Below are 139,299 nucleotides of genomic sequence, written 5' to 3'. Positions count from 1 at the left end.
CGGGGCAGAGGATTAGAGTCGCAATTAGCTCAGCGCGCCCTCGCCTGCCGCGCTCGGCGACAGAAATGCGCCGTGTCCCCTTCCTCTCACCCGGCGATCCCCCACCCGCCTGTGCCGGAGCCCGCGCCTCCCCGCCGGCAGATCCCCGCCGGCAGCGGTGCGCCCTGGCTCGGCGCGCTCCGGCGGCCCAGCCCCCCGCCGGCCGGCCACGCGGGCGCCTGGGCCTCCTCGGGGCTCGGGGAGGGGGGCAGGGGAGAAGCTGATTTTAATCATTGTCATTTCATCTGATGTAATATTTCCCCGGGCGCTTTCAGCTGGGCATAAATTTTCGGCTCCCAAATAAGTAACACAGGGCACGTTTCTCACATTTCTTGACTCCTCGGTTACAAAGAGGAGAGAGCTGCTGCCGCCGCGGCGCCCGGGGCTGGGGGCGGGACTTGGGAAGAAACTGGGCTGCGAGGCGGCTGAGGCTGGAGCGGAGCCGGGGGTTCGGGGCCGCACCTTCCCCCCCCAACACACACGCTGCTACCCCTCGCCGGCTCGCTGCCCCGGTCCCTGCCCTGTCCGTGACGTTTGTGGACACGCGGTCGCCACCGCGGGGGAGGGGCGTGCGGGGGGCGCCGGGCCAGTTGCCCCGGGCCAGACGCGCCATTTCCTCTCCGCCCGCGGAGCGATGGAGGCCCAGGGCTCCCTCTGCGCCCCCTTGGAGGCCTGCGCCCCGGGGCGGCCCCCTGGGTCCCCGCACCCACCGCTCCTCTCTCATCTCCCTCTTCGCCTGCCTCCCCTTCCTCTTCCTTCTCTTTCCCTCGCGCCCCGCCCGTCTCCTCCTCCTCCTCCTTCTCGTCCATTTCCCGGCTGCTAGGAAACGGAGCGCGGAGCCTCCAGCGCGCCCGGCCTGCACTGCGCCCTCGCCTGGCTCCTGGGACGCGCGGGCCAGAGCCAGGCTCCGGCTGGAGGGCGGGTGCGCACCGGCCGCGAGCTGCTCTGGGGCCCGGGGCTGGACTCGGGCCGGGCCTGGGCTCCCTCTAGCGGCCTCCCTACCAGGGGGCGTGCGGGGAGCGACCAGCAACTGGGGCGGGGCGGGGCAAGGCGGTCGCCGCCTCCCGGCGACTGAGGACCCTGGCGCGCGGAAAAAGCTTAACTTGTGCACGCGGGAGTCCACAGAAACTTTGCTCCTAAGGGAAGGCTGTTTATTTATTTATTTATTTGGAGCTCGGAACTACGGGAGAAGGGGGAAATTTTCTCATTAAAGTTACCTCCCTGCAGTTAGTTCAATTACTTGATGTATGCAGAAGATGTTGTAAATTTATAGATTTAAATAGCTTACAAAGATGCCGCAGGCCCCATCAGTTAATTTCCTTAATTTATGGGTTTTTATAGCTGTTCCTAGAACAGAAAGGAACCCAGGAAGTAGGTCAGGATCTGTAATGCAGTGGCTGCGGCGTGGCTCCCACTGGCTGTCCACTCTGCTCTCCACGCCTTGGTGCCCAGGGCTTCCGGCCCACAGCTCGCACCAGGCAGAACCACGCTTCACTGGGGACCCCATTCCCTTCCCTGGCCAGCCCAGGCCTGGCAGGGCAGTTTGCTCAGCTCCGAGATGGCTGGGCACATCTCTCAATGCTGGTGGGAGGAACGCCGAGGTCTCCCCACCTGACCTCCAAGGAACAGAGCCTACATCACCGCATCAAGCAGCCATATACTGTGAGCTGCCACCCACGCTGGCTGGAGTTAGGGATATAGAGTGCCCTGGATGTGACCAGAGGCCGACAGAACCTTCCTTCTCTCCAAGGCCTGGGAGGTAGGGTGGCAGGCACAGGCACCCACTGAATTCTCCTGGTGTTTCTCCTCTTCCCCTGGGTGCCTGTTACAGCGCCTTTGTTTTGCGTCCTATACAAATGCATACATACATATCAATGAACACTTAAAAGATCGATACCCACACGAGCCCTTTCCGGAACCCACTTGGCAGTGTGGTTGGTATTGGTATTCATGTTTTAACGTTTCTTTTCCCACTAGATGAAGTTTCTAAGATTTGCAAGGTACATGTCAAGGACGGGTGTATAAATGGATTTTTATTTATTCACAACTCTAAGACTAATTGCTTCTCTTTGCCTCAAGGCCAGGAGATTGGTTTTAATATGACACTTCAAAAGTATTCAGGGAGCTACAGAGTTACTCAGTGTCATTGTCTAAGAGACAACTCTCACTGTGTTACTGGTGACCCTGCGAAAGGGATGTTCCACTCTACTTTAAATTCCTACATTTTTTCCCACTGAGTTTCACTTTATACCAATATATTAAAAACGCACCATCTAATTGATACAAGAACTGACCATTTTGCACGACCTTTATTTCCTGGATACTGTGCTGGGGACTTTGTTTTTATCTTCCCAAGTCCTTTTTTATGAAAGAACTGAACTTTATATGCGCTGTTAAGAAGACTGAGTTTGGGTCATAATTTATTCGGGAGTATTTTAGAAGTTCCTGGCTAAATGTCAGCCATCTCTCACGTTGAGAGCTGTCGCTTTGGTCAGTGACAGGCATTTTGTGATGTGTGATCCAGACAATGCAATGGCAATGTGCTTTTAATTGGAGATGTGTCATTAGGGTGGAAAGCAGATTGCAGCATCTCATGGAATCCACTTTGTGTCGTTACAGCCGACCAAGAGATGCAATGAAATGCGAGCCTCATCAGGACTCGCTGTGTCATTATGACTTGACTAGCACTTAAACCAGCACAGTCCACAGTTTAAACAGCAGAGTCCAGCCTATGTTTGCTTCGAGATAGCTCGTGTCATGCTATAAGGCACTAGACAGGTCATTTGCGGGATGCAAAACTAAGGACAAAGAACGAGGACTGGGCACAGTGAAGACCGCACTTGGGGTACCTGCATGCTGTATTAAAGGTCTGGGTTTGAGTTCCTGGTGTGACTCCTGACCCTAGACTTCTGCTGTGTGCCCAGTGGGAGGCAGCAGGAGATGGCTCTAGTAGCTGGGTCCTTGACACCTATATGGGAAACTCCAGAGCAACACACAGAGAGAAAATCGTCCATCTTCTGGCACATTCCCCAAATAGCCACAACTGCCGGGAGTGGGCCAGGGTGAAGGCAGAAACCGGGAACTCCATCTTGGTCTCCCACAAGGGTGGCAGGGCCCCCAAGAACTTGAGCCAACATCTGCTGCCTTCTCAAGGTGCACTGGCAGGGGGCTGGATCAGAAGAGCAACTAGTGCTGGCATATGGGAGGCCGGCCTCCCAAGTGGTGGCTTAACCCACAGCTCCACAATGTTAGCCCTAAGCCTCAGCTTTACCTCAAGAATCCTCTCCACCCCAAACTGTCCTCTCCTGGTGAGGACCCTCAGACAACCTAGAGGAACCTCTAGGGAGCCTTGAAATGTACGACTGTTAGGGCCTCCCATCCTATACCGGCTCACTCAGCCAACATCTACTGAGCTCTGCACCCAGCCAGCATGCTGTGTTGTCACCCATGACTTTCGGTGGGCGGCAGGAAGATGGGACTGTCTCCAGGAGCTGTAGGTTCCCTTCTGTCCCACCCTCTGCCGGGCATGGGGTGTGGGTGTAGGTGTAGGTGTGGTGGAGGATTGGCTGCTTCTCCCTAGAACTAACCCTGGGGGTTAGCCCAAGACCTCCTTCCATGGTGGCTGCAGGAATGGGCTTGTGCCCTGAGCCACTTTCCCAAGAGACTGTCAGGTGTTTTTTAAAAAAAGTCTAAATCTTTGTGAATCTGGTGGCAACTGCAAAGGCTCCTAAGTCAGGATGGCATGCTGGTGGGGAAGGTTGATTGTCCACTGAATAGGGGTCTGGGAGGCACATGCAGCCTGTTGTGGATTTGGTGGCGCAGGGACTCCTTTCTCCTCTGCCACACTCCCATGTGGGCAGGCCTGAGGTCTCCGCCTCCATGGAGCTCAAAGCTTCAAGCCCACCTGGACACCCCTGGGGACAGCCTTCCTTGTCTCACCCTAATGGCTGAACCTGGGTCACAGGCCAACTTGCAAACCCATCTGGGAAGGAGATTGCCGTAGGCCAATCAGATTTCTCCTCTGGCCTGGAGCTGGGGGGGGGGGGGTACTCCGTGGAATCTTGTGTGGGGGTGTTACGGAGAGGGGATACTGGCTAAAGTCAGGCTACACCTGGGGAAAGGGCTGGGGACCCCAAATGGTATCTGCAGGGAAGTTTAGGACCCAGTTGGCCTCGCTGGTCTTTGACCCAGGAGACTGGAGGCTCAAGGTGGAGTCTGGCAGAACTTTAGCCATTTCTAGGCAACCCAGCCAGGTTCCTGCCCCAGGGTCTCCCCTCCTCTGAATTCCCTGGGGGCACATTCCACCCTGCAAACTGCTCTGCTATGCCCTTAGGGAAATGAGGGATGGGGAGCTTCCCCAGCAGGGTATGGGCGGTGGACTTGCATCCAGGCTTCCTGCCTGGTAGGGGGAAGCCCAAGGACTCCCGAGCCCTTACCACACCAGGACACCCACAAGGTTACATTCAGAATGCCCATGAAAGGAGTTCAGATGGCCCTCACAGGCCATTCCTTCTCTTTGGGCCTGCCCCAATGAGAGTCTGTGCAAGGCGTTGACTAGGGAGTCTAGCAGGGTGATGCTGGGCATCCCCATTGCTGGTCTCAGGGCCCTCCCGCATAAGTTGGGGACTCCTACAGGAACCAGTTGGGGGAGCTGCGGGGAGAATAAATGGAAAAGTACCAAGAACTTAGCCTGGGGCCAGCCTCAGTAGGCTAGTGGCTAAAGTCCTTGCCTTGCATGCACTAGGATCCCATAAGGGTACCGGTTTGCATCCTGGCTGTTCCACTTCCCATCCAGCTCCCTGCCTGTGGCCTGGGAAAACAATAGAGGAAGGCCCAAAGTCTTGGAACCCTGCACCTGTGTGGAAGACCCAGGGAAAGGTCCTGGCTCCTGGTTTCAGATCAATTCAGCTCTAGTCACTTGGGGGGAGTGAACCAGAGGAAGAACTTATCCTGACCCCCAGGGGGGAAGTGCCTGGGGTGGGTGTGCTGAGAATGTTGAGCTCAAGCTGCTTCTGCGGTTAACTTTCTCCCCACCTGCAAGAGGCGCTAGGGAAGGTGAAAGGATAGAGACCCCTTGAGGTACCCCTTGAGTCCTAGAACTGGGGCTTAAGACCTGGCCAATTGTATAATTAAGATAAGCCTATATGCCTGAAGGGGGAGAATGCGCATTTTGCCTTCCATTTAAAAGATAAAATTCAAGACTTCAGGGAAAGGTCCTGTTTGCTTTGGGCTGGGCCCTTGGGGTGGAGCCAGGAGGTGTCCTGGGGGTCCAGCAGCTTTAGGGAGCAACCCGGAGGGCATAGGTGTTGCTGGGAAAAGGCTTTGCCTTTTCTAAGTTGCCAAAGGGGTGGGGAGACTGCAGTGGGTTTGTGTTCACCCATCCATTCTTTCTTATTCACACAGACACACAAGGCGCTGACACACACATGTATACACATAGAAACACAACCACAGATGCAGTGGCATGATCTAAGGTTCACTCACTGAGAGAAACAGCCCTTACTGCAAAAGTTCACGGAAAATCAAAATTAAAATATTTTTGGTGCAAAAATTAGAAATCCTGGCAGGTGGTTTTTTTTTGTTGTTTGTTTGTTTGAGTGCACATTTTCCCCATGGACTTTCGTAAGATGGCCGTATACGGCTGCACACACACATATAAACACCCACCTAACTTACACAAAAAGGAACTCACGCCTGCACGTGCTACACACAGATGCGCCAGGATGTACCGGGGAGGGGGGGGCGGTGCACCAAGACGCAGGGCTGAGCTTACACACAGCTGCTCATGGATTTTAAAATACCAACTCAAACTCTTCCCTCATTCAGGTTGTCTTCCCCCATTGCTGTATCTCAAAAACAGGAGAATCCTACTCTGAGAAATCCAGATAGATCATGGCCATTTTAGCCATTTCCTTCAACTCCCTCCTTTGAGGGAAACCAGAGGCCACAGTCCCTGAGAGACCGTCCCTTCCTCCCCAGCCGGGCTTACTGCCCAGGACACCTGGAGATCTGAGCAGACTTCGGGTCACCCAGAAGCAGCTGCATGGGGGCTCCCCTCGGACACGCCTGGTGAGGAAGTGTGTACCTGCTTGCATCCCCGGTTCTCCTCTTGTTTTCCTCACGTCGCCAGGCATCCCGAGTCCCTCGCTTGTCTCCTCTTCAGTGGGAAAGGAGGCCCACGTCCTGCCCCTCAGCATTCTCTCCTGGTACCCCTTCCTTGTCCTTTTTCTCCCCTCCACCCATCTCTGTCTCCCTGCTCCTCCATCCTTTTCTCTCCCTGTCTCCTTTCACCTCCAGGCAGGCAGGGCTCTGTCTGAAAAGCTGGAAGCTGACCCAAGGAAGCACAAAAGGAAAAGGCATCTTGCTACATTTCAATAGAGCTCCTCCTACGCATTTCTGCAATTTCATTTTTTTATTTTACTAAGTCCCTCATCTATCTATCTAGAAGGAATTTTTATTTACTATTTGAAGTCTGGCCCCTGCCACCCCCCACATCCCCCAAAAGCACTGATTTTTCAAAATGGCTAGCTAGCCGTCTGGATGAATCAGCAGACAAAAATTTCATATGAGGATTTTGACTGAACTGGGGGTCGGAGTGGGGGCTTGCAGATCAGTTTTTTTTTTTTTTAAAAAAACACCTTTATTTGCTTTAAAAACATAAGACTTCTTGTACAATAAAGCATAAGCATGTTTCATCTACAAAGTCAGAATATCTTCCTCATGGAACACGCAGGAAGAAAGGAAAAACACACACATGGCAAAGTAGTCACAGATTACCTCTAAAATAATTAAGACTTTCTGCCAGAAAAATTAATCTTTTGAAAACAAAAGTATAACAATAACAAAAAGCCATATTTCACACCTGGTACTAACAGTAAACATTCATAGTACAAAATTATCTGTTAAAATCAAATTCCTATGTATTGAAAGTATTAATATCATCAAAATGCCCATCGTACTTAAAGCAATTTACAAGCTTATTGCAATCTCAAAATACCAAAGACATTTTTTTTCTCATATCTAGAACATTTTTTTAAACTATTTTTCGGATTGACATCATTTCATAACAGCCACATCAATCACAGCATAAATAACAACAGCAACAACGTCAACAACAAATTGTAGCACCTTGATTAAGTAATGTGCCACTGAGTAGGCAGCACATGCTTAACTAAAAGGAAACACAGAAGTCTTTTAGGAACTATAATTTCTTTTCTCTAGTGGAGTTCATCAAGTGCCCATGGAGTATGCAGTGGCAACATAGTTCCTAAGAGACTTCTGTGTTTCCTTTTAGTTATGCAGATCAGTTTTAAGAAAAAAAGAATATAGATTCTTTTCATAATTAAAAGGAGTTATAAATGAACGTGCCCACAGCCCGGCCATCCCATTTCCTTCAGGAACTTCAGTTTGGTGCCTGTGACAAGTTAAATCATTGACCCACTCCTCCCCACCTCTGCCCCACGGTACCTGGACACAGGGACACCCGCGACACAGCTCGGTGTAGGTGGAAAGCACCCCGCAGCCTGCCAGGGGCCTCACCGAAGGGAAGTGATCAGAGCGTGGTGGAGCACAAGCTTCTAGTAGCTTCTCTGGCTGAGTACAGCTCTTGGCATTCTGCTCCCAGAAGAAGCAATTGCCCCAGGCTGCGCCTGGAGACACCTAGGCTGGGTCCAGAAGGAGATAAGAGCCTGCCTTGGGCACAGGAGAAAGAAATGTTTATTGTAAGCCCCTGACGATGTGGCTGTTTGTCTCAAGGCAGTAAGTAGCTGGCTCTGTGTGTGTGTGTGTGTGTGTGTGCATACATTTGATTGGGACAGTACGCATTCTATCCTATGACTTGGAATTACAAATGAGAGAAACTGCCAATACCATGCAGACTTGGTGTGTATGACCTCTCTCAGGGCCAGACCTGGGAGGCACACAGAAGCTCACACACCACCAAAGGAGACATTGAAAAGGTATCCACCAGCCGGCAGCTGCTTGCTAAATCACACCATCCCTTCCCCATCAGAAGTTTTGGAAAAGTTCACACAAAATGTGGAATACGTGTGGAGTTCAGAATCTTGAGTCCCTGGGGAAGGGTCCTCGCATGTGGCACTTTGGGAAGAGCTGGCCCTGGCTGACCCTGCCTCTGTCTCCACACCTGGCACCGCCTTCTCAGGTGTGTGTGTGTGCATGCCAGCTCTGCCCACATACCCCCAGCCAATGCCGGCCACTATGCATGCTCTGGTTGATATTGTCACCTTGGGACAGTGACCCTAAAGTAAAGGACCTGGGAAGCCTGGTAGCCCGAGGCCATCCCAGGCCCAGCAGTTTTACAGGGCCTCTGCCTGTCTTCTTGCCCTTCAACTATCTTTCTCTTCCTGCACAGCTGGTCCGTCCTTCCTTCCTTCCTTCCTTCCTTCCTTCCTTCCTTCCTTCCTTCTTTTCTTCCTTCCTTCATTTCTCTCTCTAAGATTTATTGATTTTGTATTTGGAAGACAGATTTTATAAAGAGAGGAGATATAGAGATTTTCCACCCACTGGTTCACTTCCTAGATGACCACAATGGTCGGCGCTGGGCCAGGCTGCCAGAGCCAGGAGCTTCATCTGGGCCACCTCCCTGGGTGGCAGGGGCCCAGATATTTAAACCACCTTTTCCTATTAGATCGGAAGTGCAGCAGCCGGGATATGAACTGGGACTCACATGGGATGCCATTGTGGCAAGTGGCAGCTTAACCTGTGGAGCTACAACGCCAGCCCTGACCTTGGTTTCACATACATTCAGGTTCTGACCTTGGCGTCACACGCATAATTCTCTGCTGCTAAAAAGGAATCTTCCACCTTTCCCGGAATCTCCTTCCAGCCTCTTTCCTGGCAGACAGGAGGAAAGCGTGCTTCCTGTCTCCCACCCACTCCTGGCCCGCCTGTCTCAAGTCCCAGAACCACTCCACCCCCCACCAGGGCCACTGCATGGAGCGGTGGGCACTTTAAGAGGCATCCAGGTCCTCTCGAGGAATGGACTGATGCTGCCATCCGCAGAAGTGGGCTGGCTCCCCCAGGAGCAGGCTTGAGCTCACCCCTGTTCCCCCACCTGCACCCTGCCATAGGGTGATGCAGTGAGAGGCCCTCATCGGAGCCTGGCACCATGTCATTGGACCCACTGGCCATTGGAACTGTCTTTACAAGTTACCCTGTTTACGCCATCTGTTACAGCAGGTGGCTGGCTCACCTGACGTGACCATTTGGTTCCCCATGGAACAGCATAGTGTGTGGGTCCTAGCCTTGACCTCTGTGATATTCAGCAGCAGTAGCTGGAACAGCCCAGGAGAAGAGAACTCGGGCCGTCACCTCCATTCTCAGCCCTGCCCTTGCCACCACAGTGCCCCTACAGCACGGCACCCTGCCATCAGCTCCATTCTCAGCCCTGCCCCTACCAGCACGTGCCCCTGCAGTGTGGTGCCCTGCCCTGTGCTCTCTGCACCAGCAGTGACAAGGAGGCTAAACACAGCAGCTGGCAGATGCTATCACTTGGCTGGCACGCACTTCTCTCCTGAGGTGAGCAGATGCTAACCAGAGAGACATAGTTATTTTCCGTGCCAAGCCCCTTTCACGTGACTTCCCCTTGGCTCCTATCTTCCAGTCTTTCTGTTTCAAGGGCCATGGCCACCTCTCCACGCCATGAGTTGCTGCCCACAAAGAGCATGCGTACGCTGGTGTACACTACTGCCTTTCCACAACTGGTAGCCAGTGGGATGACTTCCCTCCACAACCATCTTTCTTTTTGCTCTTTTTTTTTTTTAGATTTTTTAAAAAAAATTTATTTGAAAGATGTAGTTAGAGGGAGAGAAGTAGGGGGGGGGGGCGGAGAGAGAGCTTCCGGCAGCTGTGCCGATCTGAAGCCAGGAGCCAACAGCTCCCATGTGGGTTCAGGGTTCCCAAGCACTGTGACCATCCTCTGCTGCATTTCAAGTACATTAGCAGGGAGCTAGATCAAAAGTGGAGCAGCCAGGCTATGAACCAGTGCCCATAGGGGGTACGCCTTTAACATCTATAGCATAGCATCGGTCCAACAACTATCACCTGTTACCCTCCAAAGAGAAGTAGTGTGGCTGACCCAAGTGAGCTGCAATTCTCCTGTCTTGATCTGGGGTCTGGAGTCCCAGTGTGGGTAATGCCTTCAGCACCTAAAGAAATCTGCTCAAACTGGACTTTCTCTTGTGAGGCAGGAGGTGAGGGACACTGCAGCGGTATGACCCAGGAGGTGTAGGACACTACCATGACGTGGCCCAGGAGGTGTGGGACGCCACAGTATTGTGGCCCATCCTTGGGACATCCTGGTGTCTCCTGCACCCTGGAACTGCTGACGCTGTTAGCCCCATGCCCCTGCAGTGCGTGAATCTTCCCAAAACCTGGGATTCGCCCAACCACTTTGGGCTCACATCTCACGAGCATGTGCATGGACAAACATGTGGCCAATCAGCTCGAGGCTCAGCAGGATGTCTGGCCAGCCCAGGGCTTTCTGGAGTGGAACTGACACAGGGCTGGAGAGGTGAGGTATTTGGGACCCAAGGATGTAAGGACATGTTTATATTTGTGGTGATTGAGTGCAGACTGCTCCCTGCCAGGGAGGGGCAATAATAAAAACTGCTAGATCAGTGGCCGAGGTGGGCAAACACGTCTCCCGGGGCCCAGCAGCTGCGCTTTTAAAAAACTACATAGCTGGGTTTGTAGCTTCCCAGCACAGACCCTGTCCCCATTGCCTATCTGGCCGTGATGTCACCAATCTGGGTCAGGGAAGTCTGGGGTTTGATTAGGAAGGAGCTGCAGCCACACTGGAAGCCTCTGTGGACCCAGCTCTGAAGCGGGCTGATTCTTGGGGAGGGGGCACAGGAAGTGGTAGTCAGTTGGAAGCCATCGGGATGGACAAAGTTTTCCTGAGATGCTGGCACTGCGAGCTGGGGCAGTTCGTCTCCCAGAGGATGCAGTACTTCCTCTGGGAGTGCAGGGCTCTGGGGTCCAAGTCCTGTGGACCCAGCTGGGCCAGCCAAAAGGTGAGGTTACCAGGCCCAGCGTGGTGGCCTAATAGCTGAAGTCCTCGCCTTGAACATGCCAGGATCCTTTATAGGCGCCGGTTCTAATCCCAGCAGTTTCACTTTCCATCCAGCTCCCTGCTTGTGGCCTGGGAAAGCAGTCAAGGATGGCCCAAAGCCTTGGGACCCTGCACCTGCGTGGGAGACCTGGAGGACATTCCTGGCTCCTGGCTTCAGATCAGCCCAGCACCGGCTATTGCGCTCACTTGGGGAGTGAATCATCGGACAAAAGATCTTCCTCTCTGTCTCTCCTCCTCTCTGTATATCTGACTTTGTAATAAAAATAAATAAATCTTTTAAAAAAAAAAAGGTGAGGGTGCCACAGCATGGCCTGGACCCAGCAGACCTGTCTTGATCAGCAGTTCCATCACAGGAACTTGGCTATTCTGAGGCCCCCAGCTCTCTGTCCCCCAGCAGGTCTTTCCACCCTCCCCAGCAGGTTCCCCTGGCTTTCACACTCTGCCCTCCTCCTGTGGAAGTATTGGTGCAGGTTGGCAAAGCCACGTAATCCTGTTGAGGTCACTTCCCCCTCTCTCCCCATCTTTCTGGAATGTCTTACCCATTGTCTTCATAACTGCTTCCTTCTTGGATGTTAAATCATCCTTGTCCACTTGGAGTGACACTGTGTCCACAAATGCCACCGTGGCCAGGCAGGCGAGAGGGCAGCCTGAACCCCCCCCCCCAGACTTGCTGGCACCTGCTCCCCTGGGCTGCTGCAGGTGGAGTTCCCCCTAACCCTCCCTCCCCCCACTTAGCAGAGCCTGATGGAGGCGAGTAAATGCAGAGAGCCCTGGGCTTTTGTGGAAGGAAGCACCAGAAGCCAGGGCGGGATGGGGCTTGGCTTGGCTGGGCTGGGCAGGCTGGACCAGGTAGGGGCTGAGCTGGGCTGGGCTGCTGTATTGGTGTCTTGGTTCCTGCCATGATGATTGAGCACGGAAAGCCACACAGACCCAGCTCTCACCATCCTAGGATTCATCAGTCTCAAATGGGTCGGCTGGGCTGTGTCCCTTTGGTGGGTCCAGGACAGGATCCACTTCCTTGCCCGACCCCCTGGTCGGCTCCTTCCCTCTCACACGCTCAGCCCTGCTTCTGATGTCCCATCTTCTCCCCAGACTCTGAGCCTCTGGCAAGCCTCCTCCAGGGTCCTTTATCACACCCCAGTGCTGCTTTTCATCTTTGAGGCCAGGCATGCACAGTCATTGGATGGCCCTTATTCTGTTGACCATAGATGAAATCTTTGAAGATTTATTTACTTATTTGAAAGACAGAGAGATCTTCCATCTGCTGGTTTACTCCCCAGATGGCCACCACGGTGGCTGGGGCTGCGGCTGGTCCAGGCCAAAGGTAGGTGCTTGGAATTCCATCTGGGTTTCCCATGTGGGCGTCAGGGATACCAAGCACTTGGGCCAACCTCTGTTGCCTTGCCAGCTGCACTAGCAGGGAGCTGGATCAGAAGATGAGCAGCCAGGATTCAAACTGGCACTCATACGGGATGCCAGCGTGATAAGCAGCGGCTGAACTCACACAGCACTGCTACCATAGAAGCAATGTTAAAGGTTTCTACTGAAGCCTCATGAGCACTGGAGCTGGGACGATGCTTCATGTGTCCACTCGCTGTTGGGTATAGATGTGACCTTGGGTAAGAGGCAGTCTGCAGCCCACACAATCCCCTGGTGGCTGGCTGATGGCCCTTGGTTGAAGGTAAAGTCTGATATTCCTGAGGGAATCTGGGCCATCCCAGGACCTACGCTGTCCCAGCTTCTCTGGCTCTTCTTGCCAAGGTCATCATGTCACACTGAGGGTGTTACTGTTGTTGTTCACCCAAAGTGGACTCCCCCAGCCGATGGGACTTCTTGTCGTTTGGGGTCAAGGGTCCTTCCGTGAGCAGAGTGGGTCTCATGTTACAGGCCTCAGAGAGTGTCAGTCATGCAAAGGGATCGGAGCAGCCACGCTGCGCTTGTGGTGTTGAATTGGCAGCACCTGTAGCCTTTACTTGTATGCCCATTTTGCTGTGGGTGGGGATGCAGGCTGTTCACCCTCAGATGGCTCCCGTGAGGCAGCGCTGGCCATTCCCCAGGCCCACACAGCTCTAGAAACAGAACTGCTGGTACTAGGTCAGGGGCAGGAGTGAGGCTCTCCCCTGACAGCAGGCCCTGTAGGGTGCCCCTGGCTGGAGTTCTGCTGTGGGTATGGTGGAAGTGGTTCCACTGTGGGACAGGAAGGCACTCCCAGGTGATCCTGGCCTCCCACTGTGCAGCTGGATACATCCCATCTTATTAGATCCCTTGGTTCCATGCACCTGAAGTTTTAGGATCTTCGGGTGTCTTGTATTTGCCCCCAGAGGATCCCCATGGAAGCAGTTTTCATCATTACTGGATAAAGATGCAGTGTCTGTGTTTGCTACTTGGGAATTTACTGAGGGGTGCTTGTGTGTGGGCATGTGGGCATGTGGGCATGCGTGTGTGCACCATCAGCGATAGCCTTTGTGTCTGTTCCAAAGGCCTTAGAGAAGATGACAGGCTCTCTATGGGTGTGGGAGCTGTGACCCTGCTGTGTAGATGTAGGTCAGCTGGAGTTGGCTTGCTGGCCTTGGGGGACGCTGCTGGGCGTCTATGCTGGGTGCGACTCGGTCTGCAGCGACACTAGTCAGTGTGATGGTGATGGCTTTGTGCACACTGCAGAGGGTGAAGGACAGAGTGTCCCCGTGGGCTCAGTCCTGGCCAGGAAGTCGGTGGACACGGCAGGAAGAGCCACAGCCTAGCCCTAGATGCAGGGGACCTGGGGCACGGGGACAGGGAACAGGGAACAGCACGGGGGGAGGGGGCGCGTGCAGCTGCCAGGGCCCGAGGGCATTCTAGGGTGCACTGTTGGGTGGCAGAAGGTTATGTGGGAAAGCCCCTGCCTCATTGTGGTCCTGGGTGCTGGGCCCTGGCTCTGGGCCTGGAACACGTGGGTGCCGTGGTCAAGGTGTGGAATACAGTGTCAGGTGTGGAGACCCCCAGCCCTAGCTGGAGAGGCAAACAAGTCATGAAGGCAGAGCCCTCAGCAGGGTCATGAGGGTCCTCCCAGGATGCGCTCCTGTGCTATCTGGTCCTCCGTGGCCTGGGAGCACAGGGCCTCTGCTGACTGACAGTGAGTCCGGCAGTGCTTGGGGTAGCCTTGGCCGCTGGAGCTGTAGGAAGCCACAATGTGCTGTTCAGGTTGCCTGACCTGTGCTGCTTGGTTAGTGTGCCCAAGGGGGTGGACACAGCTCACTTTGCTCCTCCTGGATACAGAAACACGGTGGTGTTGGCCACCCAGGGGCTGCTGGCTGTTTTCAACATAAAATCTGAACCTCAAGGTCATGTTGAACCTGGCGTTTGCCCTCCATGCTTTGGCCCTTCGAGGATGACAGCTCAGGACCAAAGAACTTCATCTGGGTCTCTCACGTGAGTGGCAAGAACCTGCTTCCTCCCAAGACCTGCATTGGCGAGAAGCTGCAGTCAGGAGCTAGGGGCAGGCCAGGAGAACCCAGATGGCACTAGGAGCGGGCAAGGAAACCCAGGACCCTGCCATGGGGTGCAGGTGTCTAAACCACCAGGGCCAAACACCTCAGTCCCCTTACAGCGTTTGTTCCCAGATCCCCCAGCTGCCCCTCAGGGTGGCCCTGCCTCATGTCCTGGGAGCCAGTGCTGTGGGATCACGTGCCCTGTCAGCCCTGGGGAGCCAATTGGGGTCCCGAGGGTTGACGGCCCAGACTCTGCACCTCCATCACCACCCGGCACCGCATTGCAAGCTGGGAGAGCCTAACTCCTAAAAAATGAGGCTGGGCCCTGGCGCCTGGGTCATTAATTCTCGGGAGAGACCGTGGCCTTTCCCCCAGGGGGCACGGGCCAGGGTGACAGATTGCACCTGCTTGGGCTCTCGGGGACTTTGGCCAGTGGGAGGTGTCGACAGCCTTTCCCTGGTGAAATGCCGCATGGAGATTGATGACCCCCGAGCCGTGTGCGCAGCTGGGTGCCCCCATCCCCCAACGCAGCCTGGCTTGTGGATCCCCCTGGCTCCCCCTTCCACACCCAGCCTCCCACTGGGCCCCTTCAGGGAGCAGAGTTAGGGGTCCTCTGCTCTTGTCTCAGGTTCCCAGGACAGCCCCACAATCGCAACCTCGGCTTCATGCCCGAAACCTCCAACACAAATAATTTTCAATTTGCCTGGGAGTTTCAGTCGCACAATCCAATGTTAAATAATAGATTAGATGCCTCGGGCAGAGAAGCAGGATTTAAGAAGGAGAAATAAATACAAGAAGAGGTAGAATTCAGTACCTGGGCTTGGAGAGGGAGAAAATCGCTTCCTTCTCTCCCCACCCAGGTCTGTCCTCACCCCCCACCCACCAGCCTGTCCCGCCCCACAGGGGTCTCCTGTCCTGGGAGGGGTGGAGTGTGTGCCCCAGGCACCTGCAGCCCTGGGCCCTTCTCCAGTCAATGCTGCCCTCATCCACCCACTGCCCTCTCCTGCAGGGTCCCCCAGGCAGGGTCCCAACGGCAGCCCTAGCAGCTGCTACCTACTGGGCCAACAACATGGGTGACGAAGGAGCAGGTTAAACGTCTAGGCTCGGAATCCCGGGAAGGGGTCTGTGGCAGTGGCCTTGGGTGAATTTCTTGGCTTCTCTGAGTCTCTGTCGCAAAGCAAGGTTAATAACTGCATCGCTTGCAGGCATGCACGAAGGCACACGGCTGGCCAGCACACGCCCCAGGGCTGGAAGGCAGGCCGCTAGGGGATGGGTCCTGGACGGAGGGTACAGGCAGCCCTCAGCAGGCAGAGGTGCCAGCAGGGTAGGTGGGGCAGGTATGGTCAAGGCACTCCTGGCTCAGCCTCCAGAGGCATGGGCTGGCCTGAGCTGGGTATGGGCTGGATGGCTGGGCGTAGGGCCCTGGAGGTAAGAGTAAGGGGGCCAGGCTAGAGATCTGAAGGGTCGGCTGCAGGGAGTGTCCCTGAAGTTGCCTCGTGACCCTGTGTGTGGCTGCTGGGCCAGGAGGGCCACCATGGTGGTGCCAGGGGGAGTGGCAGCCAAGGCCAGGAGAGGGTGAGGGCTGGAGACCTTCAGGGTTGATGCTGGCCCCGTTCTCGGGGTGTAGCCATCAGGGGCTGGCAGAGGGAGTGGATGCAAGGAGCCGGGGCCGGGAGAAGTCCACAGGGCTGGGACCAAGGCAGAGCGGTGACCCTGCGGGGACCTCAGACAGGAGCGGAGGGAAGCAGGCTTCGGGGCTGACCAGGGTCACCCTGGTCACTCCAGTGCCTAGGAAGTGACTACCTCCATATCTGTACATATGTACGTGTGTGTGTGTGTGTTGTGTGCACACCTGTGTGGCCTGTGAGGGCACAGCAGGCCGGACCTTTCCATGCCCAAGGGATATTTATGGCCGGCTTTGAGTCCCTTGTGGTTGGCTCACGCCTGGGGGTGCTGGATGTATGGGACCTTGGGAGGAGGGCGGTGTGCCCCGGCTCCGACGGGCCTCAGCGATGGGTCAGGGGCCGCTAGAGGGACGGCCCCTAACCCCTTGTCAGGTGGCTGACGGTGGCCTGCAGCAGGGCTGCGGAGGCGCAGGTTGGAGCGATGCTGCCACCTGATGGTCCAGGAGGTGACATGAGAACCGCTGCGAAGCAGCGGGGGCCTAGCGCCACCCGGTGGTCAGGAATGGTCTATGCGCTTGTGGTTTTCTGCCTTTTCCCACTGGATCCCACATTCCTAGGGCAGGGCCCGAGTGAGGGTGAACAGCCCTGTGGCCAAATCTCTGCTCTTTGTCATAGGACCCAGAAGCCAAGGAGAATCCGGGGCAGCACGCAGTAGTTCCTGGGCCGAGCATCCTGTGGGCAATGTGAGAGCCGGAGCCTCACTCCCACAGGCTGGGCGGGGTGTGGGGAATGGCTGGCTCCTCAGTGTTGGAGTTCTCAGTGGACGATCCTTGCACCCTATGGGACTGGCTGCACCTGCGGCTGAGAGGGACGGATGGCCAGGGTAGGCTCCTTTGAACCGCTATGCTCTGCAAGGGCCAGGACAGCTGCGAGGTGTCAGGGAGGTCACCCCGGCTCCTGTCCTCTATGGATGGCTCACTCCAAGGATCAGGTCGGCACAGAGGTCCTGTGTGAAGGTGGAGGGTGCCCATCACCCAGGCCTGCTGACTCCATCCGGGGCTCCTGGGACAAGCCCCATCCACAGGTGACCATCGGGGGAGGGATGAGGGTCCTACAGTGGTCACACTGCCCCAGTCTGCTCACACCTGCCTTTCCAGGACTCACTCCATCTTTCCAGGAGGCTCTAGGTCCCGAACTGGGGGAACCTCGGGATGAGGGCTGTGCTGGGGAGGTCTCAGCACTCGAGCCCTGCCCCCTCTCAGTGGGGTTTCTGGGGCTCTCCTGGGGGGCACAGCCTGGAAGGACACTGCATCCTGGAGTTGCCTGTGGCTCCTGCTTGGCTCCCTGATCCCACCGCTCCTCTGGACAGCTCAGGGCTGGGTGGGGCAGACCAAGAGGAGGGGCAGGAGGTCAGACCTGAGCTGGGTCCTCCCACACGCATGCGCACACGTGCACACAGGTGCACGTCGAAGCAGACACACAACAATCACACAGGGCACACTGTACTGCTCCCTCCTGCTCACGCATGCACACCCGCCTGCCCACACTGCACACCCTCCTGCTCACGCTGCACACCCTCCTGCTCACACACACACAGCCCTCCTGCTCACACTGCACAGCTTCCTGGTCACTCACACACACACACACCCTCCTGGTCACACACGCACACCCTCTTGTTCACACTGCATACCCTTCTGGTCACACTGCACACCTTCCTGGTCACACACACACACACACACCCTCCTGGTCACACATGCACACCTTCCTGGTCACACACACACCCCCTCCTGCTCACACATGCACACCCTCCTGCTTACACTGCACACCTTCCTGGTCACACACACACCCCCTCCTGCTCACACACACACCCCCTCCTGCTCACACACACACACCCTCCTGGTCACACACACACCCTCCTGCTCACACATGCACACCCTCCTGCTTACACTGCACACCTTCCTGGTCACACACACACCCTCCTGCTCACACATGCACACCCAGACCCTTGTGTTTACACTCACCCACTTTCCTACACTGGGGTTGGAGCCACCTTCCCCAATCCCCATGTACTGTGGCCAGGGTTGGAGCTGGCAGTGAGTTCCTGTGAGCTCAGGATGGGATCCCAGGCCAGGCTTCTTACCCTCCTTGGAGGCCATGTTGGAGGCGCTGGGATGACTTTGGTCATGGGCGTCCGGAGAGATAAGCCCTCTTACACAGTGGCACTGGGTGTGTCGTCTGTCCAGCTCGACCTGGTGTCTCTAAGACATGAAGGAAGATGTCTTTTCCTGTCTCCAGCATGCTCATGTACACAGAGATTCAGACACACACTGCCATACGCGCAGTCAGGCTCATGCACACCACTGATGCTTGTGCGCACATGTGCAGAGACACACACATGCCCACACACAGAGCGGGTGCTGAAGCACATCCTTCATGTTGACGGCATCGCACACGGGTCGCATCATGGGTACTGATGCAAGACTCAACATGTACACACATGCTCAAACACATGTCCACATACATGTCCACATGCGTGCGTATTCACATAAACACGTGTCCACATACATCCTCGAGTACAACACATGAGTACACAGGCAATCACACAATCACATGCTTATCCCACACACATGTACACACAGGCTCACACACAGAGTCTCCCATATGTCCACATGGGGGGTTGACCCTGGCACTTCCTATCATCCATGCTGCAGTAGCAAAGTTGCCCACAGGCTGCCCCAGCTGGGCTTTGCAGCTGAGCAGGGCACACGTGACGCCATCCGGGGCTGCCGCAGATGGAGCCCTGACTGGGGCGCTTCTTAGGTTGTGAGCCCTGGGCCCCATGAGCCAGCCCATCTCCTCCTCTCACACTGACCCGGGCCTGGCCTGGGGCAGGTCAGCTTTGCAGGCTTCCTGCCTCCCACAGGCCTGGACTGCAGCATCTTCTCTGACCTAGGCACATGGGGGAGGGACTGGGGGTCCTCACTGCTCTCCACTAGCACCCCCCACTGTACTGTGCACAAAGTTCCAAGCCCTGTGTGGTGCGGGAAAGGAGCAAGTGACCCTCCTGCCACTCTGAGCTGTGCTGGATGGCAGCAGTGTTGGCCAAGGGGGATGTGGCAGCCCTTCCCCCATTGCTCCCAGCAGTGTCCTGGGGCGCTGCGTGGTGTGGGGGGCTCAGAAACACTCAGGACAGGTGGGGGCCTCAGGCAGGTACACAGGGGGCCTGCACTTCTTGGTACCCCTGCCATTAAGCCTCCCCCTTGGGGCCTGTCTGGAGGCCCCTGGTCCACGATTCACAGGTATTCCTAAGAAGATGTGCAGGTGTTGGAGAAAAGGGTTCCTTGGTGCCCCTCCCTCCCCCGCCCCAGGGCTGGCTTATGGGGCCCAGGGCTCACAACCTAAGAAGCGCCCCCCAGTCAGGGCTCCATCTGCGGCAGCCCCGGATGGTGGGTATGCAGTCTGGCAGGTGAATCGGGCTGGGGAGCACAGGGCCAGGGTTCTGTAGGTGCAGTGTAGACAGTGTAGACAGTGTGGACAGAAGCCTGCTAGTCTCCACGCAACACAGAGAGGGGCCAGCTAGTCTCCACGACACCACGCAGTGTAGACACTGCTGCTCTGAAAATCAACCATGTGCTTTATTTGGAATCTGCGCCCCGCCCCTTCCCTTTTTGTAGAAAAGCTGCAAACCGCACGTGGTTTGGGTCAAGGCATTGGCGGAATGGCCTGTGGGAGAATTCCTTGGAGCCTGGGGGACCCTGTCCTCTGGACTTCAGACTTCCTCGGCTATGCGACTCCTCGCCGAACTCCTAGCACACCCCTCGGTAGCTTCCCAGAGCTCCTTTGGCCCAGGAGTGAGAAAAAGCAGGTATGGGACTAGGGTTCGGAGCCCCGCCCAGGACATGGGGCCTGCTGCATTCTTGCCCCCAGCCCTCGCGTGTTCTCAGGGACCCTGTCGTTCTGGGATCATCCCAGTTCCCCGGGTGACGATGCACGGAGCATGGTGCACGCACCTGCCGCCGCCCCCACCCCTACCCTACACTGAGCGGCTGTCAGTACAGGTCGGCGAAGGGCTTGGAGTAGTTGAACATCAGATAGTCCATGTAGTAGAAGTCGTAGGCGCGCTGCCGCTGCGGGGCTGAGAGTTGTGCAAAGTACTGGCGTGCGATCCTGGCCGTGGTGCGCGCCTCCTGCGAGTGGCGATCCTTGAAGCGCGGGAAGGTGAGATTGCGCGGCGCACGCACGAGGCTCAGGAAGAAGTTGGCGTCGTCTTCCATGCTCTCGAACTTGCCCACGAAGTCATAATTGATGAGGCAGGGGTTGCAGAGTCGGCCGACGTGGTCCCAATGGATGTCCATGCCCACTGGCCGGTGGACGTCCAGCAGGTACTGCACGAATTCAGGGAAGCGCACTCCCGAGCCGGTCCGCAGCGCTTCGCGCGAGGCGTTGGCCCGGTAGCGCGCCAGGATGGCCTTGCCGAAGACCGGGTGGTAGTAGCTGTTTGGGTGCTCAAACTTGTCGCGGAAGGCAGACACCAGTCTCTCGAAGGGCTCGCGCACGAAGAGCATCTTGGTGTAGGTGCTGAGCCGGTGCAGGATGCCCTGGCGATCAAAGGTATCCAGCCGCCTGAGAGCGCCTCCATAGTGAACCGTGTCGTGCTGGATGCCGGCGGCGGACGAGGCCAGCCCCGCCAGCACCATGAGCACGCGCTTCCAGTTGGAACAGCCGGCCTTGGGCACCTCGCAATAGAGCACGCGGTGTCGGTCCTCCACGAAGATGCGCGACACGTGGCGTGGCGTGATGGCCCTGCTACGGCTGCTGCTCGCGCGGTACTTGGCGCACGCTTCTCGCATCAGCCGCTTGCGCTCCTGCTGCGCACGCTGCAGGTCCGCCCAGCGGCCGTCCGGGGCGCCTGGTTCAGGCCGGACCCCAGCTGCGGTTCCCGCCGAGCTGTTGGTGTTGGTGGCCGCGGGCATCTTTTTGATGAGCAACCGCCGGCGGCGCTGCGGGAGACGCGGCCGGGCACCTGGCTTCAGGTGCGGTGGAGACTGATCAGGCATTGGCACGTGGAGACCCTTGGGGGCACGGCTGGACAAGTCTCGGGGAACCCTCTCGGTGGGAATCCTCGAGTTGCCATTCGGGAAACCGCCACCCAGTGATGGGAGGTCCTGGAGCAGAGAGAGAAAAGGTCACCCGGGGTGCACAGGAAGGGGTACCAGGCCCGCCCCGAGAGGTGCCCCAGGTTTTCCTGGGGTGAGGGAGCAGGTCCAGCTAAGTGCCCAAAGGCTCCCTTGCCCGACGCGCACGGATCTTGCTATCAAGGGGACGCTGGGCGCAGGTGCCAATTTGGCCACGAGATGGCGCGCTGCTCCCACGAATCTCGGGCAGGCCGACGGGCGCGGGCGCCCTGCAGCGCAGAAGAGGAATTCAGGGGTTCCAGATCCTTCCTGGGCTTGGCTGCCAGGGCCTCTGGGAAGGACTGGCCACTCTTTCTTCCCAAGAATGGGCTCAATGAGAGCTCCCAACTGTCATCCCAGCCCTCCCCTGCTCCACGTCCTGGGACCCACCTGACTCCGGATTTACCTTGTGGGGCCGTTGGGGCCTCATGCTGAACTGGACTCCTGAGAAGCAAAGGGGAGAGGGCATCAGTAGACGAAGTAGCACGTGTGAACTCTTGACCCCCGACGCAGCCTGGAGGGTCCTGGGTGGGGGCCGTGTCTGGGAGCACAGGAGAGGACTGGGTTCCCTGCTCCCCGACTCATACAGGTCTCACTGGCTCTCCCAGCTGAGGCTCACTTCCCTGCGTCTCACCTCCCGCATTGAGAGAGACTTGGAAAGGTGCCCTGCCCAGGGTGCACGCCCCCTGCCTAGGTGAGCGCGCGTGCACACACACACACACCCTCCCCAGGTACACACACACACTGCTACTGCTCAGGAACATACACACTCCCTGCCGATGTGCACACACACACACACACACACCTTGCCCAGGTGCACACATTTGATCCCTTTGCACCCACACTTTTGGCTTGCAGTCAGTCGGGGCTCTTCCAGTCACCCCTGCCTCAGCCCACCACAAGGAAAAGACGCTTCTGGAAACTGTGCAGAAGCCAGCCAGGCCCTGGTTCTGGTGCAAGTGAGTTCATATTGGGAACACAATGCTTTCACCCAGCCATGCCAAGCAGGAAGCAGAACACATGCTTTCCCTGCTTGTCCCAGGAAGTCCGCTCTCCTGGGCACTGTCTCGCTGGCCCTAGGACTCTGGACAAGCCGTCTGGCTCACCCCGGTCCACTTTGAGGGCTGAGCAGAGCCCAGGCAAAGGGAGTGAGGGCGGGGGAATACGGACAGACACGGACGCCACGCTCCAGAACGTGCCCTTTGCCCACCACAGAGGCCGCTCACCTGGTCACTCCTGTTAATGAACTCTGGTGGTGGGAACTTGGAATGGGAGAGGGGCTTCTCCTTTGTGTCCTGCTTGGTCTGTATTGGGGGAGGTTCCAGGAAGACAGGAGATGGCTTTTGGAGAAGGTTACTCAGTGGTGTGGCCATTAGCTTCATTTGGCTCCAATGAAGCATCCTTCTGGGCTGCTGGTAGGAGGTCAGGGACTTGGGGATGGCGGCATGGATGACCAAAAGTTGTGATCACCAACTGGCCATCTCTTAGAGCACAGAGCCAGCTGGCATGGAGGGGGCTCTGTGCTTGACCATGCCTGTTCCCCTGGTCTAGCAGCTGCCTGAAGCTGGGGGATGTTCTGGGCGCTCAGCACCTGCCCTGATGTCCTGGTGAACTCAGCTGGTCAGTGGACAGCTGGGTCGTCTTGGCCCTAGAGATCCTAGATTCTCCCTACTGGGTCTAACATTCCAGATTCAGCCAGTGGCCCTGGGGGTCATCTCCCGTATGCTTTGCACTTGGCAGCAAGTCAGGAGGGACACACAGCTCACCTGAAGGTTGGAACAGCCCCCACAACTGAAGAAAGTGACAACTGAAATTGTTGCCTCTTTTGCTGATCCCTTTGGGCTGGAAATAGGGGGTGCACCCTGCTGGACAACTCAAGTTTGCACCTGCGTGTCTCTGTGTGCACATGTGAGGAGCTTGGAGACATGTCCTCCCCCACACTTCCACAGAGGTGAAGGGAGCCCCGTGTAGGACTGGCTGCACCTGCTGGGGTGAGGGCCAGCAGATGAGGAGTCATTTAGAACGAAGCTCCTCACTTGTGTCCCGCACCGCCTCATGCTGGCTTCCTGAGTTTGTGTCTCCTCTGTGTGTGTATGTATGGGGGAGTTGGTTCCCTGGTTTCAGCAAGGATGACAGGTCCCTCTGCACCACCCCGAGAGGCCCCCTGCGGCAGTGGCACCCGCTCAGCTCTCCTCGGCACTGCTGGTGTGCCTTAATTATTTTCTTCTGGTGATGGCAGCTGGCTCTGCTAAATCACCTCTCCTCTTCGGAGTCTCCGACACGGGAATTTACTCTGCTTGTCACCGCTGTCAGCTTGTCAAAGTGTGTTGGCGCTTATTCATATTCTGTCCATGGAGCCAGTGAGTCATGCCAGATCCAGCCAAGAGGGGTCCAGGGAGACACTTGCAAAAGGCACCCTGCCAGCTGGCCAGGTTGGCAAGGATGTCCTCACCCATGCCGCCATCCCCAAGTCCCTGACCTCCTACCAGCATCCCGGGATGGGCTCTGGGTCCTGTCCCAGCTCACCCATCCACACTGGAGAGAAGAGGGGAGCTATTTCCTTGTTCTACAGACTCTGAGTCTAAAGGACGTTCCAAGACTGGCCCTCTCCAAGGTCAGCTGCTCTAGAGCCCTGGGTGATCCCTTAAATTTCTACTTTGCCTCCCCCTCCATCCTTCCTCCCCCTACTCCCACTCCTCCTCAGATCTAATTCCTCCTGGTTCAATTCCCCTCGAGAGCTCTAACTTTGGCTGGAAGCCAAGCTCCTGCTTGGCCAAGCCCTGGGGTGGGGTGAATCTCTTAACCTCTCCTTGGCCATGTTTCCCCAAACAACCAACCTGACAGCAGTAGCTGTCTTTGGAAGGAAAAATGGTCTCACGGGTCTTGAGAGAGCCAGTGACAGATTGTACGTGGACACTGCCTGGTCCTGACCCTTGGTGGCTTGTGAGTCAAAGCTGAATAGTGCCCCCACAAGGTTGCTTACGGATAAAGGCAAAAAATGAAGAAGATGCTAAAGGCTTTGCATCCTACTGACTCCCGCTTCTAGGGAGGTCTCTGGTCAGGACACCCGTCAGCTGGCCGCGTTTCAGGACCCGGGACAGCTCCACAGTTCATCCAGGGAGGCCGGGTTCAGGGCCCTGCCTCTGTTGCAACCCTGAAGACCAGCACCAGGTGTGTGACCTTGACCTCCAAGTCCTTTACAAGTGCACAACTTAGGGACAAACTGGGCTTGTTGAGTGACACAAGCCATGTCTCTGCCCCCTTCCAGTTTCCCCAGAACACCGAAAGCTTGTAGAGGAGTTCCCCCACCTTGCACAGGAAAACATAAACGCCCACTTTCTAACAGATGACATCCGTGGACTGTCTGAAACACACGCCGTACAGTAAGCGTGAGCCCTCACGACCAATGGGGCTACTGAACACATTCCATGCCGCGAACTTGGCCTTGACCGAACTTCTGTGTCCCAGAGCTTAGTTGAGAAGCTTCCTGGTTGTCTGCTGAGGAGTGGTGGTGGCTGATGAGCAAGAATAAGGCCAGATTCTTAGTAATCAGGTAGGGTGGTCTGGGTCTGGGGCAGAGCTGGGGAGGGGTTTCACCACCATGCAGGCTGTTGGTGGAAGACCTGCTGGAGATCACATGAGGTGCCCGGGACCCACTGGGGGTGGCTATGGAGGTCAGCCTGTCCATCAGGCCATGTTGGCAGACAACACAAACACAGGTGGAGAAACAGGACCCAACGCCCAAATGTCCCCAGCACCAAGGTGAATCACGTGACCCTAGTCCCAGCCCCCAGTCGTGACGGGCGGCGCTGTCCACTTCTCTGGGCAGGGGAGGCAGATGAGGGGACCAAGGGCACAGCCCCAAGTCCCTGCCTCTGCAGCAATTTCCCCATGTTTCCAGGATCTTCTAGCCTGACGGGGCTCCTTCCTTGGTGATATCCCTCTGCCCCAAGACGGCTGTCTGGTAGCTCCATCCTAGGGTCAGGCTGCCCACCCCTCTTCATCCATGCATGTGGCCACTGATGCAGCTCACCAGGCTAGGAGACCTCCAGGGTCCCACCTGCTCTCCACAGCTCAGGCTGGCCCAGCCGCAGCAGACCCAGGCTCTATGCCTGTGACCTTGTGCAAGTAGTGCTAAGCTGCCGGAGGTGCCGCCCACCAGGTTTGGGGTAGAAATCATGGGGAAACTTTTAGGTTTCACTCTGCAGCAAAGACAGAAGAGGCAATAAAGTTAGAGCTCTCCAGGGGAACTCAACCAGGGGGAATTAGATCTGAGGAGGTGTGGGAGTAGGGAGAGGAAGGATGGAAGGGGAGGCAAAGTAGAAATTTAAGGGATCAGCTTCTATCGTCATGGGCCGCCTGAGCTCTGCAGGGCAAGCCAGCCACCTGCGGGCCAGGACTGAGAGCAGGCTGTGGCTGAAGTGTCAAGGCAGCCTGGAGGCAGCACTCCTTCCTGTGAGAGTACTCAGTCTCCACTCCAAGGCCTCCTCTGGGGCTGGGCGACACCCACCATGTGCTGGGGGCGTGATCGGCTTCCTTCCAGGTCCTGAAGCTGATGGCTCCTGTGACAACAGCTGAGCCTGTGGCACCCAGTCTGGTTCCTGTCACCAGTCTGTCCTCCCTCCTCTTCCGACAGAGACACAGTCGGAGCAGCAGGACATCGCTCATGACTTGGGTCCCCTGCCACCCAGATGAGAGACTCGCAAGAGTGGGTCCCACGCTCCTGGCTTCAGCTTGGCTCAGATTCCCTGGTGAGTTGGAGGAGTGAACCAGCAGATAGAAGATCTGTGTCTCCTCTCTCTTGTTTGTATTTTGAAATGTCTTTGCAATAAATATGGAAGTCTATCCTCATGGCTGCCTCTTCCCTTAGTTACACCTGCCCGGACCCTGTGAGTCATGGTACCCAGAGTCAGGATTTGAGCATCATTTTCCAAGGGAGCAGAGCTAACCCAGAACAAGGGTGATATGATTTTGGGCAGGTTGGGAAGGGAGTGGGAGTTGCTGCTGGAGAGTTCTAAAGGCAGGCAGGAACAGTCTGGAGGAGGTGACGGGACAGTTCATCCGCCCTGATGGGCAATGAAGGAGTGTGTTAGCTCTGGCTGTCCTTGGGTGGGGAAACACTTGGTCTTGTCCATCTGTGTCATTTTGGCAGAAATCGTGGCACACAGCAGGAGCTCAATAAATGCTCGAGGCAAGGCCAATGCTGCCCAGCCTGAAAGCTGGTCTCGGACCAGTCTTGGGCAGGCACCCACTGATTCCCAGGTGGACTTCTCCAGCCCAGCCCCATGGCCTGGCGAGCGCCATGGGTTGGGTAGCAGGTATCAGCCCAAGGGGTCAGGGGCAGACCGCTAAGGGGCCAAAGGGTCTCTGCACTGCCACCACGTGCCTCGGGGGCCATGAGACCCAGTTCCCCTTGTCCGCCCTCCATGGGAACAGCACTGCAGGCCAAGGACAGCTCCTGGGACCGGGGCCTGGTGATGCACTTTCCATCCCAAACTCTGGCTTGTCTCCCGACAAGGCTGGTTCTGACCTCCTGAGGTCCCCTCTGCCCCCAGGGGACTGAGGGACTGCCTGACCCTACGAAGCTCTGAATATGTCATGAGAGGCAAACCTGGAGTTTTGAGGCATTTTGTGAAGCTAGAGGTCGGCTAGTTTCACAGCCCGGAGATGGGTTGGAGGACGCCTTTAATTCTTACTAGTGTGCGGAGAAAAAGTCAAACTCTCTGCTAGGTCCCCGGGGTACAGTCTGGAGACTGGTCTCCCTCATGGGCATGGCTGCCCAGGACACAGCAGGTGACCTGTAGGTGCGGCTCCCAGGGCATGGGCTGCCCAGCCCATAGTTTGGTGGTCTGAGTGTTTGGTGGACCTCAAGAGGAGGTGGGAGTGAAGTCAGATGTGCCTGGGCCGTGCAGCGGCTTCTACCCTCAGGCTCTGTGGATTGGCTTCCTCTAGCTGCCCCAGTACCAGCCAGTCCGGCATGGGTGGCACCCACTTTGGCTCCGAGCAAGGACTTCCTGTCCCTTTGCCTGGATAGTACACTCTGAGAATCCACTGCTTCCTTTTTTTTTAATTTAAAATTTTTGTTGTTGTTGGAAAGGCAGATATACAGAGAGGAGAGACAGACAGGAAGATCTTTCATCTGATGATTTACTCCCCAAGTGACCGCAATGGCTGGAGCTGAGCCAATCCGCAGCCAGGAGTCAGGAGCTCTTCCGGGTCTCCCACGCAGGTGCAGGGTGCCAATGCTTTGGGCCATCCTCTACTGCTTTCCCAGACCACAAGCATGGAGCTGGATGGGAAGTGGAGCTACCGGGATTAGAACTGGCACCCATATGTGATCCCGGCGCATGCAAGGCGAGGACTTCAACCACTACGCTATCGCGCCAGGCCCGAATCCATTGCTTTTAATTGAGGGAGTCAAGACGGGAGAAAGGAGATGAGTCAGGGCCTGACCGTGTGTCCTGAGACAAGATCCTCGGCCTCACTGAGCTGCTTTCCTCATCTATAAAATGGGATTCAAATGTGCACCTTGCAACAGGTGGGTGGCGTGAGCCTGCCAGACGCCTGGACCCGGGTCCTCACCACGGCAGCCAAGCTGTCTCTGGGGCCCATCTAATGGGGCCGGGCACCGACGGCTCTGACAGCTCCTCGTTTTGCTTTGTGATTTCAGCGTTTCGCCTCTGTGACGACGAGCTTTCTGTCAGCACAGCCTGAGCTGCCAATTCCATCAGAGCTGTCAAGCAGCCCAGCTCCGAAGCTGCCTGTCCAGCCACCAGCCAGCCAGCCGGCCAGCTCCCTGGTCCCGCAGCTACCCAGCCCACTGTGTGCACCCTCCCTGCCCCGCCCCCCAACCTCAGCATTCTACCTGTCCTCACAGGAGGGGTCCTACACTGGCTTGGGTCACAGCCTGCAGGCGACTCCTACACCTCCCGTACCCTGAACCCCACCCAGGCGTGTGATCAGACTCTGTGCATGTCATAAGCTACACGCCAACAGATGCACTACAGCACACACATCTCTTCCTGCCACGTGTGGGATGTGGACTGGATGGGGAGTGGTACTTTCACGTCCCTGTGTGGTCTCTGAGTGTGACCCAGGCATGTCCTTTCCTTCAAGACACCCGAGGTTGGAAAGAGAGGCAGCAGCTGCAACAGCCATGCCGGAGGCACCAGGGACAGGGACTCCGCGGTGGATGAGGCAGTTGGAGGCCCCGCTCACAGTCCAGCTAACAAGCGAGGGGGCAGATTTAAAGCTACCGCTGTGAACATGGAGTGGGACCCTTGTTAGGGAGGTGGGGAGGGGCTAGAAACCATCTCTCCATGGCCTTAGCAGGACACGGGGACTGGCTGATGCTATGTCCAGCAAGGTGTGTGCAGCGCCGTGGACTGTGGGATGCCCCTGGGTCTCCGTGTGGTTGAGCAAAGGGTTGCTGGAGGACGGGATGGGAAGCTGTGTGCACATGCATGCGTGTGTGTGTGTGTGTGTGCGTATGTGTGTGTGCGCGTGAGGGGAGAGAGAGAGTGTCCACTCAAAACACAGGCTTGGGAAGGCTCACAGAACCCATGCAGGCTGAGGAAGGCAGGATGCTGTCTTTTTGGTGGGGGGCCTCCAAAGGAGTCACCCCTCCCATTGTGTTCAGCCACAACCTCAGGGTACACTCATGTCTGCTGGGTCAGAGATGACTATGTGGGGGACAGTGTCCCCTAGGGATCACATTCCAGCCAGGCTTGTAAGCAAAGGTCCAATTGGACCTTAAAAATGGTGCATTTCCTTGCTCTGGGGTCCTTGGGAAATAAACATGAGGGTGGGGCTGTAGTGCCAGCAACACCCAGGGACCCAGGCCTAGGCACTGTGGAGCCAGTCACAGGCTGGGGGGCCTCTTTCCAGGGGATTGGAGTCAGGCCAGCCAGGCAGCGAGTGAGACAGCCTCATTACCGAGGTGGCCGGAATGCAAGATAATGATCAGCCCAGCTGCAGCCAGCCTCGGGATGTGTGGTTTCGGATGCAGTGTCAATTACTGAGCTGGCCTGTGGTTGTCAGAGCTGTCACAACTGCTGTCTGTGATACCCTGAAGAGCCACAGCAGCAAATCCGTCTTAGCCGATGCTTCTTTGAAGTGGTCCCTGCTGCACGTCGCTCTGTCCTGGGAAGGTACTTCAGACCCCCGGGGAAAGACAGGGGTCCCTGTAGGCACAACTGAACAGGGGTGGCTGCCCTGACCATGGCAGGCTCTACAGACATCCGGGCACTTGGTGGCAGCCCCCGGTCCCCCAGCTCTGACCCAAGCATGAGGAAGGCAGCTGCAACTCCAGGCCCTTCTTGCTCACCAACATCTTGGTGTATGCTCATGGGCAGCTGGATTGTTTGTTTGTTTGTTTGTTTATTGTTGGGGGAACAGCTCACTGATCGCAAGGGTCAGGCCGGAGGGCACCTGGAGCCCCAGGAAGGGAGACCCCACCAGTCAGACCCACCGTTGTCTGCCAAGGGTCAGGATGGCTACCTGCAGGCTGCACAGGGGAGATGGCGTCTCCCAGGGCCTTGAACTTGCAGCTGGATCCAGCCAAGGCCTGGAGCTTAGAATCTCAGGGAGCCTCTGGCCCCAGGACTTGCATGAGAATTTGCATAGGGTTCCAGTGTGTCACAAGAGCCCCAGTGTTGGATGCTTGGTCCTCAGAGTGGCGATATTAAGAGGAGAGAGGCAGGGGTCTTGAGGGGAGTTTATTAGGCTGTGGGAAGCATTGTCTCTTGGAACCCCAAGGTCCTGCTACTGAGAGCTCAGGACCTGTCTTCCTCTTTGTCCATGATGATGTGATGCAGCTTGCATGCCACTGTCTGGACATTTCCAGCCTTGAAAGCAGTTGAAATAAACCTTTGTTTCTTGAGGACACACCCAGCTTCGGGCCCTTCATTGCCACAGAACGTGGAGTAAGGGAGACGGCTCTTCCGCTCCAGGGGTGGGCAGAACTCCTGGGTGTGGATGCCCATCTGGGACTTGGCAGAGGCCAACTGTACCATCTTCCCTTGGCCCCACTGCACTCCCTTCTGAATGGTCAGTCCTTGCTCAGCCCCAGCCCAGCGGTGCATGGCGGGGCGGCAGGGTGCCTCTGGCCAGGCCAGCAGCAGACCCCATGGGCCCCATCCTCCCCTACACCCACTGTGGCCATGCCAGGGCTGGGCCCACACCCTCATTGCATGTACACACACACACACACACACACATACACACACACACACACACACACCTCCTACACCTGCAGTACCCAGCCCACAAGAGGTGCCTGGTCCTGGGGCACCGGGTGCACAGGGTGCAGGGATCCCAAGGGTTGCCTGTTCAAGGTATCTTTATGGAGACACTGCCTGGTAACAGTGAGTCCACAGAAAGTCTTAGAACTGGGACCTGGTGATGTGGCTAAGGCAGTGGCAGGTGGCAGGCTTGCAATTGGGGAGGGAGCAGGAGAGGAGGGGAGCCAGGATGTTGCAGAGTTCCCAAGCAGAAAAGCTGGTGGGTGCTGAGTCAGGGGTATGTGAGGGAGGGGGAGGGATTTGTATACCACCCCTCCTCTGCTAATACCCTGTCAGGACCCTCCACGGTGAGGGGGACTGGGGGTGGACAGGTGAGGGAAGAAGTATGACCCCAGGCCGTGCTGCACATGGGGACAGAGACTTGAGTAAGGTCTGTAGGCAGGTGCGCTCAGCTGTGGGGGTCCATCAGCTCCAAGTTACACACCTCTGGGTGGGGGACAGCGCAGCTGGGTGCCCAGAAGACACCGGTCTGAGGTTGCCGGCTTATCCTTCAATGGCTCTCCAGGTTTTTTTCCCCTCGTTTCTGCAAGAGCATCAGGCGTGGTGGGCTTTGTAAATGGAAGCTGCTGCTCATGCAATGCTGTGCAGGCTGGCTGGGGTCGCCGGGCCAGGAGAGCTAAGGAAGATGTGCTGAATGGTTTTCCTGTTTCCTTTGAAGTCCCACCAGCGTGGCTGGCATCAGCACAGAGGCGGCCCCTCCTCTGAGCTGCCCGCAGCTCCAACGGGTCCAGCCTGGCTCTGCAGCGTGTGTTTGGGGCAGCTCTCTGTGGTCACGGGATGTGCTATTCCAGGAAATGAAAGCCACTTGGTGTGTGTCTTTGGCCTTCAACATCTGTGTGTGGCAGCGCTGAGCAGCCATACTGAGGGGGGAAGACGGGAGGCGGCAGGGAGGAGCATCTTCTCTGGAATTAATGATTCGCTCGCTGCATGCAAACTGCTCAGCCCACCATGGCATCTTCCGCAGGATTAAACGTCACTCCTTCTAATGATTTGATTTATGCCCCGAGGTTTACAGCTGCAAGCAAAATATTGCGACGACGGCAATACATCACACCCGAGACGCTTGCCGCAGCCACGGGCGTGTTGTCTGCTTGTCCGGATGTTGACTGGGGCGGGGGGTGGTGAGGAGCTGCTGGGTAGTGGCACTTGTGGGAGGTGGAGGCATGGGCACAGTTCTAGGGCCAGGGGTTCAGGTGGCATCTGGAGTCTCGGAGGAGGAGAAAATCCACAGGTCACCTTCCTGGGCACTGGGGTGGTGGTGCCCTCTGAATGTTCTCTCCAGCTCTCAGCCACTGTGCCCTGAGCCAGAGAGGCAAAGATCGGAGGGAGGCAAGGAAGGTCAGGCCAGGGCAGTTGTGCAGGGCCGAGGGCATGGCAAGCATGAAGACAGGACCAGCCTGCACACAGGTGTGCTTGGGCTGGCATCCCTTTCCACCTAGATCATGCCCTGCAGAACCAGGGCTCAGAGGAGCTAGACTCAACCCCAGGGCTCACAGCGAATCCACACAGACCCCAGCCTGGGCCTTAGGTAGCAACCAGAGGCCCTGCTTTCCCAGCTGTGTATTCAGATACAAAGCCCATCGCCCTGATGCACTGAGCTTGGGCACAGCTGTCTATGAGAGACAGGACAGAAGCCCAAAATGGCATGGAGGGCAGGTGCTGCTGCTCCAGGGGCTGCCACGAGGCACAACTGTTCCCACCAGCCAGGTCGGTGGTCCCAGGTCTGTGAGTCAGAGCCTCCTCTCTGCTGGAATGAACCCCATCCCTGGCACCAAACAAGGGAGGAAGGTCACAAAGGGGCAAGGTCTCCTCATTCAGGTGTGTGTAGGGAGGATGTGGGGAGGGGCCTCTTGCCTTACATACATCTGTTGGATATGAAAGATGGCTGTGTTCCTAGCAGAGGCCCTGGCTGAGGTAGTTTACCAACGAGAGGTCACAACCCAGGGCCCAGCAGCTTAAGTCCTTGCCTTGCATGCACCGAGATCCCATATGGGTGCCAATTTGCATTGCGGCTGCTCTACTTCCCATCCAGCTCCCTGCTTGTGGCCTGGAAAAGCAGTAGAGGATGGCCAAAAGCCTTGGGACCCAGAAGAAGCTCCTGACTCCTGGCTTCGGGTAGGCGCAGCTCTGGCTGTTGCGGCCGCTTGGAGAGTGAATCAGTGGATGGTAGATCTTTCTCTCTGTCCTTCCTCTCTGCAAATCTGACTTCCCAATAAAAATAAATAAATCTTTAAAAAAAGTTCATAGTCCAGGCTGGTTTGGGATGCTGGGTACTGCAGGACGAGGAAGTGATATCTGTCAGACATGTGGTCTGGAGCCTGACCCTGGCACATTTATCAGGGAGGTGTTGGGAGGATGGGCTGTGGGTGAGAGGGCTCTTGTGCTGTACTGGTGAAGCAGTTCCAGGTGTCATGGGCATGGATGTGGGGTGAGTGTCAGCTGGGGTATGTTGGCAGCAGGTGGCATCTACAGAGGGTGCACAGCACGTGGCTGGCAGGTGGATAACAGGAGGATGGTGTGTGGCTGGTGTGTGGATGCTATGTGGAGGGTATGGGGCATGGATGTGAATGGTGTGTGGATGTTGTGTAGCATGGTGTGTGTCATTGGTGGGTAAAGTCCTGAGCAACTATTGCACAGAACCCAACAAGGCTTGGAGCTGGACAGGTGAGAACTGACGGAGGCAATCAGCCTGGTGTGAGACGGGGTCACTGTGCGGCTGCAGGCAGGTTCCAGTGGGCCGGCACAAGAGGAAACTCAGCTGTCTCCCTGTCTCTGGCTGCTGTCATGCTCATGGAGACAGCACCCATGACAGCAACCTTGGTGGCTCCAAACCAAAGGAAAGCAAAAGTCCCCCAAGTCCCCAAGCACCTTGGCTCACCAAGCAGTCGCTGACATCCAAAGACAAAGCTTATGTCCATCTCTAATTAAACACGAGGGCAAGAAACCCCATTGTTTGTTTTCCTACAGCCTGACAAATTTTGACAATGAGACCTTTAGAACACATAATTCTGCAATGTTTCTAATTCCAGGCAGATAAGAGATAACAGTAACGCATTCAACTTCAGGAGCAAAAATAACCTTTTATCGGGCCCGGCGGCGTGGCCTAGCGGCTAAAGTCCTCGCCTTGAAAGCCCCGGGATCCCATATGGGCGCCGGTTCTAATCCCGGTAGCTCCACTTCCCAGCCAGCTCCCTGCTTGTGGCCTGGGAAAGCAGGAGAGGACGGCCCAAAGCTTTGGGACCCTGCACCTGTGTGGGAGACCCGGAAGAGGTTCCAGGTTCCTGGCATCGGATTGGGGCGCACCGGCCCGTTGCGGCTCACTTGGGGAGTGAATCATCGGACGGAAGATCTTCCTCTCTGTCTCTCCTCCTCTCTCTATATCCGGCTTTCCAATAATAATAAAAATCTTAAAAAAAAAAAATAACCTTTTATCACCTAATTTAACAATGTTACAGGAAAAAAAATACAGCAGGAGAATGTAAAATGGTATTTGAATGATAAAATGTATCGTCTTGGATGGCAGGGATTTTAATTGCCACAATCAGAGTCCAAACACTCGCACAGCAGCTCTGACAAGATGCTACTAATGACAGGGTGTCGGTGACAAGGGGCGGCGGAAGGGTCAGGCTCGCAGCTCCTTCTGCCCTGTAGCCACCAACACCAGACAGCTGCCGGGAGCAGCTCTCATCTGTCTCCACTCCGCGAAAGAAGGAAATCTGCTCAGATATTACTATTCATCAGCCAGCACATTAATATTCATCAGCTAATATACACTTCTTAGGACAACAAGAGATAAAGGAATCTTAGGATGTGGTGGATCAGGGAACACGGAACAGCTAAGTGGATTTCCCGGGGACGCACAGCATAAACAGCACTAAGCCTCTTAGATGTGTCAGCTCTGTAGAGAATGCAGCTTGGGCCCCCACACCAGCTGGGAGAGAGGAGCCTGGGGTTGGGACAGGGAAGTGAATTCCTCCTTGCAAATCTCTAGGCAGTGGTTAAGGAGTAAGGTGGGGCTGGCACAAGGAGTCTCCACATCCCTTCCTCTCAATGGTCAGATGGACACTGCAGCAAGCCTCGCTGCTGGGCATAGCAGGTAAAGCTGCTGCCTGCAGCACTGGCATCCCATATGGGTGCCCGTTGGAGTTCTGGTTGCTCCATTTTTCATCCAGCTCCCTGCTAATGTGCCTGGGAAAGCAGCAGAAGATGGACCAAATCCTTGGATCCCTATACCCACGCGGGAGACCTAGAAGAAACCCCTGGCTTCTGGCTTTGGGCTGCTCCAGTCCTGGCCATTGTGGCCACACGGGGAAGGAACCCACAGTTAGGAGATCTCTATCTCTCATTCTCTCTGAGTAACTCTGCCTTTCAAATAAACACATCTTTTTCAAAATAAAGAAAAATAAAACGAAAACCTCACGCCATGCCATGAGCCAGCAGGAGACAGAGCAGAAAGACACAGAATGGCTAGGCAGGTACCTCTCACTGCCCTCGAACAGAGGACCCCACGCCTGTGACACTGGCTTGGAAGAGCTTCGTGTGGGACCAGCTTTTACCCAAGCAAAAGCTCTGCCCCTGTGGTGCTTCGAACAGGCAGGCTATGGTTTTGGATCCCTGCCTGGTACTGAGGCTGGATGGGCTAACCTCATCCTACTCCACCCAGCTGGCCAGGTGCTGGGTGGAGCTGGGGTCTAGGTCAGGATCGAGTCCGTGCCCTTACTCTCAGCATAAGTTAGCACTGCTATCAGTGGGTGAGGCCTGGCTAGGTGGAGGGGGTTCACAGCAGGCCTCACCCTCCTTGTACACCTGGATGCTTGGAAGTGGACCCACGGTCCTGGCCTGGGGTGACCCATGCTGGTGCCCCTGCGGAGGCCAGCCTATGGGCAGCTGGAACAAAATCACCTTCACGCGCCCAGGCTGCCCCGCTGCCTTCACCGGCAAATGCACATCGGAGTGCAATTAACATTTTAAGTACTAATTATTTTACTTGGAAGCCTAAGACGAAGAATCCTTCAATTTCAGATTAATTGGAGAAAAATGGTCAACAGTTACTGAACAGCAGGGGGGCGGCCCTGCTGTTCTATTACAGGGCTGGGCCGTGAGGCAGGCAGGCAGGCAGGCAGGAATCCAGGGCCTTGTAGCTGCTGCCAGGCTGGGTGGGCCATGGGCAGGGCCCTGCCCACAACTCCAAGCTTTGGGCCTAAAGCCACCATTTGCCTTTTTATCTTGTCCATTTTGTTCCACAGAAACTATGGCAGGAAACCCAGCTGTATGAGATGGGGCTCCTTAGTAGAAGCAGAGTTTAGATTTCCCATCACTCCTTATGCTGGACACAACTCTGAGCCTGCAGATGGGTAGGGGTGCACCTGCCTGCCGCCAAGGGACACAGATGCTGCCCGACAGGACAGGTTCATTTCGAGAGGTGTTGGCCATCTCAGTTAAGGGGCTGCAGCCAGTACCCCAGCCCCACCACTGCTCCCCTCCCTTGGGGACAGGTCACCGATGCTGGGCAGGGGGGGAGTGGAATCTCATGGGAGATGCATGAGGCTCTGGTCCTGACACTTGTGAAAAACTGAAAGGGGTGCTTCCTTTTTAGCTTTGCCTACTTGTTCCCCTTTGGGAACAGCTGGGGAGACGGGTGGGAGGTTTCCCAGGGCATGGAGGAGGCTGTGCTCGCTCTGGGGGCTTCTTCTCCCTCATGGACAGCCCTGGGATCCTAAAGGCCACCTCGACAATGCCAGGAACCTGTGAGGACCTTGCCTGGGGGATGAGCAGAGCCCTGACCAAGGACATCCAGGGTTGACCATCTCGAGGCACTAAGCTTGGCCAGGACCCTGCCTGAATAAGCGACAGGGCCTGCCCAAGAACATCTCCCTGATCCTGCCAGCTGTGTCGGCCTCAGTGACCCCTGGGCTCCCTGCTGTCACCCACTCAAGTCACCCTTCTCTCTCAGGTGCCACACCCCCTTGCCTCTCCTCCTCGAAGGCAGAGACCCTCGGTTCCTTCCCTGCAGGTTCTGGGAGGCCTAAGCATTCTGGTCTTCTCTGAGGGTCTGGGTCCTCCTGTCAATCATGCCCCAGGGCTCTCGGCTTCAAAGAGGACCTCACGCCCTTCAGGCCTCAGGCAGCTCCACTGTGGACAGGGGAAGGCAGGGTCCATCCAGAGATGTACCTGTCCACAGGTGTTGTGCAATAACCAGGAGCCTGCTCACAGGGACCTGGCACTCCTCCAGCCACTCGGCACATTCTCTGGAGCCTCATCTTGGCCTGGGTGGCTGGCTTGGCAGCCTGTGGCCTCAAAGGCAGGTGTACCAGAGGAAGGAATTGGCGAATGGCAGGAAAACTGGGAGGGGCTGCAGTTACTGCCCCCAGGGGCTCTAGTTACTGCCACCGCACTCTGCTCTGCGTCTTCCCAGGGGCTGAGTCGGTACCCACCCCACCCACTGTCCTCTTCAGACCTGGGGTTTAGGGAGCTGGTTCCAGGAACTCAGCAGCTGCGAGGAGCTGTGCCTAGAGACCCTTCCGGAAGCCCTTGGGCAGATGTCATTCTGTGCCACCTTAACCTTGAAGGAACAACTGCTGACATGGGAACCGCCCAAGGTCACATGGCTGACAAGCGGCTGACACTCAAACCCATGGTCCCTGCTCCAGGGTCTGCTCTAGATCCACCTGCTGCCTTTCATGGAGCCTTGTCCATGGCTTGGAGGTGGAACCTGCAGGTGCCAGTAGGTCTTGCCCACACCCATCAAAGCTTTGGCTGCAGCTGCTTCCCTCCACAGGGCCCTCTCGGGCCGGGATCTCTCCTGGCTGCCTCCTTCTGTGCAGGCTTGCAGCTTAAGGAACTACATTGATGCCCTCAGTCAGGTGTGTGCACCTGCAGGTGGGGGCTCCCCAACCTGGCTTCCCAACACTCTGCTCACTTTTGGCTTGTACGCCCAGTTCCTGCAGCTCTGCTCCCAGGGTGGGGGTGAGGGCTGTCCCGCTCTTAGCTGGTGCAAAGCCCCTCCCTGCTCACCACATTGGCTTGCTGCTGCAGAGGGCTGAGCCCAGGAGCAGCAGCAGCCCACAGCCTCAGCACTGACTGTGAACTCCAGGCCCACAGCTCAGCAAAGGAGTAAAGGAGCCTCCCTGCCCTGCTGACACAGAGCCCCTGGGCTCCCCCAGGTCTGTGCCGGGCCCTTCCTCGCCTTTGCCCTCACTGGGACCCCAGTCCATGCTGTGAGCAATAGGACCTTGGGGACAACAAGCTCTGGTGACAGGAACTGGGCTGTGCCAGAGTGGACAGGCTGAGCATGCTCAGCAGCATTGGTACCAATGTGCAAGAGGCAGTGCTGTGTGGTGGGCTGCAGGCCGAGCCGTCCTGGCACAGAAGCTGTGGCTCCAGTTCCTACCAGCTGTGGGGCCTTGGGCAGTGCTGAGCCCTCAGACTTGGGACTGGCGCATGTGGAAGATGGAGCCAGGGACAGGCATGGCAGGGGTTTCCACAGGGAGGAAATCTGAGGGCCCAGCCTGTTGAGGTGATGACAGTGGCATGGTCTTGACCTTGTAGGTCAGGAGAACTAGCCTGGTGGTGGGGTGAGGCGCAGCAGGATTGAAACACCCCCCTTTCTGGTCGCCACCATGTGTGAGGGGGATAGAAGGCTCCATCCCCCAGCCACTTCCTCCTTCCCTGGAACTCATTAGGGTGGGAACTCCAGGCAAACACAGCGGGCAAAAGCCCTGCCTCGCATCTACCGCTAGGGCCTCTGCAGAATGCCATGCCCTGTATGTGGCAGGAAAACCATCTCCGAGCTTAAAAGGCTTCCCTAGAATTGCTTTTATCATGAAACATTTCATTCTATAAACCCCAATGCTGCATAATAACAGTAGTCACCTCCCCCATTCCCAACACTGGGTGCAAGACACGAAATGCCACCTGCATCTCTGTGGCTGCCTCTATAATCCGCTCCCCGCGGACACCTGTTCTCTGCCCTGCCGGGGCACCAGCCCCAGAAACCTGTGGTTATCATTCCCTGCCCTTCTCATATTTAAGAAATACAGAGAGCGAGAGAGAGAGAGAGAGAGAGAGAAAGCTCCCCTGTGCTAGTTCACTCCCTAAACGCTTACAAGCACCAGGCAGGTCTCCCATGTGGGTGGCAAGAACATCAACCAGTTGAGCCATCACTGCGGTCTCCCAGCATCTGAAACTGGCAGCACTCCGGAGTCAAGAGCCCAGTATCTAACGCAGGCACCCTGCACTGTGATGTGGGTCTTGGACCCCGGAACTGCTGGGCCGAGCACCTGCTCTTCCTTTTTTTCCTCTGCATGTATGTCTACCCCAGGGGACTCCTCTGTTTATTTTTTGGACGATAGCATGGAATTAGCTGCAGTTGCAGTATTTACACCATGGGAATTGGCAAATGCTCTCAACCAAGGCTTTTTGTTTTTATCTCCCCCGGAGACAGGTTTCTCAGGAAGCGATTGGCTACAAGCCACCTCCAGAGCAATGATGACATCGCCACCCAGCAGAGAAGGCTCCTGTCAGCTGAGGTCAGAGCCCTGGTGGAAGGCAAGCTGTGAGCTGTTAGCCCTGTACAACTCCCTGGGTGTTGAGGGGAGGAGGAGTGGGTGCATCCACCTGCCTCAGTGGACCCTGGATGGAGGTGGGCACCTAAAGCTTCTACGCCAAGGACTTATAACAGGACCAGACCCCATCCCCCTCAAAAAATGTACCTACACGTTTATGATACTACGGTTCACAGTATTTACAGACCATTCTCTGGAGCCAAACACATGCTTCCCGGAGCTCTGCCCAACCTGAAATTATTTATGACTTGGCATTCAGGGAGGAAAAGCAATTTTCTCCAAATGTCTGATGTCATGATATATAGTTCATCTGACATGCATGTGCCAAAACGGACTGCTCCAAGGGCCTGCCCTTCAATTACTGTTACCATGAATTAACACTGCTTGGCAGGATGCTCACTCAAGTAGCCGCCAAAGAAAATGCTTAGAGCATCTTATGGGAAAATAAACACCTTGGAAGGAATAACAAGATGCATTAGCTGTTTGGCTGGGTCACTGTTTGCTAGGAGCTTTTGCTAAGTGATGCTGGTGTGAAGCTGGCATTCCTGGTTCAAAGAATTCCTGGCTGCCTCGGCTATGCACGGGTCATGCCTCCTGCATACACTAAACATGGCATTGCTCATGTCCAGGTACACTGTGACATTCAGCTCAATGAACACATCAATCAGGTGAATGGCCATGAATGACGGCCTCTCCATATGGTGGAATACTTCTTGCCCAAGCAAGTTACTGATACATACGACAAGACCAATTCATTTCACTGAGTGAAACAAGCCATAAGAGAGCAGACGGCAGGATTTCGTGTCTGTACAATTCTAGAACCGGTAACACTAACAGCTAGTGATGGAATCAGACCAGGGGCTGCTTGGGGTGTTTTTGGTGGTGAGGGGTTTGCACAGGAAGGGGCATGAGGGAATATTCTGGAATGAGGGAAGCAAGTGCTGTATATACATTTGTCAGAACACAGTGACAAGTGAATGTGTTTTCTTATTTATAAGTTATACCTCAATTAAACTGATAGGAGATAGTGTGAACATATTTTAGAACTCCAAAGTGCTATGTTAAAAAAAATGCTGTTTTCGTTTTTGCGGGGATCTTTGCTTGTGTCTCAGACTCCAAATGTCAACTCTTGGAAGCAAAAGGCATTTACAAAACTGTAAAAGGAAGTGAATTCAGTAACATCAACTACAGTTACTTCTCAACAACCCTGGAAGATGCAAAAATAAAAAAAAATCTGGAGAATCTGTTTCTTCCCCTCATCCCCAGGCAGAAAGTTTCCTGTCCCATGTGGGGTGGGGGGTAGGCAGAGGACCATGGGGAGGGCTGAGAGCCAGAAATGAAGGCTGGGATCAGGGAAGACTGGACAAGCACAGCTGCTCATTCTCAGCTGCAGGAAGCCAGCACAGCCAGGGTCCTCTGTCCCTCCCGGTGACTGCCTTCATCCTGTGACAGAGGAGTGTGGGGGTCAAGTCCTCTTGCGACAATTCACAGCACAGCCAGGCAGAGCCATTCCAGCTGCGGTTCTCTGGGTGGGAGTGGTTGGCCAAGTCACAACCTGACTTTCCCAGACATGGTTCCTGCCCCTTCCTTCTCCAGCAGGTGTCCACCCAAGGGCAAGTCCCCCTCTTCCTGTCCTTGCTCCGAACCCACTGTCAGTGGTCTACCTGCTGAGCAGCCAGCAAGGAGGACCCCAGAACCGGGTCACAGACAGCCCTTGGCAAGTGACAAGAACACAGTCGTTCAGAATGCTTACTGGTGGTGAACTTGGCTGGCATCCAGTGCAAGGGAAGGCTCTGCGGGATACAAACATGTATCTGAAGGGTGAGAAATACGAGGATGGTGGAATTACTGGCAATAGAAAGACTCTTATCTCTACAGCAAGACATGGGTCCCGAGATTTAATGACAGAAGTAGCAGCGCTTCAGAAGATGAACTCTTGGCAATGTCAGGCACTTGACCAAGAAGGAACGGAGATCTGGGGAATGGGATGGAATCACTGGGATGGGTGCAGGTGGGAGCCTCGAATTCCCACGCCTACCTGGCCATCTGGGCTGCAGAAGCATCAGGCCACCTGTGACACAGGTAGACAGTCCTCTCAATCAAGACCCTGCAGACATCTGCGGGACATGCTGCCTGCTGGGACCAGTCCCAACCTCTCCTCCACTAGCCCATCAACCACTGTGAAATCATAACCTAACCCGGATGAGCAAGTGCTGGGCTTGCCAAGGGAGGAGAAGGGAGATACCCTGAGAGAGGGGCAGGACCCAGAAGACTACACATACGGAATTGCACTCTGGGAGTTGGCACAGTGGTGGTGCAGCCGGTTAAGCTGCTGTATCCCAGAGTCCAATATGCTCTGCTTCTGACCCGTTCCTGTCTATTTCTGTTTGTGAAGACAATGGCTCAAGTGTTGGGGTCCCTACCACCTATTGGGGGACCCAGATGGAGTTGCTGGTTCCTGTGTTTGGTTGGTGGCAGGGTGGGGTAAAAGGATGTTGTGGCCATTTGGGGAGTGAACCAGAGGATAGAAGCTCTTTCTGTGTCTGTCGTTCTGCCTTTCAAGTGAATTTATAAAAATGACCTTGACTCTGAGGGTGCTCAGCAGCGATGATGGGAGAGCCAGAGATGAAATGGGATGAGGAGGTATCACTGACAGACACACGCTCTCCAGGGGCTGGGTGTAGGAAAACGAGGATGATGGGATACACTGGCTAGAATGACTGGAGGAGCAGCGCAGGAAGTGGATGTTAGAGGGTCACTGAGGTGGACGGCGCGGGTGGGGGGAAGCAGCAATGAAGAGGCTTAGAAGGACATGACAGAGAGGATACACTACCAGTGGCTGGAAAGGGCCTGGGGAGCACTGCTTCTTCTCAAGTCATTTGAATGCATCGTGAGAGTGTTTCAATGTGCATGAGAAGCCCAGCAGCTTCCTCCACTGGTCAGGGCTGAGTGCTGGCGCTGGGCTCCCTGACGTGTGTGAGGGATGACACGGTCCTGAGACAATGGGAACTTTGCTGTATTGGGTGCATGGCTGAGATGCTATGTGGTTCCCCACAAATCAGGACCATGATCTCGGGTCAATCAAAAATGAAAACTATATTGAACACAATAAAAACACGTGCTAGTGCTCAGCCATCGTAAGCTATGTGCTCACACCTCCTTGATGGGCTGACCTGCAAAGAGCTATGGAGATGGTCTGCAGAAGCGGGCACCTCTGAGATGAGGCAGCTGGGCCAGCAGCCAGGGTGCTGACCCAATGCACAGGCACAACTCCCAGGCAGGTGTCAGATCCAGAACTCAATGACAGAGTTTACTCCCAAGATGACAGCACCCCTCACATCACAGCAGGTGCACACAGTGGCATCCCCTACCTTTCCCCAAAGCAACTGATAGCCACTCATTTGGACAGACACTTGAGGAAAAGAAACATCCAAACATTTCTAGACTTTTGTCCTAGTTAGCACCTGTGTCTGGGGACCTGATACAGGACCGCTGGTAGACCAAGGGCATATGGGAAATATATTGGGCATATGTCCCAAGCCTGGCAGGACCCTGTTTTTTCAGTATGTGTAAAAAGCAGAGGAGAGGAAAAGACAGAATCTTCCAGCTGCTGGTTCACACCTCAGTTGGCAAAAAGAGCTAGAAATGGGCCCAGTTGAACCCAGTTGAAGGTCAAGAACTCCATCTGGTCTACCATATGTGTGGCAGGGGCATCACCCTCTGCTTTCCCAGGCACATTAGTAGGGAGCTCGATTAAAAAGCAGAGCAGCCAGGACTTGAACCTGATATGCTCTGATATGGAATGCTGGCAAAACAGTTGGTGGCTTAACCTGCTGCATCAGTGCTAGTCCTCAGAACCCCTCTGTCATGACCTGTGGCCTCAAATTATCATAGGGGATGCCAGTGGAAGCTTTTGAAATGCAGTCAGTGAAGGCCTGCACATCTCCTTGCTAAGCAGCTCTGAACGCACAGGGTAAACAGTGGCCTATGGAATGGACAGCAGCAAACACCAGAGCATCCCTAGAACAGCTCCTCAGGAAGATGAGTGGTCACTCAGAGTGGTCATCCTTGACAGGTGATGGGGGACAGAGTAAGAGGCTCCTGCTTCTAGAACTTTTGGGTAAAGTTGGGGGTGGAGAGCTGGAGTTAACATGTCTTTGCTTTTTAAAAAATGTGTTTTTTATTTATTTGAAAGGCATGGTTGTACACACAGAGTGATAAAGAGAAGAAGTTAGGGCGAGAAACTTTCATCTATTGGTTCACGTCTCAAATTCCTGCAACAGTCGGGGCGGGGCCAGGCTGAAGTTATGAGCCAGGAACTCCATCCAGGTCTCCCATGTGGGTGGCAGGAGCATAAGGAGCGGAGTGGCTGGGTTTCAAACTGCTTGTCCTGTGATTCGGGATGTGGGTGTTGCAAGCAGTGGCTTAACCTGTAGTGTTATATCACTGGCACTCTCCCTGCCGTTAGCATCCTGTCTGGGTGGGAGTAGGAAGAAGATTAACTCAGGCTGTTTAGGAACCCTGGCTGGGAGTAGGACACGAAGAGATGAGGTGGTTGAAATTAATAGTCACAATGAGACTCTAAGAATTTGCATCACTCTCCCTCTCCAGGTGGAAAAGGATTGAGCAGAGGCAAGACAACTCCCGTAGCTTTATTATGTGATAAACGGGTTTCTGAAGGTGCAACCATTCAGCCCAGTCGCCATGGACACAGCCCTTGTCCGGGAGTGCTTCTGGGAGGCTGAGAAGGGTCCTCACCACTGTTAGGAATCCTGGCCACCTCTTTTCTTCTTGCCACATCCCTCTTTAGCCAGGGAAGAGCATGTACGCTTGCTAAGAACGTGCGCCGCATCTCCCCAGATGTCAGAAGAGAACTAACATTTACATCCGCATAATAGCACTGGGGCCCTTCCTGGCTTCCTGCTTCATTTACAGCCAATTACTCTTGGCTTCTGCAGGACTGCGCTTTGAAATAATGGAGGGAAGGGGACAGAAATGTGCCTAATTAATCTTGCTCTACCTTAGGGCCACCTGGTTTGTAGCATTTTGCCAAAAGCCGGGGCATGGGGGAGGGGATGGCAAAGGACAGAGAATCCTTACAAAGGGCAAGAGAGTCCTCCCGCTCCTGCGCCTGTTCTGTTTCTCCCAATTAACCGCTCAGCGAAGAGCAGAGATCAAACACTGCTGAATTTTCCCAGGCAAACATTTTCAGAGCCTTTGAACTTGGCCTGTCCCTGACCCTGTCCTCTCACAGAAGCTGACATTGGCTGAGGGCCCCAACATCCCCAGAGCAGCCCTGGCAAGTTTTTGAGCAGTCAGGGGATATGATATATTTATCTGGCAGAATGTTCTAGCTGCATGTCATATCCTCATCAAGAACGGGAAAGGGTAATTGGATTTAAATGTCAAGATGTTCCCAGGGTGGGGTGGAAGGCACAGATCTCTCCTCTCAGCTACATCTCTCTGGTGTGTGTGTGTGTGTTTAGGATAATGAAAACTACAACCACTTGTGGCTACAGATGATGCTGTCACATCCTTAGGGCCAGGTGAGTGGCTGTCCCATGCAGACGCCAGGGCTAAAGAGGTCAGAAGATCAGGAGAGAGAAGCCCTGGGCTTGGGTATGGACCGATAAGCAGGCACTAGGCAAGTTGGAGAAGACCCAGAGGAAGGGAGGGAGGGCAAAGGCATGGGGATGGGACTGGGACACCTGCTGGGAGGAGGATGGAAAGTCCTGGCAGCCCTCCCTCACCCCCAACCCCGCAGCTAGCTGCTCCCCTTGGGTGTCGTCTTCATTTGTTTCATCCCCTGTCAGTGTCAATGCCAATACCCAGGTCAGTCAACTTGTACCATGTGCCACTGCTCAGAATGAGTGTCCCAGGGCACCCCGTGCTGGCTGCAGAGCAACTAGGACAGCACCCATTCTTTCATGTCTGTTGAGGACAAGACTGTGGGCTGCCTCCTACATGCCCACACACCCCACTTCTGCAGGAGCCCTAGGGACCCAGAGCTGTCTGAGCACGTGTCTTTGACTGGCAATACCTAAGATCTCAAAGGAAGTCCTTTCCGCCCTGGCAGTTCCTGTGTGTATCTTGACAGCCATTTGCCACTACTGATGCCCACATGTGGCTGGACCCTGTAGCCACACATCCCACCTCCTTAGCCTGCACCATTCCAAGCCAATTCCAAAGCCAATTGTGCAGCTAGGAGTAGAGTTTGCAGAGCTGCTGGGAGCAGCCCCACCCCCCCAACCTCAGGGCACCACGGACTCAAGCAGAAATTCCAATCAAGAGTGTTTGTGCGGACAGAGGGGCTCTGGTAAGGCCTGTCCCCAGGCAGACGGTCCATGACAGCAGGCCCTTCCAGCCCAGTCCCTGGTGTGTCACAGCAGTGTTGTCCCAGCTTTGTCAGGGATCTGTGGTCCCTTGGTGGGGGCCACCTTCTTGATCAGGACACTGCCAGGTGGAATGGTGGGGTGCCTTGGAAAACACAGGCCCCTGACTGGAGATCCAGGGACGCATGCCCAGCCCCATCCACAGCGGTGAGGGAGCCTTCTGTGGGAGGGCGGGGCGCATGGCAGCCTGTGGCTGCTGTGCAGATGGAAGTGGTGTGTGTGTGTGTGTGTGTGAGAGAGAGATAAAGAGAGAGAGAGAGAGAGGCTGAGCCTGAGACCCATTGGGCAGCCAGGAGGAGACAGGGAGAGGCAGTCTGGCTGGAAGTAAACAGCTTCCCACTGTCACACACGTCCCCGAGCTGCACGCGATGCCTCTCTGCCGTGTCCATCTGTGTGTGTTCTCTCCCAGAACTTGGTCTCTCTCTGCGCCTGTGGGCATCCACTGCTTGCTAAGAGGCGAGGCCGGGCCTGGGGGATGGGGACGGTGTGTGAAGAGGCAGGAGGAGGGGGCCTGCAGCACCCCCTGCCCGTCTCGCTTCCATCTCTCCCAAGGCAGGCTGTTTTCAGGGACTGCCTTGCTCTCTGCCAATAACTGAGATTTTCTGATCCCAAGCCAGGCCTGGCACCGCTGCCTGCCAACGCACACATAGCTTTCCAAGGACGCTTCCTTCGCTCCGGGGGCTAGGAGCTTCCCAGCCTGGTGTCCACTACCACCTCCAGCCTCACCTAGGCCATGCACGACCTGGAAGGCCCCACCCTGATAGGGCCCTCGTTTGCCCTCAAGAGTAACGTGGTGTAGCGAGACGCAGGTGTTTTGGGATCTGGGAGGCTGTTCCTGGCCTGGCTAACGACCATCCATTCCATTTATCTCTCCTGTCCAAGGGGTGGCACTCCGGGCAGTGCCTACCTCCGTCCACAGCCTTGCCTTGCAGCATGCAGAAGAGCAGTGGGCAAACTGCAGGACTTTAGCCGCTATGCTATCGCGCTGGGCCCTGTCTTAGAAATCTAAACGGATGGTGAGGACAGCCCTTCGTGGAATCATGTGAGTCTTCGGGATGGATGCTGCGGCGAGAGGCTTGTGACAACCCCTGAACCTGCAGCCCGTGTCGGAGCAGCACAAGCTGAGAGAGAGGCCGCGCTGGCGGGTGATGTCTCCAGCACCCTCATTCTGGTGCAGGGTTCTGCCCTCAGCGAGGAGGGTCTGACTTCCAGCCACTTGACAGACAGGCAAACTCTGGGTCTCCCCACTTCACCATTGTCCCCACCCAGCGGCATTCCCCAGGGAGGGGCCAGTGGTTGTTCCCCTGTGACAGCGTCTCTATCACACCTCCAGCAGTCCCCACTGCTAGGCAGTGGTGGTGCCAACCTCCCTATGCCATGGCGCCTGGGAGGCAGCATAGGGCCAATGGGAAACCAGAGAGTGAGCGGCGCCAAGCTGACCCTTGTAACCATTCACTCCCTGAACCAATGAAGGCCTTTAGTGGTATAAGCACCTCCCCCATGAGGCCACACTCCTCATCACCTCCCCCACAGGGGATTAAGCTTCCAAACACATTTAAACCACAGTGCCCGTGGACCTGGGCCACCCTGGGGCAGACGTGGGGAGGTGGCTTCCATCCAAGAGGCCAAAGGGTCCCAGCCTGGCCACCGGAGTCACCTCCACACATGGCCAGGGTGGGGAGAACTTGCAGACTTGAACTAGAAGAGGCTGCTCGAATTTTTTTTTTAAAGATTTATTCATTTTTATTACAGCCAGATGTATACACAGAGGAGAGACAGAGAGGAAGATCTTCCATCCGATGATTCACTCCCCAAGTGAGCCGCAACGGGCCGATGCGCGCCAATCCGAAGCCGGGAACCTGGAACCTCTTCCGGGTCTCCCACGCGGGTGCAGGGTCCCAATGCATTGGGCCGTCCTCTCCTGCTTTCCCAGGCCACAAGCAGGGAGCTGGATGGGAACTGGAGCTGCCGGGATCAGAACCGGCGCCCATATGGGATCCCGGGGCGTTCAAGGCGAGGACTTTAGCCGCTAGGCCACGCCGCCGGGCCTGCTGCTCGAATTTGTCCACAAAATCTCAGGTCGCACTGACTGAACTCCAAAGACTAGCTTAAAATTCTGCCGGGGCCAGCACAGTGGCTCAACAGGCTAACCCTTCGCTTTGCAGTGCCGAGATTTCATCTGAGTGCAGGTTCATGTCCCGGTTGCTCTCCTCCTGAACCAGCTCCCTGCTTGTGGCCTGGGAAAGCAACAGAGGATGGCCCAAGGTTTTGGGCCCCTGCACCTACATGGGAGATCCAGAAGAAGCCCTGACTCCCAGCTTCAGCTCAGCTCAGCTCTGGCTGTTAAAGCCATTTGAGGAATGAACCAGCAGATGGAAGACCTACTTTCTGTGTCTTTTTTCTCTCTGTAAAATCTGCCTTTCAAATAAAAGAAAAAAAAACAAATGAATTTTTCAAAAATGCTGACATGACACAGCTGGAGTGGGGACAAGACTGAAAAACGAAAATCTATTTTGGAAGTAAAGATCATTCTGCCAGCCATGCCAGGTGCTGTGTAGGCTGTCACAGGTGCCCAGGGTGCCCAGGTGCTTACTGGAGCCTCCCAGCTCAACTCACAATCGCCCTGAGGTGCTGCTCAGGCTGGCCACTGCCTGCTGACTGCTGGTGGCCTGCGTGCGGGGCCTGCTGGCTGGGCCAGAGGACCATGCGATGGTGACACACTGTGCCCATCCATGGAGGGACAGCTCCACCCAGGCAGTGGGGTACAAGAAGGAGGGCCATGAGGAAGCGAGGCTCCCAGGTTTCTGCAACCAGCACATGGAGCCTGGAAGACAGCTACCAGCGCTCGCTCTCCCGCAGGAGGCCTCCCTGGGGACCGCATCCATTTGGCACCTGGTCACGGTAATTATAGCTGAACTTTAAAACCTAACGCAGCAAAACTGCAAACATTTAACATGTGCTCTTCCTCCCCGGGGGCCCAGAGGGAGCAAGAGCAGGATTCACAATGCGAGCTCCATGTCTGGTCACAGGACAGGGTGATAAAGATGCCGCTGCACCCAGAGGTGGGTCTTCCCAGTGAGCACCACCGGGCCCCGCCTCCCTCAGGGCTCTGACATACACACACCTGCAGCTCCCAGGCTGCCTGGGCAGTGACTCCTTGGATGCTCTGGGCTGGCACAAGTGGTGTCTGTCCCTGCCTATCTGTCCAACGCCCTGTGCAAGATGGACTTCAGGAAGGGAGTGCTCAAGCTCCCCAAGGTTCTCTGGGCCGGAATGCAAGGTCAGCTCAGGGCAGGGAGAGGGGCTTGGCCGTGACTCTGATGTGACCCCAGATGGAATGAATTTTGGGCAAAGACAGTAAGGAGAAAATACCCAGGGGCAGTGAAGGGATGTGTCTGGACAGGCGTGGAGGGCAGGTGCAGCGTGTTGGGTAGGGATGGGGACTGCTCAACCAGTGCCCACTTTCTGCCTTCTCCCTACTCTGCTCCAACCTTTGTTGGCTTCTCCCTGGCCCCAAGGAATGGCCTTGTTTGTTGCAGTAGGGATGGACAGCCACACCCAGTCCTTGCTACAGCTGGAGGCAGTGCCACTGTCAAGGGTGGTGGCCTTGGTTGGTTGCCCTTCTCTGTCCTGGGAAAGGGATCCTGCTGCATTCTAAGGTGGTCAGGCCCTTGTGAGTGGCTCTGCCCCCTGCCATGGCCACACCTGTCACGGCCACAAAGCAGTTATCTTATTGGTAGTGGCCTGAGGCTCTCTTCTCTGTTCAGGTGGCAGGTCAGGGTGTTCAGAGCAAATGGGGACCAATGCAGACCTTAGTGGCTTCTCTCTCCCCAGGAAGGAGAGAGAAACTGCAAGATACTGCCTACTGCGTGGGCTGAGACCTGTGTGATCCTTGAGGCTGCTGCTTCTGCTTGGGCTGGAGGGGACAGGACCACACCCTGAGCAGCTCCATTCTCTGTCTCTCTGGTCAGCAAGTCTAGATCCGTCCTAGATGTCAGCCACCTAGTCCGTGGCCCAGGCCACTGGCACCTGAGCCCCCCAGTGCGTGCCAGTGTGGAAGGTGAGGGGGCAAGACTTACAGACTTACAAGAGGGAGGAAAGCTGGCAGCGCCCCCTCCCTGCTAGGGAAGCTTCTGCAACTCCTCCCCTGTCTGGCAGCAACTCAAAGCTACCTTTGTAGCAAAGCTGTCTCCCAGAGCCACGGCTGGTCCAAAGGATCCAACATGGTGGTCAACTGTGTCCCCATCACGACCCATGGACACGGCAAAACGACCGAGGCTGACACATCCACTCCCATCACACACCTGACACCATGATGCTTTTGAGACTTCCAAACAAGGCCAATGAAGCGGATGGTACCCAAACCCCACCCTCTATAAACGTTCAAGTAACCCCCACCCTAGGCACCACTCCCTATGCCTCCAGATCTCTCAGAAAGAGGACAACCCAGAACCTTCCTCATGGATTGCAGTTCATACTGAAGTGCACCCACATTCCAGTTGGCTCTCTACCCACCTTTACCTACCTCCAGTCTGCAAATTCTTGCACGTATTGGAGCCAAGCACCTGCCCCACCCATCTGTACACTGCGCACCTCCCCACCCACTGTACACTGACAACATGACCAGACAAGAGGACCCTGGGGAAGCAGACGCAGGGTCAGAGGCAAGGGGCCCCAGCCTTGCTCTCTGCGCTTATCCTTACAACCCACGCTCACTGGGCTGAGAGCCCACAAGGCTCAGACTGGAGAGGACAGGGGAAGGAGAGAGGAGAGAGAAGTGCCCACGGCACTACTGTCTCTGTACCCGACGCAGGGCCCAGCGGGGCTCAGGGCCACCACAGTGAACCGAAGAGAATAGTGCTTGGTTTTTCATTTTCACTTTTCACAAATTCCATTACCAGGATTTCCAGGCTTGGCGGATTAAGCCTCTGGGCTGGGCGGAGCTTACCGCCACAACAGCAGGTGGAAGAGCTCCCCACACCCCAGGGTTGTGGATTAAGGGAACTCAGCCTTGAACCCAGGGGAGATGCCCCTGCTGGCCTGAGACCGCTTAGTCCAGGCTGAGGCTCTCAGAGCCTAGTCCAGCACCCTCACCTATGGGCATCCAGCATTACACAACGCCCACACACACACCCCTGCGCTGGTCTCCTGCAGGTCACGCAGCCACCACTAGCAGGTGACCCCTGGAGCTGGACTGAGGCTCTGCCTCCCAGCTGCCCAGCATCCTCGCCTCCTCCTCCAGGGATCTGCCTCCTCTACCTGTAGCCTAGCTCCTAGCAGGAGCAGGTCCTCACCCCTGCCAGTGCTTGGGGGAGAACTACTAAGAGGAGGGGCTGCTGGGGGCTGCGGGGGCAGACTCAGCCAGGACTCCCTCCCCCCCTCCCACAAAAGGAGTTCTCCCTGTGCCACCTGATTTTGGGGGCCCTGCAATGGATTTGCTAGGCCTTCTGCTTGCAGCAGGTCCCCACCCTGGTGGCCCTTTCCCTGCATGGGGGGCTATTGCGGTGGGGAGAACAGGGAAGGTGGGGGCACAGTAAGGTTCCTCCAGGGCCACGCCTGGTTGATGATTCCGACTGCTGCCACACACAGCCAGGGAGCGGCCATCGCTAGGCTGCAGACGCACATCTTCAGGCGTCTTCAATTATTCATGGAGCCTTGGAAGAGCTGCCTGCCTGCCTGCCTGGAGCAGCCCTGCACCCCGCTGTGCTGCCTAGTCACACCCCGTGCTGAAGTTAATCTGCAGGCAGCCGCAGGACCCCTCTCCCAACACTGCCCTCCCTTGCTGAGAGTTTGACACCCAAAGGCATGGCCTCTGCCTGGGGCAGAGTGGAGGGACTGTCTGGAAGGGGGATGGGCATCAGTGGACACGTTGCACCAGGCCTGGGAAGCAGCAGGTCTGAGCAGGAGGCTCTAGGCTAGAGGTCAGAGTCATCCAAGGCCAGAGGCCAGGCCAGCTGTGCAGGGGGCCTACGCGAGGAACCCAATGGCGCCTGGGCTGTGGGATCTCAGTCTACCTCCTGCGGGACCTCTCCACTCCCACCCACTCTGCACTTGCCTCCACCATCTCACCGCAGCTGCTGGGACTTGGATGAGCTGATCTCACATGCACCTTGGCGGGGTGGGGTGAGGGCCACATTCCAGCCGAACCAGCCAACTTATCAGGGTGTCAAGGGTGGTCAGGTAACAACACGGGTGACAACAGAGGCGGGAGATGCCAGGACCACTCCCCTTGGGCAAATGTTTCCTGAAACCAGAGTCCATAACAGGAACCACTGAGGTGGGGACCAGAGACACCTGATGCCATCACCCGCAAGGACAAGGCCCCCGTCAGATTGTCTTCTGCCCGTGGACACCGGCTTGCCTCGGCTATTAGGGGAACAGCAGGCAAGCACAGTGTTCCCTGCATTCATCTTTCCATTCAGGCAGCAGCTGGAGGGGGCAGTGATGGTGAGACGGTCGGGGTCGGGCAGTCTGCAAGGCATCCATTTCATGAGGAGAGGACTCACCATTGGTGAATCTGGGCCTGGCACCACACCCGTGTTCCTGTCTGCTTGGGCACACACCCTCACAAGGAGACATGAGCCATGTTGGGGTATGCGCGTGTGCACACACACATACACACACACATTTCCAGCAAAGCCTCGAATCTGTATGCCCCTGCCCAGGCATGCCCTGGAAGCCACACATTCTGGCCTCCAGGCATTCACGCACACACAGGTTCACTCACATTCAAAGGCTTGTGTGTGCTCACGAGCCCAGGGCCTGCAGCTGTCCCTGCTGAGCCCCTACACTCCATGCATGATCACACGCAGGCAGTGGAAGTCTGGGCAGGGGCAGCCCTGGGCTCGGCAAGGGAGTGGGGCAGAGTTTTCGCCACTGGTGCCTGCTTGTTTCCGGCAGGTGGGGAGTAGAGCCCCGCTTCTCTTCGACAGGGTGAACGCCAGGTAAGAAACGATTATCTGTCACTCAGCGCTTGATAGATGCAGGCCCCCTCCCCCGCTTGCTCTTGGCAAAGGGCTGACACGTTATCGATCCACTTAGCGTATTTCTATCTGCAGCAGCAGAGGCTGAGCCGGGACTGGCTGAGGAATATGGATGCCGGGGAGGGCAGAGCTCTGCTGGGGTCGAGGCTCTGTGGAGTGACACTTGGGGGAGGTAGTCTTGCTGTTTTGCTGCAGTCACGGCCCCTCTTGGGCTTGGGTCATCCATGGCAAACACCCAGCCCCAGGGAGGAGGGGAAGGGCCAGGAGCCAGGCAGGAAGAAGGCAGGGATAGCGGGAAACCTGATGCCAAGATCGCCGGAGCCCTGGGGTCAGAGATGTGGGCACTTGCAGCTTGCTGGAAATGTCAAGCTTTCCCCCTGTGTCCTGGCAGAATCAGTTCACAGCCAAGGTCATGACCTTCACTGAGCCTCCCCTCACTTACTTTTTTTTTTGTCTTGTATTTATTTACCTACTCATCATCTACTTGTTCACCCAACTATTCACTTGTCCATCCACCCATCCTTCCATCCATGAATCCATTCATCTGTTCATCCATCAACTCACTCATCCACCCATCTACCCATTCATCCATATATCCATCCATCCATTTACCCATCTACCCACTCACCCATCCACCCATCCATTCCCCATCTAATCGTTCATCTACTTAAAATTTCACCCAGTCATCTACCCACTCATATGTCCATTAATTCACCCACCTGCCCATTTGTTCATATATCCATCCATCCATCCTCCCATTCAATTCAGCATCCACTTATTTACCCACTCATTCACCCACTCATCCATCCATCCATCCATCCATCCACTACCCTTGCATCCATACAACTGACTCGGAATGGGAGGAGGACAGGCAGCTGAGGGTGAACACAGACAGGAAGAGCTCCAGCCTTTATGCTGGGGAATGCCTAATCTCGGAGCACTAAGAATGGAGGGCTGAAGGGTGAACCTTGTGAGTTGGCTCAGGGCGCCCTCTGCTGGTATCCATATGAACACACACTTTGGAGCCAGTGGGGGCTCCAGGGACCTTGTAATAAACAGGGCTTCCAGGCCTGATCACCAGACACCCAATAAGAGTCCCCAGAGACTGCCAGGCTGCCTGTTGGATCCTGTCATCTCCCATCGAGGTTTCCTTTGTGTATTTGTGTACTCTGGGCTTCTTGTTTCCATAGACCAGTAAGGGCTGGAATGAAGGCCTTCAACCTGGGAATGGTCATGGGTAAGCCAAGAACATCTCTGACCAGACCTTGCTGCAGCTCCTGGGCTCCGGCCAGGCGTGAGCACCATCCCTGTCTGTGTCCAGGAAGGCTCTATGCTCTCTGTAGAAACAGGAGGCCTCTCTACACCTGGAACCAGCTCCCACACCAGGGTGAATACCCCAGGCAAAAGGGAGCAGACATGTGGCATTTATACCAGGAAAGCAGGAGCCTGACCCTACACACCTCTGCCTGCCCAGCCTCCTGCTTCAGACATCCTCTTGGTTGTAGAGTGGAGAAGTTCCCCAGCTCTCACTGGGGTTCTTTGCGAGAGGCCTTGGGGGAGGCGAGCAGGTTACCCCACTACAGCAAACAAGTGCCAGCTTTGGCAGATACCACTGGCTTGGCAGTGCTTTGGCTGGTGAATGGCAGCCAAGGGCTGGAGCACATGTGTTGTGTGACAGCGGAATGTGTGCCGGGGGAGTGTGAATGTATCTATGGGACCACCAGGCATAGACTGTCCCTCCTGTCCCTCCCCTGGGTATCAGGACTCATCCGTGTCCTTCTTCCTCAGGGTGGGCAGGTCCTCTAGCCAAGAAGTTAGGGCCATGGAGTTTTTAGGGCTCAGAGGGGTCAAGACCCGGCCCTTCCTTCCAGCCTGGGGCAGCAGGACCACGACATCACTTTTACAACAAGCGCCTGAAGCCCCCAAGTGGGGAAGCCGCAGCCCAGGCATCTCGGTTTGGCCAAGGCCTTGTCACCAGCACGTGGCCTTCGACGAGCATGTGACAAGGCGGCGAGACAGGTGTCCCACAGGAGAGCCGCTTGCAGGTAATGTCACCTAGCCTCGCTGGGAAGGCTCTGGCTCCCACGCCACATGTCTCTGTGCTTCCTGTAGCTTAACCACTCCAGGGCTCTAGCCAGATGAGGCAAGAAGTCCCCTCCCTTCCAAGACCCTGTGAGACTCCCCAGGGTGGAAGGTCTCTCTGGTCACTGCAGGGACAAAGTCCAGCCCCAGGGCCATGGTCTGATCTCCCTGAGAGTTCCCAGCTTCCCTGTCCCTCAGGCCACCTGCCGGGCCTGCCACTCACTACCCAAAAGATACTTGTGCTGTCCAGACCTTGGGCACACTCCTGTCCTCTCGGCTTGGACTTGGCATCCGTCAGCCTCATCAGATAGTTCCCTCTTTCCCTTGCGCCTAAACAATTCCTTGGTGAAGTCAGGCTTTTGAGAATAGACGCTTGAAAGGAGTAGGGTGGGGCATATCCTAAGATGCAGATCCAACCTTCCCAACAAGGTCATGGAAAGGTCTCCGGAGAAGTTCAGCGGAACTAAGCACATCTCATCGGCTTGCCCTGTAGTTCCCCCGACCCCCAGCCCCTTGTCGACATGAAACCTGAGCGGGGCAAGACTCAGGTCCAGCCAGAGCCGAACCCCCACCCCACCACCGCTTCAGCCTGGGGAAGAACTAAGGAATGAGGATGTGGCTTCTCCTGTCTCACGGCTCCCCCAACTCTGCCCCGTGCCCACCCCCTTTCCCCCAGCACCGACGCACCCCCAGCCAACAGAAGGCATTTGCCTCCTATCAAGGGAAGTGTAAGTGTTTTTAAGAAAACATTTTAGCAGCTTTGGCAACAGTTTGGAAAACACTCTTTTTTTGGAGGCGGCAGAAGCCTGCCTGCTCCCTGGCTGTGGTCTCACATCTGTGATGTCATTGGCAGGAGGTGCTGCGGAGGAGGGTGGGTGGGTCCCAGACCCTGGGGCAGAAGCAATGGAGTAGACAGATAGACATTTGTCCAAAGTCAGAGGCTTAAAACGCAGAGTAAGAGCCTGGTCCCCACACCCTGCTCCCTGCGTAGGTGTGCACCTGCCCAGAGACTCCATCTTTCCCTCTCTGAGTTGCAGGGCTGGTCCACGGCCTCTCTCTGCCCACTGTCTCCCACAGGGCCGCAGAGCTTTTGGCCAGCCTGGCCTGGGCTACTGCAGTGCCCTAACTCTGCAGGCAACGGCTTCTGACTTTTCTTGGCCATAAACTTCTGACCAAACACCAAGCACTCACAGCTGTCTCCAAGAGCCCAGAATAAGGACAGCAAGGGATCATGACAGAGGCCCTTAGTCACAAGGCAAACTGGAGGGGACAATGGAGAGGCACAGACTCCAGCACACCTCAGGAACGCAGATGGTGGCTGGCAGGTGTAGGGGATTCTTCTGCACCTACTGCTGAGCTCCTGCAGACCATACAGGGGGCACAGCTGAAAGTGCGAAGGAAAGCATGGGGAGTAATGTAGGCTTGGGGGTCCACAGCCTAGAGGACTCTACCTACCCCACGCTGGCAGGTGACAGGACAGTCACTCTCTGTTGCAACCTTGGGGAACCTGGAGACATCACGTGCGGAGGAGGAGCAGGGACACACTGAAATTAGGGATGGAGTGGTCAGAGCCCAGGCTGCCTCTCCAGGGTGCACACAACAGGGGTCACCCACAGGCTGGAGAGCCCAATCCCTCTTTCCCTCCAAGCTCACCTGCGAAGCCCCTGTCATTTCGAGCACTTTGGAATATGACATATTTGGAGATGGGGGTGGAGCGTCTTTAAATAGGTGACTAAGTTCAAATGAGGTCATCTGCACGGACTTGAATCCAATGAGTCTTTATCCCAAAAAAGAAGAGGTGTGTAGCAGAGCGGGGACAGCACCATGAGAGAAGAGAGCTATTTACAAGACCGAGAGAAGCCTCAGTGGAACCAACCCTGCCTACACTTTCACCTTGGGATAGCAGCCTCCAGGACTTTAAGAAACAAGTGTTGAAGCCACCAGTGTGGGGACTCCTGAAGACAAGAGCATTCTCTCCTGGAAGGGTCCAGCAAGAGCGCTGACTTCTAGCCCAACGATTTGCTCCTTTACATCAAACATTCAAGGGCCTGGCATGGCAGTCTAGCAGCTAAAGTCCTTGCCTGGCACACGTAAGGATCCCATATGGTCATTGATTCTAATCCCAGAGGTGCCACTCCCCATCCAGCTCTCTGCTTGTGGCCTGGGAAGACAGTAGAGGACGGTCCAAAGTCTTGGGACCCTGCACCCACATGGGAGACCCGGTAGAACCTCTTGGCTCCTGGCTTCAGATTGGCTCAGCCCATTGCAGCCACTTGAATCATCGGATGGAAGATCTTCCTCTCTGTATATCTGTCTTTCCAAAAACAAAAAACCTTAAAAAAAAAAAAACGTTCAGGTGTTTAGTGTCCCACTCTTAACTCCAAATAAGTAACTAAAATCTATCAGTCATTGTATAACTCTCAACTAAGAGTGATCAAAACAAGCGAATAAACAAACAAAAATGACCCCCGAGAAAACAGAAATAATGTGTGGATTAGCCAAAACCCTGGAAACGAAAGAGCTAGCTAAACACAGCAATGGGACGTCTTTATAGTGCGTAAGCCATAAAGCTGCTGAAATAGCCTGTATATGGAAGCAGAGGCATCCTGCAGCCTTAAATGAAAGAGAACAGACAACAGCATCTGTAAATGCCATGTGTACAACAGGGTCTGGCAAAAGGTGGCTGGCAGGCTCGTCATGTGGATTTGCTAAGAACGTCTTCTAATTGGGCCCATACAAAATCTGTGTGGGCTTCCTCACCTCCAAGCTTACACAGGAGCCTCTGGACCGACAAAATCACTCCTGTTTCCCCTAGAGCTCATTGCTTGCCTGAAGAAGCTAGCATGAGGCCACGCTCACAGCACACAGTCAAGAATTACTCACTGGATGAATGGATGATGGATGGCTAGTTGGACGTGATCACATAACCATGCCACAGCCAGTCACAGCAAGGTCATCTTGGGCGCCGAACTGTTTGACTGCTGAAGATCTGTACACCTCCAGGGGTCCTATCACCTTCCACCTGAACAGACACGGATGCCCAGAAAAGAATCTTAACCTGTTGAGTTGCCAAGGTAACCGGCAGCATGCTGGGAGGTAGAGCTGACAGTCCCAGAGAAGTACGGCCCTCTCCCACTCCCTACATCACAGTCCATCCGTTCTTCCTCAGGCTCAGATCCCAGCATTCAGAAATGGGCCTTGCATATCAGCGCTTTCCCTGCCTGGCCCCAGCTGCCGGGAGAAAGTTGCCACAGCCTGGGCAGATGTGGGACAGAGATCACAACGGAGGAAGCAGGACTGGGCAGATGGTGCCACAGCCAGAGGGTGGCTGGGGAGCTGCAGGTCACCCCAACACCTCCCTGGCCTTGCTCAAACAGCAGCACCAGATGAATGGAGACAGAGAGGCCCAGAGCACAGGGGAAGAAGGGACCTGTACCAGGGCAGAGCCCGAGTTCCTCAGTGGCTGGGGAAGACGTTCAGCTCAGAAGGGGTGGGCAAGGCGAGCATCCTGGGTGAGCCACGTGGAGGGGACGTGAAGTGGCCTTGGCACAGGGGCTGGCTCCGTCAGCATGGACAGGAGTGAGGATGCTGTGCTCGGGATCAGCAGGTACATCTCCCCTGAGGGACCAGGTTGCTCTGTCTGAATCCAGCACCAAGGTCAGAGGACAGCTGGGGGGTAGATGGGGAATTTGAAGGGGGGGGCTCCAGCAGGGAGTTTGAGAGAGGTACAGGGTCTCTCCCCAGGGCAGAGCAAGAGGAGGAAGGAGCTGCAAGGACCCAGCCTCAGCTTTATCATCAGCTAAGCAAGAGGCATTCATTCACCTGCAGCCCTGTTGGGCCCCAAAGCGCCCACTGTCTCCCAGTTAGGCTGGGGCACCCAAGTCCACCTGCAACCAGTGCTCCTCAAACTTCAAAGTGCATCCAGACCACTGGGAAATCTTGCTACAATGTGGACTCCAGGTCTGGGGTTGGGCCCATGAGTGTGTTTTTAGAGAGGCCCCAAGTGCTGCCGATTTTCTCTGCCTATATAGCTGATGCTGAATACCCTTTCCTGTTAGGAATGTCCAGGATCCTTCCTGGGGCTGGTGTCATGGCACAGTGGGTTAAGCCGCTGCCTGTGATCCTGACATCCCCTACGGGCATGCTGCTTTGCAGCCCAGCTGCCCCACTTCCGATCCAGCTCCCTGCTAACCGCCTGGGAAAGTAAGGAAGGGTGGGTCAACTGCTTGGACTCCTGCTACCCATGGGAGAGTGGCGGGAGTTCCAGGCTCCTACTTTGTTTTTTTGTTTTTGTTTGTTTAATTTAAAGATTTATTTACAGGGGCAAGTGTGGTGGCTCAATAGGCGAATCCCATAATTGCAAGCGTCGGCATCTTATATGGGCACTGATTCCTGTCCCGCTGCTCCACTTCTGACCCTGATGATAGTCTGGAAAAGCAGTGGAGAACGGTTCAAGTCCCAGAGGAACTTCCTGGCTTCAGATCAACTCAGTTTCAGCCATTTCAATTGTTCTCTTTCTGTCTTTCCTTCCTTCTGTAAATCTGCCTATCTGAAAAAGAGTTACAGAGAGGACACACACACACACACACACATCTTCTCTTTGTTGGTTCATTCCATAAATGACCATGATAGCCAGAGCTGGACCAGGGTGAAGTTGAGAGTCAGCAGCCATATGGGTGGCAGGGGCTCAAGCACTCGGACCATCTTCTGCTTCTATGCACATTAGCAGGGAGTTGGAGTGAAAGTGGAGCAGCTAAGACTCAAATTGGTACTTGCATGGGGTGTCGGTGTTGCAGGTGGCAGCTTCGCTTGCCATCCCCCAGCGCCGGCCCCCAGGCTCCTAGCTTTGGCCTGGCCCAGCTCTAGCCACTGCAGCCCTTTGGTGAGTAAAGCAGCAGATACAAGATCTTTCTCTGTCTGTCCTCCCTGCCTTGCCTCTGTTACTTGACTCTGGTCTGAATCTGAACAGCCTCCAAGGCCTTCACAGCCGTGCCAGTCTGAGAAACCCCATTCTGAACCATTGGCTTTGAATCTAACCTAGGGAGCGGTGGAATCCTTGAGGCCTGAGTCCTACCTCTGAGTGGACTGTGGAGGAAGGGTCTGGTGTAACGCAGACGTCAGCTGTATCCTAAAATGAAGCCTGAAATTCCCTGCCAGGTGGGCAGGGGCTCTGGGGCCTCCAGATGGTTCTGTCCATAACACAGCTGCGCCCTGCGCTTGGCACTATGGCCAAACCATAGACATGAAGACCCTCTGGTCCTGCAGGACTGGCTTCTGGAATACCTGAGAGAGGAGCCTGGAAGATCCTCTTCCAAAATGAAACGACAGAACAAGGGGAAAACACCACCTAAGGCAGCCACTGAAGAGTTCTGGAAACTGTCAACAGCTTGGGAAGTATTTATTCAGGAGGAGCTCTTGAGCCTTGGGAGGAGCAGGGACAGCTGGTACACTGTAGCTGCTCTGTCTCCTCTACCCAGGTCCCCAGTGGTTGAAATTGTATAAGGTGCAGCTGGTAAGAGGAGCGGCTGGAAAACTCTATGCTCAAGAATGTGTTGAAAATAACAACTCCCAAATCTCCCATGGTGTGTGTCAAGGGAACCAACCTACCAGCAGATCAGACACACATTTTCATATAGAGTGTTGGGAAATCAGACAGATCACAGCTAAAGCACCTCTAAGAGGAAAATTCATAGCTAAAGTGTGTGAAAGAAGAGAGGGATCTCAAGTAAACTGCCTAACTAACCATATTAAAAAAAAAAAGACAAAAAGCAGAAATCAATAAATAACAGATGGAAGCAATGAAGCTAAAAGGTAATTCCTTCAAAAGATCAACAAAGCTGAGGAGATTGTGGCTAGACTTAGAGAGAGAAGACCCAAATGACCAAAACTGGGTATAAAAAAGGAAGTATCATTAGTGATGGTAAATACTATGCCTACAAATGGTGCGACTCAAATACAAGAAATGAACTTCCAGGGAGACATTAAATTTCTGAAACGAACACAAAAAAGAGCTAGAAAATATGAACAGATTTCTTGTAGAGACTGAATTAATAACTTAAAAATATTCTCACAAAGAAAGATCCGGTCGTAGAAGGTTTTACTGGTGAACTCTACCAAACACTGAGATAAAATATCATGTCAATCCTTCAAAAACTCTTCCAAAAAGTTAAGGAGAGAGTGGAAGAAACACAGCACAACCCATTCTAATACCTGTGCTGCCCTGATACCAGATAAAGGAATCATCGGGAACTAAGGAGAAGTATCCATCATAAAAAAAAAGTAGCTAAAGTCCTTACCTTGCCTGCACCAGGATCCCATATGGACACCAGTTCTAGTCCCAGTCACCCCACTTCCCATCCAGCTTCCTGCTTGTGGCCTGGGAAAGCAGTCGAGGACGGCCCAAAGCCTTGGGACCCCGCACTCCGGGCTTTGGATCAGTTCAGCTTTGGCTGTTGCAGCCACTTGGGGAGCGAATCAGCAAACAGAAGACCTTCCTCTCTGTCTCTCCTCCTCTCTGTATATCTGACTTTCCAATAAAAATAAATAAATCTTAAAAAAAAATCCACAGCAGAGTGCTAGGAAACAGAATTCAACATGACCATGACCAAGAATACAAGGCTGATCCAAATATCTGATTTACCACATCAACAGCAAAAATTGATAAACTACATAATTATCTCAGGAGATATAGAGGGGTCAGCACACTTGCAACACGAGCAGCTCACACGGGCACTGGGTCCAGTTCCAACCGCTTTACTTCCAATCCAGTGCTTTGCTAATGCACCCGAGAAAGCAGCTGCCGAGCTCCCTTGAGCCTTTGAACATCATACATGGGGCCTGGAAGAAGCTCTTGGCTCCTGGCTACGGACCCGCACAGCTCAGGCTGTAGTGGCCATTTTGGGAAAGGGAACCAGCAGATAGAAGATCTCTTCATCTTTACCTCACCTCCGCCACCAACCCAATTTTCTTTTTTTTTTTTTTAAATTTTGGATTTTTTTTTCCTCATTTTTCTTTCTAAATCTGGGGCAAAGGGGGAGATAAAGGGAAAAGCCCCACCCAGTCTCCCACCCATCCCAGGTTCCCGATGTGAGATATGCTCCGAGGGTCTCTCAGGTGGTTTTGATAATTCAATGGTTTTGAATTGCTGCCAATCTCACCATTCAAGCACTATGAAATCTCTGCAGAATCCACTGGCTGACATAGTCCACCTTAGCGTCTCTGCCAGATCTTCACTGCCAACACATGACTAGGGCTGTTGATTGATTCATTCTGTCCTCCATTCTCACCCAACCCAGTTTTGTAACTCTGCATCTCAAATAAATAAGCAAATACATATTTTAAAAATATTTTTAAAAAAATTGATGTCAAGCAAGCATTTGGCAAAATCCAATCACAAATGTGATTAAAAAAAAAAAGATTCCCAACAAATGAAGAATATGAGGGATCCCAGTCAGTCTCATAAAGGACACCCACAAACCCCTGCAGCTCCCATCAGATCTAACAGTGAAAGAGTGAAGGCTTTCCCTTCCAGGGAAAAACAAGGAAGTCCATTCTTGCAACTTCCAATTCATGCTTTGATAAAGACGACAGCCAGTTCAATCAAGCAAGAAAAAGAAATGAAAGGTAGACGACAGGATTCTGCAGGTGGAAAATCCCAGAGAATCTATCAAAAGAATCGCTCGTATTAATCGGTCTGGTGCAAAGTGTTAAGATTCGATACCTAAAAATCAACTGCATATTTACTAGCAATGGAAGTTCGTGAATGAAACTAAGAAACACAATTCCACTCACTATGGCATCAAAAAAATAAAAAATACTTAGGGATAAATTTAAAATAAGAAGCGCGATGATTACAAACGGAAAGCTACAGTATACTGCTAACAGCAATGAAGAAGATTTGACTACGTGGGGAGACATTCCGTCATCCTGGTTTGGATGACTCAGTATTGCTAGGGGAGTCGACAGTCCCCAAGTTTATTACTGGTTCATTGCAATGCTTAGCAGGATTTTTGTTGGCAAAAATTGATAAGCTGTTTCTAAGATTTACATAAAAAGGCCAATGACTCAGCCAAAACAATCATGAAAAAAAATAAAGTCGCAGGACTCATATTTCCTAATTTCAAAATGTATTTTTCCTTAAGATATATTTATTTGAACAGCAGAGTGACTCAGAGAGTTAATCATCCCCTGGTTCGCCCCCCCACAAATGGTTGAAAAAGCCTGGGCTGAGCCAGGTGGAAGGTTGGAGCCAGGAACTCCATCCGCCTCTTCTCCATGCTTGTGCTCAACACTTGGGCCAATCTCCACTGCTTCCCCTGGGAAAGCATTGGCAAGAAACTTGATCTGAGGCACAGAGAAACCTAGGTGTGATGTCCATGTGACAAGGTGGCCTGACCTGCTGGTCGCAACAGTAACCACAACACTGTCTCCTCATTTCACAACTTAGTATGAGTCTACAGATATTATACTATTGTACAATTTTACTATTAGCATCTCAATAGAATACAGATCAACTGCATAGATTTAAATTCTAGAAGCAAACTTATACATCTAGGCTCAATTTGCCTTCAACCAAGTTACCAAGGCAATTCAATGAGGGAAACAATTAGTCTCACACAAGTGGTGCTGGGACAACAGCGCATCTACGTACAGATGACATCAGATCATCTTTTCACAGGACACACCAAGATGGACTCACTGTAGCTCACCAGCACAGATGTCAGAGAAAAGGCATAAACATTGCAGAAGAAAACCCAAGACAAAGTCTTAGGCGACGTAAATATTTTTTAACATGGTCCATAAAAGAAAAACATGAACAAATTTGATTTCTTCAAATATGAAAACGTCTGAAGATGTCATTCAGAAAATGAAAGGACAGATAGGAGCAGCAATCATGTGCAAGTCTGATAATACTTGTATGCAGCAACTAAAGAATTACAACCCAATAAAAAGACAAATAGCCCAATTTTTGAAATGGGCAAGAGACTGAATAGATAGTTTACTAAAGAGGATAAGGGCTAATAAGCAGAAGAAAATGTGCTCAGTATCATTAGTCATTAGAGAAATGCAAATTAAAGCTGAAATGAGATATCACTTCACACCCACTAGAATGGGTATAATTAAAAAGGCAGACAATAACAAGTGTTGATGAGAATGGGGAGAAATGGGAACTCTCACACATTGTTAGTGGGACTGTAAAATGATGCAGCTATTTTAGCCAGGAGTTTGGCAGTTTCTTTAAAGTCTAACGCAAATGTGCTATACAAACCTCACAGTTCTGCTCCTATTTACCCAAGAGCAAGAAAACCATATGCTCACACAACGACTTGCATGTGAACATTTAGGGTGGCATGACTCATCCTGCCCACAAAGAATACACAAGCCAAATAGCCATCAAGTGGTGGGGCAAAACCAAAATCCCTGGTCACGGAATATGCACTGCTTGCCAACGAAAGCACCCCAGTGAGTGGAGCTGCACAGTGATGAATTTCAAGAACATGATGCTAAAACGGGAGATGTCAAATGCCAAAGAGCACAGGGCATCTGCTAACACTGGAAAAGGCAAGTCTACGGAGATAGGATATAGAATCCGAGTTACCCAGGCTGGGAGTGGCATTGACAAGTGACTGAAGAAGAACAGAAGAGCTTTGGGGAAGGGAGAGGGAGACAATGGAAACATCCTAGCATTGGGTCATGGTGGGAGGACTGAATAGCTCCGTGAGTTTACTAAGAATCACCTGAAGGTACACGTCACACAGGTGAGCTTTAAGCTGTGTAGAACATAAAGTCAGTCCTCCTATCCAGGGGTACTGCACCTACAGATTCAGCCAAATTTACACTTTATCCAAATGTATATTTGATATATATAAATGTATATTTGTGGATTTGTGATATGTAAATTGTGCAGTCAGCTATGAATTCAAATGATTGGGAGAAAAAATTGTGTACATACAGAATATGGACTTTTTTTATTATTCCCTTAACAATACCATAGAACAATTATTGGTGATAACATTTGTAAGGTATTGATATTTTTAATATTATTTATTTGAAAAGAGTGGCACAAAGAGAGGGACAGACACAGAGGTCATCCATCCACTGGTTCAACTCCCCAAATGGTTGCAATGGCTAGAGCTGGGCCAGGCTGAAGCCAGGAGCCAGGAACTCCATCCAGATCTCCCACACAGGTAACAGGGAGGGAGGAAGGAAGGGGAAAGGGAGGGAGAGAAAGAGAGAGAATACTCCCATCCATTGGTTCACTCCCCAAATGTCCGTAACTAGTTGGGGCTGAGCCGACCCAGAGCCAGAAGCGGGGAGTATCCAGGTCTCCCACATGGACAGCAGGGACAGCCCTGCTAGTCATCACCTGTTGCCTCCCAGGATCTGCTCTGGGAGGAAGCAGGACTCACATGCCAGGGGTGGGCAGTGAAACAAGATGGAGTAAACATGGCTCATTGCTAACTGCACTACTTTTAGCTTTTGTAGCTTCTGCTTTGCTTGCTTCTCTATGAAACTATGTGAGACGGCGTGAGCTCGCAGGCCGAGCCATCCACATGACCTTCAACACGGATAGTTCTTAGGTGCCAGGAGTCAAGGTCTGAGTCTGGTTATCTCACAGGTGGCTTCAAGGCCCAAGTCTAGTCATCTTGACTACTAGACTGGAGAAGAGCGAGGCACACGCTGTCCAGCCACAAAAAGCTTTTGTAAACTACCCCTATAAAAACCCTGTGAGCGTGCTGTGCGGGGCCGCACTCTATTAAGGGGTGTTGGTTCCAGTGGGTTACCTTATCTCTCATGTAATAAAATTTGTGGTGAGTGTAACATTTTGTTTTTGTGGTCGAGTGGATGCAACAAAGCCAAGCCCTCTATTGTGGGACACAGTCTTACCAACTGGCCTCCTAAGGGCTGCGCCAAACGAATACCCCAACCCAGGCCCCTGAGCTCATTGCTTCTCGTTTGATTTCTGGCCCCCAGAATGCCCCTCTCCTTGAGTTTTAAACAAGCCTCAGATTCTCTGTTACCTAGAGGAACACCCTTTCTCCTGGCCTGCCACAGTGCTGCCACTGGCCATGCTGCCGCTACTGCCTTCCATGAGATTCTGGCGTTTTCTGCTGAAGCCTAGGGGCTCCCTGGGCCTGGCCTGGGCGCAAAGCTCCAGCTGCACTCCTGTGACATGTGGAAACTGGTGCCCCTGGTTTCTTTCCAGCAGGCGGTACTGGGCAGATGGGGGCTGCTGTGGTTTGGATACACTCATCAAATGTCATGTTAGAAACATTCCAAATTCCTATGCTGATGGATCTCCAGCCCGCGACAGGAGGGGAGGGCTGGCTCCAGTAGGGGACGGCTGGCTTCATAAGGAGAGGATGAGATCAGAGGGACGCACCTGCCCGCCCCAGCTCATGATGCAGCAAGGCCTTCGCCAGGTACACTCAGTTGTCAGTGTCCTGTTCTTGTACTTTCCCAGCTGCACAACCACGAGCCAGAGAACCTTCTCTTCTTTAGGAATTATCTGCTGTCGGTATGTTGTGTCAGCAACACAAGACAGACTGAGGCAGGAACCATGCACACATGGCCCCCTCCTTCCTTCTCTGCCCCACAGAAAATCCTAACACAGGCTCTGCCCCGGATCCCCAAGTGGAAGGAAGGACAGTGCCAGACAATAGCCCGCCCGGGCCACTGCTGAATGCCCGCTCGAGAGGAGTCACCGTGAACACCAGGAACTGCCTGTCACCTTGCTCACTGTGACCACTGTTAGAACAGGGACTTCCAGGTCCCAATCTCAGACACACAGGAGTGAAAGGGGAGAGACTTTGCCAGCAGGCAGAGCCCACCCTTGCTTTGCCTATGGTCTTTTCTGCACTCCCCAGAGATGGGATGCCCCGCCCCCCAACCGCCCACTCACAGCAAGTCCTGTACTTCACACACTCTGTGGGCAGACTTAAGTCAAGCCCAGCAAAGTCTCAATCACTGCCACTCCTGGGCAGCAGCTAATTCATGCAATGATCACTCGACCTGAAATAGCATGAATGAAACCTCTCTATTTGGGCCATCTAGGGTGTGGACAGGTACTAAAGCAACTGGTTTTGCTGAGTTCCTCCTCGAATGGGGATTCTTTACTAACTCCCTCAGGTTGACCACCGTAGGCAAGTCACCCTGGAATGCCCAAGTCACCTGGCCCTGAGTGCACTGTGACTTTGTATTCTCAGCCTGGCACATGGCAGGTGAAGACGCCAGGGTCCGCTCGGGGTACCCAGCCCCAGACCTCAGTGGGAGGTGCTTCCCACGTGAGCCACAGACCTGGGGCACTCATAGCTTGTGGTTGTATAGCAACTCCCAGGTGAGCATACACACATACAAACGTGCACACATATGCATGACACAATACATATCCAGAAAGTGCGTGCGCACATAAGCACACACAGATAGAGTAACAGGATAACTGACCCTTCCCCAACACACAGACAAGTTGTTTACAGCACCAGAACACACCTGCAAAGTGTAGGAATAAAGTGTATCCCAAATATCAGCAGGATGGTGATGGGAAGGAGCCCCTCTCCAGGTCAGTTCCTGGACATCAGCCATCTCAGGATCTGTGTGTCCAGCCCTGGAGTGGCTATCAGAGTCACCAATAATAAGACCAAAAAGTTCTTGTTCAAGCCCTGCCACTTCCTGGCTGCGGGATCTTGCACATGTGAACTCACCACTGTGCTTCATTTTCCCCATTCCTGAACCAGAGGCCCTGGAGCACATTCAGGGCCGAGCCTGGAGTTCTCACTGCCACCCCTCTCCTCACCCCAGGGCCGCTCCCTGCCCAGGTGACACTGTGACAACAGGCGAAATCTACAAAATGTCCCTGCTGGGCTGGGCTTAATCCCTCTGCAGTGGGATCCTTGCTGAGTTTGAGTGGCAGGGATGGGTGTCCTCCAACTGCAAACGAGGCAGTCTCTGCATTGCCTCCATGGTAGGAAGCAGGCAGCCGGGTTAGAAATCCTCTTCCATGGAACAACAAGCCCAGGCCACAGGGCACCTGCCACCCCACCCCCTATCCTGGAGACCCACTTGTGCTGACAATCTTGTCACACCCACAGGCTTCCTGACTGACAGCAGATGACAGCCCAAATACTGGGTTCCCTGCCACTCTTGTGGGAGACTCAGATTGCGATCCACGCCCTTGGCTTCAACCTAGCCCAGCCTTGGAAGTAAACCAGCAGGTGGAACGCCATCCCTCCACTCCTGCTGTCTGGCTTTCAAATTATTAAAAAGATTCTCTGGGCTGGTGCCATGGATCAATAGGCTAATCCTACAGCTACAAGTGCCAGCATCACATTTGGACACTTGGTTTGTGTCCTGGCTGCCACACTTCAGATCCAGCTCTCTGCTTATGACCCGGGAAAGCAGTAAAGGATGGTTTCAGTTTGTGGGACCCTGTACCTATGTGGGAGACCTGGCTCCTGCTTCGGATCGGCTCAGCTCCAGCCATTGTGGCCACTTGGGGAGTGAACCAGCAGAGGGAAGATTCTTCTCTTTCTGTCTTTTCTTCCCTCTGTAAATCTGCTTTTCAATAAAAGTAGATACATCTTTACAAAAAAATCCTCCCTTTTGCATAGTACAGTATGGTTACCCGTAGGTGGGAGCAGCTTGCATTTGAGCCACTGTGTTTTGTGAAGGAGGTTGTAATGACACCACCTGACCAAGCCCCCAGCCCTGGTGGTCCCTGCTTCCCCTACGTCTCTACTTATCAGTCACTTCCTGGGCCCGATCTAGATGGCGAACAGATGTGGGCAACAGATGGAGGCTGGGCCACTCTGGAGCTGTGTTTCTCGCAGAACCAAGGGGAGGTGGGGATGCCTGATCATTTGTTTGTTTGCTTCCCTGCTCTCATCCTCGCCACGTCCCGAGGGTTCTCCTTGCTGTTCTGCCTCGACACATCCTCTGATGGGCACTGGGGACCCCACACAGTTCTCACAGATGTCAGACCCAGAGGCAGGGCCAAACACACTCCTTCTGCCTGGAGTGGTGGTGCTACTGGAGATGGGTCACCATGACTTCACAGGACTCAGAACAGCAAGTGGGGTCAGAGCTCCTCAGGGCACTGAGTGGGACAACCAGGCAGAGCTGAGGTGTAGGACCCGGACAGGAACCAGCCCGTGCTGTCACTGGTCTTCAGACCCTGGAGTGTGCGGAGAAATCCCTCCATCAGACATGAGGTCAGAGCAGAGGCAGGCTTCCACACCCCTGCTGCACCCCAAGCCCTCCTATCCCCACCCCCAGGTGTGCCCCGCTCCACCAGGAGCCATCTGCCCTGCAGGGGATTCCCAGCAGCCAAATCAACAGAAATCCAGCTCTGCTTTCCATCTAAATAAAATTTTCAAAAGAGAGAATCTTCCGCTGAGTTCCACTATGATTTGAGTTAGAACAGTAGAGTCACAAATCCCAGAAAATAAGCTTTGTAATGAAAACATCAGCAGGTGTGCAAATGGTGAGGGCTCAAACATAAATGGGATCTGCCTGGATTCAACTTCCTGAAAATGCTGGGAAAGAAGATGACCTGGGCTGACCCCACAGGCGCACAAACAGGAGGGAGGTAGGTCAGGAAGGCCAGGGCGACACGGCCGAAGGGCTGTGGCCACCTACCTGCCCCACGTGGAAATACATCAGCTACTAGCATCAGCCCCATCCTGGGCGTCTGTTAACAGAATGACCGCAGTGGCCGTGGCATCCTGGCTCCGGGCTGGCAGCAGGCTGGCAACTCTTCCTGTGTCCCAAGACCCTTCCCCTGGCCTTGAGACCTGGGAAGGCAGAAGGGGTCACTTGGGCACTGGAGCCTTGCCCTGTCAGCATGCCAGCCAGGTCTCCCTCATGAACATGTTCATCAGTGAACAGGGACAGAGGCGGTGGCAGGGCAGGGGCAGGAAGTCCAACCCCATTCAGCCCTAACACTGGTCCCAATGGGCTCCAGGCCCCGCCCAGGTGCAGCCCTGGCACACTCCACACCAGAAATCCTTCTGGGAAATCTCACACTCCCCACCTCCTTGCCCATTCCACGCCAGACAGAGTGGGAAAGAGGTCAACCCCCACCCAAGACCCGCTCTGGGCGCACCCAGCCGTGACTCAGGGCACAGGTGGACAGAGCCTGAGTCACCCCCTCACCCCATGGGGGAGGGTGCAGTAGGAACAATGGCTGCTGGAGACAGCCACAACCTGAAACCCAGTGGCTGCCTGGGGACACAGCCCGCAGTGGAACCTGCCAGACCCTCTCAGGCCCCGCCCCAGTTCCTACACAATGGGAGACCCAATTTCCCCGCTGCACTGTAATTTCAGAAAGTGTCATTGTTGAGCATTTTACTACCTGGGGGCAGAGAAGGAGCCTTGGGGCCCAGCTGTGGGGAGGTGGACAGTGGCCAACAAGTGCTGAGTGAGCAGGCAGAATCACATCAGGAAATACAGGAAGGTTGACCAGCAGTCACGACAGAGAGGACAAGACAGAGAGGGCCAAGCTTAGGAGCAGCTTTCTGCAGAAGCGGGTTCAAGTTCAGGCTGCTCTGCCACCCCAGCTTCAGGGCTTGGGGCCAAATGGAGGGTAATGACCTGAGGAGGCAGAGGCAGATGGAGTACAGTGCCAGGTACACAGTAAATAAACCCCATGCTCACATTGCATGCTCCCCGAAGCCCATTTACCCTGTCTCATTTTACAAACTCCCATCAGACTCGCGTGCATGCAGCTCTGGGCTGCCCTGTTGATTGTTACCTCCCAGACCCAGGCGACCATCCTGCTTCTATTTTTAGCATCTTGCTGGAGTTCCATGAACACATAAATCTCACTCTTGTTGGATGTGATTGTCCCAATTTTCTCTTCTTCTCTCCTCTCTAATCTCCCCACCCCTAGGAACCTTTAGCAGAAACAATTCTGGGAGCGTTTTCTATTAATATCAATTTTCAGATTACAGCAATATGATGTCTGTTTCCTAATTTAATTAGGTGATTCCTGTTATTAGTTCCGACATGCTCATTATTTTTCATTTTGCAGATTTTAATGCACCAAAGGAAAACGAGGGTCTGGCTGGAGACCCCCAGGGTGTCTTCTGTCAGGAGGAAACAAATCCGTCCACCTGCTAGTAGGGGGAAAAACCCAGAAGATTGGGGCCACACACACAGAAGGAGCCATGGTCCGAGTTGCCGGACCAGGAGAGAGAGGAGGAAGGTTGGGGGCATTCATATGGATGCCCGCTGCAGACCCAAGGTCCAGCTCTGAGGTCAGCGACTCCAGCAGCGAGAGGGCATCCTTCAACTCTTCCCTGCACAGCCCAACTCCACAGTGGCTCCCAAGCTAGGGCCACTAGGACTGCCCCCCACCCCCAGCTTGGGATGCCCAGATTTCCTGCCTCCTTCTGGCACTCGTCGGCTGCTGTCATGTGGGAACTCCACATCTGCCTTCCCAGAGGACAACTTCGAGTCTAAGTCAACAATATCCCAGAATGAGCAGGGAGCCCAGTGTGAGTGGAGCACCCCTGCCGTGAGCCAAGGACCATCCGTGAGCCAGGCTGCGGCCACCTCCTGATCCCTTGGCTGCTTCCAATCCTCTAACCATGCACACTAAGCAATGCCCTCCCCCGGCACCCCAACACACGCACACTCCTTTCCCTCTGCTGGCCCCAAAAGAACCTGCACAAAACTGCTCTGGAGTTTGCAAGAAAAGACAGGGAGCCCGGGCCCCAGACTTGGAGAGAGCCAATTGTGGGCTGTGCTGAGCCGAGGAGGGGGCGCTCCCGGAGGAGAGGGGGGGAACCTCAGGGGGCGAGGCTGTCCAGGCAGTGACCCCAAAAAGGCGGGGTGTGGGAGGGTGGAGGCAGCCCCAGAGAAGCCGGGACTTGCGCCCCAGGGAAGTTTGAAGACGCAGCAGGTGCATTGTTTAGAAACACTGGGTTCCAAGAGTCGCAGCCCCGCTGATTCTGCGATGATATATTGCCAGCTACTTAACAGGATGGATCACTGCAATTACATGTCACTTCTGATAGTCACAGTCACAACAAGGATGTGTCAGCCCTGCAAGGTTGGCTGGAAATATGTACGATGTTCACGACGCTGGTAGGAACTGCTTTCAGCAAACCAACGCTAGAGGATTTGGATAAAACCCACCTGCCTGGGGAGAGCAGCTGACTCCATGGTAACCGACAGGGCGGCTCCCCACAACCCGGGGAAGGAGCGTGGGTTGGGACACCAGGTCTGCAGGAGGGCGGGCTCACTTCTGAGAAGGTTCCCCGCCATCCTCCCCTCCAGGGCTAGCCTGACCCGAGCACCTTGGGGAGGTCCCGGCACCTTGGGGAGGACCCAGCACCTTGGGGAGGGCCCACCACAGCAGCCATCACCACCTGTTTACTCTGGCTCCCTGAGAGCAGACCCCTGTGACCCCAGCCCTGCTCCCCAGGGCTTCTGGGGACATAGGCAACTGCCATAGGAAGCACACAAATCCCCCGAGACAGCAGGGCAGCCCTTGACACTGGGACACACCAGGTTGTATGTTTCTGGTAAGAAGCACCCACCCAGCTCAGCCTCCAGCAGACAAAACAGAAACCCTGGAGTCAGTGAACTGCCTCCTCCAAGAAGCCCTCCTGACTCCTCCAGCTCTCACCTCTCAGGCTACGGCTCACATCTTGCCTGGTCCTGAGTGTTCCCAGGAGGAAACTCTTTCTCCGTAGACTCTTCAGAAGCAGTATAGAGTCTCCTCCCTCCCCTCTTACTGCCCCAGACAGGAGCTGTGGCAGAAAGGGTCCAAGCAACCTCCTTCCTGTCCCTCACAGACTGAGCCCAGCCCCCGTCCCTGCCAAGTCTCCTGCTCCTCTTCCACATGCCCTGCCACCTCCCCACCCAGGACAGCCTGGCGGGCTCCCCAGGGTCTCGCCACACACAGGTCTCATTTCCCTTTGTGCGCAAGCCCTGCTGCCCAGGCATGGCGGCTCCATGCAGGACAAGGGCAGCCACTCTAGATAGAAGCTTCTCAACCCAGAGCATGGGCTCTGGTGGCCTGCCCTGGTAGCATGAGTAGACGTGGGTCCACAGAGACACCAGCCCCGCAGGACAGGGCAGGGTTCTCCAATGGCCCTCCCCACCCCTCACGGTTACAGCTTTCTGTCCCCAGGTACAGGAGTGCCAAGGAACAGAAACAGGTGCCGAGAAGTGGGGTGGGTAGCTGCTTCTCTGGTCTGGTCCTCAGGTCTGCAAGTAGAGGATGGGCTCCAGGGTAGCCCCACACATCCTTCTTAGGCACCAGCAGCCTAGCATGGGCGGCCCGGTCTCCTGCCCCTGCTTAGACCCCTCCCCACCTAGAAGAGCCTGGAACCCTTGCCTGCCCCCCACCCACCACCCCGAGCCATAAGCTCTGTCCTTATCACCTTCCTCACTCTTCCCCCACGAGGCCACCAACTCAGCATTTGTCTCTTTGGTGGCTTGAGTCCACCTGTCTCCCATCTGCCCCAGTTCTGGGCATGTCTTCTGCACTTGTCCCCCTGTGTGTGTCTCCCCACCCACTTCCTGGACACAGCTGCATGGCATGTGGCCGCCAGACAGTTTCCTGCTTCACGCTTGCCACTGCAGGCACAGGGTGGCTCCTCGGCCAGGTTCCAGAGACTGCTGAGACTGGGCCTGGCTGTGTCCTTGGCTAGGAGTTCAGATCTGTGGGTCGCAATCCAGTTCTCCACATGCTGCACCTGCCTCCCAACCTTGATTCACATGTGTCCTCCCAAACCAGGATCTGCTACAGGCCATGAATACCAGGTACACAGGATGGCACAGTCCTGGGAAGCTGCCACAGGGCACGTCACAGCTCAGGAACCCAAGAGCTGAGGCTTTGGGTATGGGTTAGCTATTTGGACCTCAGTGGTCACAGCTGTGAAATGGCACAATGGCATTAAACTTGTGGGGTTTGAAGGTCTGAGGACGGTGGGTGCTCGTGACAGTGCTTGGTGCTGAGGGTTTGCTGGAATGAGTACTGTTGGTGTTTCTGTCCCAAGGCCAGGAACGCTGTAAACAGAAACCTAAGAATGACACAAGAGCCAGTGTCATGGAACAGCAACTTAAGCTGCTACCTGTGGCAGCTACATCACCCATCAGAGTGCCGATATAAGTCCTGGCTACACCCCTTCAAACCAGCTCCACGTAAATGCAGCTGTGAGGGCAGCAGAAGACGACCCAAATGCTTGGGTTCCTGCTCCCTCATGGAAGACCTGGATGACGTTCCAGGCTTCAGCATGGCTCAACCCTGTGGCCATTTGGGAGTGAACCAATGGATGGATTCTCTCTCTTTCTCTCTCTCTCTCTCTCTCTCTCTCTCTCTCTCTCTCACACACACACACACACACACACACTCTCTCGCTTTCAAATAAATAGCTTATTTTTAAAAATTTACTTTTAATGCAAAGGCAGGGTTACAGAGAGACAGAGAGAAAGATGTTCCATCTGCTGGTTCACTCCCTAAGTGGCTGCAATGGCTAGAGCTGAGCTGATCTGATCTGAAACAGGAGCCAGGAGCTTCTTCTGAGTCTCCCATGTGGCTGTAGGGTCTGAAGGCTTTAAGCCATCCTCTAATGCTTGCCCGGGCCAATGCAAGCAGCTGGATGGAAAGTGGAGCCGCTGGGATATGAATCAGTGTCCATACGGGATCCTGGAGCTTGTAGAAAAGAGGATTTAGCCACTGAGCTATCGCACTGGGCCCAAACAACTCACTTTGGCGGGGGAAAAAAGAGGAAAGACCCACCTTAAAGCTTGGACCATGCTGGTACAGACTTAGCACATAGTGACTGCACAGTGTTTATTATTAGTATTAATACTATTTTCCCATCATCATCATCTTTGGATGCCCTTGTGCCCTGCAAGGAGAACCCCAGGGTAGCCCACAGACCATGAAGCCCACAGAGGCAGCCAGTTCCTTTGTATGAGGAGTCCCAAAAAGGGATCTTTGCTGTCCACATGGCAGCTGCCCCATCCAATTTTAGAACAGAGCACAGAGCTCTGAAACGTATGGGTCGGAGTGTTTTAAGAAAATCCGCTTGTGAAAAAAAAATAAATATTTCTGGCTCCCTCAAAGGGAAACAATTGGTAGGGTGCTAGCTATAGAATCTATACTGTACCACACACACACACACACACACAGAGACACACACACATATCCTTGAATAAACCAATCAATCCACCTTGGCTTGGGCTTCATGGGTCACCACCCACGAGTCACCTGGTCCCATTAAAACAAATCCATTGCACTTCAAGGAAGGAAGATGGAAAGGGAAAATGAGGGCATGGCCATTGTGTAACCCCACAGGGACAGGCAGATGCAGGTATGTGCATTGGTGGCAGTTAAAGGACATCACGAGACATCTGGGCAGACACGAGGTCCCCCCTGGGAGTGAGACACAGACTCAGGCATAGATGCCTGCCAGCAAAGGAAACAGGAAACTTCAGATCTGTATCTGCTCAAGCTGCAGGGCTGACCTGATGGTCCAGGAGCACACAGAGCACAGAGCGACGCGACAGCCTTCCCAGTGAGAACACCCAGCAAGATCCCCACCGTGGACCATCCTAAAGGACCCACAGCTCTGGTTCCTTCAACAAGCCAGAGAAAATTGAGACAGGAAAGGGAGACTCACAGATGGAAAGAGACTTAAAAGACTCACCAACCTACTGCCATGTGTGGGCTTTCCCTGGATACCGGAGAACACAGTAGAGTGGTGAGATGATTAGCATTGTGAACACTGGAGCCGGCACTGTGGTACAGCACGTTGAGCCTCCACTGTTAACCCTGACAGCACTGTCTCAAGTCCAGGCTGCACCACTTCCCTGCTAATGCACCTGGGAAAGCAGTGGAACATGGCCCAAGTGTTTGGGGCTCTGCCACCCATGTGGGAGACTCAGGAAAAGCTCCTGCTGCAGCCTTGCCTAGTCCTAGCTGTTGCAGCCATCTGGGGAGTGGAGATTTCTCTCTCTCTCTCTCTTCCTCTGTACTCTGCCTTTCAAACAAATAAATAAATCTTAAAAATAAAAGAAAGAAACTTGAACCCTGACTGGATAGTTGATACCAACACATTGACTTAGTGGAAATGTTTTACCTGAGAAATGCATTGAAATGGTTGAAGCAATTAGATAGCCAGGGCTGACTCCAGAATCAGAGAGAAGGAGGCAAAAAAAAAAAAATGAGGCTGTGAGTGGGGATGTGGGTAGGGGGATGCGTGGCAGGTGGTCAGGGGGCGTGGCTGTGTCGCTCTCACCTACCCTGGTCGTTTAGAGGCAAAGTTTGGGCTCTGTTTTCCAGCTCCAGTTGGAACTCTGAGTCCACTAGGAGAAGAGACAGATGCATCTGCTTGGAAAAGAAGTGAGTTTCTTGAGGGCAGGTGTCCTGGCTCAGACCATGATGCTACTGGAGATGGGAGAATGATCGTGACTAGGTAGGCAATTTCTCTGAGCATCTGAACTTAGCAAGTATGACTTCAAAGATAGCAAAAATATTTTTAAAAAGAGATAAGACTATTCATTTTTATTTTACTTGAAAGACAGAGAGGCAGAAAGAAAGAGAGAGACAGACAGAGAGAGAATCTTCCAACTGCTGATTTCCTCCACTCAAGGGCCTGGGAACTCCATCAGGGTCTCCCACATGGAAAACAGGGACCCAAACACTTGAGCTGCTTCCCAAGGCACACAGGAGGCAGGAACTAAATGGGAAGCATACAGCAAGATGTAACCAGAACTCAACCCAGGCACTCAGACACGGGACCTGGATGACCCAAGCAGCAACTAGAGCACTGTGCCAAACACCCACTTTGCAAGAGTTTTTACCAAATATGATCATTTGGGGTCAGCATTATGGCATGGTGGGTTGAGCTTCTGCCGTGGCACCAACATCCCATACGGGTGGCGGTTCAGGTCCTGGCTGCTTTACTTCTGATCCAGTTCTCTGCTTATGGCCTGAGACAGCTAAAGAGGATGACTCAAGTCCTTGGGCACTCTGTACCCTCCTGGCTTCAGTTTGGTTCAGCTCCAGCCGTTGTGGCTAGTTGTGGAGTGAACCAGAAGATGGAAGATCTCTCTCTCTCTCTCTCCTTTAAATAAATGAATAAATCTTTTCAAAAATAGGATCATTTTACAAACTCTGCCAACCCCACGGAACTGCCCGTGATGTACGGGCAGGCGAAGCTGGCTCCTGGCTCCAAGAGATGCTCAGGTGCTGTTGATATCCTGTAGCTACAGGCGACAGATGAGAAAGACACCAGCCCCCGGGGAGCCCTCAAGCAGCTCACAGGGGCTTCTGCACCTTGTTCCTGCTTTTCCACCTGCCCATTCTCTGCCTGCCTCCTCACAGCATATCCCAAAGAACTCTATGTCCCCTAAAAGTTTACACCATCCTGTGGAGTTTCTTTTGTCGATGAGACCCCTGCATGATCTGGCCGGATCCCATGTCCGCATTTCTCGTGGACAGAACTCCATGGGTGGGGAGAGGCAGCCGCGTGTTGGGGGTGCCCCTGGGACCACTCAGCCGTGAAACTGGACACAGACACTTTGTAAGCACCAGTTTCCAACAGATAAATGTAATCAAGGTTTATATGCTCAGAGAAGCCAACAGGATGGGATTGTTTCACTCCAAAGATCAGAAGAAAATTGTAACTAATGTTGTGGAAAATTACTTTGATATTGCTTTCTTGGTACCGAATCACAATTAGGCGGCTGTGAGAAGCACTGGGAAAGAATAAATGAATAGTAACAAATCAACACAAACAGCTTGTGTCAGGAGCACTTTGTTCAGCGAAAGTAACAAAAGCATTACTTAAAGTTTTATAACTGTGTTTGATAAGGGAGGTGTAGAGCGGCAAGGGTGTCTACCACCTGTCCTGTGGCAAGGGTGGTCCTGCTGCTGGCACCGAAGCAAGATCAGAGCTTGAGTGAGTCCCTGGCAATGCCCCTGGTCTCCCAGATGAAGGGGGACTCTATCTTCAGCTTTACCCCGTGCTATCCACCCTGCCAGGCTGAAACTCCCAGCTCCCCCATCCCCCTAAAATCCTGTGGGCCCCCACCCCACCTGGGACCCCCACCCAGGTGCACTTGGACAGCTGTGCAGGGCAGTGCCAGTTTCTACCCGCAGAAAGGAGCTCTTTGCCCCCACACTAGCAATTCCGGGGACACAACGGCTTGGTCCTGGAGGATATCGCTGATGACTTAGGACATCATGCCAAGCAAACGGCAGATCACACTCATGCTCGTCCCACAGAAAAGTTGACACTGGGCACCTGTATTCCCTGCTCTGGTGTGTGCCCCTGAGCCCATCCCACACCCCCAACATGGTGTGCACTAACGATGGGCAGTACTAGTCCCAACAGGCAGGTTTGGGCATCCTGTGGCCCAAGCTGGCCTCCACGCAGGTAATGAGAGGAGCAATGATGACGCTACTGGATCCTTGTTCTGCCGCTGCGTTGTCATCGGCTATTCTAGGCTCATAAGAAGCTGCAAGGTCCCTGCAGAGCAGCTTGCTTCAGAACAGGAACAGCCAGACCTGCTTCCGCCAGCCGCTGGCTGTGGGGGTCTGGCCAGGCGTGCGTCAGCATCGGCGATTCGTCTGCCACCTCCCAAAGGCCCCAGGTTGTCTCTCTCTTTCACATTCTGTGATGAAAGAAACAACTTCTTCTTTGGCCTGCCCTACACAGGGCCGATAGCAGCGGCTGCCGGCGCCTGGGCTGGGCTCTGGCCTCCTTGCGCTCCTTCCTTCTGCCTTACCCCTGGTGCCCAGGCCCTTCATGTGGGCTTAGGGCCCTCTGTCTGCAGAAGGGAAATATGAGGGGAGGATCTGTGGGGAGCAGGTGCAGCTCTGCTAAGAGTATGAGCCGGAGAGAGCTGCGGTGTGGCTGGGGTGGAGGGTGCAGCCTGGGGAACCCCTCCCTCTGGCTGGCACCCTGAGGCTGTGTGCCCAGCTCCCTTGCTAGGAGCTGCAGGCAGGGGTGGCACAAGAAGCCACACCACCTGACTTCTCCTCTGTCCGCCACTGCCGCTCCATCCTGCCTTGAGTTCACAACACTGAGCAAGCCTGGGGGGGGGGGGTGAATGCGTGGGTCTGTGTGTTCAGATCTTACAAGAGGAGTCATATCACCTTCCTGCCAGGACCCATTGCTGATATTGTGGGGGCCTGGAGACCCTAATTTTCTTTCCTCTCTGGGTAAGCAGTGGGTACTGCTATCCCAATCCATAAGGGTCCCCAGAACCAGGTAGCAAGATTGAACATAACCTGACGGATATACACTTGAAAAAAAGTACTCCCCCTCTCATATCCCATGACAAAGAAATCTCTACAGATGGCAGAACCCTCCTTAAATCTGAGTTTCACTGAAGGCCACCACTGGCTAGAAAGATGGGCAGTGTGGTCATCACCCTTAAGAGGGACACTCATTGCTATGTGCGAGCTGCAGGTCACAGGTCAGAGGTCAGAGCCTTGGCACTGGTGGTCTGACACCAGACACAGCCTTTCCATATTGAGACAGCAGGGAGAAGCCAGGGCACTTCCTCTGGTGCCCCAATCCACGGCTTGCCAAGGCAGCTGTGGAGGTCTGTGCCTTGGAGGGGTTGGAGTAGGGGGCGTTGCTCAGGGCGAGGCCTCACCTGGCACCTGTTGGGGCGCGAACTCTGTGGGGTCCTGCAGGCTGATGAAGAGCAGGAGGCCGGCGGCGCCAAACAGCAGCACGGATGAGAACATGCAGGCCAGCCGCATGGTGCTGGCTTGCTGGGTCTTCAAGGGAACACGATGGGGTCACCTCTGGGGCGCGGGAGGCCCCTTCTTCCTTCATCATCCACACCAGGCGTCCATCAGGCCGAAGTCTGCAGGGCAGAGGGTGAGAGTTAGGGCATCCCAGCGGGTAACCCCAAGAATTGTGGGGTCCCTTTGGAGCTTACCTAGGCATCTCTGTTTAGGGAGGCCTAAGGAAACCCCCTGCAGCTTGTGGTCATGAGCCCAGCTTCTCCCTCGGGTCCTCCTACACCCTGGCAGAACCAGAAACCACATGGAAACACAGGCTCTGGTCGTGGCCTCTGAGGGTGTCCAGTTGGGAGCCTGAGACCCCCAGTGGGATCTGAACCCCAGCCTCCCTGGACCTCCAGATGAACATGTGGCTCCCCAGGCATGGACCTAACTCGAGGCCCGAATCCAGTTCCCCATCGCCAGCAACTGGCTGGAAAGACAGGGACCCCCTTGGCTCTACACCTTTCTAACGCCTCTCTGCAATGTGCTGGGGATGTGGTTTCCATGGAGTGGGAGGCTATGAAACTAAGCTGCCAGGCCCAGCCTGGGCAGCCCAGCACCAGACAGAGCTGTTCTCCCTGGCAGACTACATGGGCTGGTGGGGACTAAGGCCCCATGGAATCTACCACTGAAGTTCTGGCTAGATCATGGCTATCCCCACTTCCCAAATCGTTTGCTGGGAGAGCAGAGATGGGACAGGCTGACACCAGGTTTGGCGGCTCAGGGGATGGGCGCTGACCTCGCTCCCACCCCTGTTGATGGACACTCGCTGCACACTCAGGGTGTGTCTATGTGGCTTGTCCTCACTGTAGTTCCTCCTGTAAGGCAGAGGAAGAATGCCTGATAACCCTAGGCAGGGCTGCGGCTCAACCCAGAAGCACTCCAAGGTCATGAACTGTAGGAGGGAGTTGGGAGTGAGTGTGACTGGAAGAGGCAGGTGTTGAGGATGGGGTCCGTGCAGGCACTTCCTCAAGCCAACATGTGGCCCAGGCTACGGGACACGCCTCCCTCCATCCTTTCACCCAAGGAGCCTGAAGGCAACTTCCCTACCCTGTCACAAAGTAATGCCATGGGCAGTGAGACCAGCAGCGGCTCTGAGACCTCAGGCAGATGGGTGGTGGCAGGCCAGGCCAGCCATGCTGCGCGGCTGCAGGATAATTCCCTGATCAGGCATCCCTGACATGGTGGCCACAGCAGTGGCTGGTCCAGCCTGAGGGACCACCCCTCCCCCACCTGGCTCTGGCTCTGGCTTCTCAGCAAAGCTCCAGAGCTGCTGAGTGTAAATTGCAGGTTTGGGTTTCTCCTCTCTGCAGTCTCTGTAATTATTTTTTCACTCAGTTAACTTTAATTAACCTGCCTCGGGCCTCTCCGCGCCGGGCGCTCAGCTCCCTGGACTGCGACGCACAGGTGGTTCCCACGACCTCCCTGGCTTTTATGCACGGGAGGCAGCATCCAGCTGGCTTCTACCAAGAAAGGCAGCTGCCTCCCACCACCAACCAGGGTCAATCCTGCCCTCCCTAGCCACGTGACCTTAAACTTCAGGGCCCTTCCCTCATGGGACTCTTCTGGGGGGCTGGCAGTACAGCCTCCAGGCCTCACCAAAGGACGGGCTTGCTGTTCAAGCCTCCTGAGCCCCTCCCCAGCAACCATGGGCCTTGCACGCAGGGTCTGCTCCATCAGCTGCCAGCAGCCATGCCGTAGCTTTGTGGGAAGGACGAGCAGAGCCGTCTGGTCTCCCTGACCTTCTCCCAGGCCCTCACAGCAGCAGGCTGAACCCCGTGGGGTAGCCAGCTGTCTCAGACAGGAGTTAGAAGAGTGGAAAGGACATGATGCACAGGCACAGTGAGGACCGGACTCCTGGCGGGGGAGCAGGGAGGTGGTTCAAGGCCTCTCTGGAGAGGCAGCTGCTGCTGGGCACACTCACACAGGCACCCCACCTGGCACCTGCACGGATCCCCATGCAGCACCCCCACATGCGTACATGTGCATGCATGTCTGGGCACACCCTAGTGAGCACCTGCACACACACACATGCCTGTATACACTCTGGCCATCAACTCACACACTTGCACACAGAGCTGATAGCCACCCACAGCAAAGAAGCTGTCACTGGCCTGTGACAATGCCAGCCACAGTAGAGGCTCACTTCCTGAGGCCATTGCGGCCTCCTGAGTCAGACCCCAGGAGGCTAACCTGAACAAGGAGTAGTGGTGACTTTCAACGTCAAAACAGTAAGGGAGCAAGGGAGAGAAGAGAGGACAAATTCATGGCTGGTGCACTCAGCCAGCCGCTAAATTGGCTGAGGAAGGGCTTCCCCATAAAGCACGTGGGATTATCACTCCAGTTTTGTTTAGTAGCTGGTGCTCTGGCTGCCCATCTGCCTGGGGGCGGGGAATAAAATCTGCCCCCCGGCTGCCCCAGGCTGGTGGAGAAGAGAACTCAGGCTGACCTTGCCCCAGCAAAGCAGCGGGAGCATCTGTTGTGTGCAATTGTCCTTTTCCAAAACCCTCCTCTCTGCAGGCTCCCAAGAGAGCAATTGAGTCCCATCCACCGCCAAGCGAGGCTGGTGTTGGAGCTCTGCATGTCTCCCCCCAGCCCTGGCTCTGTCTCTCCGGGGACCATCTGACCAGCCGACTCTGCTCCAGAAATAAACGGCTATCAGAAGTGGGCCGGCCTATCCGCCTGGCCAGTGTGGCTGGGTCCCCTGGATTCGTGGGAAACTCTCACCCACAACACAGGGCTTGGTGGGAAGTCAGCATCAGCTCACAGAATGCTCCACAGCACCCACATTTCTGCTGCCCCCCTAGTTCCAAGAGGGTCTTTGTCTTCAAAGTCTGTGCTATTGTTCAGGTCATGGGGTTCAAAGGCCAGCTGTCTCCCTCACAGGGAGTTGAATAGCTCCCTAGAAGTGGCTGCTGTAACCTGTCCCTGGCTAGGCTAGGGGCAGAGGGAGGGTGGGAGGTGGGACTGCAAATACATTCATAAGTTTGAGCTCCCACAGGGACAGGCCCGCCTTCATTCTGCATGTTGTCCATGGCTCCCTCCTTCTCTCTGTTCCAAGACTGACAAACAAGAAATTCACGCAGCTGGGAGTGGGGCTCATGCAAGAAAAATAAGCAGCCTGTTTCCGCTCCCAGGAGCTCCTGGCCTCCCGGTCATTTGCAGTCCCCGTGGGGAGCTCTCTCCCCAAGGTCTCAATGGCATCACCAGTTTTTACTCTCAGAGAGAGAGAAAAAAAAAAAACCACCAACAGATCCACAAATTAATCTTGTAAACACTTTCAGGGGCTCAGGGCAAGGCCAACGATTCCTCCCATTTCCTTATTTATTTGACTTAAAATTGTGTCTCTTTGGGGAAATTGATTTCAAGGCACAAGCAAGGACGTGGGAACTCGGCCAAAACATGCACCTCCTGTGTCGACGGACTGGCCGGCGGGCAAGCAGACACCCGGATGGCTCCAAGGACACACTGGGCTACAGCTGCTCCAAGGCCTGGACATCCCCCACGCACCCAGGGGCATCCTCTGCCTCTGCACCCCACTCCAGGCAGTGACCTGGGTACACCCATGTGGTCAGGAGCCCAGGGCCTGAGAGTGTTCTCTGTGTGCCTCTCTCCTCTTCACACGGGCAGGAGTGAACAATGACCTCCCTGCTGGCGGAGGCTCCAGGAGAAACAACCAGGAGACAGGCTGCTATGGCAACTTGAGGAGAATGGAGACAGGCACTGCCATCACCTTGAACCCGGGACCGCGCCTTCTGCTGTGGTGCAGAGGGGACCTGGCAGTACGCTCTGTCCCCATTGCCGCAGGCTCCGGGCATTGGTGGCTGACCACCCCCCCCAGCTGCCCCTGTCATCTGCTCCTTGCTGGGCAGAGCGCATGGCCCAGTCCCCTGAGAGCACCGCCTCCATCTGTTTTGTCAGACTACTTCTTGCCTGTGTGCTGTTCCCGCTTACTTCGGAGATGGGCTTTTCTTGATTTCAGCTCATTAAAATCCTGCAGCTAATTAAAACTGCTCTTACGGCAGTGGCGACGAACTCCAGGACGAGTCCCTCCAGCTTTTATGCATAGGCATAAAGTTGTGCTGTTCTGTGAGGGTGATGGACGGCTGCAAATGCTCGGATTTGGTGGTGGAGGGGGCTGCTAGCTCAGTTCTGCTCCTGCCCCACCCCAACTGCTGGGTCTGGGAATGGGGGTAGGGAAGATAGGGCAGGGTGGGGGGGAGTTCAGGTGCTGACCTGGTTCCTAATAGCTCCAGGCCACTGCAACTGCATCCACTTCCCAGGGTTGGAGTGGGGAGGAGTGGGAGACAACTCACCCACCACTCACTCCCTGGTTACAAGGTGGGGCTCCCTCCCATCTCCCTTGGCTGACTGCAGGGAGGAGAAAGGAATTGAAGGTGGAAGCCAAGGTGTACATTGGGCTCCTGTGGCCTCCAGGCCTTGTCCACTAGCAATTCTGCGGCCCAGCCTCCACCATCGCAGGAGGCCAAGGGTACCTGTTAGTGCGTGGTGTTGACCAGACGGTCCTGAGAGCCTCGACCAAGCGCCATAGGCCCTTTATGGCTAGGACTAGAACTGTCATCTCTGCCCAGAACATCTTAGTACCAAGGGCATTTTACTCCAGCGGGGCAGAGTAAGGGCAAAAGCCATTTTCTCTCCCTCCCCTTGCTGTGGAGGAGTCTGGAGGGCCAACTCAACTGAGCACTGATGGGTGTCTCCCCCAGCGCGTGCAGACTCAGATCCCTGAGCAGAGCAGTGTGTGGGCCTCACCACCTCTCTGCATGCCCAGCCCTCAGCACGAAGCCTGGCACAGTCATGGTGGGTCGATAACTACTGCTGCATGTGGACCGAGCGGGCTAATAGATGGGCGAGAATGGAGCCGTCTGGAAGGAGGCACTCCATGGACACAGAATTTTTAAAAGGTCATTTATGTCTCAGGAAGTCACATGTCTGTTTTGATCAAATCGAGGTGAGAACCAGGCTCCCAGAGCAACACAACCCCCTGGGAGCAGAAGAGGTGCGGAAGTGACATTCCCAGTTGGAGACTTGATCAAACCTGGTACGGAGACACCCAAACCACACTCTCCATGAGGACACAACAGAGCCCAGGTCACAGGCTGGAAGACTAACACTCCCTTCAAGTTAAATGTGCAGGGCCTGGCACAATGGTTCAGTGACTAAAGTCCTCGCCTTGCATGCACCGGGATCCCATACAGACGCTGGTTCGTGTCCCAGCTGCTTCACTTCCCATCCAACTCCCTGTTTGTGGCCTGGGAAAGTGGTAAGGATGGTCCAAGGCCTTTGAACCCTGCACCTGTGTGGGAGACCCCGAGGGAGCTCCTGGCTCCTGGCTCTGGATCGGCTCAGCTCTGGCTATTGTGGCTGCTTGAGGAGTGAATCAGTGGATGGAGAATCTTCTTCTCTGTATCTCCTTACCTCTGTAAATCTGCCTTTCAAATTAAAAAAAAATCTTAAAAAGATAAATGTGCACTCTAACTCTGGGTGCCCATTGACATATGCCAAACTTGAAGGTCTTTCTGTGCCTGTCGCTTCTCTGTGCGGTGAGCTTGCAGGGGCTGAGAGGTTGGGGCCGGTGGGGACTTAGGGGTTACGTTCAGGCAGGTGGAGCAAGCCTGGGGATTTCCCCATGTGCTTGGTTCCAGATGGGGTGGGAGGAGGGGAGGGAAAAGCCCTAGATTAGCACGCTGGCATGGTGTGCTTGGGGAACTCTGAATGAGCCTGGATCTTGGGTGTGTTGAGGGGTAAGGTCCCAGGTCAGCAAATGAGCCAGGAGCTTGGGACCCTAGTGGGCAGGCAGAGGTCCAGGCCAGCACACTATTCCACCGGAAGACTGTGCTCTGGAAGTCTAAGATCCAGAAGGCTGGGCTGGGGAATCCATGTGCTTCCAGGAGAAGGAACTGCGGATGGATCAGGGAAAGGGGTAAGGGGATGTGTGAGAGGGAGGACCGCTGAGGGAGTATGTCGCAGATGAGGAATGACTTTTGAGCTACTTCCATCAAAAAGGCCACTGTACTTGCAACTAAGTGGGGGGTGCTGAGATGAGGCAGTTTGGAGGCAGGAAGCTGGAAGACCTTTATGGGTCAGACAGATGCACCAACCCACGTGGGAGACCTGAGCTGGGCTAGTTAGTAGGGTTCACCGTCATCCACCACTCATGAGCACACATTAAAGCTAGGCTGGCAGGGCTAGATCAGTGAGAGCTGAAACAGGGGACAGGTAATGTTAGGCAGGGTCATGACACTAACCAGCACGTTAGAGAATCGGGTCTGCAGCCAGACTATGTGGAGGATATGTGGGCCTACCCCTGTGGAACTGCAATTTCTGTTGGTATGCTCAAGAGCTGAGGTACTGAAGGGCTGAGCTAGGCATGACCATGGAACCCTCCGACACTCATAGGTGCTGGAACTGGGGACAGGCAGGGATGGTCCAGGTTGTAGTACCTGCAGGTGCACCCAAGAAGAGGGTATGGGTGGGCCAGGACACAACGTCCAATAGCTCACACAAAGGCCAAGACAGAGGGGGAAGACTATGCTTGGTAAGGAGCTAGCACCCACTGGCACATGTGAGTTCTGGATCTGGGAATGGACCTGGTGGGGGAACTTGGGAAACTCCCCTGGTGGGCCGTTGCTCCTGTTGGTGAGCATGTGATTCAGGCCTGGATGTCGGTCAGAACAGGCAATGTAGTTCCATCCCTCAGCAACTATCTGGGTTGGTTCTGGATGGGGGGTGGACTGGGCAGGGTTGGGTCAAACCTTAACTCACTGGCATGTGCAGGAGCCAGGCTGGAGTGCAAGGCATGCTGGGCCACACTATCACACCTACTGGTTTGCATGGACCAGGGATGGGAGCAGCCTGGGTAGGGCTAGGCTGCAGCACCTACTGGTGAGAATTGGGACTGGGGGTCGGCTGGGACAGGCCAGGCTGCAGCACCTGATGGCAAAGGCCAGGATGGGGAATTGGCTATGCCAAGCTGGGTCACAGCAACCACTGGCATGTGCAAGATCTGTGGCTGGAAATAGGCCTGCTTGGGGGAACTAAGGAGATGCCACAGCTGGATTGTGGTTCCCATCAGTGAGTGCGAGAGCCGGAATGGGGGCAGCGATCTGGGATGAGCATGACTGCAGTGTCCCATGGCATGGATGTGGCCTGGGTCTAGGTGTGCCAGGCTGAGCTAGAATCCAGCATTCACTGTGCCGGTAGGCAAACTGTGGCCACCTTTCAGATGGACTACAACTCCCACTGGTGAGCATGAAAACCTGAGCTGGGGACAGGCGGTGGCACTTGCAGGCATGAGTGTGGGTTAGATAGTGAAGTCAATTGGTTTGAGATAAGCTTCAATGTCCAATGATGAATATGAGAGCTTAATGGGATGTGGGACTGACTGGACCAGTCTGCTGCACATATTGGCAAGCACAGGGACCAGGGCTGGAAGCGGGCTCTGTGGGGATAACTGGGGGTTTCTCTGACTGGGCTGTAGTTCCTGCTGGTGTACATGTGGGCCGAGTGTGTGGTGGGCAGTCCAGCATCCATTGGTTCACATAAGAGACGGGGCTAGAAAGAGAATTGATCCAGCATTTGCAACTACCAGTGTATGTGTGTGGGCTGATGTGGGTGACAGACTGAGCCAGACCCTGCACTGGCAAGCACACACAAGAGTTAGGTCTGCAATCACCTCAGAGGAGGTTTCTGTGGGGATCCCCCCAGCTGAACCCCTAGATTCAGAACTCCAACAATGGGGAGAATCGCAGGATCTATGGTCTGACCATGTGTCAGAACTGGGCCCCCTCAGTGGTTTAGATGGAGCAGTGGACAGCATGCCCAGATGCACATGGAGAAAATGGTAGTCAAGTGGAACCTGAAGAGGACATCTGGTACCATGGCAGAGGACAAATTGTTTAGCTACCCCAATCAAGCATTGACAGCAAATATTTAGGCGAATGGAAACTCTGAGGTGGACAATATCAGCCAACGAACCTTTGAAGGATTTCCTCATCCTTGGATCGGCCATTGGACTGGATGCCTAAACATGGTTCAACTGACAACTTTAACGTGGAGTTTATTTAACCGCAGTAAAGCAAGTCAATGAAGGCTGCCTGAACAAAGCATTGCAGGATTCATGCTGGGTTCCTGGCCTGATTCTCGGTCCCCGATTTTCTAGATCTCAGCATCCACTCTCATTCAGGATATGCGCTGTAGCTGAGTTCCCAGCTCCCTTGCAGCTCCAGTATTGAGAAAGATGGCCTGAAAACAGAAAGTATCACCTGCAGGGCATGTGGTGCTGTGACAAAGGAGTCTTTCCATGTGAATTTGGGTCATGCCATGCTGTGTCCCAGGGGCTGCTCCTGCCCTGGAATTCTGCCCCCAGAGTACTGACCCACAGTGAGATGGGTATCCAGGGGTTCTGTGGGTTTCTGTGTTCCCCTTGGGCCAGACAGTCCCCGCTGATCTCATTCCTTCCAGGACTGCCCAGGCCTGGAGGGATCAAGGGCCTTGGTGCATGTGTCCAATTCAGCTCTGAGGTTCTTTCTGACACACAGTCAGGTCCATGAGACCTGACCCTAATGCATCCCATCAGGGGCTGCTTCCCACATAGGGCACCAGTTCCTCTGTGTGCGAACTACACTGGGCCCAACTGTCCCCATGTAGCCACAGCCGTTTTCCCTGAGCAGGGAACCAGGGGATCCTATGGCGAGGGACATATCCTCCTCTTTCTCATCCACATCCATGTTAGGGTCCCAGTTGGGAGTCTGAGTGACAGCTTGGTCTGCCGTGACTGTTAGTGGAACAACCTAAAACACACATGAGATTTCTCTGCCTTGCTTCATATGACCCTTTGTGCATGCACAGGATGGTCTCAAAACAAAAAGTTTCATTAAAAAAGAAATCAAGAACTTAGAATTTACAAATTTTTCCACTCTCACCTAACAGAAGCACATTTTAATGTGGTGTCTGTAAATAATAGATAACCATTTTCATGGATTAATGCCATCCCCTGTTATCTAAGAAACGCTTAAAAGTTAAGGGACTATGCCTTTAAAAAGGAAATTTGATGGGCTAGCAACTAATGGTTGATCCCTGTGCATTGTTCAATTGCAAATTGCACTTTAAAAATGCAAACAATTATTAATATTGATTTGGACTAAAACAATATTGAGTTGCAGTATCTTCCCTGCTTTTTTATGAATTACCCTGTGGATACGTGGTGATTATGATAGAGGAGTATTTGCACGCCCAATTTCTTTTCAGTGAGGAACTTTGAACGAGGCTGACGGGATCCATGGATCATGAACTTTCTGGGGACAGAGCTGCCTCTAGAATTCTTGGCCAGGAGCGGAGTTGGCTGTGGCAGGGACTGCCAGGACAGCTTCCCCTTGCTGGGTTATTTCCAAACCCCTATGACAGAGCGCCCGCTAGAAACACCCGTTTCTGGCCTGAAATGGGATTTCGAGTCACAGTTCCTCGAGGAAGGAAAAGAGATTTCTTCTGCTCTGTTCCTGCTCAAGGCTACCTGGGATACAATAGAAACGTCCCATTTAGCTTTCACATAATAGTCTCTTGAAGTGAAAATTATTATTCTGACTTGTCACGGGTTTGGTTCTCTGAAGAAGAGGCTGAGACTGAGTCTAGGGTAGGAGTGGAAGCCATTTACGAAGCACCCACACCTGTAAGAGGGAAAAGGGAAGAAGCGACAGTGGGCAGGAGAGGGAAGTCCAGTAGCGACACAGGACAAGATGGAGGTGTTCTGGGAGTGGGAGGGGCCAATCAGGTCCCGCAGCAGGCAGAGGTGGCTGGGCCTTGCCTTCTTACTGCACTGCATGGCTGAAAGTCAGCTGCCCAGGGAAGGGGGTGATCTCAGAACAGGCAGTGGGGTGCAGCAGAGGCAAAACCAGGAGGATCTGAGAGCTGGAGCTGGCTGCTGACCTCACGCCCTTGCTGAGAAGGCCCAGGCCCCAGCAGAGACGGTCAAAGACCTGGGAAGATGAGACACAGCCGAGGTGATGCAGCAAACAACAGCCCTCCCAGATCCCAGCAACTCAAGCTCTGCCTCTCCGCCCCCATCAGTGCTCTTCTAAACAAAAGCTTAGATCAGACCGTCCTGACCTTCAGTTACCGAGATGCGGAGGTGTGGAAGTCTCCAGAGAAACATGCCAAGTTTGGCTGTGTAAGCAAATGCACTCAGCTCCCGCTCCTCCTGGCCCATTCCTGCGACGTGCACGCATGCGTACACACACGTGCATGCACTCACTGGCACACACGCACTCCTGGACCATTATCTCATGCCGACAGAAGGCGGGGGGACACGGATTATTTGGGTTAAGGGTTCCCCTGAAAGTACAGCCTGGAGAGCAGCTCCACCCAGCAGAGCCACTGGACCCTGCTAAGAGCAGCCAGGGAGGCATGAAAGCTGCAGGGCCAGCCTGCTTTTACTTTTAGAAAGCACTGAGCTATTCACATTTTCCAGCTGCTCTGACATCCATAGCCACAGCAGGGAAAATTACAGGGAAGAAGAAATTGCATATTTACTCCTCAAAATTGAAAGTTGGGGTATAATACAGACAGAAGGAGTGTGTGAGTAAACCCTGCGTGCCCTGGCCCCTGGCAGGGGGTGACTGCCTCCAAGCTGCAAATCAGCAATCCAGAGACTCCCGAGGAGGAGACAAAGGCAAAGGCAGTTTGGCTTCCTTCCAGGGAATCCCTCTCCCTGTGGCTGGCACAAGGAGGCCCTTGAGAACTTGCCTTTGTGTGTTAATAGTGCCCTGGCTCTGTGCTCAGGTGAACAGTGGTGAGCAAAGCCAGAACCAGTAAGAAGGCAGCAAAGGGCAGGGGGCGGCCTGGCACCTCAGGGCTAGGAAGGTGCTTTTGTTGCAATGCTGTAGAGTCCAGCAGCTGCCTCCATGGGACTATACAGAAGACGTGCATGGCCATGCCCTCTGGAGGCAGGCTGGCTACTCTAAGCCATGAGATCATCCTACTCTTTTTCAGTTTTCCTGGAACGCTCCTCTGAACACACAGGTCTCTTCGAGGCTCCACGACCAAGCACAGGGCAGAAACATCAACTCTCCTGGGCCTATCTTGGATGCTCTGTGGAGAAATATATTTCTCTCCGGCCACAGTCTGGGGACAGTGTTTGAAGTGACCTAGAGTGCTAACGAGACAAAAGTCTGCTTCCTTTATGAAACTCTCCCTATGTCTCCTCCAGCTGATATCCTTGTTCCTAAGTCTCCCCATGCCACTGGCTCCCTGAAATACCTTCACTGTCCTCACAGGATGCTGAGGAATTTTGGCCCACCCTCAATCCTTACATCTACTCACCCCACCCCCATTCAATTGCAGACTCAGCCTCCTGGCAGGTGCCAGACCAGTGGTGCAGTTTGGATTCAGCACCAGTGGCCTGGACAGCTCCCCTCCTCTGCAAGGGGCCTGGGTGGCATTGCTAGGCACCGCCCTGCTTGAAAACCTCCAAGGGCCCAGGCTAGGTGAGGCACCCTCTGCTGTAGTCCAGGACCCCAAGGCTCTCTTCATACGTACATACAGTATAAGGAAGAAAGAGTGGCACTCTGCCTGCCTGCCTGCTACTCAGCAAGTGGAGGACCCTGGCCATCTTCAGCTAGGTGTCTGAGCTTTGGTTTCCTGAGTGGTAAGCAGATGCTTGCTGTGCTGACACTGCAGGGCTGTCTGTTAAGGGTGGATGGCCGAGCTCCATGCAAGCCTGTGGGCTAAGGGTCCCGGGCCACTCACTCTCTGCAGGGTGTTTGCCCCTCTGCAGCCAGGCATGCCTCCCTCCAAAGGGCTTACGGTGAATCTCACCCAGCAGCTCCTGAACTTGCCACTTGGTTCCTACTTTCCTGACTCCTGCTGGATCCCATCCTTCAGTCTCAAGGACGCAGACAGAAGCTCTGTCAACCATGGTGCCCTGTAACATCTGTCTGCCAGGCTGCAACAAGGGGGCCAGGCTTGCAGACGAGCAACCCCCAGCCAACAGGGAGCATCTTCAAGCAGAATGCATCCCCATGGGTTCCATGCCTGTGTTGGGGACCACCTGTTGACTGACCACATGACGGGTCCCTGGAGCCCTGGCGATTTTCAGGGTTGCTGAAAAGAAGGATGACACAGAGGGAAACACTCTCTTACGATGGGCCCAAAGCAGCTGCTCACTGGTCTTCAGGGAACACCTGACTGAAGCAGCCCCTCTCCCCCATCGAAACAGCAAGCTGACACTTCAATGATGGAAATTATTTTTTTTAAATGACCTACCTCAAGATTTTCAGTAGTAGATTCAGAGCTTCTAATTTGGAAACCTGAACCTCTAGCTTAAAATTTCCTGACAAATACACACGCAGTTATATTTTTAGAGATTTATTTATTGGGGCTAGTGCCGTGGCACAGTGTGCTAAGCTGCAGCCTGTAGCACCAGCATCCTATAAAGGTGCTGGTTCAAGTCTCAGCTGCTCCATTTCCAATCCAGCTCCCTACTACTGTGCCTAGGAAAGCAGTGATGGATAGCTCAAGTGCCTGGACCCCTGCACCCACATGGGAGAACTGGAGGAGCTGCTGTCTCCTGGCTTTGGATGGGCCCAGTTGTGACCACTGAAGTGAACCAGCTGATAGAAGACATCTGTGTGTGTGTGTGTGTAACTCTGCTTTTCAAATAAATAAAACTTTTAAAAATATTTATTTATTTACTGGGAAGGCAGAGAGAGAGAGAGAGGGAGATAGCTGCTGGTTCGCTTTCCAAATAGTTGCACTGGCCAGAGCTAGGCCAGGCTGAAGCCAAGAGCCTGAAAGTCAATCCAATTTTCCCAAGTGGGAGTCAGGGACTCAAAACACTCAAGCCATCCTCCTCTGCTTTCCCAGGTGCATCAACATGGAGCTGGATCAGAAACAGAGAAGTCAAAACTTGAACTGTCACTGCAATATGGGATGCCAGCATCACAGGCCGTGTTTTCACCTGCTGTACCACAGTGCCAACCCCATGTCTGGCAGTGCCAATCAAAAATCAAGTCCTGCACTGCAACCCACCCAATGCCATCCTCGTGGTGGCAAACATGGTTCAGACTGCATCCAGGACTCCTGCATACAAACGACATCTACGGGTTCCAGGAGTTTTGTGCAAACTCAGCTGAGTGGCAGCAAGTCAGTAAGCCAGCTGCCAGGGCAGCCTTGTGGGTCGGCAGCCAGTCCTCAGAACTCTCAAACTTGAAAACAACACCCAAGCAGAAACACAGCTTGTGATGCATGACAACGGCACCAGCCACCGCCTGGAGGGTGGTCAGTGGGGTGAGGCCCAGGAGGTGGGACGCCCTTCTCAGCACGCACACACTCACGCACCTGCACCTGCTGAATGGGTATGGCACCTGCCTCCTCAAGATTCTTACACTAAAGTTCTGACATTCGGTACTGCAAACTGTGAACTTGCTCGGGGAAAGGACCACTGTGCAATCATTAAGAGCAGCAAAAGGATCCCCTAATGTAAGGTGATGCATCCTTGGAAAAGAGGAGCTCAGGATACACCCATACCAGGCAGAAATCTCCAAGTCAAGGAATGAATGCCAACAATTTGCAACAGCCGATCCTTCCCTTACATCTCTCAGAAGGAATCAACCCTGCCGACACCTTGATTTTTAGACTCCCAACCTGCCCAGCTGTGAGACAATCAATTTCCGCTATTGAAGCCTCCCAGCCTGCGGTATTTTGTTGCTTCAGCCCAAGCTGACTCATTCAGGCCCCACAGCAGGAATGCTTGGCCTTGACCTCCAGGGCAGCCTCCTTGGTGGGATGCGGAGTTGCCAGGAAACCAGCTCTCAGCCAGTTCCACAGTTGCCATGAGCAGTGCTTGCAGATGGCAGTGTCAGGCTGAACGTTTAACACACACACATCAACCAGGATGCATCTGCAGGTGGGTGGCAGAGAACCCTTGGCAGTGGGATCCAGGTCCCTCCTGTGGTTCTGCTCCTGTCTCCTGGGGGCAGACTTTATTCTCAGTGGGTGCAGCCGGAATCCAGGCTATAGGGATCCTTGTTATGTCCAGCGGGAAGAAAGAAGCCCTGTCCTCAATCTGGGAACAAAATTCCCAGCCCCTGGGTTGATGGAAGATGCTGTTATGAGACTGAGAATGCCCCGAGGCGGGGGCAGGCCTGGGTGACTAGATCCAGGCGGATGCAACTGTTCTCTCTGGAGCCGGGGGAAGGGTCAGAGGAGACAGGCTGTGGAGTTGGCCGTTGAGCCCATGACGCATCCTTCCCTTTGCTCCATTCAACAGCTCAGGGAGCCACTATCCCGCTTATCTCTGAGAAAGGGATGTAGGCTCAGAGGGGCTCAGTGACCTTGGCAGTGGGGCCAGGACTGAAACTCAAGTCTGATTCTGTATATCATGCCACTCCCCCTGTCGAGTTCAGCACCAGTCAGGCTTGTAACTGGCTAAGAATGTGGTCCCATCTTGAGTCTGTCTGTCGAGTGCGGTCAAGGCCACTGCCATGGAGCCTAGCCCTTGGCACCCTCAGCATACACTGTACATCCAGCCCACGTCCCAGAACACCACTGAGCCACAGACTCCTGAGGCACTGGCTCACAGCTTTCAAGTGGACAGTGGCCTCAGTGGTAGCTTAAGCGATAGAGAGATATCTGAAGGAAGACCTGACAGGCCATGACTGCATGTGTGTGTGTGTGTGTGTGTGTGTGTGTGTGTGTGTGTGTGTGTGTGTGTGTGCACGCGCACGCAGACACATCCCTGGCTTTATTCTGTGTGCTCTATGTCTGTGGGGATCAGGTGCCAAGTGGATGCATGGGCACACACACATGTTCCAGAGCATCCCTTTCCTCCACCAGCGGTCCCAGGCAGCCCATGCCCTGCTCTGGTACCCGGCAGTTGAATTCCCACCCCCCGCCCAGTCCCGAGCAGCTGTTGCTCTAGCTCAGCAGTGCTTCCTCCTAGGGGCTGCCCAGGAGCCTGCCTCATGACAGAGGAGAGAGCAGGCACTCAGTCTGAAAGGAGGTGGGGGGAAGGGGTCCTGAGCCAGGGTAGCGGGAAGGGGGCTGCACAGTGGCGGCTCAGCAGGCCCAGCTGCCATCTGCGCGCCCGCCACACACCCCCTCCATCGCCTCTCTGCCCCAGGGTGCATCACTCTGGCGACCCCCGGGGAATTGGAAGCTAATTTTCCACGATCATTAGTGATGGGAAGACCTCAGGTTCTGCCTTTAATTAAAGTCAAACGTGGGACTGAGGCGCGGCGCTGCGTGCAGACGTCCTCCTCTCCCTTGCAGAAGCCATATGCAAATAATTAAGCAAGGCATGGAAGCCATAATTAAAAATTTCACAAACCCCCTCATTAGCTGAGCAGTTTTGCACAGAGAAGCGGGACTGTGCCCCTCCCCCATGCTGGTGGCAGTTCCTGCAGATGGCTAATTGGGCTGCGGGTAGTGGCAGGGCCACACCCAGGTCCCAGTGCACCTGACAAGAAGCTGGCAGGGTTCATCGACTCCCAGGCAGGCAGTGGAGACCTCTCACCTCCAGCCGGGTCACCCCTAGCCAAGGACAGTACTCCCTGCGCAAGGTGGGTAAACTCATCCCAGGATAAAGTGGCGAGGACACATACAGTCCAGGGCCCTGGGCTGGGCACAGTGCAGATGCTCCGGCAGCAGTGGGGAGGGAGATCTGAGGCAGCCACCGCAGCCCCCTCCAACAGTGTACCCAGGATGGGAGGGAGCAGGTTTGGGAAATTCCTTCTCTTTCCTGAGGCCCTCTGACCCTTACCATGAAAGCAGATGTTCTTCAGGTCCCCGCATGGGGTGACCCCACTCAAGACAAAAGCCCTGGGCAGGACCCTCCCTAATCACCCCCATACCCCAGAAAGAGGATCTAGGCTCCAGCTTCAGTGACAGCCCCAGAACTTGGAGGAGGGTGGGAGGAAAGCAGGCAACACATGTGACCTCATTGAGGTTCCCTTCTTCTTGCCTTACCCTAGGTCCCACCGTACCCTCGGTGCCCCTACAGATGTCCGTCCAACTCACATCATGTCCCCAACATCAACCCCATTAGATGAGCCAGCACAGACATGAGCCACACCGCTCATTGACATTTCCAAATGAATATTCACTTGTCCGATCGTGGCCCCTTGTCTGACCTTGGAAGGCACCGTGCTCCCAGGGTCACTGATCGCCAGGGTCGGGTCCTCGCACTCCCACAGTGAGACACCTACCCATTCTGTGCCACTGACAGTGGCTCCCCTGGACGTGGGGTGAGGGTCTCCTCTTATGTCTTGATTCTGCCAGGGTCCCTGAACCCAGCCCTCTCCAGTTCAGGTTTCCCCTTCCTGGCAGCTCATTCTCCGTCTCCACTGCTACACAGAGGGAATGTAGACCCAGGCCCCTCTGTGCCCCAGCACCCTGGAAGCAGCAGGTGGATCCCCCTTGACTATCTGTTTCCTTTCTCCTTTTTTTCCACTTTTGATAGCCCTTTATTGTCTACTTATGAAAGCCACGCCCCCAGCCCTCTGAGCCCCACCCTGCCTTCTGTTGCTGCCTGTGACCCAAACCTGCACTATCCAGCACTGGCAGTCACACAGATGTGACGCGAGGTGTTCTTACAAGATTTTTTTCAAGATTTTAATTTGTTTGTATTTATTCGAAATCAGTGTGGGAGAACCACTTCCCCTCCAGCAGTTACCTCCCAAAATGCCCACCAACGTCCAGGTTTGGGCCAGGCTAAAGTCAGGGACCCAAACCAGGTCTTCCACATGGGTGGTCAGGACCCAAGTACCAGAGCCATCACCCACTGCCTCCCAGGTTGCATATGAACAGGAACCCAGACAGCAGAGTGGAGCAAGACCTCAGGCATTCTGCCACAGGCACTGGCATCCCAGCAGCAAGCTGTTGTGCCAAACCTCCTCCCTCATCTAATTGTTTTAAGTTTATTTTTTAAAGATGTATTTCTATTAGAAAGTCAGATACACAGAGAGGAGGAGAGACCAGGAGGAAGAGCCTTCCTCTGTTGATTCACTCCCCAAGTGGCTACAACAGCTGGAGATGAGCCGACCCAGATCCAGGAGCCCAGAGCTTCTTCCGGGTCTCCCATGTGGGTACAGGGTCCCAAGGCTTTGGGCCGTCCTCCACTGCTTTCCCAGGCCACAAGCAGGGAAATGGATGGGTAGCAGCGCCTCCAGGATTAGAACCGATGCCCTTATGGGATCCCAGAGCATGCCAAGTGAGGACTTTAGCCACTAGGTTACTATGCTGGGCCCTAAAGATTTATTTTAATGTAAAGGTAGACCAGATTTATGGGGAGAAGGAAACAGAAAGATTTTTCATCTGCTGGTTCACTCCCCAATGGCCACAAAGGCTGGAGCTGGACCTATACAAAGCCAGAGGCCAGGAGCTTCTTCCAGGTCTCCCACGCAGGTGCTGGGTCCCAAGGCTCCCTTGACTGCTTTCCCAGGCCACAAGCAGGGAGCTGGAAGAGAAATGGAGTAGCTGGGTTACGAACCAGCAGCCATATGGCGTCCCAACACTGTTAAATGAGGTATAGCCATTGAGTCATCGCACCGGTCCCAATTTGCTTTTTAAATATGCATTTATTTATTTTTAAAGTCAACACGAAAGAGAGAGATCTTGCATCCGCCATTTCACTCCCCAGATGGCCATAAGCAGGGTCCAGGAACACCAGCCTGGTGTTTAAATAAGGGTGACAGGAGCCCAAATACTTGTACCATCCTCTGTGGCTTTTCAAGCACATTAGCAGGGAGCTGAGTTAGAAGCGGAGCAGCAAGGACATGAACAGGTGCCTATATGAGATGTTAGTGTTACAGGGGGTGCTTTACCTGCTGGGCCACACACTGGCCCTTGATTTTTTTTTTGTAAGACTTATTTTATTTTTTGAAAAGCAGATACACAGAGATCAAGGAGAGACAAAGAAAGAGGGAGAGAAAGAAAAAGATCTCCAATCTGCTGGTTAACTTCCTAGAGCAGCAAGGCCAGGGCTGAGCCAGTTTGAAATCAGGAGCCAGGAGCTTCAGCTGCGTTTCCATTGGGTCCAAGGGCCCAAGTACTTGGGTCATCCTCCACCCATTTTTCAGGCACATTAACAGGGAGTTAGAATGGAAGTAGAGTATCTGGGACTCAAACTGGTGCCCATATCAGATGCCAGCACTGTAAGCAGTGGCTTAGCTCTCTATACCACAACGCCACCCTCCCCCTCTACCCTCCACCTTCACCAGGTTTTTTAATAAGGACTCAGGTGATCAATCAGGATGAGGCTCTTGGAGCTGTGCCTGGAGTAGCGAGTGTGCAGTTACGTTGGCGACTGCTTGGGGGAAGATGAATGGCGCTCCCCCAAGTGCTTCTCTCATGGGCAGTTCCATCAACCTGCAGTTGGCAAGGCCTGAGTGCCCATGAGGAGTGAGAGCTGCGTGAGCTGCCAGCGGAGCTCTCCAGGAAACGCCTCACGAGCGCATGCTGCAGGCAGTGCCACAAATACGCCACTGCTGGACAGGGCTTCCAGGAAGGTGGCCCCCGAGCATCACACTGAGACAGGGAAGCACCTGCTGGCCTTGGGCTACCTCTACAGGCAATGGGGCTGGTGTTAATTTTTAAGTTGTGTGATTGCAAAACTATCTCCACTGAGTCTGCTGATGTTGGGAAACACCATTTGGAGAGTGTGCCGCCCGCCGGTGGTGATTTCTATGAGGACTGAAACCAAACCAAAACCAAACCAAAAACCAAAAAAACAAAACCTTATAACCTTTACCAAGCACCTTTGGTCAACTTGAGATCCAAAGGACCCCGAGGGTGCTTCAGAAAGTTTGTGGACAATGAAATTAATAAGTAGAAGGCGGCGTGATGGTGCAGTGAGCGGTGCCAGCATCCTGTGCGGGTGTCAAGTCCTGGCTGCATCATTTCTGATCCAGTCCCTGCTAATACATCAGGGAAAGTTCACGTGTTTGGGTCCCTGCCATCCACGAGGGAGAGCCGGATGGAGGGCTCCAGCGGTGGCCAGCCCCACCCTGGTTACTGTGGCTATTTGGAGAGTAAACCAGGAGATGGAAGATCTCTCTCTCTCCCTTTTGTATAAATAAAAATATCTTTTAAAAGATGCTTAGCTCTGTGCAAAAAAAACCTTTTTGAAGTACAAGAAGTTTTTTTTGTTCTTTTGCATAATCTGCAGCTTCCAGAATCTTTCTGAGGACTCCCCATAGGCCCTGGGTTTTGTGTTTTTTTTTTTTTTTTGCATCAAAATAAACTTATCTTTTAATTCTATTTTGAAGTGCCCTTGTTTCACTGAATCAGGAAAACAGCCTGGCATTCTGTTTCTTCTTTTTTTTTTTTCTTTTCTTTTTACATAATTATTTTGCTAGCAAGGTTGAAGTCTCCTAAAAAAATTGGCAAAATGCTAGAACCTGAGGCTTGGCATGAAATGATGGAGTGTATTCTGAAAATATTTGCACAGTTCTCCTCCGTATCCACACACACACACACACACACACATGCATGCACACACACTAAAAAATCTTGTCTTGAATTCAGAATCACTGGAACCTATAATGGAAGTACAATATTGTTTTCCAATTTAGCTCATTTATTTCGTAGAAATTTGACTCCGGTTTGGAGACCTCCTCAATCCCACTGGTAGCCTTGGAGGCTTATAGACACAGCATTTTCTCAATGACAGCATCTTTGAGGGGAAAAAAAATACATTTATTTATTTGAAAGCAAGAGTCACAGAGGGAAAGAGGGAGACACAAAGAAAGAGAATCTGCTATCCATTGATTCATTCACCCAAAGGCTGCAAAGGCAAAGAACCTTTCGCGTCAGACCAAAATCAGGAACCTGAACGTTCTCAGGGTCCCTCCCATGTGCCTGGAAGGGTCCCAGGCACCATGCTCAAGGATCCCCACAGAAACAAAGCAAAACCAGAAGTCCTGAGGCTCCAGTGTGGTTTGCAGGTGGCACAATGGGCAGTACCACTGGCCAGGCACCTGTTCACACCTGGACCTCAAGCAGCAAGAAGGGGGTCTGTGTGCTCGCAAGTTCATTTTGCTTGTGAGCCCAAAGATCCATGCCTCTGGCTGGGAGTAAAGATGAAATTATGCAAGTTTCTTGCTTTCTAGCTTGTAGGGTTAGGTCCAGCCTCACCTCTCAGAAAGGTTGATGTTGGAGCCCGTGGCTTGCATGCACTAGCCCGTGGCTAGTGGCTTGCATGCGCCGGGATCCCATATGGGTTCGAGTTCATATCCCAGCTGCTCCACTTCCCATCCAACTCCCTGCTTGTGGCCTGGGAAAGCAGTCGAGCAAGGCCCAAAGCCTTGGGACCCTGCACCTGTGTGGGAGACCCAGAAGCAGCTCTGGGCTCCTGGTTTCAGATCGGCCCAGCATCGTCTGTTGCGGCCACTTGGGGAATGACTCAGCAGGTGCAAGATCTTCCCTCTCTGTCTCTCCTTCTCTCTGTAAATCTGACTTTCCAATAAAAATAAATAAAATCTAAAACAAAAAAAAGGTTGATGTTGAGGATGCTTTTTATTGAGCTGTTTGAAAGAGATGGAAGACACAGATCTCCCACCTCCTGGTTCACACAAAGGGCCAGTGTCTGGGCTGAGTCAGGGCCTTTAGCGTGCAACCCCATCCAAGTCTCCCACGTGGGAGGCAGCGACTCCGCTACCTCCGTTGCTGCTGCCTCCTGGGGTCTGCAACAGCAGGAAGTTGCAAAACTGAGCAGAGCCAAGACTCAAACTGAGGGCCTCTGATAGGACGCATGGGTTTCTAAGGCAGCATCCCAGCTGCTGTGCCAAACTCCATGCTACTCTACCACGGAAAAGTCTCCCCACAGCACTTTCTCATCTTCAAACAGAAAAACGCTTGTGTTTACGACCCCTAGTGGGAAGCGTGGCATAAACCACACACATCGGCACGCAGCGATGGCTCCAACAGGCGCCTCATAAAGCAAAATATCGAGATTCCCGAATCTCTGACTTGCAGCCCTGCTGTGCAGGCCCTACAGCCCCCGAGGGAAGCCTTGCTTTCCATACTTGATGCTAAAAATAAAATTTTATATGTTTAACCCTGAGCAGAAGAACTTTTCAATGACTAAATGTTCCATCCTCAACCTTACTGTTTCTCCTCTTTCTCCCCAGAGAGTCTGAGGCACCTGCCCAAGGGTCATGTGACCCAGGCCTCCTCCTCCCCTAGTTCCCTCTGAATCGCCTCCCCATGGCCACCTTTGGGGGAGGTGCTGGGACACTTCTGGTGGTCTGTGCTTGTGCCAGCCCTAACTGCCTGAGGTCACCCTTTCCTTCTCACCGGACCACGACACCTCTTCCCAATTAACCACAGGCCAACAACACCATCCCACATCCACCCTAGTGGAGGTTGCTATTTCTCCCAGCCCACCGAAAGCTCTCGAAAGGCAAGTAGAGTGTTGTAAACAGCAAGCACAGCTTGCAAAACCCAGGGTCCCCTGAGCGTTAAGCCTCCACCCCCTGGCAACAGTCACTCGGATGCAATTTAGTTCCTTCTCCTCTGCGCCACCTCAGCATGCCCGCCCGCTCCGCACACTACCGCCTCTGAGAGCCCAAGAAGCAGAGTCCAGGGAATGAAGGACCCCGGGGGCATGTCCCGTCACACAAAGGCCCTGGAAAACCGGGTGTGAAATCTGCTCTCTGCCATGTGCGAAGTGGTGCCCTCTCCCACTCCTGCCTGCGGGTTCTGTTGTCTTAGGATGATCCGAAGCGACTCTGAGAACGGCCAGAAGCATTGCTCCCTCGGTACTAAGACATTAATCACTACGTCTTCGGTGCTTTCTTTGCAGTATTGATTTTTTTAGAGAACGAAGGCAGATGGTTCTGATACGGCATCATCTAATATTCCCCCAGCTTGATTTATAGATTTCTTTGTGCATTACCTGAGCATAAACGAGTCTCACATTATTTCCTGCACACTTGTCAAATTAAGGTAAGATATTCTAGTTGACCTTTAAACCTAGAGGGAAAAAAATGAATCAATGCGCTGGAGACATCTTCCAGTGAGCATTAAAGCGAGCGGGGCCCTCCGATGCCAATTAGGAGGATGTAATTATGAAGGGGATTGTCATCTGTGCTGTGCATAATGATTTAATTTTAGTGTTAACACGTTCATTCAATGGAGAGGAAGAAAATAAGAAAATAAGCCGGTTACGAATCATCTTGCGAAAGAGACAAGCACAATTTGGCACCGTTTGTTCCCTAATTTACCAAAATGGAAGGAGCTGGGGGAGCTTGGCACCCTAGCCTTCCAGAAGGGAAGAACACTTCCTGCAAGGTGCAGAAAGCGGCAGCACTGGCAAGAACTAAAATAGACAAGGTGGCCGTTGGCTGGGATGTTATCAAACAGAGCCCGCGAGGGTGTGAACTGGAGCTGACTTCAGGCAGGGGAGGAAGTTCCGTCTGGGGGCTGTGCCAGGCCTTTCTCCTCTGCAGTTTCGCCTGCCAAGACAGGCCCGGAAGTGGAAGTGGGGGTTTGGGGGTTGAGGAGGATGGGGAGAAGGGTCCCTGGGGGAGGTCCACCTGTGCTGCATAGCTGTGGGCCCGGTGCCAGACAAACGGGGTGCGGTCTGCAAGCCTGCTAACTCCAGGTGAGTGGGATGCTGGCTGCATCCACTCTGCCCGCCTCAGTGGACAGGGCTCCACACACCTGTGACTACACGCTTGTAATCATGCTCCTGGGATCATATACATCTCTGTTCATACACCTGTGATCTCTGACCACGCAACTCCTAGCCTACCACACTGACTTGGACATGTCCAAGGTCTCTTCTAGGAAAACACCACATAACAATCAACCTCTAAATACAGCATGTTCAAATCTAACTTCCAGACCAAATCTCTCTAAGCCCAGACAGAAGAGACACCCCAGGTCACACTCACCACCTGGACAGACACCTTGGCCTCCATGCGTCTTGGTAGCTCCAACACACCTCTCCTCTCTCCCTTCCAGGACCCTCACACCCAGCGTCTGCCTCCCCCAGGTCCCTCTTTCTCTGCTGCTCTTCTCTAGGGAGCCCTGTGCCCCCTGACCAGCGGGACTTGCCTTCTGTCTCATCATCACATGCACTCTGGAAGTGGCAGGTGGACAGAGCTGTCCCCTTGAGGCTGGGCAGAGCTGACTCGGGAGCCTGCCCTGTTAGCGTTCTCCCTGCCATGGCCACCTGCAGGGACACACACTGGCATCCCCGCACAACAGGAAAGGAGTTGCTGCGCTGGAGTGGGGGTGGTGATGCAGCCTCCCGGTGGCACCCCTTGACTCTCCCTGTTGTGTGGGCATAAGTTGCTAAATCCCAGTCATGAGGGCCTCAGGTCTGGCCATGTGGCTTATGAACGGCAGCCCTGTTTGTTCCACCTGCTGGGAGGTGAGTCATTGTGAGAACAGGGAGAGGCACAGCAGCGCCTGACTCCCCATCCGGAAGGCCAGAGCACCCAGTGGTCCCTGCCCTGTAGGACTGGGGGCATCAAGTGTCTACTGTGTTCTAAACAAAGCTGCAGCCTCCCCAAGGCCAGGCAGGCTGCCCGAAATCCGGCTCACTTTGCTGAATGCTCATTGGGGACTAACTGGGAGCCAGCTCAAGTCCCTACGACTCACACTGGAACCAGGGACCCACAAGGGTACCTCCCAGAGAGCCTGTCGCCTCGTGGGCCCCAGCCTGGTGTCGCTCTGAGAAGGTCAGGACACAGTGCCAAGAAAGCACTTTTTGGTTTCACGTCGTAGCTCCTCAAACTGTCCTGCCCACACAGTACTTTCGATTCAAGGTCTGAATGTGCTCTGCTTGCCCCTTTCCTCTATTGTCTTGCCCACCTGTCTCACAATCAATGAAGCCAGGGACTAGCAAATCACAGCCCACAGGCCAAACCCATCGGCCACCTGCTTCCGTCAATAAAGTTTTATTGGCATATTTTTGGCCTACAGCTGCTTTCATGTGACAACGGCAGTGGAGTCATTTCAGCAGAAGACACACTATCTAATCCTTTAAGAAAAAGTCAGCTGACCTCTGGCCTAAGCTACAAATACAATTTACTTCTAAACCATCTGCCAAATAACCTTTGGGACTGCCCAATAAGCTCCGGACACAATCGCTCCAACAGATCATGGAAATCCCAGAAGCTTGTGAGGCACGATATGGATTTCCAATTCTCGATCCATACATCTCTTTAGATGACACCAGCACACAGGAATCCCTTCTCACAGAAGCCAACTTCAAATAACGCAATTAGAGTGACGGTTCCTGGGGACACCGCTCCCTTCCAGCCTGCTGCCACCACGGGTACAATGCCTCCCAGATGTGTCTCTGCACCCGCAAGCATGAGAGCAGAGGACCACACCGGGCCTTTCCCTGAGGTTGTCCTCAAAGGTTGTCCTCCAACTGGCTTTCTCCATTTCACACCTTTAGGAATCTTGCCCAGGCAACACCACTAGCCCTACTGCCTGCTTTTTAGCTGTCTAGAATATTCTGAGCTGCGGGTGTTGCAAACTCTACTCTGATACACACAAACATTTGCTGTGACTCCTGAGTCTGGCAGATCGGTCCTTCTTCCTCCCAGAAAAGGTGTCTGTTGCCCACAGGTCTCCAGGAAATCGACCTTCCTGTGAATGCCATGCTAGCTCCTGCCACCCAGCCTGTCAGCTGCAGGCCTGGGAGGCTCGGGGTCATCATCCATACCACGGGCACCGTCAAGGAGTTGCTGCGTGACCCTCAGTCTCTCCACATCACCAACTATCCCATTCAACGAATCTGTTGGAAAGAATTGCTACAAATACAAATGATTTTCTCAGAAGCCTGATTTTTAAAAAGGGAAGATGGATCTGGCCCTTGCAAATGAAAAAAAAAAAAAAAAAAACAGATTGAGGAGCTGAGCTTCGTGGAGTGACTTAAACAGGCATTCAAAGTTGGCACCCGCTGGGAACACTGCAGCAAAAGCGGGCGTTGGGAACAGGCGGAGCGGAACTGGGCTCACACGCAACTCTCCCCACCCCCCTGCTTCGCCTCCTCTTCCTCTCCTGCCTCTGGTGTCTCATCCCTCGCTCCTGCTCCTCCACCAGCACCTCTGCCATTGGCGCCACAAACCTCCTACGTGCTGGGAGCCCAGACCTGCCCCGGCAGAGCTTCCTGCTACAGCCCCTGAGCAAGTGCCACAGCACACTGCCTTGGCCTGCGTGGTGGAAGACCACAGGGCTAGGACATGCAAGAAGAGACTAAAGAGAGACAAGATGAGTGGGGGAGAGAGGAGCCAGGACTCCCAGGCCAAGAGTGAGCGGCAGGATATAAACAGCATGGTGACAAATGATATTTTCCTTCCAAAAAGACCATGTGGGGCCAGCTCTGTGGTGCAACGGCTTCAGCACCACCCATGTCACAAGTATCCCTTTCCAGACTGCAGGATCAATCCCAGCTGCTCTGCTCCCGATGCAGCTCCCTGCTCATGTGCCTAGCAAGCAGCGGCAGATGGCTCAAGTCCTTGAGTCCCTGCACCCATGTAGGAACCCAGTTCCAGCTTCCTGGCTTCAGCCTGGCCTCACCCCACCCATTTGCAGAGTGAAACAGCAGATGGAAGATCTTTCTCTCTTTGTCACTCTGCCTATACCTAAAGGGTGAGTTTCTTTCAGTGCAAAACTTGTTTGAATGCCTGTACAGCTTTTCATATACATATTTTTTAGGTATTATAAGAAGTAACTTTGGGGCCTGGCACGATGGCCTAGCAGCTAAAGTCCTTGCCTAGAACACACTGGGATCCCATATGGGTGCCAGTTCTAATCCCGGCAGCTCCACTTCCCCTCCAGTTCCCCACTTGTGGCCTGCAAAAGCAGTTGAGGACGACCCAAAGCCTTGGGTTCCTGCACCCATGTGGGAGACCTGGAGGAGGTTCCTGGCTCCTGGTTTCGGATTGGCACAGCTCTGGCTGTTGGGGCCACTTGGGGAGTGAGTCAGCAGATGGAAGAGCTTTCTCTCTGTCTCTCCTGCTCTCTGAATATCTGACTTGGCAATAAAAATAAATATATATTTTTAAAGAAGTAACTTTGTATCAAAAGAAACTCATGTTTTTTCCTATGTCTTCACAAATTTTTTGAAGACCCCTTCCAGTACAAATAGGGTTTGGGCACTATGTCAGGAGTCCCCAGGCTACCAAAACACACAGAGGCTGGGCTGCCAGCAGCAAACACTCTGTGCCGCAGCATCAAAAGGAAGTAGGCGGGTAGAGGCTATGACAGTAGAGCTTGGTCAGTGGGCAAGAAACTTTCATGACAGAAAAAGCAAATTCCCACTGAACGGATCAAATAAACATAAAATAGGGGTGCAGGCTGGGGCTGCAATGTGACAGACAGCTGGCTGGTGTGGGCAGAGCTGCAAACAGACACAGGCAGGAGGAGCCCCTTGCAAAGCTCAGACCAGGCGGAGCCAGGGGTAGGGGACAGAGGGTTAGGAGGGGGAGCACAGAGCCGAGTGGTCCAACTTGACAGTGGGGAAGGTACCAGTAGGATGCCAAGGCTGTGCTCCGTGGGGTGAGTGCCCTGCCCGGGACAGGTACAGTACACACTGCAGCAGGGCTTCCGGGCTACAAGCCAACAGGTGGGGGGTCATGGAAAGAGACCTGGCAGTGTCCTGATAGAGAGGGGCATTCATGCTTTATTTGTTTTTGTTTTTGTTTTTGTTTTTTTGCTTTCATGCTTTTTAAGAAAACCAAGGACACACTTAGGGAGAGAATCCAGGATTGGACAAACCAAATGTGGCACTCGTGTCACATCTCAGCCTCAGAAAATGGAAGATAATTTTCTCAATCAAGCATATTTAGGAAAAAATGAGCTTATACTAGACTATAGAACAAAAAATGCTCGGTAAGAGTTACCACCTGGGACCAGTGTAGAGGCATAGCAGAGTAAGCTTCCACCTGTGGTCCCAGCAGCCCATATGAGCCCCAAGGCCCATCCCAGCTGCTCCACCTCCAACCCAGCTCCCTACTAATGCGCCTGGGAAAGCAACAGAGGATGGCCCAGGTACTTGGGTCCCTGCAACCACATCAGAGACCCCGATGGAGTTCTAGGTCCCTGGTGTTGGCCTGCCCCAGCCCTGGCTGTTAGAGTCATTTGAGGAGTAAACTGGTGCATGGAAGAGTTCTTTCTTGCTGCCTTTCCCTCTGGCTTTGCCTTTCAAAGGAACAAAAGTAAATTTTAAGGAAAAAAATGTCATTACTTAATTATGATGCAGTGAAAATACAATCTAACAACTCTAATGAGAAAGGGTGTTTTTTTTTTAATATTGGCTGCATTGTTCTTACTAGTAAAAAAAAAAAAAGCAGAAAAATACCAATTCCCATTAGTAGAAGAATGTTTAAATAAATTACTGAATAAAAGTGCCTATGAATAAATCCAAACTCTGGAATCTGATGCAACTGTTAAAAATAATCACCCCATTCATCTAAATCATAGTTCAGGAAGAACAGAATGGAACTCCGTTTAAAAAACAATCCACTGAGGGGCCCAGTATGGTAGCCTAGCAGCTAGAGTCCTTGCCTTGAACGTGTCAGGATTCCATATGGGCTCGAGTTCTAATCCCAGCAGCCTCACTTCCCATCCAGCTCCCTGCTTGTGGCCTGGGAAAGCAATCAAGGACGGCCCAAAGCCTTGGGCAGCTCCCTGTTTGTGGCCTGGGAAAGCAGTCGAGCAAGGCCCAAAGCCTTGGGACTCTGCACCCATGTGGGAGACCCATTAGAGGCTCTGGGCTCTTGGCTTCAGATCATCTCAGCTCTGGCTGATGCAGCTGTTTGGGGAGTGAACCAAGAGACAGAAGATCTTCCTCACTGTCTTTCCTCCTCTCTGTATATCTGACTTTCCAATAAAATAAAATAAATCTTACAAAAAAAAAAAAAAGGCAATCCACTAAGAAGATAATGGCTGGGAATGTTCCAGAATTGAAGAAATGTGAAATTTCTTACTCTAAAACTATACAAAAGTGCTAAATAAATTCACTCATCTTGACAAAATTCCACAATACCAAACAACAACAACAAAAGGGGGCGGTGGAATTTTAGTGTCTTGAGAAGAAAGACAGCTGCCTACCAACAGACAGCTAGAAGGTAGTTTAGCACCAAAAGATGCCCAGGAGACAGAGCAATAGTGTCATATATATTTTAAAGGGCTACAAGAAAGTAAAGGTCATGCTATTCAATTATTTAGCAATGAGGAAAAAGAGAGGCATTTTTAAAACGAAGAGGACTTATCACTCAAATGGAAAGAATCACTGAAGAATTCACTTTAGCAAGAGCAAAAATGAACTCAGGGAAAAATGCAGCTCATTTAAAAGAAAATAAAAGGAGCATGGGTAGAATCTATTAGTGAAGCCTATTGACTGCTGGCTGCAAACCCTAGGTAAGGTGGAAAATTCTCAACCATCCCAAGGAAGGATAAAGTGCAGAGTGCTGTGTGCCAAGGTGTTCGCTTGTCTTAGAGGATGGTACGGAGAACAACTTTCAATTTGCTTTAAAAAACATAGTTACATATGTAAACATTTTAAACATATAAATATGAGGGTAGAAGAAACATGGTTTCAAGTCAGCAGAGAAAAGAAGAAAAAAAAATGGTGTCAAATGGACTGAGTACGAGAAAGCAGAGTGTGGGGCTGGTGTTGCAGTGAAACCCTCGGTGAGCAGTGCCGCATGCAGGACCCAGCCCGATTGCTCTGCTTCGATCTGACTTCCTGCTGATGCCCCGGGAGGGCAGTGGAAGATGGCCCAAGTGCTTCAGCCCCTGCCACTCATGGAGGACACCCTGGGGAAGTTCCTGGATCCTGGTTTCAATCCGGTCCACCCTTGGCTATTGCAGCCATCTGGGGAGCAAACCAGCAGATGGAAGATCTCCCCCTTTCTGTGACTCTGCCTTCAAAACAAATACATCTTGAAGGTAATCATGACTATGTGAAGATTTAGCAGCAATTAAAGAGAGTGATAAGCAGAAGTTACAAACAAGGTGATGATGGCAACGTTAAAGAATGAAGCTCATCTAAGCAGTGACTGATGGCTCATTCTGCACAGATACGCTGCAAAGCGTTTTACAAGCTTTGGCTTACTCAAAGCAGGCCCATGAGTTAAGCACGATCATCACATCTTATAGCCGGGATAACCGAGGCTCCAGGCGGTTAAGGCAGGCCGCTGGCAGGGAGCACAGCCAGGATGCAGACCCCACCCCCTGGACCCTTAGTCCCTGGCCTTCCCTGTGCTCTCTGCCAGGGAAATTGTCCACGGAGCCTTCTGCTCTTCACCAAGAGACAAAGGCCACGGATCTGAGAGGAAGAGCCTTAAGAGAACAACACAGATGGAAATTGAAATGCTAGGAAGAACTAAAGGCAAGCTGACATTGTGCTACCATCGTCAGATAAAACTGAATTCAAGGCAAAAAAGCATAGCAGGGGTAAGAAGTGGCACAATAATCCAAAAAAAAAAAAAAAAAAGAGTGTAACAATCAGGAACTTGTAGGAGTCTGAAAGTACATAAAGCAAAAGGTGGCAACAGGAGAACACAGAGGAGCAAGCCAAACTCAGACTCAGGTTCTCACAACACCCAATCCTTCCACAACTACAGAAGGTGTGGCATTGTCCCCCACCAGTGAGCAAGCAATTGGTTCTGTGGGAGGGATAACAGCTGCCTGACTTCCAACTCAATTCGCATCTGACACGACCCACCCAGACACAGTGTTAGCTGTGCGCCCATGTCCTTTCTGGGGATGTCTGGGAACATCAGCTGTCCTTCCATCCAGGCTTTGACGGACTTCATAGGTGTGATGGAAGCAAGGACAGCCGTTCTGGAAGGTGAATGGGCCCCCCAAAAAGGCACAACGGACACTAATGGAGCGAGAGGACACCCAGCAGGGCGTGCCTGTGGGGATTCTCTTGGCCTCCCCACGCAGCATTCCTTCCTTGTGCTGACTGGGCAGGACCCCTCCAAAGCAGCAGGCAAGGCAGTGTGAAGACTTTGTTTATGGCCAAGACAGAAAGGTGAGTGGGGTATCTCACCTTCTTGAGGAAGAGAAATCCTAATTTCTATGCCTTGATTTGAGGAGAGGAAGCTGTGCGCCAGCAACTGTAGCCAAAAATCTCTTTGTATCTATATATCATAATGTCACAGGATATGCATAAATCCACCTGCGGAATGGGAGATTTTGATAGGTCCCACACTCAGAAAGGAAACAATCAAGCAACAACAACAAAAAAATTAGCAAGGCTACAAAAGATGTGAAAAGCATCATTTCAATGTCGATTTTCTGTTTGCCCACGTATGAATTATATACATACAGAGGATACAAAAATATAGTTCTACAACCAAAAAACAGAGAAGATGTATTATGTTCCAGCACATGAAAAACATTTATTACAAACTAACCACATATCACATTCTGTGTTATAATATATTACCAAAAAACTAGCACATCAGTCTCTGACCACAAGACACTTTACATTTATGGATGAATAAACTCCATATTTCATGCATTCAAAGATGAATTCTATTTTGTTATATCATTTCTGAAACCCGTATGCCTGTTAGAATTGATGGGATTTAGAGTTTAAACAGAAATGTATTTATCTTTATGGTTCATATAAAGTGGTATGCATTACAATCAGCAACATTTCAGAGTTTATGAAAAGGGAGCAGTGTTTTCTCTCTCTTCTTAATGAAGGAACACAGAGGCCAGAATTATGGAAAAGTGAGTTAAGCTGTTGCCTCTGACACCAGCATCCTGTGAGCGCCAAGTTCAAGTCTTGTCTGCTCCACTTCCCATCCAACTCCCTGCTAATGTGCCTGGGAAAGCAGCAGCTAATGTTCCTGTCACTCACGCGGAACTCACATGGAGTTCCAGGCTCTTTTGTTTAGACATTGATTTATTTTTATTTGGAAGGCATATTTACAAGAGAGATACAGAGAGAAAGATCGATCTTCCACCCACTGGTTCACTCCCCAAGTGGTCACAACAGCTGGAGCTGAGCTGATCCAAAACCAGGAGTCAGGAGCTTCTTCTGGGTCTCCCACACAGGTGCAAGGGCCCAAAGCTTTGGGACATCGTCTACTGCTTTCCCAGGTCACAGTCAAGGAGCTGGATGGGAAGTGAAGCATTCAGGATACAAACTGGCGCCCATATGGGATCCTGGCGCATGCAAGTTGAGGATTTAGCCAACTGAGCCATCGTGCCAGGCACATTAAAAAATCTTTTTAAATACATAGAGAAAACATTGCTAGCTAGGAAGCTTTACTCTTTTACATCAAAGAGGAAATAAAAAGAGTGACTTTAGACTACATAACTGTGACAATTTACACATATCACAGCTTATGTAATGTGACCAGAACTGTATACAGAGGAAACTTTATCAGGTAACTGCTTTATTCTTTTTTTTTTTAATTGGAAAGCCGGATACACAGAGAGGAGGAGAGACAGAGAGGAAGATCCTCCATCTGATGATTCACTCCCCAAGTGAGCCGCAACGGGACTGTGCGCGCCGATCCGAAGCCGGGAACCAGGAACCTCTTCTGGGTCTCCCACGCGGGTGCAGGGTCCCAAAGCTTTGGGCCATCCTCAACTGCTTTCCCAGGCCACAAGCAGGGAGCTGGATGGGAAGTGGAGCTGCCGGGATTAGAACCGGCGTCCATATGGGATCCCGGGGCATGTTGAAGGTGAGGACTTTAGCCGCTAGGCCACGCCGCCGGGCCCAACTGCTTTATTCTTAAAGGGGAAAAAGACAGACATCCAACTCAAAATGTAGACAGAGAGCAAGTCTTAACAATGGATTGAAATAACAAGAGGAAGTCCTGATTTTATCAATTCCACATTGGGATGAATGAATAAATTCAACAGCTGCTTCTTAGCAAAGGCCAATAAATAAAACAGACAGCTCTCCACTAAAGCCTAAAGAAGAAATGAAAGAGGAAAATGACATCCGCAGGAAAGATATCAACGGAAATACAAGAAGTGGTCCAAGGCAAGGAATACCACATCAAAGCCTACGCTAGCAACATTTAAAACTCTAGTTGAAGTATAGGGTAATCTAGGGAAGCGAGCATGGCACAAACCGACTGAAGCATCAGAAAAGCTGAACAGAAAACACCCGAGGAAAACAAGCACCTCACCGTGAGAGGCACTGGTCCCAGACAGTTCCAAATCTTCAAGGAATAGAAATGCTCTACGCTATTTAAAATGTTCCAGAGGCTACAGAAAGGAGAAAAACTTCCTAATTAATTGTATGAATAACACATAACCCTGGAACAAAAATCTGCCAAGGATGAAACAAAAATAAAATCACAAACTAATCTGGTTTGTCACTACAGATGCCAAAAAAAAAAAAAGTCTGAAATAAAAGACCACGGCAAACACGCACAGCCCTCGCCTCGCCAGCCCCAGCTCCAAGTGCTGGGTAAAATAGAACACAAGGATAACTAAAGACACAGCCGATCTGGAAGGAGGTACAGGGAAAGCCTAAGGTGCAAAAACAAGCAATGAAGGAATACGAGAGCTGGAGCAATCAGCAGTCTGCACACTGGGTGTCCTGCGTGGCAGGTGGCAGACCCCAAGGGCCACAGTCTGGGGCCTGGGTGTCTATAGGGCCTGCGATGCAGCCTGAGTCCTGGAGAGGTGAGGCACTGGAGCTGAGCTCTGGCAGCCCAGAACGAGGGACTCACCCCTCCATGACCTAGAAGCCCAGCAACCTCCGCCTTCCTCTGGGGAACCCCAAGATGCATCTTACCCAACGATTCTACTCCTAGAAAAAAAAAGAAACTATACCAGTTTGTCACGACATATCTTGAAGGTGGTTGTTTCCTGGCACTGTTGGGAGTAGCCAAGAATTGGATCCTCAGTAAGATGGTTCTGTGTTCATGGTTCCGACCTCCACCACTCCCAACCTCCCACCCCAAGGCCACCCAGATCAGGTCTTGTCCAGCAATGAGAAGCCACAGAAATCATGCCCTGTGTCTCAGTGCCACAGAAACTAGAATCAGCCCATGGATGTGTGAATGGAGACAGTACCTGGTGAGTGGCAGACATGTCCCAGAGAGAAGGGAGCTTGAGCTAGCCTCAATCTGCACCCACCACAGGAGTGTCATGCTGGAGTTCCCAGGCACCAGGGAACTTCTAAAAGTGCACAGGGAAATGAAATGAACAGGCATGTTTATTTTGGTGCAAAAAAAAGAAAAAAAGAGGTTGAAATCCAAATGTAGCTTTTTTCACAATACAATTTTCCATGAATGTTTGAAAGTTCCCTTGTAAAGAAATAATGGGGAAAATTGGCCCCGACTGGGAGAGACATGAAGTTTGAAATGTTCTGGAAGCACAGGACTGTCTTATAAAGCAAATAAAGCCAAATCACTCAATTATTTAATTTATTTATTATGTCACCATTTATGCTTTAAGGGGAAAAGACATGACGAAGGAAGGGGCAATGACAAAGACAAGTAGGATGTGAAGATTTCCGCGGAATGTCTAAATATGAAAATGTAGTGTGAGAATGTGAAACCCAGTGCTAGCGCTTAAAAAAAGATTCAGAGTAAATTTCTGTGACCCAGATGGATCTGCCACTATCGCCCAGAAGGCATTCATAGGAAACAGAAACGAGTGAATGAGTGTGGCAACTTCTGAATGAGAGAAAAAATAGTTACTTACCAAAGAGAAATATCACAGAAACAATTGGAGAGGAAGACACTTTCAAAAGGGACTGATAGACTCCCATCTTCTCTAAGGAGCAGTGAGGACCAGAAAACAACAGCAAAGGGCTTTAAAAGGCTAAAGGAAAGTAACTTTCATCCCAGGATTCTACACCCAGCTCAACTATCAAGTGCAAGTATTTAAAGAAATGATTTCAATGAGAGCTCACAGAGGCTTTCTCTAAAGGAACTATCAAAGTTAGGGGAGACGGTTAGGAACAGGGCCCAGAAAGAGTAGGATAAAATCAGCAAGGAACCTGTAAACCAATGTAATCAATAATAATAATAATAACAAAAATAAAAAGAATAAAAAAGGAGTTTGTGAACAGTCTGGTGCTAAACATCAGACAACAAAAAACATGAAATGTGAGTATGATCAAAATTAAACATACCAAGATCGCTGAGTTGTTTCAGAGGAATGCATTTTGCTTAAATCAAAGGTGTATATGAACAGGATAAAAGTAAACTGCTGGAAGAATCAAAAAAACAATGCAGTGTATAACTTCCAAATCAGTAATAGAAACAGAAAATTCAGAAAACAAGATTGATTTCTTAAAAAGAAATGAGGAAAAAACAAAGGCAGTGGAAAACAGAAACCTAAAGCATTCAAAGTAAAGAAGGCGTGGTCCAGTGCGGTAGCCTAATGGCTAAATCCTTTCCTTGCAAGCACGAGCATCCCAGAAGGCTGCTGGTTCATGTCCCGGATGCTCCATTTCCCTTCCATCTCCCTGCTGGTGGCCTGGGAAAGCATTCAAGGACGGCCCAAAGCCTTGAGACCCTGCACCCACGTGAGAGACCTGGAGGAAGCTCCTGGCTCCTGGCTTCAGATCAGCTCAGCTCTAGCTGTTGTGGCCACTTGGGGAATGAACCAGCAGATGCAAGATCTTTGTCTCTCCTCCTCTCTGTATATCTGACTTTGTAATAAAAATAAATAAATGTTTTTTAAAAAAGTAAAGAAGGCAAAATAAACCGAGAATCATCCAAAAATGAAACATCATACTTGCTAGGATAGATTTTCCGAAACATCATAATGTAGAAATGTTGAAAGTGAAGCCATGCTAAAAATAGACGCTAGCTAGATAACTGAGACAAAGCTGCTTTTACTATAAAGCAAAACAGAATTTAAGAAAAAAATGCAATGGCAAGAATTGGGAAAGTCATTACACAAAGAAAAAACTCACCAACATATAACATGCTTGAATTTGCATGCACCTAGTTTATAAAAATTTAAAAACAAAATTGATTAAAAAAAAAAACATGGAAAAATTCACAGCCACATTGGGAGATCTTAAAATAGCTCATTCCGATGTTGATTAATTAAGCAGCCAGAAAAAAAAATGAAGAACACTGAAGAAATAAACATTATAATCAATAAGACTGAGCTAATGTAGACACAGATATATCCATATGCCTATTGGAAGATAGGTATTGTCTCAAACATGGTGGAACAAAACACAGCCATATACTTATCAGGACACAAAGCCATCCTCAACCAAAATAAACAACAGCCGGCAACCTACCAAATCTACCACAATCCAATAAAACTGGAAATAAATGTTTTCAAAAGCAGAGAAAAATTCCCTAGGAACATTTGAGCTTCAATAATTCACAGGTGAGAGAATCGGAAGGCTTCCGGGCTGTTGTGGTAGCACAGCCGTTTGGACGCCCACCTGGGATGCCCACACCCCATATCTGAGGGCCTGGTTATAGTTCCAACTACTCACTCAGACCCAGCTTCTTACGGATGCGCCTGGTGAACAGTGGGGAGGATGGTCCGAATGCTGCAGTTCCTACTGCCCACAGGGGAGACCCACATGGAGCTCCTGGCTCCCGGTTTGGTCTGGCCTAGTGCTGGCTGTCAAGGGTATTAGGGAAATGAACAAACAAGACAGGAGATCTCCCTCTCACTTCCTCCCTGTCTCTCTGGCCTTCAAATACATGTCTTTAAAGAAAAAAACCCACGTATGTTTGTTGAACAAGTGATATAATAAAATAACTACGTAGACCGACAAATGAAGATGTAAGTCAGAAATGCATTGCAGAAAGGTTTGATACTGGAATATCTATTAATATAATTTATTGCATCAATAGACCAAAAGAGAAAAAATTACATTTAATTTCCATAGACAAATTATATACATTTAGTTTGGGGCGAAGTCCTCAATTATTTATAAATGCTGGTAACAGAGGATTTTTTTTAATTCAAAAAAATATCTTAACCCATAGATAGCATCATGATTAATGGTAAAATATTTAAGTCAGGAATAAAACAAAGAAACCCCACTATTCTTTAATATTACCCTGGGAACACTTACCAATTCAATTTAGAAATGAAAATTAAATAAGAAGCATAAATAAATAAAAAGCAGAAAAGAGTAAACCTTCAGGATCTCAGCCTAGGCAAGGCCTTATACAAAAAAAAACACAAGCAAACAAACAAAAAATCAGATCAACCGGACCGCATGAAAATTAAAAATGTTTATGCTATAAATGATACCATCAAGGAAATGATAAGGAATTCCCTACCGTGGGGGAAAAATTTTGCAAACCATGTATCTCACAAGGAACTTGCATCCAGAAAACAGAAAGCACCCTTACAACTTGATAATAAACAAATGAAACAACCCAGTTAATTTACAGCAAGGGATATGACTAGAGATTCTCCAAAGATATTCCCTTGGCCAATAAATACATGCAAAGATGCTCAACATGAATAGGCATTAGGAAAATGCAAAACAAGCTCACATCCACTAAGATGCCTACCATGTAAGGGACAGACAGCAAGTACTAGCAAGGAAGTAAAGGACTCAAAACCCACACACGCTGCTGATGAGCGTGCCAAAACAGCACAGCCACTTCAGAAACCACCTGGCTGCCCCGGAAAAAAAAAGCGCGGCTAGTCTGTGATGCATTGATCACGCCTCTAAGGATTCAGATACCCTCAGAGGGAAATGAGAATCTACATTCCCCTCAAACTGTGGACATGCATATGTATTAGTAACAGCCAGAAGGCATAAACAACCCAACAAATAGCTATCAACAGATGAATGGTCAAAATAATAAATGTGGTGGACCCATACAACCATAAATAAAATTAAAATATTACAACAGTAATAAGTCTTGAAATCACTATGCTAAGTTTAAGAGAGAGATCACACACTGAATTTATAGGAAATGCTCAGGACAAACCAATTTACAGCACCAACAATCCATGTCTAATGGCTCCAAAACCTTCTAACCTGCTGTGGCAACTCTTCCCTTTCCTGCCCCATTCATTCACTCATTCCCTTCCTTCATTTGAAATGCAGTGCAGCAAAGGGAGACACAGGGAGCCTGGGACTACAGTCAGGCCTCCCCAATGATGCCCAGGGTCCACCCATATTTTGACCATCATCTTCTGCCTTCCAGGGCACCATTAGCAGGGAGCTGGATGACAAGTGGAGTTGCTAGGACTTGAACCAGCACTCCTGTCTGGGGTTAACAGTGGTTTCCTAACACAGTGTACCACAATGCCAACCCTCTGCCTCCGTTTCTCCATCAGTTTCAAAACATACAAACATGCTGTGATTTCCACCCTGAGAAGAAGCAAACCCTTTTATCATTCCTTCCCCATGTGTTTGTTCTCCTTTACAGCAAAACACCTCGAGGTACCCATATTCACAGGCTCTAACTTCCAAATTCCCTTAAATCAGAACTTGGTTCCTACATGGCTGGGTCCATTGCTCAAACCCTGGTCTTCACCTTACCTGACCTGCCATTGGTACCTGGCAGTCTCTGGCCCTGGTGACCACACCTTGGCTTCCAGAACACCACGCTCTCCTGGTTTCTTCCCACCTTGCAGGTCATTTCTTGGTTCTTCCTTATTCCATGAGTTCTTCATGTTGAAATCTTCTAGTTCTCACTCTTGGGTCTTCTTTTCTTCTCTACCCACACTCACTTCTTTAATGACCTCATTAAAGCCCCCTCTGAGCTCCATCCCTTCTAACTCCAAGCTGATCCTCAACACTTGCATTCGGCTGTGTCCTTACCTGAACTCCTGGCCTGAGCCTGTGCAGTAGCTGCTCCCTGCTGACTTCGCGTATTACTTGGGCCTGCATGGTCTATCAGGAAGTCTGCTTGGCTCTGCCTTCCAATAGCTCTGGAATTCAGCCCAGCCCACTTTCTAACCTTCCAGGTCACCAGGTTGGTCCAGAATCACTGAATCTTTCTGGGCTGCTCAAGCCAGGTTCCTAGCAAAGTCTCACATCCTGGCACACCCTGTTCAAGGCATCTTACGATTCTTCCTCACCCCACTCGGGGCCAGATGCCTGACCTGCCCTTCGAGGTCCAAATCTGTGGCCTCTCCTCCTCCCCCAGGGCGCCCTTGCGCCAGCTGGCTCACCTTTGCACTCCGTGTACATGCCGTTCCTCAGTCCCACCTTAGGACTCGACCCTCCACCGGGAGGCATCTTTGCTTGCACTTGCCTGCCTTTCACATCCTCACAGCACTCTCAGCACTGGAGGCTGCACAGTCCCAGTAAAAGACTGCCCTGGGCTAGGCTTAACAGCACCTCTAGTCTTTACCCATCAAATGCCAGGAGTGCCCCTCCAATCATAATGGTCAAAACTGTCTCCAGGGCCAAGCACGATAGCCCAGTGGCTGAATCTTCGCCGTGCATCTGCCGGGATCCCATAATGGTGTCAGTTTGTGTCGAAGCAGCCCTACTTCCCATCCAGCTCCCTGCCTGTGCCCTGGGAAAGCAGTGGAGAATGGGCCAAAGCCTTAGGACCCTGCACCCATGTGGGAGACCCAGAAGAAGCTCCAGGCTCCTAGGTTCGGGTCAGTTCAGCTCCAGCTATTGCGGCCACTTGGGGAGTGAACCAACACATGGAAGATCTTTTCTGTTTCTCCTTCTCTCTGTATATCTGCCTTTCCAATGAAAAAATAAAATAAATCTCTAAAAAAAAAGTCTCCAGATTTTGCCAAATTCCCCTGGGCAGGGGGGAGGCAGAAGGGCATGGAGAGAACAGCCACCCCAAGTGAGAGCCACTAGCCTAGATCATCTTGTACCTTGCACATCTCAAGTCCCACCTCTCAGTGGGTTCCACCCAGACTACGTGCATTGGTTTGCTTTCTGTTCTATAACCACACACCTGCTGCTGGGGACCAGAGGTTGGGGGAGAGATGATTTTGCTCACAGGTTTAAGATTGAAAATCCAAGATCAAGCAGCCGCCTTGACAAGCCTTTGGCGAGGACACTCCTGACTACCACTGCATGACAGACAGTGTTACGTGGGCGCACCTGAGAGGGGATTCAACAACCACGTGACAGGGCAGGCAGCCAGAGTGATTCGGGGACAAGGCTCACACCTTTGATCACAACCTCGTCTTGTACAGACCCATCACCCCTTCTGAGGGCAGCACCCCAAAGACCTGACCACCTTCCATGGAGCTCGCATCCTGGGAGTCTCACTACTGCCATCATGGCCACGCTGAGGAGGCAGGTCCATGCCACACCACATGCTGACCACAGCACCCCACACAACCCATGCCCTCCTCCCCATGCCACACCTCTCAGCCCCCTTGCCCTGCCCGGTTTATTAAAGCATGTCCTGGCACTACACAAGATACTGGTCACGTGTACGCTTGCCCTGCTAGCATGGGCCAAGGAATCCTTGTTGAGATCAAGGATCAGATCGGAAGATTAACAATGGTACAGCACACCACACAGAATCCCATTCATTTGTGAATCTACCCTATATTTAGCTGTAAATCAAGCAGTCCCCAAAGCTCTTATTGGCTAGGACTGGGACCTTGATCTTGTATTTCCAAACACCAAAAATAACAAAAATAAGAAGTCATGCCAGAGTCATTAATGTGATCAGAAACCCTCTGAGAGTAAAAATATTTTCATAAACTGCAATGATTAAAATAGTGCAGGGGCAGTGTGGCAGGATGGCACAGCTGGTTAAGCTGCCGTCTGTGATGCTGGCATCCAATATGGATACCAGTTCAAGTCTCGGCTGCTCCATTTTCCATCAAACTCCCCACTGATGTGCCTGGGAAAGTAGCAGAGCATGCCCCAAATCCTTGGGCTCTTCAACCATGTGGCAGACCCAGAACAACCTCCTGATTCTTGGCCCAGCCCCAGCCATTGCAGTCGTTTGGGGAAGTAAACCAGCAGTTGGAAGATTCTCCTCTCTCTCTCCAGCTCTCCCTTTCAAATAAACAAAATAAAATATTGGGGAAAAAAACAATAGCAGAGCTAGAACAGAGCCATCCAGAAGCAGTCTGATTAAATTTAAGAATTAAACAAATTCCAGGGCCCGACACGGTGTGGCCTTGCAGCTAAAGACCTCGCCTTGCAAGCACCGAGATCCCATACGGGTGCCGATTCTAATCCCAGCTGCTCCATCTCCCCTCCAGCTCTCTGCCTGTGGCCTGGGAAAGCAGTCGAGGACAGCCCAAAGCCTTGGGACCCTGCACCCACGTGGGAGACTTGGAAGAAGCTCCTGGCTCCTGTCTTTGGATCAGCACAGTTCTGGCCGTTGTGGTCACTTGGAGAGTGAATTGTCAGACGAAAGTTCTTCCTCTCTGTCTCTCCTCCTCTCTCTATATATATCTGACTTGGCAATAAAAGTAAATAAATCTTTTTAGAAAAAAGAATTAAATAAATCCTACAGCTTTCAGCTATCAGTAAGCTAAGAGTGAATGTTCAAGAAATGATGGCAGAACAAGTGGCTGGCCATGTCACGGCTGCAGTGTATACATGTTATTTAGAGATCTGGAAACATAAATACAGACCCAGGGAGCAGTTCAGAAACCATGGCAGCTGCCTCCAGGGCGCATGGTTGGGGGTGGGGATGGGGGTGCAGAGGCCTGCTGGGCTTGCCCTCTGCTATGATTGATGCCTTTCTGAACCACGTGTATAAAAATGTTGTGTTAAAAAAACCCAGCGAGCAAGCCATACTCATGGCCCTCTTTAACCCATCACATTGACAAAGATTTTACAAAACAGAGATTCCCCTTGCTGCTGTGATTAGGAGGAAAAAGAGGGAGGCCCACGCACCACTGAGTCTTCCTGGAAGGTTATTTGTCAGGAAGCATTAAAAATCTTAAAACCTTGGAGGCAGCCCTTCCAGGAATTCATCCTGAGACGACACAAAGGTATACAGCATCAAGAGGCACTGGCACATTCAAACTGAAAAACAAAAATGAAAACTAGCAAAATGTCCAACAGGGACCCGGGTCGGGGAATGATGATAGATTCTAGCAGAGGAACGCTGCACAGGTGTCAAAAGCAGCGTGGAAACAGATCCATAACTGCGGAGGGGCGTTGTTGATGTACAAAGTGATTAAACACATTATGTGCGCTAGGCGTGGAGATGATTGCGTTTTTATGCCCTGAATGTGACTTACGGCTTCTGTATAGGAAGTGACATCAGCATAAGAGAACCCCACATCTCTGGGACAAGGGACAGAAGCCCAGATCCCTCCAGAAGGATGTCCAGGGAGGAAGGCTTTTCTTCCTTTTTTTTTTTTTTTTTAAAGATTTATTTATTTTTATTGGAAAGTCAGATATACAGAGAGGAGCAGAGACAGAGAGGAAGATCCTCTGTCCATTGATTCACTTCCCAAGCACTGCAATGGCCGGAGGTGAGCCAATCCAAAGCCAGGAGCTTCTTCCGGGTCTCTGGAAGAGCGAGCATTTAGCCATTAGGCTACCATGCTAGGCCCGAGGATTTCTTTTCTTCTTGCGTTCTTGGTGGGTGCTTTTCCTGGAAATTTGTTTATTATTTATTTGTTTTTAGTTGAAAGGCAGAGTTACAGAGAGAAGGACACACCCTCAGAGATTTTCTATCTACTGGTTCACTCCCCATCTGGCTGCAACAGCCAGAGTTGAGCCAGTCTGAATCTAGGAGCCAGGAGCCTCCTCCAAGTTTCCCATGTGGGTTCAGGGACCCAAGGACTTATATCATCTTCCACTGCTTTTCCAGGCACATTAGCAGGGAGCAGGATAGGAAGCAGAGCAGCCAGGAAATGAACCAGCACCCACACGGGAGCCTGGCACTGCAGGCAGAGACTTAGCCTACTGTTCCACAATGCTGGTCTCCTGACAATTTCTAAGAGTATGAAGGTGGAGGCAGGAATGTTGAGCTGGGGGTCCCTCAGCGGTGGAGCAGGGATCTTTGCAGGCCTCTTTACTCCCCACTCAGGAACAAAGCCTCAGGGCAGAGGTGGTCCAGCTGGAAGAGTGGGTTGGGCAGGATCAGAGGTACTCAGGGCCCAGTCAGCAGCCTGCGGGCCCACAGCCCCCATTGTAAGAACTTAGTCTCTTCCAGGCAGATGCGGACATCCCAAGATCGAGGTCATGGTCAGTCGGCATGGAGTCCAGTAGCTCTACAGCCATGGCCCATCCTTCCCCATGGGCACTAGTGATACACAGAGCACGGGGGCCCCAGCTTCCTTGGAGAAGGGGCCACCTTGCCAGGAAAACTCTGGGCTCTGAGTTCCTCAAGCCCCCAAACCAAACTCAGTCCACGATCATACGGCTGGGTTGGCACAGGACCATGACTGTGAGACTACTTACTGCTGATACTAGAACCACTGGCCATCCTGGACTAACCTTCCCCAGACTCACCACCCCTCCTCCCATAGGACAGGCATCCCCTGGCACCCCAGATCACAAAACTTGCCCTACAGCCTGGACCCACCTTTTCCACCCCAGGCTTCCCTGGTCCCTTCCACCCTGATGCTCCTTTCCTTACTTCATTAAGAGGAAAGTAGGCAGGAAGTAAGGGAGGAGGGAGGGAGGAAAGCCCTGATCTTGGCTGAACAGGACAGACCTGTCTAGGGGATGAGAAGTCCCTGAGATCTGGGAGCCCTGGAAAGCAAGATGAAGGTGACGACAGGTAGATGGGGGTGGGAGAGGCTCCTGAGGCCTCATGGGAAAAAAAGGGCAAGCATAGGCCTGGAGAGAAGTTCAACTTTTGCACCTCTACAGACCCCGCCAAGTTCAAGCAGAGTCAGGCCTTCGACTCGCCACATCAGCCAGTCCTCAGGTCCAGGAAGTGGGTTGGTATGTGGCCCTGCACAAGGAGCTCCCTGAAGCTAAGAGCAATTCTCATTAGGGGCTTGGAATGATGGTGTTTGGGGGGGTGGGGAATGGGTGGTCTTGGGGGCATCAGCAGCCCCCATGGGGCCTTGGGCCTAAAGAGGGTCTTGGGCATAGCTGCCCAGTATCCAACACCCCAGAGGCATCAGGGAACCTCCCAGGAGCTGGGGGTGGAGAACAGCACCAGACCCCGTGCCACAGGGGACAGCCCTGGGAAGAGAAGGGAGATACCCTCACGGACCGGCCAGGGATGCAGGCGGGCAGAGTGCTGAACACCCTGCCACCTTCCCAGCATTTCTTTGCAACACCACATTAATTCTGATTGTCATTAAAGTCCATTTCAATTCTGTAATAACATAAAAAGTTAAGAGTCTAATTTATTCATACAAATCTTGTTAGCATCCAATTTCCACATAATGTAACATATTCCTTAAAAAGCTGACAAAGCAGGAGAAATTAAAAACATTACTAAAGAAAAGAGATAGCCGAGGGCTCTCACTACCACAAAGCCAGAAAGGGGACATGGGGGGAAGGGAAGGGATTTGGGGGCGAAATGGATCAGGGTGGCTCCAGAAGGAGCTGAAACAAGGATGGGGAGAAAGAGGCAGATGTGCCTGACAGCCCAAAGCCACCTTGGGGAGCACGGCTCCTGGGACCACCCAGGCCACCAACCCACCTACAAGAGCAGGCTGCATCTGTAGTCACCGCTCCCAGCCCCCTCCTGCAGCATCTCCATCCTGGAAAGCCAGTAACTCCTGTTAATTACACGTCGGCGGTGTTTGCATTAGATAGCTGTCACCCTGTAATTTACCCGTACACAGGCTTTAATTGTACATTAATCTTTCCTTACACGCCACTCCCCTGCTAGAATCTATAACAGCAGCAGTTAGGACCATTTGGTTTATTCCTAGACCAAAAATAGCTGATGAATGAAATTGCACCGTGTCTTCTCCCCCCCACCCCCCACCCCCCACACAGATCCCTGTTCCCTCTGCAGGATCACCTGCTGTGCACTGGGGCTGCACAGAGAGGCTCCTGTCTCCTGCCAGCCACCTTTAAACACAATATTTGACTCTGTCGGGGCGGACATCAATTTGGAAAAGGTCAGAAGCAACAAGCGATCTTCCCATCACCTGCCAGGTGCTCCCAGGTGTCTGGTCTCTAAGCAGTGCCCATCTGGGGAAAGAAAGAGCAGGTGTAATCAGAAGACATCCACCAGCATTGGGGGGGGGGGGTTCCAAGGTCACCGGGAGAATCAGAAAGGAGAACGATCCATTACAAAGCTTGGACAGCTGCCAGGGCCCCAGGAAGCTCCATTTAGCATCTCATTCTCCCAGTGGCAAGAGGAAGCCTAGCTCCTTTCCGATGGAATTTGAATGGAATTTGTTACAAGAACCCGCTGATGGAAATATCACCACTTGGCTTTTCATGACAACTCAGCACTAGATGGCAATTGTGATGGACAGTCAGGGTGTCTGGCTGTGAGCCTGTGTGTACGCATGTGCCCCCCCAGGGAAGGTGGGGGTGATAATGTCTCCAGCAGGCCGAGGTGGCCACCAATGAGGGAACCCCATACAATATTTATGAAATCCAGATGAAGCCCTATGCCGGCAATGAGCTGCTATCATAACACAGATTTCAAAAACGCCTTGACATTTGCCCAAGATCAAATTTCCCTTGGTGAAAACCCACGAGGCTTTGGACTGCCGCTGGCAACTGAGCTGCGCACACCCCATCAGCCCCCAACCCCCCTGCCCCCTGGCCTCATGGATGCCCAGGAGAGGAGGTGGTTGGGGACCACAGTGACAGAGAGAGTGGAATGACACTGCTCAAGTCCACGTCTCCTCTGTGGAACACATTAACGGGGGAAGACAGGGATTGTGACGATTTTTATTGTTCAGCTGTTGCTGACTGGCAAAGCAAACGCCAGGCACCGTCCTTACAATGACGAGGCTGGCAGTGTGTTTGGGTAGAGCAGGAACTGCAGCTGGGATCTGATAAGTCGATCTGATGTCATGCGGAGCCCGAGAAGCAAAAACGAAAGCGAGAAATGGACATTCCTGGGGCTGGGGACCTTGTTCAAGCACAGACTTGGTTCTACTTGGTTCTCTCTCTCTCTCCCCTGGAAATTAAGTTCCAGAAGAGATGAGGCCCTAGGAGCCCTCCTGGAGGAGAATAGAGAGGCCATTGTTCCCAGAGCTGGGGCTTACTGTCATTCAGCGACACAGGAGACCAGAAGGGCTCTTTTGTGGAGTCTTCGACCTCTGGCCGTGGCTCCCAGAGACGACCTCCCCGCCCTCCACACCAACCACGAGCCAAGAGCCTCATGGCATGAAACGCTGCCTGGAATCTGGGCCCGAGAGCCCCAGATTGTCTCCAAGTTAATGGCCAGGTCGATGTAGGTGCTTTTTGATAAACACTTTGCCACGCACACCCAGTGCAAGGTGGAGTAGTTGTCGCGCTTGCATCTTTACAAGCGGTTAGCCCGTGAAGCTGGCTCGTGAGGTCCGAGCAGTGCGTCAGCTTGGCAGTAAATTGGCGCGAGGCTTGGGTCTGCTGCATCAAATTAGCATCGACCCGGAAAACGTTACTGAATGATCCCTCAAATCTGCCAAGTCCTCCAATCAATTTTGCAAAACATGTCAAGGGTATGTGTGTGTGTGTGTGTTTACTTTGATAAACCTCTCATATTAGTCATCACAGAAGAGTATAAACCTCTCTAACCCGTCTTCCCACAAAAAAAGGTGTTATTTTCCCAACTGCTTCTTTTAGCTCTCCCATCCTCACATACCCGCCCACACATCACATAAACAATGTGTGTGTCACAGATTCATTTGTTGCCCTATTTTCCAGAGACGGTGTTTGTCCGTGCCCTGTGGACCCCGAGCTTGGAGATGGCTTCTAACAGCATCAGGATGAAGTGCTCAACCTTGGCCTTGCAGACACATAGTCCCCAGCTTGCCTCCTCCAGGAAGTCTTCCCAAGCTTTCCAAGGTACCCTGCCCATTATGTTGTGCCTGTGTGTGTCAGAGTCAACCAGCCCACCAATTCTTGGGGGGCTCAGTGATTGTCCTATCCTGTGCACTTCACAAACTGACCCTCAAGGTGGAGTTCACACCAACTGGCCCACAAAGTGCTGTTCCCCATTTTTGAGGGCCAGCCCAGCCCTCCCTCCTCCATAGGGGTTTCCCTGTCCCCATCCCCTGTTCCCAGCCATGTCTGGTCCACAATTCCTGCCTCCCTTCTTGACCTCAGAGATGTCAATCACCCAGCTCCTCCCCAGAGCCTTCATCAGAGCTGGAGGTGACACCGCCTCCCTTCCCAGGGGAAGTAGTGGGGGCCTCAGAAACACACCAACCCCCAGGGCCTGACCCAGAACTTGCTACCCCCTGCCCTGAGTCACTTTCCAGAGACACGTCGCAGTGGGGACATCACACCGGTCCTCATCGGATGCTGGCGGCCTCAGACAGGGCCCCTGGAGAGCCTGCCATCCCCCAGAAGAGCTAGCGAGGTTCAGGGCACCTAGGGATGAAAGGGATGTTTCTGGGGTGGGCGAGGGACACAGCTGAAGGTTCACCCCGCAGGGATGGGGGTGCATAAGGGATGCTCTTAAGTGGCAGTGCCTAGAGCCATAGTGAGTGGGAAGCAGGGCTTCCTGCTAGTGAATCTGGGAAGGCAGTACAGGATGACCCAAGTACCTGTGTCCCTGTCCCACCCACGGGGGAGAAGTTTTTGGCTCCTGGCTTCAGCGTGGAGCAGCTTCAGCCATTTCGGCCATTCAAGCAACAAATTAGCAAATGAGATCTCTCTATCTCTATCTCCCTTTTCAAATAAATAAGTAAAAGAGAAAGAGAGGGAGAGAGGCCAGCATTATAGCATAATGGGTAAAGATGCCTAAGATGCCAGTATCCCAGATGAACATTGGTTTGAGTCCTGGCTGCTCCACTTCTGATCCAGTCCCCTGCTGAAGTGCCTGAAAAAGGAGCGGAGGATGATGGCCTAGGTGCCTGGGCCTGACACCTGCATCTGAGACCCGGATGAAGCTCCTATCAGCCCTGGCCATCATGGCCTTTAGGAGTGAACCAGTGGGATAGAAGATCTCTCTGTGTCCCTCTCTCTCTCTAACTCTTTTAAACAAATAAATCTTGTTTAAAAAAACAACGCATGCCCTGCACTCCAGTGATCTAAGTATCTGAAATGGGTATGTATGTCGGAGAGACAAGCAAGCGTCCTCAGAGCGGCCAAAACACTCAAAACACACCAACGGCCATCAACAGGAGAACAGATTAAAAAACAGGGCACATTCACACAATGAAATTCTACAGCTGAACAAGGATGAACAAAAGCAAATGACTCAACAACAGCAGGGTGAATGCAGGTCAGGGAAATGGCATGATGATTGGAGAGCTGCTTAGAAATACTGGGACTTGGGGGGAGGAAGGGGCACTGGTCAGTGGAGCCACATGCCCAGGAAGCCTTTGTCACCCCACCTAGCTAGATCCTCAATGGACAAACTATCTGGAACCCACAATGGAGTGGATGGAGTCTGGGCTGAGACACCAAGCACAGAGGATAACAACTAACACGGCAGGTGCAATGTTAATGGAGGCACTTGGCCCTCACGGTGAGTTCTGTGGGTATCCCCATTTTGTGCCCAGGGAACGGAGCCCACAGCCCCCATAGCAGCCATGTGATCAAGCTGGGATTCCATCCAGGGCAGTCTGACTCCAGGTGCAGCTCAGTCCTGACCCGGAGAGGCAGGGGAGGGGTGGAGGGGGTTGCCATGGCTGCCCATCAACACCTCCATTCACAGCAGAGGAAATCTGAGGAGAGTTCAAGAATAGGCCTAGATTGCACTTTCACAGGGATGAATGGTCCGGAAATTAAATTTGCAGATGAGCCCAAACCTCATGAGGCCCCAAATCACAGCAAGAAACAGCAAGATGGACTCAACCAGGAGACATGCGTGCTGAAAGCGTTTGGTGAGGATGTGTGAGCAGAGCGATCAGGAGGGATGGCAAGAAGGCCATGCTGATGGTCAGCACCAGAGGGGGCCTCTGTGCCCCCTACAATGGTGCGCGGTCAGATACCCACGTAAAGCACAGGGGTACATCACTTCCAGCTCAGTGGTAGCACCTGCAGATGCGATTCAAATAGACTTGGGGAAGCTCCAGTCGGATTCAGGCATCTAGGGAAAGGGTGGGGAAGAATAATCCCAGGAGACAGAATAGGAGTTGGATGGTGGTACAGTGGGTATGCTGTGCCAGCATCGCATATGAGTTCTGGTTTGAGTCCTGGCTATTCCACTTCCTTTATTTTTAAAATAAATTTATTTATTTATTTATTTATTTATTTATTTATTTATTTATTTTTAAGATGTATTCATTTTATTACAGCCAGATATACACAGAGGAGGAGAGACAGAGAGGAAGAGCTTCCTTCTGATTATTCACTCCCCAAGTGACCGCAATGGCCAGTGCTGAGCCGATCTGAAGCCAGGAGCCAGGAATCTCTTCCGGGTCTCCCACGTGGGTGCAGGGTCCCAAGGCTTTGGGCTATTCTCAATAGGCCACAAGCAGGGGGCTGGATGAGAAGCAGGGCTGCCGGGATTAGAACCGGCGCCCATATGGGGTCCTGGCACGTGCAAGGTGAGGACTTCAGCCGCTAAGCTATCGTGCCAGGCCCTGGCTGTTCTACTTTCAATCCAGCTCTCTGTTAATGGCCTGGAAAAAGCAGCCAAAGATGGCCCAAGTATCTGGGTTCCTGTTACCTATGTTTGAGACTTGGACGTCTCTCCCTCTCTTTCCGTAACTCCACCTTTTAAATAAATAATCTATTAAATAAATTTTGTTTTTAAAGGTTTATTTTTATTTGAAAGACAGATTTACAGAGAGAAGGAGAGACAGAAGAAGATCTTCCATCTGTAGTTCACTCCCCAGTGGCCACAATAACCAGAGCTGAGCTGATTCAAACCCAGGAGCCTCTTCCAAGTCTCCTACGCGGGTGCAGGATCCCAAGGCTTTGGGCCATCCTCCACTGTTTTCCTAGGCCACAAGCAGGGAGCTGGATGGGAAGTGAAACAGCCGAGACACAAATTGGTACCCATATGGATCCTGGCATGTACAAGGCAAGGATTAAACACTGGGCATCACACCAGGCCCTATTAAATACATCTTTAAAAAGAAAAAGAAAAAACAAAAATGGGGGGAAGAGGGACAGGACTGTGGCTCAACAGGCTAATCCTCTGCCTTGCAGAACCGGCATCCCATGTAGACATTTATTCTAGTCCCGGCTGCTCCACTTTCCATCCAGCTCCCTGCTGATGACCTGGGAAATCAGTGAAGAATGGCTCAAAGCTTTGGGACTTCGTGGGACACCCAAGAGAAGCTCCTGACTCCTGGCTTTGAATCAGGTCAGCTCTATCCACTGTGGCCGTTTGGGGAGTGAATCAATGAATGAAAAATCTGTGTGTGTGCGTGTGTGTGTGTGCATACGCACGCATGCTTCTCTTTGTAAATCTACATCTCCAACAAAAATAAATAAACTAAAAAAAAAAGCTCCTGGCCCCTCGCTTCAGCCTGGTACGACTCTAACTACTGTGGCCATCTAGGAAATGAACCAGCAGATGAAAAATCTCTCTCTCTCTCTCTATTTCTCTCTCTATCTCTCTCTCTCTGCCTCTCAGTATAACTCTGACTTTCAAATACTCAAATATTTTACTTTATAAAAAGATGACAGAACCAGACTCAAAAAGTAAAGGTCCTAGATGCAAACTAGGACGCTGCTTCAGCAAGCCGGAGGCTGGCTGTCTCATCTACCGGTTGAGCCAGTGTAGACAGACTGCCCGTACCACGCTCCGTGCCAGTGTAGGCACACTGGGTAGCTTAGCTTCCTGCCTGCCAGCCAGCAGTCACGGAGAAGCTTCCCCACGCCAAGTTCCTCAAGGCCAACACAGCCAGAGAGGGATGCTCCTGCACCATGGCTCCCCCAGGGCCAAGTCCAAGATTCTGCCTGAGAAAGGGCAGGGGCAGTAGTTTTAGCTAGATGCCCCAATTTTCCCTTCAGGCCTTGCTCTCTTGAGGAACAGCCCCTGTGTCACCAGACCAGGGGAGGGTCTCGGGGTTCACCAGGCTGGGCCATGAGGCTTGGGCAGAGGCCTGAGGCAGCTTGCAGCAGATACAGCCTCAACGATGGGGATGACTTGTCTGCCAAGTGCAAGTCCATCTGTCTCCAGGCCAGGAGCTGGCAGAAATCGACACACAGGCAAGTAGATCCAAACCTTGCAGCATCCACTCCCTGCCTCAAATCTCCCATCCCAGATCTGGCCCAGCCAGGAAGGAGCTGGCTCAGGCACAGACAGAGGGAGGACAAGGTGACAGCGACCTGGGCTGTTGCCTATAGCTCGGCAGCCGCTGGGCTCAGGGCCTGCTGCCAGCAGCCTGGGCACAAAGGGAAATAGGGTAACACACAGGCCTACACCCCCTGCCCAGCTCTGGAAGAAAGCCTGTTAGGGTCGAGATCAGGTGTGAGGAGAGGAGCATGGCTGTTGTCTACAGGGAGGCCAGGACACCACAGGAAGCTTCCCGACTTCAGGGGGTGTGGGGAGCAGGTACAGACTCGCTCCCATCCAGAGGAACAAAGCCCGAGAGGGTTGAAAATGAGAGAAGGTACAAAATAGGAGTCTTTGCCAAAGCAGTTACCAGTCGCCCATCCACTTAGACCAAGTGGATAGCAGGTGCACAGTGTTTTTCATGAATTTTTGGAAGACCCTTAAATGCATGAATTTAAAAGATACATTTTTGGGCCTGGCACGGTAGCTTAGTGGCTAAAGTTTTTGCTGGGAATCCATATGGACACTGGTTTGTATTCTGACGGCGCTGCTTCCCATCCAGCTCCCTGCTTGTGGCCTGGGAAAACAGTAGAGGACACCCCAAAGCCTTGGGATCCTGCACCCACGTGGGAGACCCACAGGAGGCTCCTGGCTTCTGGCTCAAGTTTGGCTACTCCAACTGTTGCGGTCACATGGGGCATGAATCAGTGGATGGAAGATCTTCCTCTCTGCCTCTCCTCTCTGTATATCTGACTTTGCAATACATAAAAATAAATAAATCTTTAACAAATTGTTTTGCTCTACTTTAAACTGATCTTTAAATTCTACCTTCCAATATGAGGGGACCAGGAAGCTAAGGGGTTAAAACAGGCTGAGGCCAGGAGATGTGGAGCTGACCCGGAAGCAGGCGCTAGAGTCACAGCAAGTGTTCAGCCCACAGGAGCGGCAGGGTCTGGGATGTCACAAGCAGGGGACAGTGGCCTTGGCCAGCCCCCGATGTGTCTGACCCAGTTGGGAGGGAGACAGCAAAGCAGAGACAGGGCCATGGCTCTGAGTGTCCAGGGTTCCTTGCCACCAAAGCATACAACACTGCTTTCAGGGCTCCCACTACAATGCTGGAATTGAACAAGTGGTGACTCCACACAAAGAAAGGGTGGGAGCCCAGCCCAGAGCCGGAAGGGGTACAAACTGGACAGGTGCAGAGGCAGAGCCCCACAGAGACCTCAGGGGAAAGCAGCCTGCCTCCGTGGGCAGGATCTTAGGTCTTCACAGTTCTCACCAGTGCTCCGCAATCATAGTACTCACCACCCTCCCTGCGTCTCCTCCCGCATCTGCTCCTGCACCAGTCCCTGTGGGATGCACCTGTTGCCTTCCACTCCTCTTAAAGACCAAGGTCACCTGCGGCTCCCAATCCACAGTTTGTAGAATAAAGTCCTTGAAGGACCCGGGTGGCCAGGGCTCCACCTGCCTGTCTGGCCACAGCGTACCCCTTCCAATGGCATTCCACGGCTCCCAGACGATGGTCCCCATGCCTTATGCATTCCCTTCACAGGGGACCCCTAGGCTCACTCTCTTTGTCAAGTAGAGAATGAATCAATGAGTGAGGAATGAATGATGGAGAAATCACCATCCTGGGATAACAAAACCCACCAGGACAGAGACCCCCGTGCTCCAGGCCTGACACAGTGACAGACAACCAAGATAGATTCCCTAAACACTCACTGTTGGTAGAAAAGACAGCAACAGCGGGGCTGGCACCAGGAGTGTAGCACGGAGACTCATTTGGCTCCAAGTTTCAATGCTGAAGATTCCACTTTCATTCAAATAAATGTCACTCACTGGAGCCAGCTCTGGCTGTGGCTTGTCGGAGAAAGGACATCTCGCCCTCGGTCACCAGCGCCAAGAACTATGCATTTCCCAGCCATCCATGGCCTTCCAGGTGGGCAGTGGGATTTGGAGACCCAGACCACCAGCCTAGGTAGGCAGCTGTGTTTGCTGTCCCCAGCCTCTAGCCTCTGTTTTCCATCTGACCTCCCCAAATTTGACCCTGGAGCTGAGCGAGGACTCGGGGCTGCTTCCTAGTCTCAGTCCATTGGGCTACAGGCTCACCGTGTCTCTCATGGCCAAGGCTGCATTTCCACATCTTGAACAAGTCCAGCAGGTGCACAGCAAAAGCACCGGATCACAAATGACAGGTTATTCTGCCCAGGGTAAAAAGTCACCTTGTTTTTTTTTTTCATGGCCAATTTTGTAAGTCTCCTCTTCTCCCACAGTGACTTATGATGGAAGGGTCATGACAACATCCCTCCGCCGGTGAGGAATGAGACAGAACAACTGAAGCCGCAGCCGCCTGGTGGCCTAAGCCCGGGCAGTTTGCCGTGTCTTTTGGGCAGCCTCCTCCCAGGAGGGAGGGAACACAGCTGCTCTGAAGTCAGATGAGTCCTGGCAGTGACTCCAAAAACAGCACCACAGCGGCCTCCTGTCACCACACTGTCACCACGCAGACTGCCCGCCGGCAGCGAGCGTCCTGAGTGAGGCTCTGGAACACTGGAGAAAGAGCTTCCAAAAACACATGGAGAAAGCGAACAGACGAACTGATATGGGAGCAAACAAACGCACAGCTTTGTCATGACATGCATTTAACACGAACCAAGATCTCTCACCCAGCCGAATGTCACCGTCAGCTTTTTATTTGCTCTATTTGTGGCTGGGTCACCTGGCTGTCCTCAGGCCGACACCATCTCCATCTCCTTTTACATAACTTGCTACCTTCTGTGAGTGCAGAGGCTGGTCACTGGTGCCACGCAGAGTTTTCTGACTCTAACTGGGGCGCCATAAATCTCCCTTTACTTTCCTGCCAGCAGGTCCTCCTTCAGCCATGTTTCTGCTACGTGGTTGCCACGCACAGGTCAGGCAGGGAAATAAGATTTTTCCAAGCCAGAAACAATGGATGCCGCTAAGACAAGGATTTCAGACTCCGGGCCACATATCAGGTAGGGGCCGAGGGGGGTCAGCCAGGGACCACATCTCTCCATCCCTGTCCACCAGCACCACAGCGCCTACTGCAGGTTTCTCCCACCAGCTGCACCTGCCAAGAAGGATAAAAACCCCACGCAACCACCTTTCTCTCTTCCATCCGCAAAACCACAAAAAGCCGATCAGCAGCCGCTGGCACCAACTCCCAGGAAAGCGCAAGGAAGCAGCCTGAGTGACGTCTACAACGAGGAGAATCTGACTTTCCTCCTTCTAAACGCATTGAAGGCAGAATCAGAGATGAGCCTCCAGGCACACTTTCCTCCACAACCACGCAGCACAAAAAAGAAAAGTAGTAGCCGAACTTTCCGAGACTTATTAGCTTACATAAACAGAGATTTGAATAAAGGTTTAAAAAATGAAATCCCCCTGATACTCTCTAATCAGTAAATGTTCAGTATGGAAACATAGCAAATGCGCATGAAATTTCCCAAGTGATGTGCTGGTGACAAGAGCAGCAAGGCATTTCGGGCAGCAGGCTGCGCTCCCAGGCAGCTTCCTACGGCCCCAGCCCAGCACTCTTCGCCTGGCCAGGAGGGTGAGTTCAGGTGGCCGTTCTGCCAGCCAGAGCCCCGAGGGGGAGCCAGGAGAGGTTGTTTTGCAGTCTCAAGCAATTTACAAATGAGCACCTCCCCTGCCCACTGGCTGATGGATGTCTATAAATAATTAATCCTTGACCTTGCTTTGAGAAAGCCCTGACTTTTTAATTTGGGGTCTTTTTTTTTTAATCAATACCCGGGGAACAGACTCTTGCAGAGTCTGATGGCAGAAAACAAATAAATAAGTCAGCCCATTCCTGCGTCCTGGAGTAACTGGGCCAGCATGGGGTCAGACAGGAGGTTTCTCTGGGCTCAGATGCTTATTGGATTATTGATGGCCCTATGGAGTCTCTTTGGGGTCTGATTTTATTCCTCCCTGGGTCACTTCCATGGCTCCCCAGGGACCCCCCCCCAGGCCCTGTCCCACCATAGTTGGGGGAAGAGTATCTCCCACCAGGACCGGTGTCACTCCTCCCTGCAGTCTGGCTGGGGTAGGACAGGTGTGACAACCTGAGGAGTTTTAAAGAGAGTTCTGCTACTTCTGCTCCAGCCTAGGGAAGGACTTGAGAAAGTCTTCATCACCCATGCGCTGGGGGCAAGGTGAACTCGGAAGTGAGGTTATCCAGAAAGTGGATTGGTAGTGCATCTTGTGATTGCTCCTGGGCATGGAGAAGAGGCAGTGGGCCCCCTTACCCTAGAAGACTTGCCGCATCTCTCCTCAGTCATCCGCCTCCCCCACGTGTGGTCATGCCCAGTCAGACCATGCCCTGACAGAGAGACGGGGTCCGAGATGCCCGGTCCCCACTGCAGGGCGGATCACGGCTCAGGGACTGACAGCCGAGATGTCTGCGGGACGGAGAGGCTCAGCTTGGGGCCGGACTTCTCCGTGAGATCCGGCAGTGGGTGCTAGTGCCCACAGTCGAGGGCGCTGTGCCGCAGCTGCGCCAAGTCCCGGTCGGGGGTCGCGGAGCTTGGAGACAAGACACCCGGTCAAAGTTAGCGGCGGAGATTAGTGCCGCTCCAGAGAAGGTTCAAAGGTCACCTACAGACCCCACAGGCAAGGTTTGCACAGCCAAAACGCCCCTCAGGGCCTCCAGGGAGGCTGGGGCCGGCACACAAAAGCAGCCGCCGCCGCCGCCGCCGCGGCCAGAGCTAGGCTGGGTCCCGCTACAAAGCGGTGTACCTTTTTCCGCCCATCTGAGCCGCACTCCGGGACACAGACACGTAGACACCTTCGCAAGGTCCCTGACGCACACGCGCTCGCCGGGAGCACACAACAGGCCGGTGTCCTGGTGAGTCGAGGGATGGGAAAGCGCACGGGGCGGCGTGGGGTAACTCCGGTCTCGGGGTGCGACGCTGAGCCGCCTCTAACTTCGCCCCTCGGCCCTGCCTGCCACTTCCTGCTTCCCATCTCAATTCTGAGCGCGCGGGAAAGCCCAGGTGCCCGTGGCGCTCCTGCCCGGCCCACCCGGCACCCAAGAGCCGGGAAGAGGAGCTGGAGTCCGCCGGAACCCGGCGAACCCTTGGGGCGGCAGCTCAAAGCGAGGCGGTAGCAAGTAAAATCCGACGAACGAAAAGTCCAATTAAAGTTCCCACTATTGAGATCGGTCCCCAAAGTACCGCCAGACTGGAGCCCCGTGAGCCCTACCTCCGCCCGCGGCTTCGGATTCATATCGGCGTGGAGCCGCGGGATGGGCGCGCGCTGCGGTCCCGGACCAGCCAAGGAACCTTTGGGGGGATCCCTCGGGTCAGGGAGCCTTCGTAGGACGGAAAACAAGGGTGGGGCGGAGGCACAGCCACTTACCTGTCGCTGCCGATGCTCTCGAGTCCGCGAGCGCCTTTAGTCCGGGCGCGGTTCTCCACAGCGAAGCCTCGGCTCAGGGCGCCGGGCGGCTGGCAGCACCTCCTCCCCAGCTCGGGCCCGGTGCCGCCCTGGCGCGCGGAGCCCAGCCCGGTGCCCTGGGTGGGCGAGCGGCCGGGGCTGGCGCGCACAGGAGAGGGAGACGAAGAGGGCGCGGCGGCGCGTTTTTCCTCGGCCCCAGGGTCGGGTCGGTCCCCGCCTCCGCTGCCACTGCCGAGTCCTGCCTCCTCCCCGCAGCACGGCCTGATCCGGCTTGCGAGCCGGGAAGGCTCCCAGCGAAGTGAGAGCGAAGCCTCCGGCGAGGCTGGAAATAGCGCCGCGCCCGCCCGGCGCCCCGCCCCCGGTGCGGGCCCCGCCCCGCGGTGGTGGCGAGGACGGCTGTGGCCCTGCCAGGAGGGGATCACTCCTGGGGATCGCTCGTCCCTCCAGGGAGCCCACAGACCACCGCGCCCACGCGTACTCCGCGGTTTGTGCGGCCCCACTGGCCGCGCTCTCGGAAAGAGCCTCTGCGGGGCGCGGTTGGATGGCTGTGGGGGTGGTCGTGCTGCGGGATGCTCCAAGCTTTCCTGTTCGGGAGGACAGGACTCCTGCCGACCGCTTGGCGCCAGACCGTGGCCAGGTTCGAGCCCCGTGCCCACCCTGCAAATGACAAAGTGGCGCGTTCACGGGCGGGGACCCCGAGTTGCGCAGGGGTGCCCGCCTAGGGGTCTACACTGCCGGCCCATGGGGCTGGAGGAAGGCGGAGGATAGATCCCAGGAAGATTCCGGCAGTCCCTGAGCTAGAATTGAATCAAGTCCTTGGGTAGCCTCAGTCCGGGTGCCTGCACCCTCTCCATATTCCAGGGACTCTGGGCCTGCTGAAAGCGCCCCATGACCCTGGGGCACCCCCTTGACCTCCCCGTCGCTCCGAAGAAGGAGTGGGGCTAGCCTTGATCTTTGAGTCAGCCCCGACCTGCAGGGGGCAAGCTGGCGCTGGGAGGAAGGGGCCGGCAGGAAGGCACTGTAGCAGATGGTGCCTGTCAAGTCCTGGGGTGTCAGGTATCCTGGACTTTCAAGGTCTGCAGAGCAGCCTGCTGCAAAGTAGATGGACAGGTATTCGCCTTCCTCTCTCTGGCTACGTCTGCTGGTTGGGTCACCTACCTGCAGATTGAGATGGCATGGGGCTTGGGAAGGTCCTGGAGCCCTTGAGTAGCCAGAGAAGAGTGGGGGGCCTACCTAGGCTGGCAGAAAGCAGAGCCACTCCCGGGGACATTTTTGGGGAGTCTCAGAGAAGTTCCATCTGAGCTGAGAAGCTGAGCCGAAACACACTAACACTTCCCAAATCTTCCTTTCATTCTAGCAACACCAACAGAGGAGTTAGGTTCCCATTTCACAGACAAGCAGACAGAGGTGTGCATGTGGCGGAGCGTGCGCGCGCGCGTGTGTGTGTGTGTGTGTGTGTGTGTGCATGGCTGCACTTACCCTGCTCCAGCTCAATTGGATACAGACGGGACAAGCTGACTGCCAGGGAGCAGGACAGAAGCATCGGGAAGAACAGGAGCCAAGTGGGAGGAAAGGAGATAGAAACAGAAGCGGAGGGTGGAATGAGTGGAAGGCTACGTGCACAGCCCACCCAGAATGCCCTGAGCTTGTCCTTGAACCTGTGGCCCCTTTGCTGTCGTCGCACCTTCAGCCCGTTCTCCCCAGTTGGGCACATGGCCATAGCCGGGCAGGGCAGCTGCTGAGGAGGTCCTTGTTTGTGGTTGGGCCTGGAGCAACAGCTTTGGCTGCAGAGGCCCCACAGTCAAGAGATCTCTGACATATGCACAGTCTGGAGGGCAAATGCGCACAGATGCACATGTATGCTTGTGTGCACACACACAGAGGGCCTTGCAAAGGAAATAGGAGCTCCCATCCACAGGGCCCAGCCTCAAAGCTGGGTGACCCCAGGTAGCGAACTTCTTCCATGTAACGAGTCTACGTAGACTCAGTTTCCACCGTCTACACAGCCGTTACCATGCCCATTCAATGCCCCCTCCCCACCCTCACATTGTGTGCAGGGATCCTCTTGGGAAGGATGGTTTTTCCATTAGCTTTTCCAACTGTACTTATTAGCACTTATTTGCATCTAATATCCAGGCAGACACCGTGAGGAATCAACAAGGCTGCATTCCTTTGACAGGCTTCATGTTTTCTATTTCTCATTTGCACTTCTGGTCTTGAGAGAGCCTCCAGGAAACCCCCTGGAGGGGGACCCGAGGCCCCTGGCACCTGCCTGGGCAGTGAGTTTCCCTCCCGAGATTTGCCAAGGGCTGCTGTGCCCTTTTTTGAAAGTCAGGCTCAGCCTCTGCAGTGAGGGAGGAGGAGGGAACGCTGCAAATCCCGGCAGGAGGCCTGCGTGGTCCTTGATCTGTGTGTCTACATCCAAAGATTAGCCGTGAACTTGTCCCTTTGCATCCCAACTAAGGTAAAAAAAAAAAAAAAAAAGACGTTTTCCTCAGCAACCTCCTGGAGAGTCCCAGGGCACTACAGAGATGGGGTGTTTGTAGCTGTGGGGGTGCAAAAGATGAGGAGGGGTGCTCAGCTCTGGGTGGAGGCCAACCCCTCCCTCCACCAGCTCTGAAGTCCCCTCCCCGCTTCCCACTGCCATTCCCACCCACCTTCGGGCTGCAGGTGGAAGACAGTGGGGAGGTCTGGGTGTGTTGGAAACAGACTCGCCAGTGTGTCTCCTCCTCCCATGAGAAGACTCAAAGCTCTCTCCTTGGAGGAGGGCAGGGGCCATCCGGGACAGCTCAGGCGCTTTGGTTCCAGTCGGAGAAAAACGAATGGAATGGTCCAGGGGAAGTCTCTCAGGAGCCAGTGAAGGTGTGTTCAGTGTGTCTCCTTGCCTCTGTTCTCACCCCCAACACATGCCATCCCCTGCCCCTACCTGTTCGCAAAGGGCTCTCCCCTGGAAATATGGCTGTTTTCCCCAACTGCCTCTGTGAGGGCCCCAGGGTGGGCTCATGGTCATAAATTGAGCTTCATGGGCCTGGTCTTCCCCCACCTCAGCAGCGTGGAGATTGGGGCCCAAGAACCTGAGACCCCTCTTTCAGGGGGACCCCTCACTACCAGAGGTTCCTCACCAGGGGCGCATTCCTCAGCTACCTTATAGGATGGAATCTCCATCCCAGTCCTTCTCCACTCCCTGTCATCTTTCACCTTTCCTGGGATTCGCAGGAGCTGGAGTCACCTTGCCTCTTGCTCTGTGGGGTCACTAGGAATTTTCTGAATGGCAGGGTGCCCATGCAAAAGCCCCATGTGTTAATAACGCTACTGGGGGTTCTGGACACCCCACCCCCTCAACACCTGCTGTAGTTTCTCTGTGCATAAGAATAAGTGCCTCTTGAACAGCAGGCTAAGGAGGCCGCAGGGACAGTCCTGCAGATAAGACTTGGAGAACAGGTAGGGGCTTGTAGGTGGTGGTCATGGAGGGGGTAGTCCGTAATAGAATTGGCTGTGATTAGCCTGGGCAGCAAGGAAGGGAGTTCTTGAAAGACCAAGGGAGAATCTGAAGATTCTCCCAGCGGGCACAGGGAGGGAACCAGGAACTGGGGCGGAGGGCAGCCTCTGGGTCTGCAGAAGGATAAGCCCCCTTGTAGCTGTCAGTCTACAGCCGTGGTGGCCATGGCACATCCTCCACCCCTCCTCCCAGCCTGAGGTGAGCAGAGGGGCTTCATTGATTTCAGGGCCAGGACAGGGTCATGCCCAAGGCCAAGTCTAGCCTATCGTGAAAACTGGGCTTAGAGCCAGCCTGGGGCTTCTCTGCTGAGATCTTGCCAAGCTTCAGTTCATTGTGATGCTTCTTAATTAAAAAGAAAGAAGGAGAGAAGGAGAAAACCACCAGTGGACTGTCTGTGTCCAATCATTCCCCAATTCCCCTGAAGCCTGGAGATGGATCATGCTCTGGTGGCCTGCCAGGGAGCCTTGTTAAGGACTGCTGGCGTGCTAAGGTGGTGGTGGTGGGAGAAGGCGCTGTCTGAGGGGCCGGCTAACTGCGTGAGGGGTTTCATGACCTGAACAAAAGTGGTCAAATTTTATCTTCTAGCCTTGAGGTGCACAGTTTAGGATTCTTCAACATTTAGATGTCACAATTCTGTAAATGCCATTTAACATGGGCCAGAGGCATCCAGCATTCCTATCACGTAGTAGTGCTGGGATGGAGTTTACTTCTTCACTGTCAGTCAAAGGCAGTGAGAACAGGCTTTCTGGGGGAATATCTCCCCTACCTTGTGT

The 139,299-nt window shown here is 53.2% G+C and overlaps 1 protein-coding gene across 2 annotated transcripts; it reads right to left on the bottom strand.

The window, feature by feature from the left end:
* Positions 1-20,241: 20,241 nt before the first annotated feature.
* On the bottom strand, positions 20,242-135,306 carry CHST8 (carbohydrate sulfotransferase 8). Of its 2 annotated transcripts, none has more exons than XM_004595016.2 (4): positions 134,989-135,306; positions 79,345-79,560; positions 21,804-21,841; positions 20,242-21,388 (listed from the first exon to the last, which is right to left on the bottom strand). In XM_004595016.2, exons 2-4 carry the CDS (start codon positions 79,451-79,453, stop codon positions 20,273-20,275), a joined length of 1,263 nt encoding a protein of 420 aa, XP_004595073.2. In that variant the 5' UTR covers positions 79,454-79,560; positions 134,989-135,306; the 3' UTR covers positions 20,242-20,272. The 2 variants fall into 2 exon arrangements, with proteins under 2 accessions (XP_004595073.2, XP_058530364.1); XM_058674381.1 differs by lacking the exon at positions 134,989-135,306 and adding an exon at positions 114,912-115,002.
* Positions 135,307-139,299: the final 3,993 nt, after the last annotated feature.

The sequence above is a fragment of the Ochotona princeps genome, chromosome 16 (genome assembly GCF_030435755.1).
Source record: "Ochotona princeps isolate mOchPri1 chromosome 16, mOchPri1.hap1, whole genome shotgun sequence".
Lineage (NCBI taxonomy): Eukaryota > Metazoa > Chordata > Mammalia > Lagomorpha > Ochotonidae > Ochotona > Ochotona princeps.
Note: the sequence above shows the minus strand (reverse complement) of the source record. Positions and strands in the feature narration are given on the sequence as shown.

What these genes read in the sequence shown, in the direction of transcription:
- CHST8 (XM_004595016.2), bottom strand. Translation starts at nt 79,453, where the DNA reads ATGCGGCTGGCCTGCATGTTCTCATCCGTGCTGCTGTTTGGCGCCGCC. An exon ending in CGCGCCCCAACAGGTGCCAG is followed by an intron (nt 21,842 to 79,344) that starts GTGAGGCCTCGC and finishes TTTGCTTCTCAG; the next exon opens with GAGTCCAGTTCAGCATGAGG. An exon ending in GGCCCCAACGGCCCCACAAG is followed by an intron (nt 21,389 to 21,803) that starts GTAAATCCGGAG and finishes TCTCTGCTCCAG; the next exon opens with GACCTCCCATCACTGGGTGG.